Here is a 144179-nt window from a genome sequence, read left to right as displayed (position 1 = left end):
AGAAACCAAATGGGCTGGGAGACTGTTTAGGTAACTGCACGTCTAAAACATTGATTCATAGTGGAGGGAAAGAACTAGGAAGCTTACCAGAAACTATGTGGCTTGTAGGGTGGGCAACACAGCAAGAAAGAACGTCAAGCGGAAAGTCAGCGAGGCTGAAATAATCGCATAGGTGGCCGCAATGGAAAAGAAACCTGCCATGAGTAACTACTTGGAAGGAAAAAAGGAAATCAGGAAAGAAAGAATTTATGATAACTCAAAGGGAAGCTCATTACTTTTCGAAGCGAGATCAGGTTGCCTTAGAATACGCACCTAAATGCGATATATAAGAAGGAACAAGAAGCATGTGCTTGCTGCGGTAGCTAGGGAAACGATGGAGCACGTTTTATTAGAATGTGAAGACGTCTGCCAAGCGGTCGATCACTGGCGTACTTGAAGCCCTTAAGTTCAGAGAGAGTAGGGGAAAAGTGAACATTTCCGCAATAGACATTAGTAAGAGGCGATGGGAAGATTGGTGGAAGAAAAGTAGGGAAACGACAAAAAGCGGAGACGTACAAAAGCACAGTTCGCAATAGGGGATCAGAAAATTTGGTTGTGGGAGTTCACAGTGTTTCATTTCTTCTTTTATTGTTTAAACTAGGCAGGACATTAGGCAGTATAATAGCAAGAGCTTTCTGGCGAAACCCACCACCCCGTTCCATAGGCCACGCTCATAACATCCATCCATTCATTCATCGCCGCCCACACAAGAGGCCGCGTTTCTACATGAAAGCTCGCCTTCGTGCATAAGTTTCGAAGCCAGTGTTTCATGGTAAACATAAGCTGCAACATAAACTTAAACATAAGCTGCAGTGGGCGGGAAGTGGGAGAAGCAGTCAGGAACTTGTTGAATGCTGTCGCGTTCCACTCGTAGAGGCGAACCCTAAGCGTCCTCCAAATTTATTTTGGCTCTTTCGTTAGCGTACACGTGTGTCTGTTATCCCCAGCACACAAACTTATCAAAGATAAAAGGAGAGAGAAGTAGTGTCAGCTAAAATTCGGCTTATTCATTTAGTGCGTAGACAGGTATTCCAACTGCTTTAGAGCCACCTACAAAAGGTGATGTGTGCGTTTTACTCACTGTAGTATGCAACAAGTAGTGAATCAGTTAAGAGATTCATGGCCTTTATTTCCACTTGTTTTTTTATCGCTCTCCTCCCCCGTCGAGCGTTCTCAGGCACTTCGAGCATTGTCATCGGAGCCGCCTTTGAGATTGACTGCGTTTTCCGCCCCGTCATCACAACACAGCATTGGCGCTGTTGGCGACTGTCCGCCGTAAGCAAAGCCACCGCATTCTGCGTCTCAACGAACAGTTTTCCCACCAGCGCGTCCGCCGTTTCGCCCGGCTACGCTGCGAGAGCCTGGAGCTTTTCTATTTATCGAAATCGGGCGTTTGCTGTAGGGTCTTGCCTATACCGTTTTTTCCTCCTACAATCAGTCACACATTCGGCTTGTGTGGTTGTCCAATGGCTCTTAGCTCGATGAGTTCCTGGTCTGCCCTGCTTTGATTCGGAGGCTGGAGGTGACCAGTGCAAGATGTCATAATAAGTACAAACATTTTAATGATGATACTACACAGGTATGGTGGCGATGCTTTTCAAGCCTTGGTAGAGTGCTACAAATGTGCCTTTTGGTGAATGATTGAAGAATAACTAAAGGTACCAGTGACACGAAACACGTCACTTGTTTTGTCGAGTGCGAATTTTCATTGGTTTTTCTGGTTTGGCTGTCTTGTTACAAATGCTTCAGTCACTAGGGAGACCATTGCCCGAGTGATCAGTTAAGATAACATTGCGCAGCAGGCGCTTGTAACCGATGAATACGTTGTGATAATTGCCGTAGGTGCGATTTCAGTCCAAGATTTCACTGCATAACAATTTTCAAAGGGTGCTACTAGAATATGACCGGGAAGGTAAATATTTTACGTTATTTCTCAACCTGAAAGCTGTGGGTAGGTAAGAGTGCCTTATGTGAAACTCAGCCACTAAAAGAATAATTGTCTTACGTATACAGTAAATTCGGGAAATCTTCCATTTTTGTATGGTTGATACGTCAGCTTGAAGACGTCTCTGGGCGAAAAGCGTTGTCTGTGACAGCGGAAGACCAAAGAGTTTTGCATTGTACGATGTGTTTATCGGTGTGATCAGTAAACAACGTCATATTTCTTCTTTTATATATCTTCTGCATGTCTTTTCTTGCACCATGCGAGCTGTCAATCCATTGCATGTGCTTTTTTCCCCTTCGGGCAAAGGGACCGCTTATAGAGCGGCAGCTGACTAGAGGCAAGAAACAACTGGCCATAATTTTTCTTCTGTGAGAAGGAAAGTTATGTTAGGAGAAAATTACGCGGACTTGTATATTTATGCACTTGTAAGCAAAAAATACAAGTAGTTCCTTGAGCAAAATTCGTGTGGCACTTATACTAATTCACTAAAACGCCACTGACCATGGCGGGTTTTCTCAACCCGTACCATTCAACGCTGTTGTGATCCGGTAACATTATATGGCTTATTCAAGGCTGCCAAGCACTTAGGGCTACCATAGGTAGCAGCTGGTGGAGAGGATATGTCTTGTGAAAGCTTAGAAGAACATAATAGGGCTTCCAGTGTAGCGCACAGCTAGACTGCAGGTGGCAGATGTCGCCGATTATTACAGCCTTAAGGGACATCGACGCAGGAATGGTTGGAAAGGACGAGGCATGCTTAGGCAATCCAGCCGTCGGGAGGGCCCATTACGCCATGCGGATGGGAATATGATTGTTATTTTTGTTCTATGAAAAGTTGCAGAAATTCTGAGAATTGTCTCCTAATGCGTAGCCATTGTTTGGCTCAGCTGTGACTTCGTTTTTGCTTAGTATTTCTTACTTGCTTTTCCTAGCTTATGCGCGTCTGCGACCCATGGCCTTTCCGGTGGCAAAGAATGCTTAGGTTTCAGTAGACAATTGTCAAGTTTTCTCGCCGCGTCGGGACCCTTCTATGCAGTCGTACTATATGAGCCAGAACGCCGGGCACGAGCGCACCTCGACGGTGTGGTGGTGAAACTTTTATTACTCTCAGAAGAGAAGCACATAGAAGTACGCATGAGCCGGTCCTTAAGGACCCGGCCCTTGAAGTACTAGGTGGAATCCCTAGTACGTGACCCCAGTGGCGCCGGCCGCTGCCCGGGCGCGTTCGACCAAGGCCCCTTGGGCCTGCAGGTCACAGCAGCCGAGCAGGGTCGCCTCCCAGTCCTCCCGAGTGGGGTTAGATGGGCAGGCCCTAACCATTTATTTATTTATTTATTTATCTATTTATTTAGTTATTACACCTACCTACAGCGCCCGAGTTGGGCATTATCGTAGGGGGGTTAATTACAAACATAAAGTCAACTTCGCGAACAACGGCATCATATCATCTGTGGTATTAGAAATACAATAATCGTAATTAGCAAAGAAAGATAACACATCCAATACTAACAACATCCGATTATAAAATTTGCTACACAATGCATAAAATGGCACACTGGAAATATTGTCTAAAACAGATTCACGTAAAGTTCTCTATGGCAGATGAAAAATTGGGTGCAGACACTCTCATCAGGGAGAAAATTCCAATCTGCAATTGTTCGCGGAAAGAATAAAACTTAAATACATTAATACGACTTTGATAGACCCTTATTTTCTTGGAATTGTCGCGTCTTTTAGGTTGATAAAGAGGTGGTTTTAAATATATGTTCTTGTCCATTCCTGTGTTACCGCTGTTAATGTTGTGTAAAAGCTTTAACCTAATTATATATCTGCGTGTGGACAGCAACTTCCATCCTAGATTCTCTCTGATTTGCGAACCTGTAATTTTGTAGTCGTAGATGCCCGTGACGAATCTTGAGGCCCTTTTCTGAACACGCTCTAACTTCAAGAACTTTTGGGAAGGGGTCCCATGCTGCGCAAGCGTATTCTAACACCGGCCTAACATTTGTAAGATACAAAGCTTCCTTCAATGTTTTTGGCGCATACTTGAAGTTCCTGTGGAAAAGCTGCAAAAGGCGGCACGCTTTAGCGCTTGTTGTGTCAATGTGGGATGTCCAGTCTAATCCCGCAGTTGAAGTGACGCCCAGGTATTTGACGTCGTCAACGCATTGTACTAAAACATTATTCAGTGAGTACGAACTGGGAACCTTTTTCTTTTTGTTCGTAAATTTAACATGATAACACTTTGCTACGTTCAAATGCATTTTCCATTTAGCACACCAGAAACAAATTTTTTCGAGATCAAACTGCAACACACTCGTATGTTCGGTACAAGACACAGGATGGTACACAACGCAGTCATCCGCATAGAGTCTGAGATTTGAAACACGGCCTTCACTTAAGTCATTGATAACTATGAGGAACAGCAACGGCCCAAGGACCGACACTTGAGGCACACCTGATAAAACATTAACCGTTCTCGACGTCGCACCGTTCAGAACCACTTTTTGCTGCTGTTTATACAAATCTTTGAGCCAACCACAAAGTGAATCGCGGAGGCCAAGAAATTATAGTTTGTGCAAAAGTAAGTCATGCGGGACTACATCCAACGCCTTTCAAAAATCAATAAATATAGATCAATAAATCAAAAATATATAAATAAGTATATATTATATCAATAAATAAATAAATATATATCAATAAATCAATCTTTGTACTATTGTTAAAGCCGAGTGCAACGTCATCTATGAATTCAGTAAGTTGAGTGCTACAGGATAATCACATGCGAAATATATGCTGGGTCGGGATGAAAAAATTATGGTCATGAAGATACCTAATAAGACCAGAGTAAATAATACGTTCTAGCGTTTTACATCAAACAGATGTCAAAGACACCGGTCTGTAATTACTTGCTAAATCACGACGACCACATTTAAATATAGGAGTTACATTGGCCATTTTCCAGACATTAGGTAATTTTTGAGAATTTATTTACTTGGTAAATAATTCAACCAAGATAGGAGCAATACTGTGGGAACAGCGTTTCAAGACCTGATTTTATATACCATCCGGACCATGAGCAGAATGAGGATTAACGTGACACAACATAGCCCTAATTCCAGCGTCATTTAGAACGATGTCATGCATTTGAGGTAATTGTTCGGGTAATTCAGGTATCAGAGTCTGACGATATGCTGTGAAGATGGAGTGAAAATATTCGTTAAAGCTATCAGCTTTCTTTGTGTCATCAGTTAACATATGACTTTCATGTCGGAGAGCCGGAAGGCCAACACTGTCTTTTCTGTCACTTCTGACGTATCGCCATAGCTCCTTAGGATTAGATCTTATTTTAACGGCTAGCGACGCCAAGTATGTTCTTTTTGCTGCCTTCACTTCTTGTTCCAAGATTTTAGAGTTCTAAGTTTGTCATATAAGTTCTGACTTGATGCTATCTTGAATGCCTTGTATACTCCGGCCTTCTTTCTTATTGACCGACGCAGTTCTTTGTTAATCCAAGGTTTATCCATTCTACGTCTAGATTATATCACTCTCGAGGGAGTGTATTTAGCGACCAAAGACAGGATTTTGTCTCTGAACAAAGCCCATAATCTTTCTATGCTGTACTGACTGCTGTATTCCAGCAATACTGGCAGGAATAAGTGTAACTCTTCGTCTATGGCATTATAATTCCCCTATTCATACATAAAAATCTTTCTCGGGCCATTCTTGCTGACCTGTAACTTCTTGCACACTATTGTTGCATTTATGACCTCAGGATGACTCATTCCTGGTGCTGCCGTAACTGCTTCAACTAAATCATCATTGTTGCTAAACAACAACTCCAAAGTACTGTCCTTAGCTGAACCGTAACGCGTTGGGAAAGTTACAAACTGAGCAAGTTCATTGTTACGTGTTAGTTCAATGAAGGCCAAGTGATGTGCCGAGGCGCTCGTCGCTACAGGATCGCGGTCACGCCATACAACGTCAGGCATGTTAAAATCACCCCCAAGTAGAATAGTTTCCTATGATAAGACCGACAGTGATTGCGCAAGGCTGTGAAATAGTTCTATGCTTGTTGAAGATGGTGGCCTGTAAAACGATCGCACCACAAGGCTGTTACTACCACAAACCAATATTCTGCACCAAATGCATTCTGAAGAAACATCAGAGTATAACGGTGCACTTCTGATTCTGTCATGTACAAGAATGAACACACCTCCTCCCTGGTGATTACGGCCTTTTCGATGAGCTATGTATTCGGATGGAAACACTTCACATTCCGATATGCCAGGGTGAAGCCACGATTCTGTTACGATGACAATATCTGGTTGTGAAATACGCAAAAGACTAGAGAATACGTCTGTTTTATTCTTCATGCTCCTACAATTGATAATGATGACGGACAGGCGATCCGCCGAGTTTATTCTGAGCCGCGGCGGCTCACGCTTTGTGTGCTATTGAATGTACTCCCGTACGGAATCTGTTGTATCATCGTAAATATATGTCCTGCCCTCATAAGTCATTGTGTTGTACTTCAGTTTATATCTAGCTCCAGAGTTCTGTTCCCGCGCAATAAGCAATTAGTTTGCTTCTAGATCGCCGAACCTGCTGGGAGTAGTCTTCGCTCAGTGATATTCTGCTGCCTTTGAGTTCCGAAGCCGCAGAAAGAAGACGCTGTTTGTCCTTGAATAGTCCAAATTTCACAATAATGGGCCTTGGTTTATCGTTATTATGTTTCCCCATCCTGTGAGCTCTCTCAATTGTTGACGGTTGAACAGTAATACCCAGTTTGGCCGAGCAGCCAGATATAACCTTCCGTTCCGATTCACCCCATGTTTCCTTCTCGTTCTCATCGTCTATGCCGAAAAACAGTAAATTATTCCTACCTGAACGATTTTCGAGTTCGTCCAGATTGATCAATACGTTTCGCATAGCTTTTGAGAGCTGGTTATTCTGTGCTTGCACTTCTTCTCTGTCCCCAAGCGCAGACAAAACAGATAAATCCTCAGCTAATTTGGCAACTTTTGACGTTAGATTCCCGATCTTGTCTTCGAATTGCTTGTGCTCAGTTCGCAGTGCTTCTAACTGTTCAATTGTTTTGTCTTGACCTGCCAATATCTTTGGTAACGAACGTATTGCTTCCATTAGTTCACGCTCTTGCATTTCCGGCAGAGCGCCAGGGTTCACTTGGACGTCACCAGCTAATAGCAATCTTATTCTAAACAAAAAGTCTATCGCACCAGTACAGAGACAGATACCTTCACGAACACGCAGAAACCGCCGTAATGACCAGGGGGGCTCCGGTACCGAGTATTTATGCCTGCTAGTTGGCTTATAACGGTAAAAAAGACGAACCTGAAGAAAAAGCAGCTGTGAGTGTTCCGACCGCATCTCCGCACGAGAACCCAAAGGCCTTGTCTGTAGCAGGCGTTTAAATAGTCTTTCATCGAACAGCGAGCGCCCTCGGTGTCCGGCAGTGACAACTGCTATCACGCTGGGTACTGAAGATGCATCCAGATATGGCCATAACCACCAGTCAGTTATTACAGCGGGGCACTGTCCGCCGGGGAAGTCGCTGATGTCGTTAGTTGTGCACGTATGTGCAAGGACTTGTTGTTCCTGTTGACGCTCCGTCAGTTCACGCAGACGAGGTCACGCAGTCACTATGTTTCCATTTTGGCATGCGTTGTAGACCTCACCACGTCTTCCCAGCTGTCTTGAAACGAAACCAGTGCCGGACGCTGCTACGACGATCTGAAACAACCTGAAGAAAGAGCAGCTGTGAGTGTTTCGACTGCATCTCGGCACAAGAACCCCTGTGTATATGTCCCAAGACTTTTCCACACAGTGCGAACTGCCCGTGAAGGAAGCATGAAAGTGTTTGAGTGCTGCCGGGCACAGCAGAGTGTTCGTATAGAGACAGAGTAGAAGTCGCTCCACCGTCATAAATAGTCCTTTACTCGGGCGAAGGTAGATGCTATGGCCAGGTTGATAATGCAGGACAATGTCTTTGACGGAGCAAAGCGGCCGAAAGGAAACACCAGCTGCCGCAGCTACGCGTGAGGCGTTTTGTGAGGGGAGATTGAATCGCCGCGACGCCATGTCACCTTCGCTCTCGCACTACTGTCTTATGCGCGCGTTCCTTGTCCGCGGAAGCTCTCGCTGCGTTCTGGCTACGCCTAGGTAAGGCCAACTGAAAACGCGCCAAGCGTATCAACGTGCTCCCTTGCTAGCGAGCTGTTTATAACTCGAAGGACGCTCAGCAGCGTTCAATTAGAGATTGGTCCACATCAAAACCTCAAGTTGGCCCACAGCCAAGTTTCAAGTTGCCCCCCCCCCTCGACTTAGAAGATGGCCCACACCCGTCAATTTAATTTGGCCCATCTCCAAATGTAAAGTTCACCCAACCGCAAACTTTAAGTTCACCTGCCCCTAAGCATCTGTTGGCCCACTCCCACTATAAGCTTCCCCATGTATTTTGTAAGGAGCCCCATATTTCAGCGGATATTGTCGTTATTTTCTTTTGGTTGTTCCTTATCGCTAAATAGCTACCAATCACCTACAGTTACCCTATCATAATGAGTAAATTGATTAACTTTGCAAATTAAGCGTTTTATTGCAGGTAGGAGGCATTACACTTTTCGCATGACAGGGCTGGGGAGCTCTCCAAAGAATGCTTGCGCAATAGTAGAGCAATGATTTGCCACGGTTCTCATTGTTCCGGGGGGGGGGGGGCTGGAAGGGCAGGTGAAACTTGAGTTTCATGTGTACTTATGTTAGGAGCTTATTCGCGCCACATCGACTGAAGGTGAATGGTATACTGCCCGCTTATTCCAAAGTGCAATATGTTAGTAGAAATTAAGGTTCTTGACTATGACACTTGGTGAAATATAGCGCCAAAATAAATTATTTTAATTCAATAGCGCGGGAGCCCATGTCGCAGAAATTCTGGCGTCGGCGTCCCGCATCCAGCATCGACTGTCCTGTGTGCGAAACATTATTGCAAAGCACACTTACCCAACTACGCAAGCCCTCCGTAGCGCAGAGATGATACTGAAGTAATTGAGTTTCTCAAATCTAAATTTGTCAGAAGAACCGTAATATACAACTTGAACGTAACCTACAGCCATGAATGCGTCGGAATTTAATTTGAACATACCAGAAAACGTAATTCTGTTACGCGGAAACGTAAACACATACCACTTTTCGAGGGTTTCTTCCATTTATATAGCGGCGTGCCTGCTTCCTTGCAACACAATCCAGGTGGAGCCAGCCTCCGCGCACCTGCGACCCACGCAAGAGGCTGCGTATCTAGAAGAGAGCTCGCCATTATGCATAGCATTTGTCGCCAGCGTTTCCCTGTAAACAATAAGGTTACATAAGCTAAAGTTGCCAGGAAGCGTGCAAAGCAGTCGGAGATATTTGAGTGCTATCGCCTTCCACTCTTAGACGCGAGAGGTGGCGCTCTCATGTAATCCAAGCCGGTGATCAAGATCAAGGAAGCGTTGCCTGTGTTTAACCTCGCCCGCCCTCCTTGTGGGCGCCTCGGGCAACACTGTTAAGTGGCTTAAGAGAGCGAGGAAGCGAAACCACGCCTTCGGGTTTGGGAGTAGTACCATAAGATGACAATCGGGAGTTTCCTGTTGTCAGGACTCAGGCCTCCTGACATGGGACGCCCTTTTGTGAAAGGGCCGTCGGTCAACCCATCCGCTAAATAAATGTGGGGAGAGATGGCTTCCCAGCCAGAGGTCTGGTGTGCATGGGAACCACCAAGCTCGAGGACTCTACGGCGCCCGGCAGAGGTGCCTTTCACGGGGGGCATTCGCGGAGTTATCGCCCCCGCCAACTCGAGTACGTGGGTTACCCACAACACGACCGACGAGGTGACAGTAGAAGGGTGGCCTGTCACGCTCGATGGTAGGACTTCGGTCCGACGATGACCCAACGTAAATGGGTACAGGACGTATAGCTCTGGCTAGCGACCCGGCCCTGGAATGTGGCTGGTAGGTCGACATGCCTAGCTGCACCCAGTATGAGCAAAGGTCCTGGGAAAGGCGCCCGGCCCTGACTGAACCGTGTAAAGTCGGGGGGATACTTTATGGCGGGCCAATACTTCTTCAAACTGAAAAATTCATGTAGCTGCGATGCTGATGGCCTCCAAATAACACCTATCAAACACGTCATTCGTGACATTGTAGCTGTGTTAGCTAATATTTATAACTTATGCATACCACAAGGTACTTTTCCTGCAAAAATTGCAAAAGTAATTGTGTTATATAAGAAAGGTTACAAGCTTGATTTAAAAAATTACCGTCCGATATCTATACTCCCGCAGTTTTCTATTGGTCTTGAGAAAATCATTCGTAACCATTTAACATCTTTCAGCAATAAACAAACTAATAACAGACGATCAATACGGTTTTCACCAAGTAAATCAATAGAACTAGCATTTGTAGCACAGAAAGAATATATACTGCACAACCTCGGAAATAAGTTACTTGTAATTGGTGTATTCTTAGATTTCACAAAAGCGTTCGACTGCATAAATCATGACCTCCTAATACTTAAGCTTGAAAGATATGGCATCAGGGACCTTCCTCTTCAGTTAATGACATCCTACCTTAGCAATCGACAGCAATATGTGGCTATAAACACTAGGATATCATCTACACGAAAACTGCAAACAGGTGTCCCTCAGGGAAGTATCCTTAGCACATTTCTGTTTAGTATCTACATAAACGACATAGTTCTTATCCACCGAGAAGCAAAATTCATTAACTACGCAGATGATACGAGTGTTTTTTTTATCAAACAACTCTTATACAGGCCTCATTGGTGCAGCGAACAACCTATTAACCCGTCTGTCAAAATGGAGCCAGGACAACTCTTTAAAAGCAAACTCGAATAAAACACAAGCAATCATCTTTAAAACAAGAGGTACATGTACTCCATTGACCCACAACATATTTTACAACTCTGAGAAAATAGAGGTTGTTGACACGGTAAAAGTACTGGGCGTATATTTTACCGACACATTGCAATGGAACGCTCACATGGATTTTGTACTCCAGAACCTGAGCCGCGTAACAGGTATACTACATCGAAATTGCTACCTTTTACCAACGTCAGCTAAATTGATCGTTTATAATGCACTGTTTGCCTCGCTTGTAAATTATTGCCACCTTGTATGGGGCACGACATCAGGTTCCAATCACTCTAAAATACTATTGATGCAAAAAAATAATACGCGCTATCGCAAGTGTGCCATACAACTCGCACACTGAGAGTCTTTTCACCAAGTACAACATAACAAAAACTCAACATCTCTGCAAACAAACCCTCCTACGCACCTACTACTTTCAGGTAAAAAATAAAAGCAACTTAGTAACAAATATAGCAAACTTAAAAGAGAATACACCCACATATGAGACGTGCAGCCATGAAAAATGGTTCGTACCCTTTTCGAGGAAAAAATTACGGCCATCAAAATGGTCGCAAATACCTTGCCACGGCTACTAAATTCTTATCTAGAAGCCCGCATTGATATCCATGCCTTGACACCATCGGAGCTGATCTGTCGGCGAAAATTACGATTTAAATCGCCATGGTTCCGTAGAACCACATGTATTCAATGAAAGAACTGTAATTTATTTGATGTAACCCACTGTTCTTTATTTTTGAATTTCTAAACGTGTTCTTTGCCACCGGTCTGCCAATATGTAAAGGGAGCCAGGGACCACTCAAGCTGCCAATAAACAGCCTTTAACTTGGCCCCCTCCATTTGCTTGTAACTGGGCACAAATAAAATGAAATGAAAATGAAAGGAAAGCGTAAGCGTCCTTCAATTTTCATTTTCATTTCTCTTCCGGAGTGATAACGCATCACTGATAGTCCATGCAGGCGCATCTGCGTGTATTAACGGAACGATACATGGTCGCGCAGAGCTATTTTTCTTCTACGCTCGCCTTACAGCTGATAGCTTCTATCGACCCAGTGGCCTGTAGCCTGTCATGAGAACGCTTATGTGCATGCAACCCTGTTAAAAATTTCGGTGTCTAAGCCGATTCAGTTCCAGAATACGTAAAAGGTAAATACTGCCCTGAACGAAGCATTAGAACCGAGCCATAGGCGCTGGAAGTGTGCCCATTTTTTATACTACTCCTATTTCAATTTATTGGACGGCAGTTATTCATTAGGGTACTTCGTTTGGTATAAAACTAAATTTTGAGCCTGTTGCTTCAGTGAAGCCACATTTAGTCCAGGACTTTCTTCCCTTTTCTTTCTACTTTTCACGCTCTTCGCGAAATATGTGTCGAGTAACACTGACTGCATATCTTTGGTATTGCAGTAAGTATCACGAAATAGTCTCGCTGATATGTACACATAGCCCGGGTGAAGTTTCCAAGGTGCTCTTATGATGTATTCGCTTTATACTTGAAAATTACTGTCCCTCTATCAAAGACAACACGATAGCAATGATCCCCCATGCTTACCTTATCAACATTTCCGGCCGGTATTGCCCTGCGTGCGCGATACATGCGATATTGTATAAAAAACGTTCATTATTTAAAACAGCCTAGTCGCTTGTGCTAAGAAATCCGCAGAAACATATGAAGAAATAATTTTAGGCCAAATAACGCACCTGGCAAGTAAATTAATTCAAGTTAGACAGGTGTGACAGACAAGTGACCACTTGGAGTTTTTAGAACTGCTCGGGGCGTTCTTTAATAGGTGCGTCCGCAGCCGTACTGTACACACCTGATATTTCTTAATCCAATCGCTCAAGCGCCCACCCCAAGGCATGTCAGGGGCCTTGTAGCGGCATTGCAGGGGATCAGCGACAGCACGTGCGTTGGCGCAAAGCGATTTCCAGTTCAAGTGTATTTACTGCGCTGTTAGCTGCAAGAGCTCCCTTCGCTGCTATAAAGCCGCTGACATGCCGTGCGGCTGACGTTGGTGCACTATAATTAAAAATTTGTAGTACGCCTGAGCTTCAATATTTAGTGTGGAGTGCGATAACATTAAAAAATTCCTGACTGCTTCTCACGCTTCCTGGTAACTGCAGCTCATGTGACCTTAATATGTACCGGGAAGCGCTGGCGGTGAACACTATGCACACAGGCGATCTTTCTAGTAGAGAACGTAGCCTCTTGCGTGGGCACACCCCGGAGGTTGTGCACAGCCGAACATAAACGCGGCCTAATGCGTGCGACGATCTCAGTGGTAGGACAGAGCCGTGCCAAAGAAGTTACATATTTCTTTAGGATCCTGTTATTATTTCACACTTTTAATATTGACACGTATACTTATCTTTATCGGGCGACCACGTTTCGCCGCCTAAGAAATTTTATCGCACAGCGCGGGACACGCCTGCATGTATCCGAAGTTTCTGGAAAGTTATCGATGCTTCCATCCGCTGTCTGTTGTCGCCGAACCTTGTGTTACTGATTTCATCGCGCGACGCGAATGGTGTAGAACTTTGTGGAAGGCACGCGGGTCCCAAACATTAGTCTGGAACATTCGACGACTGCTGTATAAAAGCCGACGCGCTGGAGCAGCAGATGAGATTTTCGACGATCGCCGACCGTGTTCGCCGCAATCGGTGTACAATAAGTGTAGCCTGTTTTTGTGGGCACAGGTTCGCCCAATAAAATATAGTTTTGCCTTTCACAGTATTTGCTACTGTGTTCTTCAACGTCACCGCCACGTGACAATATAGTTTGAGAACTTTTAGCATAAAATGCCTCCGCCGTCGGTGTTTTGTTTGATGACTTTTTTTGTGGGCTGTCAATCTGAAAAGTCCGAGTAATAAATTTGCCAAGAATTTACGACAAGGTTTGATTAAATTTAAAGAGTGAATGTTGTCACAATGTAACTCGCAAATTCCGGATGCGATATAACAAGGCGTGCCATATATATCATTATCAGCGGCCTGGCTATACCCCCTGCACGGCAAAGGCATCTCCCATACTTCTCCAACTACCCCGGGCATGTGCTAATTGTGGCCATGCCTTCCCTACAAACTTCCGAATCTCATCCGTTCACCTAACTTTCTGCCGCCCCCTGCTACGCTTCCATTCTCTCGGAATCCAGTCCGTAACCCTTAATGACCACCGGTTATCTTCCCTGCTTACTATATGCCCAGCCCACGCCCCCCCCCCCCCCATTTAGTTTTCTTCATTTCAACTAAGATGTGATTACCTCGCGTTTGTTCCCGCACACAATCTGCTCTCTTCTTATCCCTTAACGTTGCACCCATCATTCTTCTTTCCATAGCTCGTTGCATCGTCCTCAATTTCAGTGGAACCCTTTTGGTAAGCCTCCAGGTTTCTGCCCCGTAGGGGATTACAGGTAAGACACATCTGTGATACACCTGCCTCTTGATGGATAATGTAAACCTGCTGTTCATGATAATATAATGCCTACCAAACGCACCCCAGCCCATTCTTATGCTTCTGATTATTTCAGCTTCATCATCCGAATCCGCAGTCACCACCTGCCGCTATATATATACATATATATATATATATATATATATATATATATATATATATATATATATATATGTATGGTAAATACGTTACGGAGTTCTTGCGCACGGGGACGCTAGCGCGAGACGCCGACGCCAGATTTTCTGCCACACGGGGACCTCAACGCTATCGCGTTAAAAATCACGCACGCAATTGTGCACGCTCACGCAATGTGTTTGGGCTGTTTTTATCGGCCTTATACACTAAACTTTTCAGGAGTGTAAGAGCCCATATATGTCGTAACGTGGCGTTGGCGTTAAAGAAGGTTTCTTCCCATGTGATGCGAATACGTTTTAATTATCAGGTGTCACGGCTATGTTCAGCCGAATATCACTACAGTGTCCTAGATGTAGTGGCTGAAATCACCCTGCGAGAAATTAAAGGAAATGGAACGAGCTAAACTACTAGTGAAGAAAATAAAGACGGCAGGTTGTTACTAAGCCCACAAAGTTCCTCACAACCTCAAGAATGTGACTAACAGATATAAGGTATACCTACGGTTACAGCCGTCAAGAGGCTAAGTGGCGATGCCCTGGGAGCTCCAGAGGACACTGTGCGCCTTCGACGTAGTGCAAAGCTCCAAACGAGTTTCTCGCGTAGCCTTTCCTGTCTACCACGCTACTGTCCTGTATACACACGCTCTGAACCACCCCCCGACGTGGTGTGTCCAACAGCAGCGGCCGCAGCAGTAGTGGAAACGTCGAAGGAAGAGGCAAAGTATGGTTCGCTTCGAAGACTGTGTTCTTGTAGAATTTAGCAATATTGAACGTTGCTCAGTGTTTCTCCAAAAATTAAGAGGAAAGGCACAGATGGCCTGGCACATGGTGGAAAAGAAGTCAGATAAATAAGCTTGAAGTGCTTCAGAAAGCCTGGCCAACGTTTCGATAGGGTGACTTTGTGAAAGGTCTGCCGCAAAGAACAGTCCACCTGTCGAAGGGGTGGCCAGGTTTTCTCAGGCACTTTACCCTTCGAGTCAGTTTTATCTTTAGCCGCATTGTAAGCGTATCTTGCAGGAAAGCCACTACGTGGAACTAAAACACATGACAGTATAATCACTACGTCGATTGATGTACACCCAGTTGCCTCTTATGAAATTGGTAAATATATTCAACTGCGATCATGCAAAATAAAGCAAAAGGACATTTAATAAACAAAATTAACGAAGTAGCAAAGAAAGAAAATTTAAAAAAACACAATCCAAAAAAGAAAGTCCTAAGTTCAGCTAGAAAGCTAATGAAATCATACGATGTCTCTATCGATGGTCAAAGCATACTTTATGTCAGGAGGCACTGATTCTTAGGCGTAATCATTGATCGTGACCTCTTCTGGAGTCCCCAGGTGGCCTACCAAAGACGGGGCTGATGGATGTTTATAATGTGTTCAAATTTCTTTGAGAAAAAGCCTGGGGTACGTCAGTACATGCAATGATGCAACTAAATAGGACGCTATTTCTTGGATATTTGCGATACAGTTTGCCTGTGCTCACCAACACCTGCAGTCACTCGAAAGCGCCCACTCGAAAGCGTCCAGGCCCAGCCACTTTGAGTGTGTCTTGGATTGCCGCGGTGCTCGTCAACGGGTGAAACAATTGCGATTAGATACGATTTCCCTGCCAAGACCCATATGGTCATGGAAGCACTTAGAGCAAACGTAAGAGACCTTGCTCGAGCCCCTGCCCATCATTCAGCCTTCTTGCCAGATGATTGACCACGTGCCTCCTTTTGTGAACCAGTCCTGCCCTATCGTGCATACATTCCATCAGGTTATAGAGCTCCAGCGAGAGTTCCGTTTCCCCCATGGTGCGTGACTCAAGAAAAAAGCTCTACTAATATTACCAGGAATGCGAACAAAAGCCCAACTCTCGTCTGCAGCACTCAAGCAGCTTTCACTGCTCTTGCTGTACGACACATACAACGAGCATCGTGATATCTATACTGACGCTTCAACCACGGTGAATTGGTCTGTAGGATCCGTGATCTTTCCTGCAAAACTCTCCACCACAAAGATTAGACTATCGCGCCAGTCTACATCGACTGCTGCGGAATCCGCCGCTATTCGTTGTGCACTTCGTGCAATTTCTGGTGAACTACCCAAGAAATGGAGCACGTTCAGTGACTAAAAGGCTGCTCTTCATTGTTTTGTTTTTGCCTTACGCCGCGGGCCCCATGAACAACTAGTTCAAGAAGTCAGACTGCTGCTTCACCACCTCGTCGAGCAAGGACACGACATCACGTCACAGTGGATTCCAAGCCACTGTGGCATAATGGACAATCAACATGCCGACGCAGCAGCACGCTCTGCACACGAGGAGAGCTCGAAAGACTCAATTCCATTCTCAAGAAGAGACGCTGCAGTGAAAATTCGTGTGCTTTCAAATGAAGCCTTCAGAAGATTATGGAACACACTAAGCTTGAAGCACACACGTCTACACCAACTGGACCCGTCCCTTCGACTTCGACCCCCTTCTGGACTTTTTCGACTCGAGACAGCAGTAATTTGGCGATTGTGGTTTGGTGTCGCTTAAACAAGATCTTACGCCTTCCGAGTCGGTAGAACGAGAGCGCGGCTTGCAGTCACTGCGGCGGCAAGGAGACCATAGAACATGTACTTTGCCACTGTCCTCGATACAGCGCGCACCGGCTGTCACTCGCGACAGCTTTGGCACGATTTGAAGACAGGCCACTTTCAGAACAGTCACTCTTGAAATGCCGACATAGACTGTCGTCCTACCAAAAGTCGGTCAAAGCTTTGTTGACCTTTTTACATGGCAGTCGCCTATAGAAAGACTATAGTGATCGTGTTCCATCACTTTTCATTTTTTTCATGCTTTTATTTTCGTTACGCTCTTCTTTCCGTTTTTACTTTCCCTTTCCCTCCCCATGTGCAGGGTAGCAAACCGGGTGTTTTAACTATGGTTAACCTCCCCGCTTTTCTCTGATTTGCTTCTTTCTCTCTGTATGCAAAAGTTCCAAAGTTCGCTAGCGCTGGTGGCTTGCTTAATTCGCACCACATGGGCTACTTGAGGTCGTGAACGGCGCCGCTGTGATAGCCAAATGTCACCTGGCACGACCTCACAGTGGAGTTCACCAATGCGTTGAAAGATCTTGTAAAGTCCGAAATAGTGGCGTAAAAGCTCCTCGTCGGCGTATCGGGGTCCAAGCCGAAGCATAGCGGCCAGGCTCGTATTCTTGGTATCGTCGTTGATCATTGAGTGCTGGCTATCAGTGCTCTGCTGATGCTTGATGGGCAGGCGGGTGAGCTCTTGGGTTATTTGGGCGTGAAGCAGGTAGCCGGTAACGACGATGTTCGCTTCGTTGCTGATATACGGCAGCATGGCATCGAGATTCGTCGACGGGTACCTTCAGTAAACCAGCTTGAACGGCGTCGTGAGATTTCAGTTCTTTCTTGCACTGCCGTGTTATAAGCGAAGGTGACATACGACAGAACCACATTCCACGTCTTGTGCTCGCCGTCGACGTACATTGCTAGCATGTCGGCGAGAGTCTTGTTCAGCTGCTATGGAAGATCTTATAATGCTAGCAATGCAAGTCTACGTAGATCGCGAGAGGTGGGATGCGGTTCTGCCATACGTCCCCTTCGCTTGTAATACAGCAGTGCAAGAAACAACTCAAAGGCGGGTGGTAAGCAGTAGTCCTCCTGTGACTTGCTTGTTTGTATTGCAGAATGTTTTTGGTGAGCACTGCTGTAAAGGCCGTTCCACTGCCGACGATGGGAGCTTTTGGGGCACTATGTCACAGCAAAATGTTCTCGACAAAAAATTTCGCAACTTCGGCTTCGCTACCTTTCGGCGCAGCTTTCGTTTCGGCGAAGTCCACGTCTACGACGATTTACTTATTTCCGGATGTTGACGTCGGAAAGGGTCCCAACAAGTCCATCCCGATCTGCTGAAATGGTCCGCAAGGAGGCTCGATCGGCTGTAGTAATCCAGCTGGCCTTGTCGGTGGTGTCTTCCATCACTGAAAGACTCGGCATGTCTTGACGTAGAAATTGCACTATATCTTTGGAATTGCCTGTCGAGGAAGGGTCATTTACTTTAAACGATTTTAGAACGTTTAGAATGCGCCTACAAAGTAACAGCTGCCAATTCGTTCTCTCACGACGCTCTTAAACGGCACATTGGGCTTGTGCGTCTTTGCACTGAAAAGTATGTGTCTTCCTTTTGTGTGTCTTTTAACTTGCGGCAAAAAACATGTTTTTTAGAAAGCTTCAACTAGGCCAACAAGCAGTTCTGTTAGAAGGACCTGGCGAAACATGAAACCGGAGAAGCGGTGGGTGAAGGTAGAATAACAGTGGATTTATTAAAATATGAAAGAGATATGCTTGAAAAACTTGAAGCCCTTTACACGCAATGGCTCACAACTTCAACTTTACCAGAGGACTGGAAAAATGCTAACATTATACTAAGTACCAAGTAGAGACACGTTAAAGAATTGAAAAATTATAGGGCCATTAGCTTTCATGTTGTGTTATGTAAAATATGCACCAAGCTAATTTTCAATAGAATAAGGGCTACACTTATCTTCAGTCAGCCAAGAGAACAGGCTGGCAAGAGGAGGGGACATTCGTCAATAGATCACGTCCATGGTATCAGCGAGGTAATCGAGAAATCAGCAGAATACAATGAATCTTCTCTATATGGCTTTCATAGATTATGAAAATGCATTTGATTCAGTAGAGATACCAGCAGTCATATCGGCATGATGTAATCAAGGAATACAAGAGGCATACGTGAATATCTTGGGGAAATATCTACGAAGATTCCACAGCTACCTTGGTTTTGCACAAGAAAAAAGGTACCTATCAGGAAAGGGGTCATGAAAGGAGACCCAATCTCTCCAATGTTATTCACTGCATGCTTGGAAGAAGTATTCAAGCTATTAAACTGGGAAGGCTTGGAGTGAGGATCAGTGGCGAATATCAGCAACCTTCGGTTTGCAGATGAGATTGTCCTGTTCAGCAACAACGGAGTCGAATTGCAACAAATGATTGAGTACCTTAACAGAGAAAGTGCAAGTGTGGCGATGAAGATCAATATACAGAAGACAAAGATAAAGCTGAATAGCGTGGCAAGGAAACAAGAGTTTAAGATTGCCAGTCAGCCTCTAGATTTTCTAAAGGAATGCGTTAATCTAGGCCAATTACTCGCAGGTGACCCTGATCATCAGAAGGAAATGTATTGAAGAATAAAAAGAGTTGGACTGCATACAGCCGGCATTGCCCAATCCTTATTGGGAGCTTACCAGTATCATTGAAAAGAAAGGCGTATAATCACTGAAATCTACAGGTTCTAACACATTGGGCAGACACTTCGAGGTTGACAAAGAAGCTGGCGAAAACGTTAAGGACCGCGCAAAGTGCGCAAAGCGTAACGTTAAGAGAGAGGAAAAGAGCGGTGGTTTCAGGGAGAAAACGTGGATAGCCGAAACACTAATTCACATTGACAAAAGAAAATGGACTTAGAAGGGTTTAGGTGCGAGCTAGTTGCTGCGGATCCTACATTTTGTACAACACCCGAAAGACACGGACAAGGAAGATCACAGGAGCTGCGATGGTCCTGTGCTCCTCCATGACTGGGCGTTTTTTGATGGCGCTGTTTAAAATGTATGAAAGAAATGAAGCTGCGCAGGCCTTGCAACACGTAGGATGGATAACCGGTGGACCATTAGAGTTACAGATCGTGTGCCAAGAGAAGGAAAGCGCAGCCTAAGACGCCAGGAATCTAGGTGGGGTGATAAAATTAGAAAACTTGCAGGCGCAAATTGGAATCAGTTGGCGCAGGCCAGGAACATTGAGATGGGAGATTGCAGAGGGAAAGCTTCGTCCTTAATTACGAAATAAGTAGGCTGATCATGATGATCCTAGCAGGGAACTCCATGCATCAAGGCCACCTCTCTGGTTATCTTTTTCTTTCCCTAGTACGGCGGGTCCCCCGGATGGATGGATGGATAGGTGGATGGACGGACGTTATGAACGTCCCCTTTGGAATGGGGTGGTGGGCTGCGCCACCAAGCTCTTGCTATTATACTGCCTAATATCCTACCTAGGTTAGAAAGGCAAAAAAGCATGCTATGAACTCCCACAGCCAAATTTTCTGATCCCCTTTTGCGAACTTTCCTTTTGTACGTCTCCGTTTTGTGTCATTTCCCTGCTTTTCTTCCACCAATCCTCCTATCGACTATTCCTAATCTGTATTGCGGATATGTTTACTTTTCCACTGCTCTCGCAGAACCCAAGGGCTTCAACGGGGCCAGTAGTGCCTAAATGGACCGCTGGGCAGACGTCTTCACATTTTATTAAAACAGGCTCCAACGTTTCCCTAGCTTTACCGCACCCAAGCACATGCTTCTTCTTCCTTCTTATATATCGCTTTATAAATGGGTGTTCTAAGGCATCCCGATCTCGCTTCGAGAGGTAATGAGCTTCCCTCTGAGTTATGATAAATTGTTTCTTTCCTGATTTAATTTTTTCCTCATAAGTAGTTACTCGTGGCAGGTTTCTTTTCCATTGCCGTCACTCATGGGGTTATTTCAGCCTCTCTGACTTTCCGCTTGACGTTTTTTGTTGCAGTATTCCCCACACTACAGGCCGTATACTTGCTGGTAAGGTTCCTAGTTCTTTTCCTCCACTGTGAATCAGTGCTTTTCCTGTACAGATACATCAACACTCTCCCAGCCCATTTAATTTCTTCCATATTCCTCAGTCGTTCTTTATAATCAATTTTACTGCGAGCTTCTGTCCCTTAAAAACTAGTCCAGCATATATGACCCTGCAAAGCTTCATTTGTAGTCTTCCCGCGAGCCCCCAATGGGAGGCGTCCCACTGACGTTTAGTTCCCATCGAGTCCTGATTGTACCCCTGATTTAAAGCAAACAACCGCTGTTCCAAAAGTAAGTCCTGGAACCATTACACCTTTACAAATACGTCGGGGCACCTCGCACCTATAGTATCACCATAGCGCTCCGTGCGTCATTATGGCTGCATTTCTCTTCGCCTTCATTGTTATTGTTTTTTTTTCCTGCGTTTCCTTATATCTATTGCCTTCGTTTATGCATAAGCACGGATGCACGGACATGAGCGCCGTCTAGTGACGCTTCATGGTGGCTTGCTTCACTTTCCTCCTCATGATTCTGCTACAACCTCCTCCCCCGCTGTCCTCCTCCGAGCTATCGCTCTACTCCATCCGCCGCTGTGCGTTTACTGGGCTCATCTTTGGCTGTGCTCGTTCGCTCAGTAACCATGAAGGAGTAGGAGGCAAGCCGACGCTGCATGTAGGAACGGGCTCCTAATAGCTGCTCTCTAAAAGCCGAGTCTCAGCCATTTAGTACTATAACAACGTTGAGAATTAAAATTACTTTAAAAAGCAGTAGCTTTATCGGTGACACCATGCCTTTTTTAGAATAAATAATTTAGAGGCGTTGATTCCGTTTCCCTAACGTTGGTTAGTGTACATTTATTAATGGTTTTGGGAACACTTAGGATTCATGGAATTTAGACTGTTTCCGCAAGTACATCGTTCAAATGAATGCAACCTATACTTAGGCTCTTAATTTTACCGAGAGGAGAACAGAACATCTGCACGGACGTTGGGACACATCAATTTATGTAATATATAAATCATTCTGCACCAGCTTAAAGATACTACTATGCATAGCTGTAGCACTCAGCTGTGACAAAATGATGCTGAATGGCTTAAATAAATTTTCTTTTTTGACAAAAAGGGGTGGAGCTATTGACATCAACTCACACCTCACTAAGACCCGTGTAGCTGATCTTAAAGAAAGTAAAGAAGTGCTGGTGCAGCAGCCGTAACAATAGCTCTTGCGTGGGGTCAGCTCAGTAAGCATATCACGCGGATTTATCCTAGTGTACAATCCCATTTTATCCTAGTCCCCTCATGTAACGATACCATCAACACGACTATTTATTGTTGAAAATAAATGGCGGTGGTCGTTTTACCTGTCCGGACCAATGCATGAATCTGCTTCATATTGTCATGCCTCCTACCTATACGATATAGGATAAAATATAATTGAACTCCAAATTACCAGAGCCTCAGTATAAGTCTCAAATTAGCAGCTCAGTACAAACCGCTGATCATTTACGCTCTGCTTTCTGAAAACCATATCAAAACTTTACTTCTCTAGACCCCTAAATCTCAACCCGATGTTTATGAGAGCGAAGGGGCCCCCATTTCATAAAATATTTTTTCTTAACAATTCTATTTGTCGCCACCACTTGTCTTCACCATGTTACTTCCGCGCGCGACTCTCACCTTCTACATCGAAACAATAATATTCTTTCAGCATGCAAAAATATCACGCTGTCACTATTATCTTTCGGCAGCTTATTCAAACGTGCAGGGGGTCGCGTCGTAGCAGTGCATAGCTCCTGAACAGAAAAGGAAGCATGCGCTTAAGGAATTCCGACAAAGCGCACCGAGGCCGAGTGTACATTGCATATGCGCAGCTGCTTGCGACGTGTGTTTGGGTCCCTAGAGAACAGCACGTGTAAGGCAAAGCAAAAACGAATACAAAAGAAGCAGAATACGAGCATCGCATGGGTTTAACTGTGCAACAGTTGCCTGGCACCGTGTGCTTCGGGGGCTTTAAAATTTTGCAGTACAGGTGCTCAGCGTATGACGTCTTTTTTCCTGGAAGGTATTGTAGGCGCCACAAACACTGCACAAATGTCGACTGATACTTGTAGGGAGTTTAAAAATAGCACACCCAAGCGACTTTTCGTATCGAAAGGCCCCGCGCCCCGTTTCCGCACCTTTCACTTGTTTGGTTACTTCTATGTATGCCAATTTACATTCGTTTGTAGGCCTAATGGTTTACGTAATCTTACTTTTGATACTCAAAACCTCAACGTAAAACTCGCTAGTGATGAGTCCACCAAATTTCTAGAGGCTGAGAGAGAGGGGTAATTAAGTGGAGTTTAAAAGGGGCTTTATGTATGAAGAAATAGGAATTTCACCAGATTTACTTGTTTAAGCATGGGAAATAATGGCAGGCTGCGTAGATAGGATTTACAATGTGGATAATAGAATTCATACTTTGAAAATCACGCAGTCGTTTATTGCACAGCATGAAAAGAAACAAAGAAGATGCGTAATAGAGGTACTTGAATTTATCTGACAATGCATTCTGTAACAAAGTCCACACGATAATCAAGATGAGTAGAACCGCAACAGTGACCGGTCAAATAGTTATTCAATAGAATTGGGCTACATGGCACACTTTTCAATAATGACACACAGTAAGACGCACAGAAGAAGCCGGCCAAGGTGAAAACAGGAATAAGCGCTTATGCCATCTGGCTTTTAGAGCGCAGCTCCTAAAGAGACTGACAGCCAGTTTTTATAGTCGCCACTTTTTAAGAGCAATAGAAAATTTACCAGTCAGACTCTCTAATGGAGAAGTGCTGACGCGGAAAGCACTGGACAACATTTTTATAGGAATTTTTCTCCCTTCAATAAGGATGTAGTCCTTCACGGTAAGCATGCTGAAAGCTAGGATAATTGAGCGCGATAGCGACTATAAGCCGGCATTAGTGGGAGGCAGCGACGAGTGCAGCCGTAGCTGCGAGAAATTGTTGTTTTGTTTATCAAGTTGATCTTCCAGCAATTTACGGTTTCTGAACCGTTAAAGTATTTCTGCGATAATAGTATTTGTGATGTCGTGGTTTTTTGTCCAACTGCTTTATTATTTACCTAGTCGAAACAAAACCAAGAATAAAACGACGCGCCTTTAGACGTCATACACAGTTCAGCCTGTTGACATAGCCATGCCTGCGCTTTTGACTTCCTATGCACATAAGAAAGCCCTAGTCTCTAATCATAGGCCAACTGCAATTTTAAGCAAAAGTTATGCTCTACTTATGAACAGTCGACTGACGCGCAGTAATCTCCTAGACTACATCCATAGTACCAAGGTTTCACTGCGAGGCCTCGCCACTTACTGGTTCTTGAGACACTATGTGACAATTTGAAATTGTAATTTCCACTTAAATCGCTAACACCGTGCTGAATTCAATCACTATTAATCATGGTCATTTCATTTCCATGAACTTCTAACAACACATTCTGGTCAGTTATCAGTCCCTTTAAGCGCCTGTCCCTGCGTTGAGCATCGGCGGAGTTATACCTCATGACCGAGTGAATGCGGAGGGCAGCATCAGATGAAAGAAGTTCGCACAAGGCGCAAAATGGAGGAGGGGGCTACAGTGAAAGCATAAGGCGGGAGTGGAGGAGGTGTGGAATGGAGGCGGCCTGCGAATGCGATAAATTGCCGGCAGCTACCTCCTCTACAGCCGCGTGGGTGATCTCATCTGCGCTTCCGAAGGTGGGGGGGGGGGGGGGAGGAGGACTGCAGGGTCGCGCGAAGTGGGGACGGCTACGCTCGTCAGTGGCGTCAGCTGCTGAGTGTTGAGGTCTGTCCACGATGCGAGCGTGTGTGACAGGCACCACTGCTCCTGCAAGGAGCGATGGCGAGTGACCACGAGTGAGGCTCGATGTGACGCTCCCTTGTGTGTTGTCGCCGTTGATAATGGTGGCACGTTTTCCCCGCGACAAAGGGCCGCTCTCGTCGTTGGTCGAACGAGAGCGTGCGAAGAGTAGTGCCACGCAAGACGGGCTGTGCGGCGACGACGGCTACGCTATGGCGCCAGAGTTGCGAGCGCCATCTGTGTGGAAACAAAGCGCTGCATGAGCTGCGTGGCGGCTGCTCCGAATGGCGCCCACGCGGCACCCACGCGGCACCCACGCGCTGCCTCTCTCGATTAGCGAGGCGGTCACGCAAAACTTCTCTCCGTTTGCAGTGTACCGCGCGAGTTACATTGTCCGCGCCAGCTACGCGACTCATAGCGTTCTCTTCCCAATAAAAATCGTGTACCTATGTAATTGGAATACAAAATATTACCACGGGAAGGAAGGCGCGCATTGAGCTGCGCTCGAATTTAGCATTAGGTAGTATCGTAATCATCGGTGAATTGTTGTTTTATTATTCGCGCTGGCGTGCACTTCATAGCCTAACAAAATGTACTATAAAGATATGAATGAAAATAGGCTTTATAATTTCTGTATCATTACTGTAGCGTCGAAGCATTTTCCTTATCCCGAGAATAGAACAACAAAAAATTCTAATTTTTTTAAGCAGCAATGAGTAATGCTGCGTGCACTTCGCTCACACTAGCGTGTAACAAGTGACGAACCAGCTGTGGTCTACTCTAATCCCGCTAATCCCAGTGTTTATTTTGGCACAGAACCTTACTGTAGAACTAAAGCATGAATACAAAGGTAAGCGCTGCAAGGATGAGCAAATACAAATGAAGTCGGCGGCAGCATCGTATTTGCACAACTTGTCGGTCGTATTGGTAAGGCAGTGGAGGTGTGTGGGGGTCCAGCTTTCTGGGCTATGGTAGACTGTTACAAATGTGTATTGATAAAGAATTCAAGAATAGCTGGGGTGTTGGTCAAACGAAAAAAAAATGTTACGCACTTTGTCGAGTGCGAGTTCCCAGAGGTGCATCTGATTCGGCTGTCTTGTTGCAAAGGCTGCATCAACCGGGCTGGCCGTTGTTTGAGTCACCACTCAATATGAAACCGCACAGCAGGTGCTAGGAGCCAGTGGCCGTCTGTGTGATCTTTGCCGTAGGGGCAAATTGACTTCAGATTTTGACAATATAAGCGCTTCTAGAGAAGGCTAGTACCATCTGGTCAGGAAAATAAATATTCCGGGCTATTTTTGATTCGTAAAGTTGCAGGTAGGAGCACGGAAACGCCTTCACCTACACTAAAGAAAAAATAGGCTGGTTTCCGAATTATTGTTTGACTCAATGATTTATCCTGTTACTGATGTTATGTTACCTAGAAAATATCTTGCAGTGGAAATCACTTTCCGCGATAACTTAAGATCACAGACTTTTTCATTGTGCGAGTTGCGTATGGGGGTGGTAAGTAAAAGCAAATGATATCTCTGTCCTCTCCGTCGTTTGCCCTTTGCATTTTCTTTCAGGTGATTAGGCCTCAATATTGGCACCTGTTAAACCATGGAAGTGTGCTGGTTTCACCTCGGAGAATGTGCCCTCAAAGGATGCGCAGACTTAGTGGAAGCTACAGACAACAGCGCCATAGGAGCGGTTGAAAATGTATAGGCGCACGTAGAGAATTTCACCTTAGTGGCTGCGCTTTGCGCCATGCGTACGCAAATAGCACAGTTATTCTTGCTTTATGAATATAGCAACGGTTTACCACTGTTGTAGTCGTTCCGGAGAAATGAGATTGAATTCGTGTGCGCTTCATAGTTGCCTTAGAAGCTTATTTTTGCCACATCAACCGGGAATCAACAGTATTGCTGCTCGCTTATACCGAATCAGCAAATGTTTTAGTGGAGATCGATCCTTTCATCAACGACAGAGGGTTTGTTATTGCATAAGAAGCCAATAAAGCACACACCAATGACTACATAAGCGAAATTACTTGTATTTACTAATTGAATTAAGGTAAGGATAAGTTGACGGCAATGAAAAACGGATGAAAAAGCAACTTTTCACGAGTAGGGAACGATTTCGCGTCTTCGCATTACGCATGTGATGCTCTAACGAATTGAGCTACCGCGGCACCGTTATCCCATCCGCTGTCTTCTGGATCTATATTTTTACTGCTAGAACTAACCTTTTTAGCCAGCGCTACCGCTCACAAACCTTGGTGGCGAATGTGTAACAACTTTTCTGCCGCAGGCGTCACGAGTACGTGGTCTATTTGGGATAAAGATAACTGGTCAATAAACCCATACATGTTACGTCACGGCATCAATGTTGCCGGACTCGAGACCCTCACTACGCAATAAACGAGAAGAGAGAGGGTTATCCGAGGGGCCCGATTTTTATTATTCATATCATGAGAATCCAACAAAGACACCAAGGACAAGATAGAGGAAAAACTTGTACTTAATAATTGAATTAAAGAAATGGTAAATAAATTGCAAAGAAAATGAACGAAAAAGCAAAAGCCGCGGGTGGAGAACGATCCCAAGTTGTCGCATTACACGTGCGATGCTCTAAACAAATAACCTACCGCGGTGCCGTTTTCCCATCCACTTTCGTGTGCATATAATAATGGGTTGGTTAAGAAGCGATAGTTAACAAGACGGTTAACAAGCGAAGCTGAAACGTGCGGCTGTGGCATTTATCCCTGCCCTAATCCCAGTGGTTCAGTAAACAGTGGCTTGGTTAAGTGCCGATTCATGGGTACGCAGTTGCTGCTCTTAGTCGGTTCACGAGTCTGTTCTTGTGTCCCGTGCTGCAGCATCGACACGGCGTTGACGAGCTCGTTCCTGGTTCTGCTCGTGGCGCAGCTGATCCAAAGTGGCCTGCTCCTAATGGAGTACGTATGCCGCGTGGCCTACCCATTTAGGAGCCGGAAAGAAATTGCTGCGCGCCCGCTCAGCTGCGATGTACAGCAACGACCTCACTACTGGCGCAGGTAATATCACACCACCTATGAATCACAAGGCCCTTTTACTCCGGTCCATGACGTCATGTTGCCTGGCTCGACTGCCATAGAATTTAATGGGGATGCTCTCGAGAAGGCAACAATGATTTTGACGTCACAGCTTTCATACTGCCAGCCTTGCCAATACAAATTTCGGGTTGGTTTTCGTGATGTCATGGATCGGAGTAAACAGGCCTTGGGTTATATAGCTCGTGTTGGCTAATCTCGCACCTCTCTTTGTTTTTTCTTCCCGCATGCGCATGGGTTTGCGCCGGAGGAGTTTTCGGCCTACAGGTGACCGACAGACGGACGGGCGAATCGGGTGGCCGTATACAACTTCGCTGTAAAGTCGGGTTCCTGGGTTACGCACCTTTGTTCTCATTGATTAATTATTGACAGAGATTAAATTATATTCCTTAGTTATTTTTAGGTTTCATGATAGTGCATATAAGCACATCTGTGGGCTCAAATGAAGCGGTACATCGCCGCTCATAGGTACTTCTATTTTCGCCTTTCAGCTGATAGTTGTTATTGCCCCATTACTCTGTAGCCTATCGTGGCCGTGTCTATGTGTATGCAATCCTGTTGATTCTCACTGGAGTGGCTCTTTAGATGCTGAAAACATAAAGACTTAGGTGATGCCATGAAGGAAGCATTAAATAAGAGACATTTACACTTAAGGAGTGGCCGTTTTATTATACTTTAGCAATATCAATTTACAGGACGTTACTCATTCATTCCGGTAAAGTGTTGATCACAAAATATGTCTTTATTGTTTCCTCTAAACTATCTAGTAATCAGGATTATGTTCTTCCCTGCTTCGCATGCTCTGAGAGAGACTTGTTTCGGGCATCACTAAGTATATTATCACTTTGGTATTACAATACTTAATAATATTTGGGGTTTTACGTGCCAAAACCACTTTCTGATTATGAGGCACGCCGTGTTGGAGGACTCCGGAAATTTTGACCACCTGGGGTTCTTTAACGTGCACCTAAATCTAAGCACACGGGTGTTTTCGCATTTCGCTCCCAACGAAATGCGGCCGCCGTGGCCGGGATTCGATCCCGCGACCTCGTGCTCAGCAGCCCAACACCATAGCCCCTGAGCAACCACGGCGGGTCATATTACAATACTTCTCAGACATAAAACAGATGGTATGCATATATGACGGGGGTGTGAAATCTTGAATGCGTGCTGATGTTCTAGTCAATTCATAATTGCAGATTATTGTCGCTCAATCCCAGAAGGCATAACTACAAAAGGCACCTATATTTTAGTTACCTGGAATTACTGAATTTTCTTAACCTGCACGATTTACATAATATTGTAATAAATGTATTCATTAGAGTTAACGGATTAGCTAGTTCATACTTGTTGTCCGTGATCACTACCTGCCCTAAGTAGGTGTATTCCCTTACCACTTCTAGTACCTCAGTACCTATCGTAAAGTGCTGTTCTCTTCGAAGGCTGTTAAACATTAATTTAGTTTTCTGCAGATTAATTTTTAGACCCACCCTTCAGCTTTGCCTCTCCACGTCAGTGAGCATGCATTGCAATTGGTCCCCTGAGTTACTAAGCAAGGCAATATCATCAGCGAAACTCAAGTTACTAAGGTGTTCTCCATTAACTCTTATCCCCAATTCTTCCCATTCCAGGTCTCTGAATACCTCCTGTAAATACGCTGTGAATAGCATTGGAGAGATCGTATCTCCCTGCCTGACGCCTTCTTTATTGGGATTTTTTTTGCTTTCTGGAGGACTACGGTGGCTGTGGAGCCGCTATAGATATCTTACAGTATTTTTACATATGGCTCGTCCACACCCTGTTTCCGTAGTCCCTCCATGACTGCTGAGGTTTCGACCGAATCAAACGCTTTTTCGTAATCAATGAAAGCTATATATAAGGGTTGGTTATATTCAGCACATTTCTCTATCACCTGATTGATAGTGTGAATACGGTCTATTATTTGAGTAGCCTTTACGGAGTCCTGCCGGGTCCTTTGGTTGACAGAAGTCTAAGGTGCTCCTGATTCTATTTGCGATTACCTTTGTAAATACTTTGTAGGCAAGCTGATCGGGTTATAATTTTTCAAGTCCTTGGCGTCCCCTTTCTTATGGATTAGGATTATGTTAGCGTTCTTCCATGATTCCGGTGCGCTCGAGGTCATGAGGCATTGTGTATATAGGGTGGCCAATTTTTCTAGAACAATGTGCCCGCCATCCTTCAACAAATCTGCTGTAACCTGATCCTCCCCCGCTGCCTTACCCCTTTGCATAGCTCCCAAGACGTTCCTTACTTCTCCCGGTGTTACTTGTGGGATTTCAAATTCCTCTAGACCATTGAGGACGACGCAACGAGCTATGGAAAGAATAATGATGGTTGTAACGTTAAGGGATAAGAACAGAGCAGATTGGGTGAGGGAACAAACGCGAGTTAATGACATCTTAGTTAAAATCAGGAAAACAAATGGGCATGGGCAGGACATGTAACGAGGAGGGAAGATAACCGATGGCCATTAAGGGTTACGGACTGGATTCCAAGGGAAGGGTAGCGTAGCAGTGGGCGGCAGAAAGTTTGGTGGGCGGATGAGATTAAGAAGTTTGCACGGACCACGTGGCCACAATTAGTACATGAGCCGGGTGGTTGGAGAAGTATGGGAGAGGCCTTTGCCCTGCAGTGGGCGTAATCAGGCTGATGATGATGATGACTTGTTGTAACACAAAAGAAGCGAAAACACAGGAAGAAGTGTATACTAGGCGAATATCGGATAAGATATTGTCACGTTGAGGTGTCGTTGAAGAAAACAGTAGCAATACTGTGAAAGAAAAAAACTAACTTTTATTGGGCAAACCTGTGCCCAAAAAACAGGCTACACTTATAACACAACGACAGTGGCGAACATGGTCGGCGATCGTCGAAAATCTGATCAACGGGTCAAGCGCGTCGGCTTTTATACATCAATCGTCGAATGTTACAGACTAATCGCTGGGACCGGCGCTCCTTCCACAAAGTTCTACATTATTCGCGTCGCGCATACATGCAATCAGATTACACAAGATTCGGTCACAGACAGTGAATGGAACCATCGATAACATTCCAGAAACTTCCGACACATGCAAGCGCGTCCTGCGCTGTGCGATAACATGTGTTAGATGGTGAAACGTGTCGCCCGATGAAAACAAGTACACGTGCCAATATCGTTATTTGACATAATCTATCGTATTACATATCTGAAATAATGGACATGAGGACTTCGATATTTTAATCTAATCTCAATTGCTATCATCATCATCATCATCATCAGCCTGGTTACGCCCACTGCAGGGCAAAGGCCTCTCCCATACTTCTCCAACAACCCCGGTCATGTACTAATTGTGGCCATGCCGTCCCTGCAAACTTCTTAATCTCATCCGCCCACCTAACTTTCTGCCGCCCCCTGCTACGCTTCCCTTCCCTTGGGATCCAGTCCGTAACCCTTAATGACCATCGGTTATCTTCCCTCCTCATTACATGTCCTGCCCATGCCCATTTCTTTTTCTTGATTTCAACTAAGATGTCATTAACTCGCGTTTGTTCCCTCACCCAATCTGCTCTTTTCTTATCCCTTAACGTTACACCTATCATTCTTCTTTCCATAGCTCGTTGTGTCGTCCTCAATTTGAGTAGAACCCTTTTCGTAAGCCTCCAGGTTTCTGCCCCGTAGGTGAGTACTGGTAAGACACAGCTATTATATACTTTTCTCTTGAGGGATAACGGCAACCTGCTGTTCATGATTTGGGACTGCCTGCCAAACGCACTCCAGCCCATTCTTATTCTTCTGATTATCTCCGTCTCATGATCCGGATCCGCCGTCACAACCTGGCCTAAGTAGATGTAGTCCCTTACGACTTCCAGTGCCTCGCTGCCTATTGGAAATTGCTGTTCTCTCCCGAGACTGTTAAGCATTACTTTAGTTTTCTGCATATTAATTTTTAGACCCACTCTTCTGCTTTGCCTCTCCAGGTCAGTGAGCATGCATTGCAATTGGTCCCCTGAGTTACTAAGCAAGGCAATATCATCAGCGAATCAATTGCAATAGCAAGCACAATGTCATCATCATGGTCTTTCTGGCAGGGAACACGCGTATTATTTACTACGACAGACAGCTCAGGTACTTAGTAAGGATTCATTATGCGTCCTTACCAACTGTCACGTGTTGATGCAATTGCAGAGCTTGCGCAGATGAGTTTTGTGTCTTCTTTCTTTTTTCGCCTCAGTGCTCCATTCAGTCGATAGTCGGCGTTGGTGTTATCCACTTCTATACTCTGGTGTCCTATCTTCACGCCTCACCTCTTTTTCGCATAACGCATATTACGCTTTTCACTTTGTACCTACTGAAGTGATATCATTCGAAATAACGTCACTTTTGTTGCGCATTGCACTTGCAATATTACGCCAGTTATTCACTTCATTTATTATATTTCAGAGCCCCAGAGCCATACACATGAAGGGGGGGGGGAGGTATACAAAGATATGCTTGCATCAAAGTGCTAATGAAAAACGCGAAAGAAAAACTTAGACGAGGCTTAAGCTTTTGCCCTTGAGAGTGAAACGTAATAGCATGAAAATATATCTGACTGCGTCGCCGGCTTCCCTGAAACTGCAGCTTATGTAACCGTAATGTTTACCGGGAAATGCTGGCGGCGAACGCTGCGCTCACAGGGGAATTTTTTTGTAGAAACACGGTCTCTTGTGTGGACTGATCCCGGAAACTGTGCACAGTCGCGCCAGGAAATGTACATCGACTTCCGGTTTCTGTTATTGTTTCGCACTTTCAATATTTAAGTCTCAGAACATTTACCAGAAAAAGCATGCGCTTTCGGCATTATGTTTCATGGCACTGTAATGCCACTGTGGCGCTGTGGGTAAATAAATAAATAAATAAATAAATTTGTTCATGGGCTGTAAGTCTCAAAATTCCGGCGAATAGCTTTGTCAAGAGTGTAACACAAGGTATGAGCAACTTTATTGATATATTGTTGTGGCAATATAACCCGCATTTACCGCATGCCATATTGCAAGGCGTGACATATACATACACCCAAATACATACCGAAGTTTTGGCTCACGGAGAACTCCGCCATCGCCGGCACCCTATTTTCAGTGACACGGGGTGCTTAAAGGGACAATACGGGCAAATATTAAGTCAGGCTAAAGTGATAAACAAGTGCTACAGAACCCCCAAAGCCTGAATATCATCGCAAACAGAGCCCTCCGAATCGAGGAATTGAGGTAAATTCAGGACAAGATTGCAGCCTCTTCCTGCACATTCAAGTTGCCCGATAACAAAGGCACCTCTCTTTCATATTAGGTCACTAGTACTCTAACCAGTCGTGTTAGAAGCAATATTGTATTCCCGTATAAGACAAAATAATATCTTACTTGTCCAGTTCTATTTCATACTTTAAAGAAAGAAAGTCATTCACATTACCCTTGACAAAGACGATGACGATCGAAAGGTTTCGTTTTCTCTCGACTCTCCGGCGCACGCGCCTTCGCGTTTCAGTAGGTTCGTTATCGCGAAGTGGTTCGCTAGTGATGCTTGGTCGGGAAACTCGCACGAACTCCAAGTAGCAGAGAATTCCTCTTCCACGTGATGTCGAGTAATGTACGAATGAACCAGGCCACCTCACCAAAAGCAGCTGCAGCGGCGAATCCACCCCTCTCTCTTGGCTCGATTTCTCGATGGCGGCACGTTTGCATTTTCTGAAAAAAAAACGTACCGCCTTCTGTGGCGTGCTCTGTTACTTACCGACGGCACCAAAGAGTGGTGATGGCATATGCAACGTCTCCACTCCCCGGTTGTGTGGCTACATATTTTAATTGCGATCAAGGTATTCGGGCCCTTCGGATGCAATTTCCCGGTAACCAAGGCTTCTATTGGCACAATAGAAGGCTTGTCCGGCTTCTGGAATGGCCTTTAAACGGTCCCCATCGACTTCGTTATTGCCTTTGGTGTCCCCTTAGTGCTGTCGTGTAAAAAAACGCAAGAGGACGAAAACCTAAAGAAAGATAGAACACACAAATATTGACCACTGGTTAAGATACCCACTGGCGCTAAATTCGAAGACAGCTGCATACGTGTTTTCATTTCGCGATATATTGGCTGGCACGGACTCGCTCGGCACGTTGGCAACGAAGTAAAGTACGGTGCAACTGCCTGACTGATTTCGAGATTGCGACAGGAAGCGCGTGGGCAGCATGGGGGCGCGATTCACAGCAGCCGCCGCAAACAGACCTGCGCTCATGGACCACTGTTCCCATGTAGACGACGCTTATTACTATGGCGCCATATCGTAACCATCGTCTCCACACAGCACGACTTGCGCAGCACTGCGCATATCTTCTCACGCTTTCGCCCTATCTTTCTATTTAGACTTCCTCCTCGGGCTCTCTTCGCTACCCCCACTTTTTAAAGCGAAGCTTTGTTTGCCTCTTCCTTTGACTTTCCCAGTGCTGCTGCTGCTGTGGCTGTTGCTGTCTGGCGCACCGCGCCGGGGGGGGGGGGTGGCAGGCGTTTATAGCGTGTGATTATATGACAGGAGCGCCGAAGAAAGGAAAGGCGAGCGAGGAAATCTGTTGGACCGCACCACGTCGAATGTACACAATACCCTATGGAACTCCAGGGGCGTCGCCACATTTTCCTCGTGACAACTGTAATTATCCGTGACCACCTTCAAAAGCGTTGCAGAAACTGCAGCCCTTCCCTTTCTACCAAAGTGCGAGTCCAGCGGGGACGTTGACAGAACTGTAGAGAGACTGGAGGAGAACAGACAGTTACCATAAAGACGGCGGAGGGAGGGGGACGTGAAGTGAGAAGGCAAGGAAACCATATTAATATACGACCGCGTTTGCGGGGAAACTGCATACGCTTAAGTTCAACGTATGGTAGAGTACGTTCCTGCTAATTCTGAAAAATAAACACCATGCAAACACCATGCAATTACGCAGGGCTGCATAAGCAGAGCCGCATTGCTTAAAGCGCACTGCAGGGTCCAAGAGGCACTACGGTAGCGGTCGACTGTCAAATCAACACTTCTGTGTCCGCCGCGGTAGGTTTGCGTCTATGGCATTGCTCGAGGTCGTGGATTTGATCCCGACTGCGGTAGCCGCATTTTCACGGGGGCGAAATAGAGAACGTATGCGCACTTAGATTTTTGGGTCACGTTAAAGAGCATCACGGTGTCAAAATTAACCCGCTGTCCTTCCCTACGGCGAGAGGAAGAAGAAGACGCCGAGTAGTACGGTCGTGCCCACGCCGGCTCCTGCTTTCTTCGATATTTTCGTTGAAAATTCATCTCAATCTCTATGCTTTCTGCACCACCGGATGCATAAGGAAAAGAGGAACCCACGGATACCAACTTTTCTACGGTGGGTGGCCTTTTCGTTGGTTTTTCGAGCTGCTTCTCTTCCGTGACGCCGCGCTCCCCTCAGTCTGACGGCAAGGCCTAACCAGCGCTCGCCGGGCAGGGTTAGTCCCGCCTCGTCATGGCAGAGGGAATGGTTGTTGTAATGGATGGAGACGATCTTCCGCCGGAAGAATTTGGTGCGGAGCACGGCTGGCGCTCCGCCGCTGTCAAGAAAAACGCCCTGCGCGTCTCTCGTCGCGACAGCACCCGTGAAGCGGCAAGCAGCGAGGGGCACCGCGCGCGTCTCAATGGCAGCAGGAAGCCCACTAGCCTAAAGCACAAGATCATCAAGTCGTCGCGAATGCCTCAGCTCCCGAAGGAACACTGGAAGATTATCGCCCGCCCCAGGGGTGGTCTGGATGTTCAGAAAACGGGCTCCGCTCGGCTTGGTCGGGCCGTTGCCGCCGCGGCAGGACTCACGTCCGAGCAAGCTAGCCATGACATCGTCTGCCCCAACGCAACACAAAATATTATCGTCCTCAGCACCGCGTCTCGCGATAACGCAGATGCTTATCTAAAAATGAATTGCATCACCCTGGGAATGAAACAGTACGAACTCAGCACTTACGAAGCCGCGCCGCACGCCACGTGTAAGGGTGTCATACGTCAAATTGATGTGTCGGAGAGCCAGGCCGACCTGGACAGAAGCATTCTCAACGAGAGAAATCCGTTAGCCCTGGGAGCCAAGCGAATCAAGAATAGCGAAACGGTAGTAATCGTTTTCGACGGCTACAAGGTCCCCAACTTCGTGTTCTACGGCTCGGCGCTAGTCAAGTGCTCCTTGTACCTCAGGCAGCACGACTGCTGCTATGCCTGCGGTAGACTAGGCCACAGAGCCGACGTCTGCCCATCGCCGGAGGACAAGCTATGCAGGAAGTGTGGGGCCAACAACCCCGACGACAACCACACCTGCTCGCCTACTTGCAGCCTCTGCGGGGGCCCGCACCCCACAGCGGACAAGATTTGCAAGCAAAGATTCCAACTCCCGTACATCGTTCGGCGGAGGAGAAGGGAAAGAAATCCGGAATCCAGGAATCGAGACCCGTCACCAGCACAGACAAGCGCCGACAGCGAACCGGCTAAACCTTCCAGCAGGCGCTCCCGCTCGAGAAGCCGCTCGAGGTCCAGGAGCTGTTCCCGGTCCAGGTCCAGGAGCCGTTCCAGGTCCAGGTCCCGGGGCCGCTCAAGATCGGGAAGCCACTGCCGGGGCCCACAGAACAGGGTCCGGTTCGAGGAGCCAGCCTGTGCTGGGAAACAAGGCGCCACTTGGGCAGACAGGGTGCGGAGTGGAGGGAGAACTGCCGTAAAGGTAACTGGGGGTGCGGCGCCAGAGCATGGTTCGTCTGAAATAGCCCAGCTTAGGAAAGAAAATGCCGAGATGCGCAGCATAATCTTGTTAATGCGAACCGAAATAGCAGAGCTCAGAAAGGCTAATCAACCTCACCACGTTCCAGTCCCTAATTCAACCCCCTCAGGAATCCCTTCGGTGACCCCCTCTCCCCAACCCCCTCGGCGACCTCACGCCGCTCCAGTCCCTAGTTCATCGCCCTCGGGGACCCCCTCTCCCGAAACCGCAGACGTTCCCATGGTCGTGGATGCGAGCCACTCGGGCAACCCTGCCAAAAGAAAGGCCGTTCCCAGCATGCCCGAAAATGTACCGGCTAAAGCCAAGTCCGAAGTCAGAGAAATGTTGAATTCAATCTGCTACGAGATCAAGAAGATCACCGAACGACTATCTGCAGTGGATCAGCGACTCTTGGTCGTGGATCAGAAGTTAGATGCGCAAAATGTCAAAATTCAATGCTTAGAAAACAGAATGCCAGAGATAGAGTCCAAGGTGCAGGAAATGGACATCAGGACGTCGACCCACGTACGTCCGGTTTACTTCACGGATGCCACGTTGGTACCTACGCCGCCACCACTGCGCATTCCCGGACCGATTAATAGAACCATCTCCCTCGAGACCCTAGTAGCAACGCCGGAAGGCACTCTATACAGCAAGGATGGCGCCACACACCCAATTTAGGATTTGGCAGTGGAACTGCAGGGGACTCAGCCATAAAAGATGCACCCTGCAGCAGTTTGTTCGCACTCACACAGAAAAGACACATGTTATATTATTACAAGAAACGATGACTGATCAGGTTTCACTCCAGGGATACAAAGCTCTTGCTCTCCGTGGGGACGGCAGAGGAATCTGCACATTAATCAGCAGCAAGTTCACCTTCGTCGCACACGATCTAGGGGTCCGGCCTAGCAAGACGGAGACCTCCCTAGTAGAAGTCGTCCCAAGCCAATCCAACATCTCTAGCATTTTTATACTTAACGTATATAGCAGCCCGAGCGATCACAGACAACGTTTCAAAACCATCATCACTAGGGCGACGAAACTCGCCCGAAACTCTCCACTGGTTGTGGCCGGCGATTTCAACGCCCCCTTTCACGCGTGGAACTACACGCACGACACGGTCAGGGCAGAAGCCTGTGGCAGGAGGCGGGAGATGCGGGACTCTCTCTATTGACGGACCCAGCCTTTCCCACCAGACGGGGCACCTCCTCGACCAGGGACTCTGTCCCGGATCTCGCCTTTGTTAAAAACGCTGGCTCAGCCATGTGGTCGAATCTGCTCATAGACCTCGGTAGTGATCACTACATCACGGTCACCAGCTTACAAGTGGAGCAGAAAGGAAAGAAGGCGTTCTCGGTGCCCGACTGGGACAAATTCCGTGAGATTCGCAAGGCCCGCGCCGCCCGTGGAGAAAAGCCGGAGAGTCTCGTTCAGTGGTGCGCACTAATTGTGCAAGATGTCTGCTCCACAACCAAAACCATAGAGACGGATCTACAGACAGACAAAATGGATAGCAGGCTAGCGCACCTTCTCGAGGCTAAGCAATCACTTCTCGAGAGGTGGAAAAGCCAACGCTTGAATCGCAAGCTCAGGAAAAAGATAGCCGAGATCAACAAGCAGATCGACGAGCACTGCCAAGCCCTGTCTAGGCAGCAATGGGACGACATTTGCAATTCAATTGATGGGCAGATGCGCACGGGAGGGAAGTGGAATCTTCTCAAACACTTGCTCGACGACTCCGGCACCAAGTCAAACCAGAGAAGTGTCCTCGCTAAAGCGCTCCACGAAGCCAAGAAGTCGTCTTCGGAAAAGGACATGCTGGAGATGCTGGCTAAGAAGTACCTGCCGCTCAAAACTGTGGCCGATGAGGCGGCATACCCAGTATACAAAGGGAAGCCGAACTCCGCGCTGGACGAACCTTTCAAAGTCAGTGAAATCCGCCGCGCCCTACACGACCTCAACGGTAGGTCAGCACCCGGCCCGGATCACATTAACAACAAGGCTCTCAGAAACCTGGAGGACGCATCGATCGAGTTTCTTACAGATGAGATAAATCGGATTTGGGAGCAGGGAATTGTACCGGAAGAATGGAAGTTGGCGAAGGTCATACTAATCCCAAAGCCCGGTAAACCGCCGAGCCTGGACAACCTCCGGCCAATCTCACTGACGTCATGTGTAGGGAAGGTGGCCGAGCACGCAATCCATAACAGAATTGCCGAGTATATCGAGACCAACGACCTTTTACCTCACAACATGATAGGTTTCAGGCCAGGCCTCTCCACCCAGGACGCCATGAAGCTTATCAAGATCCAAATCTTGGAACGCTGCACTCGGGACACGAGAGCCATCCTTGGTTTGGACCTGGAGAAGGCCTTTGATAACATCCGTCACGAGTTCGTTCTCGACGCCATCTCGAAACTCAACCTGGGCTCGTCCTTCCATGCCTTCGTCAGGTCTTTCTTGAACAAACGATGCGCCATCCTCAAGGCTGGAGATTTGGAATCGGAGAAAATGGAGCTGAGCAGAAGAGGCACCCCCCAGGGGTCAGTCATCTCACCACTCCTCTTCAACATCGCAATGGTCGACCTCTCAAGGTATCTAGGCAAGGTCCAGGGCATCGGTCACACGATCTACGCGGACGACATCACTGTCTGGTGCGCGGGTGGCAGTGACGGTCAAGTCGAAGCCGCTCTCCAAGAAGCTGTCGACACTACAGAGCGTTTTCTAACCGACACGGGACTCCGGTGCTCCCCGAAGAAATCGGAGCTCCTTCTCTACAGCCCAAGTAGAAAGGGCCGCAAGCCACAGAACTGGAAACCCCCCTCTGAAATTGACATTAATCTCTACACCAATTGCGGAGATCCCATTCCCAAAGTCGCGTCCATTCGAATCTTGGGAATGACACTCGAAGGGGCGGGCTCGAATAACATCACCATTCAAAAACTAGCAAAAAAGACGGACAGCGTCATCGGTCTAATCAGGCGGGTAGCTAACAGAAGGAGAGGCCTGAGCGAAGAGAATCTGTTAAGGCTAGTCCACGCTTTCTTGTTGTGCCATTTTACGTACGTAGCTGCCATGCACGTCTGGAAGAGGCCCGAGCGAGACAAGCTAAATGCCATGATAAGGAGGGGGATCAAGAGCGCGCTCGGACTACCCAACTACACACGCACCGACCGACTCCTGCAGTTGGGTATTTATAATACCCTGGAAGAGATTGCAGAAGCACAAGAAAGGGCACAGATTCTTAGGCTCTCGGCCACCAGGGCGGGCAGACGACTCCTAACTGAGATGGGCGTCCCCCCGGCCACTGTCGAAGATGCCTACCAGGGCCTTCCGAAAGAGCAGAAAGATATCATCATATCGCCCGCCCCGCGCAATATGCATCCCCAGCGCAACGTGGAAAGAAGGAAGGCCAGAGCGGTAGCGCTCCTACGCCGCGCTACGGAACTCCCTGGCGGCAGCTGCTTCGTTGACGCGGCCCAGTATGCAAACAGCAACAATTTCACGGTAGTTTCAATCAACCACAGAGGTTCGACCGTTAACGCCGCTTCGGTACGAAGCGCGTCGTCGCATGCGGCCGAGCAAGTGGCCATTGCCTTGGCCCTCCTGGACGACGGACATGCCAATATCTTTAGCTACTCCAGGGCAGCCATCCGCGCCTTCAGCGTTGGCGCCGTGTGTAAGGAAGCCTGTCGCATCCTCGAAGGCAAAAGCATCGCCACCCACACTCTCACGTGGTTCCCCGCTCACATGGGATCCATCATGGGAGGCCCCACAAACCTCAACGAGCTGGCCCACTCCAAGGCACGAGGTCTCGCTTTCCGCGACCATGGAGAACTCCAACGCCGGCCCGCAGTGGTGGAGAACAGAGATCAACCGACCACATACAACGAAATCGCGCAGCACTTTTATCTCGGCAGGAGAGACTTTCCCCTTCCCCGCAAGAAGTTAAATAGAGCGCAGGCATTGACCCTCAGATTATTGCAAACAGGTGCATATCCCAACCCGGCTTTATTCCACAAAATTTATCCCGACACCTAAGCCACTAGTTCTTGCAGGCACTGCAATGACATCGCTAGCCTAGACCATATGCTCTGGCGTTGCCCCTCGTTACGAGGCACGAAACAAATTAATGTGGACAAGTGGCTCTCCGCTATCAAGAGCCCCGATGCCGGGGCGCAACTATGGGCTGTCCAGAGGGCCCACGATGCGGCAGTCGGGCAAGGCCTGACTGTCCCAACGTGGGAGCGGCCCGCAGCGCGCTGAGTCGCGTACCTCAGGACCTTATTAAAGTTTTGCATCCATCCATCCATCTTCCCTACGGCGTGCCGCATAATTCGATTGTGGTTTTGGCAAGTACAGCTCCATAATCCAATTCCGGTTCAACACTTCTGTTACGATTCGATGTGCCATCTCAGGCAAAGACAATGCTTAACCCTCTCTCAGGTATACAACAAGGTCTCAAGCAAACACCTCTGCGAGTTTGTTCTGTGGGCTACACAGACAAGCAGCAGCGGTGGACGCAAGTTAACGTTTAACATCAACTCACCACTCCAGTGTTAGGCTAAATGTTGAATAAATTAAACTTTCCCCATCAACGTCACCGCTTATTATCGTCAATCAAAGCAACGAGCACAGAAAGATCCGCTTACATTGACTCCCACAGTGCGTGGGATCTGCATAATTTTTTTCTTCCTCCGATGCGCGGCGCGCTGGCACTCATCTTTCGCTGGAATAGGTTACGAGGTAGGATGCCGACGCCGACACTCGCTGCAGGAATGGGCGCCTACGATCTGCGCTCTAAATGTAGCCCGTACCCCTTTCCGATAAGCGCCGTGCAACGGAGCACATCGGCGAAATGGTGGAGTATGCGCATGCGCGTAACGCGCAACTCAGTGCAAGTATTCTCGGCTGCGCTGTTCCACTGGGCTGATTCACTCCATGCGTTATCTGTTCCTTTTCTCATTTTTTTTAGTATGGACGACTTTCACACATAGTTGCTTCAAGCCACGAGGAGCCTGTGAGCATGGAGAAGACCACAGACGCACACAGCTAGTAGCGCTTGCTTTCATTTGATTCATTAACCGTTTGCCTATTTGTGTGTTTTTTACTTTACTTATTTATCGATGCTTTTACGAAGAAGAAAAATTTGGATTTATTAGGGCACCTCAATTGGTCGGCGGATTTAAAAAAATAAATCTCGTCCTCCTATTATATTTTCATGCCTACGACCGCGATGACGAAATGATGAAGACAAGTTGCTTTCGTGTCAAATGCAACTTCATTCAGTTGTTTAATGGACTAAAAAAAGAGAGAATGCTTCCTTCTGTGCTTCCGTATGACTAAATAATAATTAGAAAACCCTCCGACAGATTGGACGACTTCAACAAAACGGCCCGGGTCGGCATCAAGTCCTAGACTGCTGGGACGATGTCGCAACGTAGTCAATTTACGGGGTCTCCCATTATTTTTAATTGCAGCCAACAATTTGTCACAACTTGTGTGGTGGCGCGACAATCTTCGACATGTTGAATTTTATCATGCCTCAAATGTTTTCAATAATGTTAATGTCCGCTCCTAATGGGGGCCAATATAGTGTGATGGCGCCAAGTTCTTCCAGATGCGCATGCAGCGCGCGCGACGTATGGAGAGGCGGCAATCATGCAGGAGCAAGTAGTAGGCGGCTGGAATAGGGCCGTCTACAACACTGGGAAGGAGGTTTTGATGGGCTATTTCCATGAAGGCCTCACTGCACATCCGCCCTTCAATCCTGCGGATAGATCCTAAGCCATTATTAGTCATCATGCCCCAAACATTCACGCTCTTGCGCGCACTGGCCCTCACTTGCTGATCGTAAAAGGGGTCATACCTGGAAAATATCAGAGCGATCACTTAAGTAAAATATTTGATTGCCTTCCCGGTCACCGGTCACGCGATATTATAAAAAAATCGCAAGTGTGTACAGTAAATTGACGACATTCACAAAGGTATTCGGTTTGTATTTGCAGCTGTTTTAATATTTAGGGGATTGGCCCTTTTGGTAGAAGTATACCTTTAGATGGGTAAGTCATTGAATTCGTTAGGTAATTGGAGCCGAAATTTGGTCTGTCAGAACACGAAGCTTTGCTATCAGGTAGTGAGTTGCGCAGGAATATTGCTCACGGAAATAAAAATCGCTATTCATCTCCAATTTTCGGCCACTTAAACACGCTATAGGACGCGCGTGTGTTAATAGCGAGGGTGACCCAACGTGGTGCCGTAGTCGCTGTGGCGTTGATCTGCCAAGCATGGAAGCGCAGTATTGAATCCCGGCCGCGGCGGCGACATTTTGATCGGGGTGAAGTCCAAGATCGGCCGTGTACCTTGCATTAGGTGCGCGCTAAATCACCAGAGGTGGTGCAAATTAAGCTGAAGTCCTCCACTACGGCATGCCTCATAACCATATAGTGGTTTAGGCATGTAAATCACTAGAATTTGTCTTTCATTATTTGAGAGGACAATCTGAACTACGAATTTAGTACTGCGTGCCAAGTGTGTGACTGATAAAAAATATGAAACCGGCAAATACGAGCAATTGTGCGACTCAATTCATATGCCCGAAGGAAGAGAGTCTGTTTTAAAGCAGTCAGACTTACATAGCTAAAATACTGAGGGAATACAAAACGTGCTGCACGGTTTTGTGGGGCTTCTAAATCTGAGAAGAGATATGATATGGGTGGATGCCAGATGGATGATGCGTATTCGGACTTGGGTCACACATAATAAATACGCCAATTTCTTGATGCAAAGTGATGCAGATTTAAGATTGTGATAAAGGTATCCAAGCGGACGCGATGACGCAGGATAGATGACTGAATGCGTGGCACCCACGATAGTGATTGTGGTGGTGCACCCCAAAGCACCTGTAGGTTTTGGCCGAGCAGATACGGGAATAACTAATGTGATATGCGTTGTGCACTGCAGTGCGCATTTGTTTGAATGCCATTAATTAATATTCCGAAAGGTGTAAAGGGGTGAAATACTTTATATGCCATGCAACTACATTGTTTAAATTCCGCTGTTATGTGGCGATATCATTCGAGCTATGAATATGGTTACAAAGAACGCAGTTATCAGCGAAAAGCCGAAGTTTTGAATTAACCTTACACAGAATGTCATTGGTGTAGAATATAACTGCCATTGATGTAAACCTCCCTGTCTCGGAACGGCCGATTTTGTGCTAGTGAATTGAGAGATAGTGGTATTGGCGGTTCTAGGTTCTAAGAAGTTTGCAGGGACAACATGGCCGCAATTAGTAGATGACCGGGGTAGTTGGAGAAGTATGGGAGAGGCCTTTGCCCTGCAGTGGGCATAACCAGGATGACGATGATGATGGTGTTGGCGGTTGTGAATTGAACTCGACAAGTGAACAAATGCTCCAGCAAGCCACCTGGTTGGATAAAAGAAAGAAATGTTAAAGAAACCTTGACAAGAAATGCATGTTAACTGACTGTCAGCTTCCCGTGTTGGGTTTCTAGGTGGCGTTAGGCAAAGGAATCCGTCAAGCCCATCAACGACTATGTCCAGTAGTAGCAATGAAGGAAAATGGGTTTGTCTTATATTAGGTGCACGGCACCAGTTAAGGAAGACGACCCCCTGCAGGAGCAAGTCAAACCTCCGAGTTGACACCAGGACACGTCGCCCCACTGCACAAGAAGTCTCTGCTTTTAGTACCATTGTCTTCCCTAGGCAAATTGACTAGACGATCTGATGCCTGCATCACAGCCAATTACAGTGAAATGGTTGAATCGGAGAGTGCAGCGGTGGCGTAGAGGTAGAACACCCGCCTCGCGTGCAAGAGGTCCGTGGTTCGAATCCCGGTGCCGGCAATTTTCCACCGGATTAAAAAAAAAAATCCGCGTGTTGATAAAATTGCACAAACAGGCCTGGAGTGTGGCCTGATCCCGGTGACCAGAACCGGTAACGCACTCCCTCACCAGAGCAGGATTGGCCACCCTGGTGCAGTACTTGGCCACAACCTCCTATGAACACAACAATCAAACCCCGGCCCTCAGTCCCCAGCAGCTGCGAAGCAACTGACCACGGCGGCGGTCAGACCTGCGACGCAGCAGAGGGTGCTAAGAATCACTGGCTCCGGACAGGCCGCCATTGGAATATGAACCTGGCAACGTTTAACGCTAGAACGTTATCTAGTGAGGCGAGTCTAGCAGTGCTATTGGAGGAATTAGAGGGCAGTAAATGGGATATAATAGGGCTCAGTGAAGTTAGGAGGCCGAAAGAGGCATATACAGTGCTAAATAGCGGGCACGTCCTGTGCTACCGGGGCTTAGCGGATAGAAGAGAACTAGGAGTCGGATTCCTGGTTAATAAGAATATAGCTGGTAACATACAGGAATTCTATAGCATTAACGAGAGGGTGGCAGGTCTTGTTCTAAAACTTAATAAGAGGTACAAAATGAAGATTGTACAGGTCTACGCCCCTACATCCAGTCATGATGACCAGGAAGTCGACAGCTTCTATGAAGACGTGGAATCGGCGGTGGGTAGAGTGAAAACTAAATACACTATACTAATGGGCGACTTTAATGCCAAGGTAGGCAAGAAGCAGGCTGGAGACAAGGCAGTGGGGGAATATGGCATAGGCACTAGGAACAGCAGGGGAGAGCTATTAGTAGAGTTTGCGGAACAGAATAATATGAGGATAATGAATACCTTCTTCCGCAAGCGGGAAAGCCGAAAGTGGACGTGGAGGAGCCCGAACGGCGAGACTAGAAATGAAATAGACTTCATACTCTGCGCTAACCCTGGCATCATACAAGATGTGGACGTGCTCGACAAGGTGCGCTGCAGTGACCACAGGATGGTAAGAACTCGAATTAGCCTAGACCTGAGGAGGGAACGGAAGAAACTGGTACATAAGAAGCCGATCAATGAGTTAGCGGTAAGAGGGAAAATAGAGGAATTCCAGATCAAGCTACAGAACACGTATTCAGCTTTAACTCAGGAAGAGGACCTTAGTGTTGAAGCAATGAACGACAATCTTGTGGGCATCATTAAGGAGTGTGCAATGGAAGTCGGTGGTAACTCTGTTAGGCAGGATACCAGCAAACTATCCCAGGAGACGAAAGATCTGATCAAGAAACGCCAATGTATGAAGGCATCTAACCCTACAGCTAGAATAGAACTGGCAGAACTTTCGAAGTTAATCAACAAGCGTAAGACAGCTGACATAAGGAAGTATAATATGGATAGAATTGAACAGGCTCTCAGGAACGGGGGAAGCCTAAAAACAGTGAAGAAGAAACTAGGAATTGGCAAGAATCAGATGTATGCGTTAAGAGACAAAGCCGGCAATATCATTACTAATATGGATGAGATAGTTCAAGTGGCTGAGGAGTTCTATAGAGATTTATACAGTACCAGTGGCACCCACGACGATAATGGAAGAGAAAATAGTCTAGAGGAATTCGAAATCCCGATGGTAACGCCGGAAGAAGTAAAGAAAGCCTTAGGAGATATGCAAAGGGGGAAGGCAGCTGGGGAGGATCAGGTAACAGCAGATTTGTTGAAGGATGGTGGACAGATTGTTCTAGAGAAACTGGCCACCCTGTATACCCAATGCCTCATGACCTCGAGCGTACCGGAATCTTGGAAGAACGCTAACATAATCCTAATCCATAAGAAAGGGGACGCCAAAGACTTGAAAAATTATAGACCGATCAGCTTACTGTCTGTTGCCTACAAAGTATTTACTAAGGTAATTGCAAATAGAATCAGGAACACCTTAGACTTCTGTCAACCAAAGGACCAGGCAGGATTCCGTAAAGGCTACTCAACAATAGACCATATTCACACTATCAATCAAGTGATAGAGAAATGTGCAGAATATAAGCAACCGTTATATATAGCTTTCATTGATTACGAGAAAGCGTTTGATTCAGTCGAAACCTCAGCAGTCGTGGAGGCATTACGGAATCAGGGTGTAGATGAGCCATATGTAAAAATACTGCAAGATATCTATAGCGGCTCCACAGCCACCGTAGTCCTCCATAAAGCAAGCAACAAGATCCCAATAAAGAAAGGCGTCAGGCAGGGAGATACGATATCTCCAATGCTATTCACAGCGTGTTTACAGGAGGTATTCAGAGACCTGGATTGGGAAGAATTGGGGATAAAAGTTAATGGAGAATACCTTAGTAACTTGCGATTCGCTGATGATATTGCCTTGCTTAGTAACTCAGGGGACCAATTGCAATGCATGCTCACTGACCTGGAGAGGCAAAGCAGAAGAGTTGGTCTAAAAATTAATATGCAGAAAACTAAAGTAATGCTTAACAGTCTCGGGAGAGAACAGCAATTTACAATAGGCAGCGAGGCACTGGAAGTCGTAAGGGAATACATCTACTTAGGGCAGGTAGTGACGGCGAATCCGGATCATGAGACGGAAATAATCAGAAGAATAAGAATGGGCTGGAGTGCGTTTGGCAGGCATTTCCAAATCATGAACAGCAGGTTGCCGTTATCCCTCAAGAGAAAAGTATATAATAGCTGTGTCTTACCAGTACTCACCTACGGGGCAGAAACCTGGAGGCTTACGAAAAGGGTTCTGCTCAAATTGAGGACGACACAACGAGCTATGGAAAGAAGAATGATAGGTGTAACGTTAAGGGATAAGAAAAGAGCTGATTGGGTGAGGCAACAAACGCGAGTTAATGACATCTTAGTTGAAATCAAGAAAAAGAAATGGGCATGGGCAGGACATGTAATGAGGAGGGAAGATAACCGATGGTCATTAAGGGTTACGGACTGGATCCCAAGGGAAGGGAAGCGTAGCAGGGGGCGGCAGAAAGTTAGGTGGGCGGATGAGATTAAGAAGTTTGCAGGGACGGCATGGCCACAATTAGTACATGACCGGGGTTGTTGGAGAAGTATGGGAGAGGCCTTTGCCCTGCAGTGGGCGTAACCAGGCTGATGATGATGATGATGATGATGGTTGAATCGGTTGCGATACAACGCTCATGCTATCGCAACGCTCTGCAGTAGGCCCCCAGTAAGACATGCCTGACTCACACCATTACACTTCAAACCAAGGAAAATGCGGTTAAATATAATTCTAACAGCTTCTAATAATACAGTAGTCACCCCCTCCCCCTTCCCTACCTTGTGCAGCTTTGCGCCTGTAATACGTGTGTTTTGAGTAATTAGGTAATGAAGAAGTCTTGAAAAAAGCAATAAAACTGCCAGATACATTTTAAGTAGGGTTCAAATGGCATTCGTTAGAGCATATACAGCGGAAGAATTGGATATAATATACAGCTTACATGAATTTTTTATAATGCTTAGGGTGTCGCGAAAGTCCTACTGGCATAATATTTTGATATTTCACAAGGCTGCATATTATATTAATTTAGTTTGCCTATTTTGTAATCTTACATGCAGTTTACGAAAATGTGATATATTTTTATTGCCGAGTTACACAGCTTTAAATGCGGCAGTTTCGTTCTCAAAAATTTTGCGATTGTTTGCAACTTAAAAAAAATGACATCAATTCAAGTTTCGCTAGCTAGAGTGACTATATTTGACCTGATTTTTTTAAATGCAACATACATAATAAGATTCTGTTCTGTACTCGCTCAGAAAATTAATTTCTCCTTTTCCATGTATTTACAAAGCAGCCCTTTAGATAAATCTAAAATATTAGGACACTTAGTAACCTTGGCGACAGGGAATTCCAGCCCATCGTAAAAGCAGTTCTTTTGTTTTCACTGTGGCAAATTTAAATTTGTAACAGCAAGGATACGGCCAAGTTACTTATGGGGCGGTGATTTCATAAAGATACTAGTTTGCTTGACAGAGAACAGTTATGACACATAGAAGAACGGAAGAACAATGAAGTTGGCTAGTTGATAGCTGTAGATATTTTCTTCTGACGGTATCTGCAAAATGATGGGGACAGGAAACCGGGACAGAATTAATTGCGCGTTCTATTCGTTTCCCACCACTACATTCGTATATAGCGCAAGAAGAAATTATGAGTACACACTATCACATCACACAGCTTGCCTAAACAATTAATGACGTAACGACCTTGACCTTTTCCACTAAGACTGTATATGACAAAAAAGCGTACATGCACGATATTTAACCGACGCTTGAGTTATGGTTCCTTGGCGGTGAGATTCCCATCACATGTCTCAAGTGCTGATAGATACGCAGGGGCCGTGTCGTCATAGAGAGTTGCCACAAGTGCTCTAGCTGGTGTAGCCACAGCAGATAAGGCATACGATGGTCCGGAGAGTGAGGATACTGCACGATCAACGTATTTTGCTACTATCTTAAGCCTATGAAAGTTGAGAAGGTACTTCGTGAATTGAAACATTCAAATGGTTGTCTTCCACTCAACAATTATTCTGTTTGAGGATAAGTACGAAGTAGTGAAATATTGCGGCGTGTATGAATAATAATAATAATAATAATAATAATAATAATAATAATAATAATAATAATAATAATAATAATAATAATAATAATAATAATAATAATAATAGTATAAAATAAATCAAAGCTGTTTGTTAGGTGCCCAAGAACAACCTCAAGGTTTTGGTGCTGGCGCACTCGGCAAAACAATGCACAGGAAAAACAGCGCAAGCCCACACACACACAATTTCGCGAATAGAGATTTTAGCAGAGCACAAAATGCGTGCACAAAGTGAATACAAAACAAAAGTGGGGAAACAGAAAATATTACAGAATGATCGAACACACAACAGATATGACCGTTTTTTTTTTGCTTATTGAAATTAGTCGTCAACTCCTTTGAGGGAAATATCAAAATTAGGTATGAAGATATCCAGGCTCTCTGAATGGCCTTTATGTGTCGTGTTCGCACTAGATAGAGAGTCAGAAAAATCGGAAGGCTGAAAGGCGTGCTCTTGCCTTGTGCTTTATGCGGAATGTGAAAGTGCACATTAAAAAGCAAGGGCGAGCAGCAGATTTTTGCGTGTATAAATTTGGGTAGAAAAAGAATATCCGATTTGTTGCATCTACAGGTGAGGGTAGGTAACGTGGGCTTGTTCACTAAGCGCACTCTTGAGAGCAGCACAATACGACTGCGCAAACGCTCCGTCAGGTGGCTTTTTTTTCATATTTCGCAGGCTTTCTTTGCAACTCGAAGAAAGGACGACGTGAGACTTATCATCAAGGAAACAACTCGATCGGTGGTTTCAGAAGGAGCTCTAGAAATCTGCGTATCATATTTGGGGTCCTCAGCCATAAATAAAAATTGGGTAATTAAACTTAATTATTTAGTAACTTATGGGGAAAGAAATTTATGAGTTACTATAGGCTATTGCGAATAGTATGCGTTCGGTTCAATTCGCTTCCGACGCGTCTTTGAGTTTTAAATTATTGGCTCATGTTATGTGGGACACCCTGTATAGTACTCCTAACGAGCACAGACAGCGAAGTGCAGTGGCTACAAACTAGAAGAAAACGCGCGCCTAACTGAGTGATTCAGCATAATTGACTGACCCGGCATAACTGACTGATTGAAAAAATAGTTCTATCTTGTTTTAATGGAGGGCTGCGCTTTCATGAAGCTTGCGTGAGTATAAGTCTTGATAAAAGGATGAAGTGGAGAGCTATCGCATATCTCTGACCCGTTCTGTACCAGGTGGTTAATTTTGGAGAGTGCTCCCTCTAAAGTAAGGCATACGTAACGTACTCCATTGGAAAAATATATCAGGCGCTAATGCGACGCGCGGAGGCGGCGAGGGAAGCTTCAGCAAAGTGAGGCAAGCTTCAAGCAAACCAGCCAGCTTAGGAAACAACGCATGTGCATATACAAAGGAACGAAAATGAGGCGCATAACAGCGCAAGCATGGCGACGCTTTTTGGGTACGCAAAGACGCTTGACTAGGCTATTTATTAAACTCCACAGTCTATGAGATGCATGCATTTCCTTAAACAGTTTTATTCATCACATGCTTTATCAGCTGCACATTAGGTAATCCACGCTGTTTTACTTGCTCTAGTGTCGCTTATAACTTAAGATATCGTTGTGCCTTATTATTTAGATATTTATTTATTATATGAATTTTTATTTCTGTGCCTGATAATTTGTTACTCTAAAATGCTTTATTCCGCCGCCGGGAAATAAATGAAACTAGTGGCACAAAGCATGCCTTGACAAGGAATGAAACTGTTAGCGTTATGGAGTCACACTTCTTTCTGCTAATAATTCTAGTCATAAGTCGTGTTCAGAAATTGCTATATATTTTGTAATTTTTATGTATTTGATGTTTCTCAAATGACCTTTCATCAGGAAAATATTTCTTGACTGTATCCATCTGTATTAAAGGTTTCAGAATGAGTTACATGGCTTTTCTCAATGATATGTATTTGTGCGACCTAATGTGCACAAAACGGATGTATAAATTTCTACGGTGTTTAACTGAATCTGCTTGTCGCATGGCTCAGCCGAGAAATGTCCGTTTCTTGGTGGTGCGAGGGGACTCAGGCTATGAAATTGAACTGTCTCCTACTAAGAGATATTGTAACTACTGCAAGACAAGGCCGTCACTTCAGTGAGCAATTCTTAGAGGTCAGACGAAAGAACCTCGAAGTGTAATTTTTCCTTAACTCTGGCAGCAAGGAAACGCAGCACTCCGTCCAGTAACAATGCGAATCGCGGCTTCAGCTTTTCCTTAAGAGGCCACCCTGTCTTCTACCATTGTCTTGTTAACGCGTAATAGCTGTTCGTAGATTCAACAGCTGATGTTGTTAAACAAGTTATTTGTTTACGAAAGTAATTAAAAATGGCATGCGCACATTCATGCCCACAATAATGCTAAGAATATTTAAGTTCACTCATTGGTTTGCTAAAGAACTAAAAACGTCAATAGCACTGATGGACCGTACACACAGATTCGCCGGTACTTGAATTTACACGCTGTAGTTGGCAAATTTTATTGTAACGGTACTGAAGGCACTGGGAACGATGCAGGTGAAAGAAGAAGAGAATGAGAAGCGCTTGCTTGCCTGCTTTCCCATAGCACCGACGGGCCTGTTTCAGCCTACAGCTATAAAGCTACAAGTGCTGCGCAAACGCCCCCATTGTACTTGGCGGATGCGTTGGGTTTCCCTTCCACATCGTGGAAGTCCGCAATTTAGCTAGTGAAAGCGATGCTCCGGGACCACCACAGGCTGCTGCTCCCGCGCCCACGGCCATCGTCCGCTTTGGCGTCATACGGTAGCGCGCTCCTGAGATATTTAGCGGAACATACGACATCGACCTGGAAGTCTGGCTCGCCGAATATGACTGTGTAAGCGCCTCTAATAAGTGGGACGACCGGGCCAAGCTCACTGACGTGACCTTTTACTTGACGGACGTAGCAAACACATAGTTTCGCAATCATGAATCCAATCTTACCACGTGGTCGGCTTTCACGACAACTTTGACAGACATCTTCGACCGTCTCGCCGTTTTCAGGCTTCGTACTGAGTAGCGTTTGCGTGGTCGAGCTCAAGGCAGTGATGAAAACTTCACAGGTTATACATTGAAGTTGTGCTGCTGCTCTGTAAGCGCGTCGAGCCACCTATGGACGAAACTGATAAGATAAAACACGTCATGAAAGGCATCGATGAAGATGCCTTCCAGATGCTCGAGTGCCTGGTCGATCGCCGAGGTCATACACCTCTGTGACCAGTACGACGAGCCATGCAAGGAGCATGCCTCCACACATTATGCGGTTCAGCAAGAAACCACGAACATCGTTCCCTTGGATTTAAACCGCGACGCCGCCAATATTTCTGCTTCAATGCCACAGAGAAAGCAGTTCATCCGCCAGGATGTGCCACGCCAACTCTCTGGCAAACAGCACGACCTAGCCGTCTAAAAACTTGGCTCCTTCACTTCGCCACGTACGTGAGACACAAATTGCCGAGGCACTGCCGTCTGCCCCTGCTCCGCAGCCAGTTGCTGGACCATTAACATACGCTAACGTGGCGGCTCGACCATGCGCTCCTCCGGCTCTTGATGCCTACCGAACCACCGGCACCTTCCATGTGCCGCTACCACCATTGTGTGCGTTTTCAGTCCCTTATTTGGCCACTGGAGCCCCTGTCGTCAATCCGTGAAAAACACTTGATAACCGGCCAATATGCTATCAGGGCGGCCTCCCGAGCCACGTAGCACGATTCTGCCGCCGTTGCAGCTTCCGCTTACCTGACTATGGGTGCGTCTAAAGCTACATGCCTGCTGGATTATTGCGTCATGACTCATCTAATCTTCCTGCGAACTCGTCTTTCAGTCGCCACCCCTTCGAGTCACGGCTGCTGCCTTCCTCACATCACCAATCCATTTGCCCTTGTTTCGCTGATCCATCCCAAGCTGAGAGGAAATATAACTGTGCCATTTCCTGGGACAAGAATTAAGTTTACCTCAAACGTTTCAAGGGCCTCATGTTTCCCCTGTGAATGGAATTGTACTGCTCGTAGGCGGCGTCACCGTCCATGCACTCGTTGACACCGGAGCAACTGCTTCTGTTATTGGGGAGGCGCTTTGCCACAATTCCAATAAAGTGACCCCGCCACATAGCTTTTTATCTCTTCTTATGGCAACCTCGCATCATATTCAGCCTTGATCATAGGGCACAGCCCGGATCGTCATCCAAAGCGCTATGTATGTTGTCGAACTTGTTGTCCTGTCTCATTCTTTGCACGCTGTCCTTCTTGGATGGCATTTCCTATCAGTCAAGCAAGCTTTGTCGATTGCGCTCTTGCCGAACTTACGATACCAGTGCCGTGCTTTGACCTTGACGACTAACATTCTACAAAAATTGTTGCCGCCTTTGATATTGACATCGTACCTTTATCCGCCTCTCTGGTCTCTACGACATGTACCTCTGCTTCGAACTCATCTGTTCTGTTTACGTCGTCGGCTACTATTGCAAACCATCGGAACTTTGTGCTTCCGTTTGCTGTCGGCACTTCCTGCGATGGTTCTGCCACTCTTTACGTGTGCAATCTGTCCGCCTGCCCATCATCCGTACTCCGCGGTGAGTGCCTGAGGTCATCTGGAGATTTGATGAAACGGCATCACATCTGATGTGTTCCGTCAGCCCTCCGCCACGACCGATGTCTCTGTGGACGTCTTCGCCCATGCCAACGACGCAAAATTCACACCTGTCCAGCACACAGAAATTATCAAGCTCCTCGAGCTTTTCGTGCCTCATACGACATTGATCAATCATCCTTGGGCCGAGTGGCAGTAGCCGCTCACCGTATCGACGCCGGTCATCAAACACCATTGCGCCAGCATCGGTATCGCGTGTCGACCGCTATACACCGGATCATAGATGAGCAGAATGACGAAATGCGGGAGCGTGGCATCATCTAACTCTTTAACAGTCACGGGTAATCTCGGGTTGTCTACCTTAAAGAAACAGCTCCATAACATTCGGTGTCCAATATCGCCGCCTTAATCGAATAACACGCAAAGATATATATCCCTTCCCGCGCATCGACAGTCTACAGGGAGCTGAATTCTTTTCCTCGCAGATCTGCGCTCCGGGTACTGTCAAGTACCGATGGTAGATGCCGATGGCCAGAAGACAGCCTTTGTAGCAACCGATGGGGTATATAAATTCACCGTCATGCATTTCGACCTCTGCAATCTGCCAACTACATTTGAACGAAAGATGCAAACCATTCTTCGAGGGCTGCAATAGAACACGTGCTGATATTATTTAGATGATATTGTGGTTTTTGTCACCGACTTTGCGTCGCAGCTCAACCACTCGAGCAAATACTTGCGTGCCTCTCTACTGCAGCACTATAAATAAATTCGAAGAAATGCCACTTCGGCGCACTCAAGCTTACTATTCTCGGCCATGTGGTTCCAAAGGAAGGAATTTTCCAGGACCCCAGGAAACAAAGCGCCATATCCAAGTTCCTCAAACTAACTATGCCATGAAAAAGGCTCGCAGCTTCATCGGCCTATGCTCATATTTCCATCGTTTCGTCCATAATTTCGCCTCTATCATCGTAGCGAATACCAGGCGCTCCCTTACCAAGGGTGATGGGACCTATTCAGTTACAGAGAAGAAATGTCTGGTCATCATTTGGGCTATCGGAAAATTTTCTCCTTATGTCTATGGGCGATCATTTGTCATCGTGACAGACCATCACGCCCTATGCTGGTTATCTTCACTAAAAGATCCAACTGGTCGGCCCAGTCATGGGGAATTGCATCTATCAGAGTGCGACATCTCTGTTGTTTATTGCTCAGGCCGAAAGCATTCAGACGCAGACGCTCTATCCCGGATACCCTTGCCTTCTGGTCCTATGGACTCGTCAATTTCCACCTGCGGTGCCTTCGCCCTCAACATTTTCGACATGCCATCCGAGCGGCGCAAAGACCCGTGGATCTCTTCGCTTCTTTACGTCCTGTCTATCCAGTCGGCAGCTCTAAGCTCTCGGATGCTCTGCCGCCAAGCTGCGCACTTCATCATTCGGGATAACCTGCTGTACCACCACAACTACAACTGCAGCGCCTGCAAGTAATTGCTTCTTATTCCCCGACAAATCCGCTTCGACATTTGAGACACTTTCTACGACGATCCCCAATGCGGCCACGCTGGTGAATTAAAGCATACTCTCGCGTACAGCTTCGATACTGTTGGCATAGAATCTACCGTTTCGTTCGCCAGTGTGCCCGGTCAAGCCTCATGTGCCAACGACGCAAGACGCCCCGGCCTCAACATGCCGCGGGCCCCTTACAACCTTTACCATGCACGATCCACTTCCCAACACTCCAAGCGGCACCGACTGGGTTATTGGTGCTATCGAGCACCTCAAGCGATACGCTGAAACTTAGCCCTATCACCTGCCACATCAAAAGACATGACCACTTTTTTCTCGAAAACCTGAGTTTACTTCACGGAGCAACTCGAGAATTGCTGAGCGACCATGGTCACGTTTTCCTCGCCGGCATCATTTCAGCTTTGCTAAAGTAGTGTCGCATCATTCATTGCACTACCGCGGCACATGATCCTTAATCTAATAGGTTGACAGAGCAATTTAACCGTACACTATGTGTCATGTTGACCATGTATTCTTCGTCTGACCACTCGAATTGGGATCGGATTTTGCCTTTTGTCACCTACGCATACAATTCTGCCACGTAAAGGACCACTGTATGGGCACGAACCTTCGACTCTACCCCACCCGCTGGTTACGTCGGCGTCCACGACTTTTTCCCGAGCAGCTGCATACGATGAAGAAAGTCGCCAGCTCGCTCGTTCGTTCAGATCCCAGGACCAGTGGCTCCAAAAGCATCGCATTATATATACATTAACTACAACTACGTGCTTTGCTCCCGGCTCGCTGGTCTGGTTTTGGGTGCCTTCTACCACCCCAAGCTGCTCTTCAAGTACCACGGTCCCTATTGATTATTGAAACAAACCATTCCCAGCTAACAACTTAATCGAGTCGATGGAAGCGTCCCCCTCTCCCGCCTCAAGGAGTGTCGTGACCCCCCTGTACTCTACTGTCCCTAGGTCGCCCGGATGACTACTCTTTCGGTGGGGAGTGAGTGATAGAATAAACCAGTCGAAGCATGGCTTCGCCATGCTTCAACTGGTTTATTTCAGCCTACCATAGCAAAGCTACAAGTGCTGCTAGACATCATCATCATCATCATCGGCCTGGTTGCGCCCACTGCAGGGCAAAGGCCTCTCCAATGCTTCTCCAACTACCTCGGTCATGCGCTAATTGTGGCCATGTTGTCCCTGCAAACTTCTTAATTTCATCCACCCACCTGACTTTTTGCCGTCCCCTGCTACACTTGCCTTCCCTTGGAATCCAGTCTGTAACCCTTAATGACCATCGGTTATCTTCCCTCTTCATTACATGTCCTGCCCATGCCCCCCCCCACTTCTTTTTCTTGATTTCAACTAAGATGTCATTAACCCGCATTTGTTCCCTCACGTAATCTGCTCTTTTCTGATCTCTTAACGTTAAACCTATCATTCGTCTTTCCATAGATCGTTGCGTCGTCCTCAATTTTAGTAGAACCCTTTTCGTAAGTCTCGAGGTTTCGGCCCCGTACGTGAGTACTGGTAACACACAGCTGTTAAGACTGGTAAGAGTGGCAAGACTGTTAAGACTGGTACTACACAGCTCGCTCATCTGCAGAGGTGCTGAACAAGAGAGAGCCATCTGCAAATGGCAAATTTAAATATAAATATAAATATAATTAATTTAAATATGAAAAAATCAGTAGCGTAAGTTTTTCCCGAAAATTATCAAAATTTCAGCACCGATATAACATCAATGGCACGCTTATCGACATACAGTCGGAAAACAAGTATCTAGGAGTCAATTTCACCGAATCACTCTATTGACATAAACAGCTTGACACTCTCGTAGCAAATGCTAGTAGGATATTATATTTTATTCGCAGGACTTTTAAACAGGAAACGCACGAATTTAACGAAGCTTTATACTTCTTACACGTCAGAACAATACTTGATTATACTTGTGTAATATGGGATCCCTATCAAGATTACCTTAATAATGGACTGAAAAAGCTACAGAATCAAGCAGTAAGGTTTGTTTGTAATAATTACAGCCCGCACTCTAGCGTTTCTGAAATGAAGGCCACTTTAGGATGGCATCTCCTACATATGCGTAGGCAGAAGTTAAGGCTCAAACTATTGCACCGAATATATAACAGTCAGACAGGTATCCATCACTATAACTATCTTCTGGAACCAGATTACATATCGACTCGCTGTGATAACAACAAAAAGATATCAGCCTATAACTGCAGAACAAACACTTTTTACTGCTCTTTTTCCCCCATAATAATTAGACAATGGAACAGTTTATGAAATGATATAGTAATTTTGTCAAATAACGATCTGTTCTATTCTATGCAGTGACGGCGTTCTTGTAAAAAAAATTATGTGCTATATATCTTGAAAGCTGTTTGTTTTACATTACTTGATGTCTTTCTCTAAATGCTGTTGTTGTGCTTATGTTTGTGAGTATATCTGTCCAAAAGTTTTTCTGTATTACTGGTTATATTTTGCCCCCCTACGTAATGCATTCATGGCAATGTAGGTAAGCTACTCTGTAAACAAATAAAATAAAAAAACTTAATCTCATTTTCTAACCTCCAGGTTTATGCCAGATATGTTAGTCAACTGAGAAAGCTATCACAGAACTTTTCTTTCAAAGAATTTATGTTAGCTCCCAGTCATGATTTGCTAATGCCTGCTTTCTGGGCTCCAACTAATTTCGTTATGTAGACTTTCTTTTCCTGATATGTGTCTTCTGTGGCTTCTTGGCCTAGATAAACACTGTTTGGAAAAACCGAGATGTAGACTGCGAATCGCCAACTAGAGTTCCTTCGCTAGGCAATTGCATAGCATCACTTTTTTTCGTATTAATCTTGAAACAACGTTTAACCCGTTGTCTACTAACTTCTTGCACCTCATCTTCAGAGATGCTGAATAAGAGAAAGTCATCTACAAATGGCAGGTTCCTAAGCAGTTTTCGGTCGAGCGAAATATATAATCGTTCTCATTCTAACCGCGACAGCAGTGCGCAGCATACCGTGACCCGCATTAGGAGGCTGTGTCTCCTTCCAAGACTCCACTCTTACCTTTATTCGACTTCTTCAGGCGAATGCAGGGAAAATAATTCGTCGTTTGAAGAATCTGTACGTCTCAGCCAAATATATATTTCTTGATTTCAATCTGTTGAGAGGTAAACACGGCCGGAGAAAGACTGCTCCTAGTGTTTACTTCTAATCTTTGCCTTACGGCTGTCGAATGATTATACGTGCGAAATTTTTTTACCTCATCCTACCAGCCATTTATGTCCCTCCTTTTTTCCTTTACTTAATATATAAACTAGGTTAACTTGCACAAAACAAAAGAAATTGCGCCAAAACATTTCAAAAAGAACTACTTTGGCACTAGGTGGCCACGATAACAGCTACGGGAATAATCACAAGTATTGCCAACAGAATGATTTATTATGAGCTACAATTAGCAACAGCACATTCTAATCAATCTATCAGAACAGTGGCATTGTGCTGAGATGCAAAAAAGAAGACCTTGCATATAAATTTACAGGAATTCCCAGCAAAAGCGACTTGCAATTCGTACGCACACAGAGCAATGGGAAGTCTGAATTTCCCTTATCTCAAGAGGCTCCTTGCGCAAGCACCAGCATTGGTAGCAAACCGTCCTATATCATGAACATATCCGGAAATTCCCGCTAAACACTGAGTCAACTACAGCTAGAATGCCCGATATAATTGAATGCATGTGTGGAGATGCAGGAAATAATAAATAGAGACAGGTCGGCTAGCCACGGCTTCCGCATAAGTGCCTTGTTAATTACGACAGAGTACCATCGCTAGAATGCATGGCATTTTTTAAAATACGTTGTGGAATGTCGTCACCTTGCAAAGCAGGTAGTTATTCCTTGCACTTGAGTTCCTTAGGTGCACCATATGCGCGTAATATGTTGACTGCGAACCAGTTTCCACCTATTCCATCGGTTGTTTTTATTTTATTATGTTTTATTGGTTTTAATATTCTTACTGCATTATTTATATCTCCGTGAAAACACTTCAGCCATAAACGCGCTTACAGGTACCGCTGCCACCTACGCTGCTGCTCCTGAAGTTATTCTTTACGCACTTGCATTTGCCAGTGCATCCGATATCGGTTCCATTGCTGTAAATGTAGCACTGAAAAAAATAAAAAAAACAACATTATTTTAAACCTCAGCTATCAAATTCAGGTTTGACGAACCCCTACAAAAATGCTATTGACTCAGCTTATTGAGTGTAATTTCACAGCGTTTTAGCTCACGCAAGGATCATAGCTCGATAGTTTCAAAGCTTCATTTGTCTAGCTTAACCGCCGGAGGCACATAGGCCAATCAGCCGAGTAATTATCGATGTATCTTAACTGTTCTACTTTATTTGGGGCTTTGAAACAGTAATAAAGCATTTTTCAAAGGTATATTTCTCACAGTCCATATGGTATTTTCTAGGACATATGTGTCCCTACGTACGTTAAGGGAGCCGAACATTTACGTGGGCTTCTTAGCTGCTTCCACCATAAAACTCCCTGAAGCAATTTCTCGCGGTAGAGAAGCACAAATGAACATTGCAAATGTTGCAGCAGCTAACTACACGGTTTTCGGGCTTGAGTTGGAACAATTCGTGCACCTCTTTCGAGAGGGAACTTTTGCAATTTGGTGCAGGCGAGTTTCTTTTCTTGCGCACATTCTAATGCACCTGCGTATCGGCTCAAGACCTGTTCTCCGCTCTTGCCTGGCAGTACTGCAGAGATGTCAGATGGGCATAGTAGGCACGTCATATTGCAGTTTGACGTACATGATGTAGACATTGTTTGTTCCATTGTCCAGGAATCCAAACTTTCGAATGTAGTATTTTATTTTTGACTTTCGGTCCACTTCGTAATTTACCTTTGAGCTGACAGGACTTGAGTACAAAGGCCTTGATTATTTTGCGTATTTTATGAAGATGTTCTCGTTTTGCTCAGCATAGCGAATTCTTTTGTTTACAAACATTTTTACGAAGCTCTCCAACTTCATAACAACATAAAATAGTTGGGCCATGTAAACACTGGTGACGTTAGTTACGTTGGCCAGGCGGCAGAACTTCGGTGTCGTACGCCGAGCTTTCAAATCTTCATATGTACGGCAGCGCCGAATGACATCACTCACAGACTTCAGACTGTCTTTTCCGATGAGGAACTGGTACACGTCCTCGGCGATGACTTTTAAAAGATGACCACCTTTGTGCGTTTTTGTAATCTAAGGGTCCAGGGCACAAAAAGCAAATTATCGCATTTCAGTTTGCCCTTATTATCTATGATTCGTAAGCTCCGTTGAAGACCAGCTTAGAGGACGTGTATGAATAGGCCGCCTTTTGCAGCTATGCAGTACTGTGTCCGTTTTATCAAATCTTCAGTGGCTTTTCTGATGACCGACGTCGGAATTCTACGGCAGACATCTGTTATCCTTGCCTTGAACTAATCTGACTCCCGTCTCGATCTTTCCATAACCACGATTTTTCCATAAACCCAAGGAAAGACATCAAGTGGGTAGAGGTCAGGTGACCTAGCCGCCCAATTTACAGAGACCATACCTTCCAATCTATTGCGCATGAAAAGTCGCTTCCAGCCAGTTTCGTGTTCGGCTGCTGCTGTGGGCTGGTGCTTCATCTTGCTGATACCCCAGAAATGGAAGACGTGACTGCGGGACTTCCCTGACAAGCTCATCCACCACTCCGTCAAGGATTTCGTTCACGTAACGCTGTCCAGTCAGTGTGTGATCGAGGAAGGTGGGACCGATGATAGCAGTGGCGTAATTTCTGAACCACAGATTGATCGAGCACTGATATGGGTGCTGAGTGAGATTTACCCATTGTAGAGTGGAGTCCCTCCAATACTGTGTATTATGCAAATTCACCTAGGCGTTCCTGCGAAAATTTGCTTCATCTGTGCACGTGATGCTCAGAAAGTCCGGTGACACATCGCCTTTTGTGTAGACCCAATTCGAGAAATCTTTACGATTTTACAGGTTCCCACCTTCTATGCATTGGTGCTGGTTAAAGTGTTATCAGTGAAAGGTTGTCATTTAGAATCATCCAAACTGATGACTTGGAAATCGGTATCTGGGCGGGAACGTCTCGCATGCTAGCATCAGGGTTTGAGGCAATACAGGCTAGAATATCCGTGCGCAGGTTAGGACTCAAAGATGTAGCCCTCCGCCGTTGTTTCTTGCACCTGCCGGTTTGTGTCAGGTTTCCATAATTTTTTATGATAGTCGATGCGTCTTGTATACCGCCACACTTCCATGACTGATGTATATATTTGCGGCCTTCCTCTTGTTGCCATTTGCAGATTCCAGATCAAGGATCACGCTTACCTTCTGCTCATTTGAGAAAGGCATGGCGACTGGGACTGAACAAAACGCACTTTTAGTCCTTTGCACTGACGACGGAAATTCGATTCTTTTGGGATAAGTTCTGTGGCAAAGAAATCGTGCACTTTACGATAAGTGAACATCCAAATAACACCAAACGCGACGTGTTACTTCGGCCGGGGTGCGGCACATAACGCAGTCGCTCGATCAAGATGTTTTTTTTTATTTCCTTTATTTCATTCTGGATAATTCAGATGGAGCCGGTTCGAGGGCGCCGGTTAATGATCCGGGTGGGAACACAGGCACGTGCTATTCTCCATATTTCGCGGGGTTTATTTATCAGTCGGAAAAAGATTAGTACGCAATTAGTATGTCGCTAAAGATACCGCTGTCAGATGTCCCTTGGTTGTGCTTTTATATGCCTCATTGACGCTTTGATAATTAGGATTGTACGTCTCGAGTGAGATAATAAATACAATTGCTTAACTAAATCACAGTAACGAAAAGATTACTGAAAAATACTCCACTGTACTGTAAACATTATGCACTAGGTTTTCTTCGAGTAACGCATTGCTCTTCTTTTAAATCCTGGTGCAGGTCAGTTAATTGGGACACCCTGCGTATATTTATGTCCTTTGCATGCAACTGACGATGTGGCAGTCCCTACTAAATGTTTTAAATTATTATAAATGTTTTTTACTGAGTCGTTAGCACTGCGCACTGCAAAGAGAAGCAATACTGAGACACACAACATTCGCGTGCATTCCACCCGCCATTGATAAAAGTATCTGCCGAAGGGGTCACTTAAGTCTATAGGTTTCTTTCATGGTCAAAAAAGCACGTAAAGCAACTTGAAGCGTCGTGAACATACGGCAACGTATTCATTCTCTAGACATAGGCTATCCATACCTTTAGAAATTATTTTTAATTTACTACGGCCATCTCTTTCAAAGATATAATAAACTTTGTCTTGTGTGTATATTTAAATATATTGTGTATGTGCATCGTAGTTACAGTTGTTATTTAAAACAATGTTGAAGTGAGATAATATGGATGTCGCCACCACCGCTAGTGCTTGTAATGCGCGGGTCCTCCTATAGTCAGTATTTGGAGAAATAAAGGGAAAGTGTAAATTAAAAGCCATGCACGTCCTAGCGAACTATGAGGCAGTAAGCTATAAGCCCCAGTAAAGTTTCAAGTGGAAAGGTCGACGCAAGTCAAAAGGATCTTCATCTGATGTGGGTGAAAAAGATCTGGTAACGGCACGTTTGCTGAGTTTGCAACGGGCGAGGAAGCGGGCTTCGGCATCGCCCGGATGGGGCTAAGCCCCCCCGGAAAACACCGTACCGGGCTTGGGCCCCGGAGCCCCCCAGTAGTCGTCGCCTATGCCGAACACACGCAATTCACACGGCCTGCCTGTAGAGGCAGTGTCATCCACCAGTATTTTTTTATTCTTGATTGCGATAGTGAATATGCCAGCCGTCATTTGAACGTTAACTCCTTTTCTGATATTCTGCTTAATTTTTTAGCCATTACTCCAGCGTTATCACCACGGTTTGTACCTGATTCATGTTTTTCAGTGCATTGAACAGTGCTTAGTTCGGTTATTTGCGAACAGTTGCTGAATGTGTTGATGTCTTTCTTGTCGTCATCTTCGCTTTAGCTAAACTCGGCTACTTCATAATTTTGTTACGCTTGTGCTAAAACGCTACACTCTTCCCAATTATTTCTAAGCTCTTGTACTTTTCTCAAGAGCAAATTAGTATTTATAATTCGTGAATGCATCCTTTTCGCTTGTTTTTACGCTCTGCTTTATTTTTCGTTGTATTGAAAAATGTATTGTCCCATGTTGTATCTATTTTACTGCCCATCCCTGCCTACGGCCTCGCACCAAAGTCGGCAGTACCTGTGGATTAAAATAAATTAGATGGATTCTGTGCTATAAAGAAGACATATTGCCTGGGTTGGATAATAGGAGGGAGCAGTGGGCCGACTAACTTTGGGGGCCATGAATGAGGCAGTGCAAGACGACATGCGTGGCGCGTCTTTTGAAGTCAGAGAAGCGAAGAGCGAGGTTAGTTTTGAAGAAAGACTAAGGAATATGGACGAAAAGAAATAGCCGGCTAACGTGCACAAATATCTCTACTTCAATAGCGTGGATACCGAACCAAGAGGTCGTAAGAAAGAAAGTGAGATAAACAGAGACGATAAATTGAGTGTGAAGGTATAAACAAAAAAAAGCATGGAGATTTACAAAAGCCAAGGGAAAAAATTAGGAGGAAAAATCTATATGATAACGTATAGGGGAGTGTCTTGAAATTTGATGCCCGAGCTGGCTGCCTGAGGACCAAAACACACCCGAGCAAACATTATCCACAAGATGAGCCATGTGTGTTTGCAGAAAAAAAAAGAAGCCAGCAAACGACTCGATACATCGCCATAGAATGCCAAGATATTCACCCAGCAAGGTCTATACGGAGTGTCCGCCTTCCAGAAGCCTTGGAATTTAAAGAAGGTCTAAGGAATAAGTGGTCAGTAGTGGAGATAAGAGACGATTATAGTACTGGTGAAAAAAAGCAGGGAAGACATTGATTGAGCCACAGTCATTGCAAGTGTAGTTAATGGTGCAGTGTAGTGATATGGGTGAATAAAGGGAAAATCAGACATCCACCCGTTCGTAGCAATTGCTACAAAGGAAACCCATACGGGTTCCTCGAAAGAAAAGCCTCATAGTTGAAGAAAAATTCGTCCTGGTCCGGGACTAGAACCCGGGACCACCGCCTTTCCGGGGCAGCCGCTCTACCATCTGAGCTAACCAGGCGGCCAGCAGATGGCAGGGCGAAGTCGAATTTGTCAACAACACGAAGCAAAGGCAAGAGTTTGGCGTAGTAGTTCTGCGGAAATCCGCAATGTTGAGAGAAGTAATGAATAAAGGTAAAAATCAGACATCCACCCGTTCGTAGCAATTGCTACAAAGGAAACCCATACGGGTTCCTCGAAAGAAAAGCCTCATAGTTGAAGAAAAATTCGTCCTGGTCCGGGACTCGAACCCGGGACCACCGCCTATCCGGGGCAGCCGCTCTACCATCTGAGCTAACCAGGCGGCCAGCAGATGGCAGGGCGAAGTCGAATTTGTCAACAACACGAAGCAAAGGCAAGAGTTTGGCGTAGTAGTTCTGCGGAAATCCGCAATGTTGAGAGAAGTAATGAATAAAGGTAAAAATCAGACATCCACCCGTTCGTAGCAATTGCTACAAAGGAAACCCATACGGGTTCCTCGAAAGAAAAGCCTCATAGTTGAAGAAAAATTCGTCCTGGTCCGGGACTCGAACCCGGGACCACCGCCTATCCGGGGCAGCCGCTCTACCATCTGAGCTAACCAGGCGGCCAGCAGATGGCAGGGCGAAGCCGAATTTGTCAACAACACAAAGCAAAGGCAAGAGTTTGACGTAGTAGTTCTGCGGAAACCCGCAAGGTGGAGAGAAGTAATGAATAAAGGGAAAATCAGACATCCACCCGTTCGTGTGTTAAACTCGAAAGTTAAGGTTATTATCAGATAAGCAAAAAGATTGATAGCGATGGATGTAGTAAAAACTGAATAAATCATGCGAGCTAGGTGACATCTTTCTCCAGCTTCTTTCGAAGGCCATGCGAAAAAACATTGTCATTGTCGGTGTTTTAGCTTGAACAAATTTCTACCGAAGGTAAGTATGTGCGCAAGATAAAACAAGATGTGAGCACAAGTGATATTGCAAGCCGCATGTATTGAGGAGTTTGTTGTTTCGGCCCCAACCGGCGCATAGTTACTTTTATCTCTTTCATTTCCTTTGAGTTTATCATTTATGCACTTCAATTAAAAAGTACGAATAATTTCCCTCGTGTTTTCTTTTGGCTTAATTGTTGGTTGGATTGATATGGTGGTGGCTGTAAAAGGATTGTCCGATAATTACGATACTCCCTAATGCGAAATTTGAGTGCAGCTGTACACATGCTGTGATTTCGCAATATTTTGAGGCAATGAATTTGACACAGAATTCGCCGCACCAACTGGCAGTGGACCACTGCCGTCGGCACTTTCGCAGAGAGAGAGGCAGTATGGGAAGGCTGGCATTATGAGCGGCGTCGGAGCCAGCTGCGGAAGACGGCGACAACGAATGCGCGACTGATATATTAAGGCAAAGAACTTTAGATAGAAATTACCGCACCGACTGGCATTGGGTGAGTGCGTCAGCACCTTCGCAGAGGGAGTGCCAGTAGGCAACTTTAGCATGATGAATAGCATTAGAACCTGATGTGGAAGAAGGCGACGGCAAAGGCGCAAGCAGTGGCGCGAGCTCGAAGGGGAGTACGGGAACGCTGGCATCCTGAGCGGCATTCAAGCAAGCTGTGGAAGGAGACGACTACTAATGCGCGAGCACAGGTACGAGCGGGTTCGCGCAGTTACGCCGACATTGAGCCCAAGAACGGCTGCCTAAGAACTCCGCTCTAAAATCACCCCCCCCCCCCACTTTCAATGAGCCTTCTTCTTATTTATTACGTAAAACCGGAACTTACACCGTCCGTGAACAGGCATCTGTAAAGCAAGGTGTCCTGTTTATCAAATAGTGCATTATATATAATATAATACATTATATACCATTACATTATAATTGTTTTTATAGTTTACTCTTTTTGATTTAGCGATTTTCTATGTGTCACAGGTTGAGTGCTCCTTCTTGATGAATCTTCCAGTAGGGGTCTGTGCCACAGTGAGGCAAGTGGTACGAAATACTTAAACTTTGTTTGACATATGTCGTGCTTTTATGTGCGTACAACTGTCATGGCCATTCTTCCCTCGATGAGTACCATCCATTGCATTCTCCTCGCGACATCGCTTGGTATTCGTCTCGCGTTGGTCATTTGCTTTAATTCCAGGTTTCATTTCGGCCTACCTTCTGAGCAGTGTAGTGTATAAACATAAAGATTGTGGACTTTGTAGCGGATGAAGGTAAACATTGCATGAGATTAAGCGTTACAAGGCTGAAATTAAGCAAAATAGTACGCATTGCTGTTAGTGTTAAGCAGTTAATTAACCGCTTCACTAAAACTTCGCTTCTAATGAATTCCAACTTCTGCGTTGTAGATGCATATTTTTCGGAATAGCTTGCGACGATCATTGCGTGGTAAAGGTCGCCGTATAAAGTTTTGTAGTAACAAATCTCCCTACAATCCAACGCTCATGTGTATTGAGACTAAGATGGGCCACGTTCTCCAAGTTTCTCTGGCGTCCCGCTGATCAACAAGAGATGGGGAAGTTCGTTTCCTGTTCATTGGAAAGTGTACACAGGCACAGGTGTACATTGGAAAGTTCATGGGAAAGTGTGCACAGGTATGGATTCACGTTAATCAGCTCTAGGTAACCGAAATTATTCAGGATGCAGTAGCATCTCATCTCGTTTAGAGCGTGTGTTCCTAGGCTATGTGAAACTTCAAGATGTAATCTTTAATTTAGGCAGAACGGCTCTCCTATTTTGTTTTCTTGAAAGCATTCAGGCTGCAGTAGATTGGAGCATAGGGTAACCAGATAAACCCCTCTAACATTCCCATATTTGTTTTGGTGCATCGCGCGCATAAAAACCCTTTCAAACACGGTTTGTCCGCACGGATACGCAACCTATATTTAACATAAACCTCTGCTAGACATGAATAATGTAATAATTAGGTATAAAGCATAGTGCAAAATAATCATATTTTAAGACATCCACAACACCATTTGAAGTAAGGACGGAGCTAATTTTGAGAGAAATCCGACGCTAACAATAAATCATGCCATATATTTCACATCGGTACGGATAATGTTTAAAAAAACTACTTTACGAGGTGCACTACCAGGTTGGTTGGTTAGATGCATGCTTTTTTAAGGTAAATCTCTGCTAACTAAAAATTTTATGCCATAAGTAACTTCAATACAAGGAATAATGCGAAAAAATGCGTATTTGGTGGTGCGCTACATGGTTTGAAAAAAGTATAATGGGCTATCCTTCAAAACTTGTGTTATAAACAGTTCTACCTTGCATTTGAAAGTTATATATTCGTGATTAACCAGCGGCTCTACTTGTAGCACGTATGTCAGTTCCTTTCGCAATTTGAGATACAGAGATCATTACATATAATCAATCGGTATTGCAAATAGGATTACTAGCTCGACATAACCTAAGTATTTATTGTACTGGTTAAATTTCTTCTCTGCGATCTTTGTACTATTGCTCTACAAAAATATAAAATTCTTGAAACTTGAATGAACAAGAAAGTGCAACACTAAAATCAGTTTGATTTGATAATGCTTACTTTTGAAAGTATATGTTTGTCAATGTTACAGTAAGAGCTGGAATGTCAAAACAGGAAACTGCAGCTTACACCCCCGCCCCGGTACACCAATTTGGCGCTCTTTTTCTTATACCTTTTTTCACATCTTTTTCTTATATAAGGTATCGTGGCTCAGTAAACCTTCTCGAAACATCATGAGCTTAGTATCTGGCTGTTTTAGAATGCAATGCAGTATTAGCGCTACCGGTGAAGCTACATAGACCCAAGCGGACGCTGTTAATTCATAACGTCGCAGTGGCTTAGAGTGGAAACTTCAAGGTGATGTAGCCATCCGTCTCTGTTTCTTTTTTCCCATTTGATGCCGCAATGAGCATCTTGTCACATTTAGAGTGGTTCTTCTAGTGGTTCTTCTAACAAGTAACGCTGAAATAGCTAATTATACATTCCCTTTATTGTCCAATTAAGTGCGCCGTGTCACTGCAGGGTTTAATCATGCTAGCAAACGAGCACTATATATACATATATATATATATATATATATATATATATATATATATATATATATATATATATATATATATATATGTGTGTGTGTGTGTGTGTGTGTGTGTGTGTGTGTGTGTGTGTGTGTGTGTGTGTGTGTGTGTGTGTGTGTGTGTGTGTGGATTTCGTAGTAGTTTATCATGGCTATAGTAATCGTATTTCTATATGAAAAGCTACTAGCGTACCCTAATTGAACAAGCAACATTCCATGCAAGTTAATGTGCAACAAATCGTATGTAACAGCGCTTGGTCACAGTGTAGGGGATCCTAACTTCGACATGCGAAACAATTTCGGAATGTCTCACCTGACCCCCACATTGCGCTCCACTGCTGAATTGATAGCTGCAAGAAAAGTAGAACACGAAATAAAAAACTGACATTGAGTAAGAAAAAAAAACTATTGTTTCAAGCCTCGTTTTAAGGGATAATGGGTGTTGGGGGGGGGATATCTGAGTGGGCGGAACATGAACAGAAAGGGTGTACAAACATATCTCTAGTCAACCTCGTGCGAGTTTTTCACCAAAGATGTTTAGGATACACGTATCAAGAAAAAAGCATCTTCATGCGTTTCAATAATTTCGCACCAAGGATTTCTTAAAGATAACTGAGAACGGCTATTGTATATATATCTACAGTATTATTTTTGATGTAGTGATTCATTATTAGTAAAGAAGGAGGCGATGGAGTTACCAAACTTTCAAATGCATCTCCTGTGAGTTATGGAAATTTTTTTATACTAACGCAGTATTGCCAACGTAGCAATGACAAGGTAGAGAGAGCTAACATAGCAAGTAATTATCATAATTGAACGTTTACTTGGTATGAATGCAGGAATAATACGAACACATTAAACATATATATACAAATGGACACACAGCCGATAAATTTGTGCGTACCAACAACTTATTTCTGCATGTATGGTGTATTTCTGCATGTATGGTAGAGATTATGCTTTGTGTTCTACGGAGTTAGGGAGCGTTGTTATGATAGTACAGTGATGACGTTCAATATCACGAATATATCGATTCAGATCCGTCCCACCATGGAAACCCGAAATACTTACCCTCGCTTATTCATACATATGCCGCTTCCAATCTGGCTGGTGCTCTTGAAATTCTTAGTCACGCACTTGCATTCCGACGTACATCCTGTCTCAGTTCCATTTCTGTGAAGGGAGCACTGCAAAGAAACAGGCATTTTTTTCGAAAATGTTAGCTCTCACATTCTCATGCGAAACACGCAATAAGACAAGTATTCACAGTCTCATCTTACTTTTTGCGAGAATAAAAGATGCGTAGGCTCGAAGATTACTGTGGCTGAATAAATGAAATGCATCGGCTAGTATCAACACAAGAGTGCTCATTTGTTAGAAAAACAAGGGAAAATAAGTGGTGCCATGAAAAGGGAGCTAAGAGGCACATCGTATATCTTATTTCCTTAAGCGGACTGCGCCGATGTTTCGGCATATGCCAGACCTCATTAAAAGCTGAACAAAGCAGTTTGTCTTTGAAGAAGCAAAGTATTTATCATAACTTCAGTTGCACAGATAAATATTTTAAATGCGCTGTGGAGTTTCGAAGAACAGTTGCGTCCTAACAGCGTCCGCCAACAAAGTTGAAGTCATTTTGGCTTATAGACAAACATTTATGCGCATTCTTACATAATGCGTCGCCATCCCTCTTTGGTTGTGGCGTTTTCCTGGCGAATATGAAATTGTTGGTTCTATTCCCTGCAGCCGGCACTCGCAATTATGGCAGAGTGCTCGCATTTTTGATAAAGGTTTTGTCCGCAAGGTGAATATTTGCAGATGATGGAAATTAATCAGCAATCTACCATTCCTCCGCGCACACCCTCCCCTCTCCGCTACAGCCTTTGCTCTAAAGAGGGTGTGTTGCTTTTGGATGTGAGACGTTGCAACTATATGTTGGTTATCCACACTCTATGTTTCATATTCATTTCACTTTCATATACAATTATGGTTTTCTGGAATAGGGCATTGGAAAATCAGAGTAGGCTAAGTTAAATAACAATATATTAGGAGCGCTACATCCCGCTGCATAGAAACAGGTTAATGTAGACAGTTATTCCATGGGTGTTCAAAACCATTCTAGTTGCCATTTCACAGTGACTGCGCCTCAGGCACCTTAATTCAATTGGCAAAGGGCCCTGTTTGTAAGTTCAGCAAGTCGTACTTCCCATTTGTTGACCCCGCTAGAGCAACTTTTAATTTGTGTTTGCAAAACAAGTTCAATATCATTCACCTCGCCGCCACAATACTTCACATTCGCTAAATGAAAACTGCAAAAAACACAAAAATACACACCAAGCAAATAGGCGAGATAAGATTTATCATACATATACGCTGTAAATGAGTGGGAACCACAAAAAACTTCCTGGTATGGTCGGTCATTCTGAAGGAGGTATTTCGAATATCTCACCAATGCTTCAGTTTCGTTCTCTTTACTATAAATTTAATTAGGTGCGTGACAGCGAGAATGCCTACATACCAGAGACAAATTTCCGCTGGTGTCTCCCATGCATTTAGTCCCGGCATGCGTCCTCTAACACCTAAATGTACAGTGAATCAAAACGCCAACCTGTAGCCTGGTAGGCCTTATTTGCGCACTGCATGTACAGTCAACCACATAAGGTTACAGATCATGGGATCTCGTAAAACGTTGAATTTTGGAGCAGCCTATAAAGGTAGCTAGTAAAACTGAACATCACTATGTTGTTCGTATATACTACTAGCGGCTGCAAATGCGAAGATCAGGCTCCGTTGTGAGGCTGCTTAGATATTAAGCTTTTTCTCAGACTCCTTTGTCCGTAAAATTTTGTGAACGACTGTAGCGAGCAGTGACGGAGAGACTAAATAGTACTAGATATGATAGATGTGTATTATTTATGTAATGGCCACTGTATTATGTTTCGCATCTTTGGAGCCTTCAATGCCTTCTTAAATGGGATCTTCAGCATGTTTTTCAATGCGAGCCATTTCTCCTCTAGGTCTAGCTTTGGCATACCAAAGAGATGTAGGCGACCAAAACAATACTAATATCATCCTTACTGCCCAATAAGCTGTGGGGAAACAGACAGATAACTGTTTGAACGATTTATTTAACACTGTTGCAGCACCTCAAAAAAGAAATCGGTGATATAAAAAGATTTTCATGCCAAAAAGGCGTGTCCACAAATGTAGACACAACTTGCAAAAATATTGCGTGAACTGCTCGCAGAAAATTTCTTTCTTATTTATTTTTGACGATTTCCTCAGCCGACATATAGCGCGCTTCATTGGAAGAATGATAAACCAGGATATTGGTGCTTCTTTTTTTTCGCCTGAGTGTTCCCTTCAGTTGATAGTCGGCGTTCATGTTGTCCGCTTCTCTACTCTTGTGTCCTGTCTGCACGCCTCACCTCATTGTTGTATAATGAATCCTTACCAACTAGCTCAGCTTTCTGTCAATCTAACCATGATATAAGCTTACGCGGGTGATCGAAATGTCCATTTTGGCTCCGGCGCAGTTGACTTTAAGCAATGTAGCAGATGCATCATACCTTGTTGGAATCTGTGTACAGCGAAGCTTTCCGTGAGTGCATAAGGAGCGCATAAACTTGTGTTGGTGTTTGTCCAATGTGAGGGAAAAGTTCAACCGAGCGCTTTACTCATGTTGGCGAAGAATTTAATGCACCTTTGAGCGCAACCAGCGTTATAGCGATCGAAAGAGGCAAGCTGGCTTTCTCCGCCATTTGTTTGGGGCACCTACCTCTTCTTACAGGTGCAGATACGACCGTCCATGCGATTTACAGGGGGCGTAGCGCATGCACAACGTGAGGCCATATCCTCGGGTGCCATCTCTCCCGGTTTATTCGCGGCTCTCTGGGAGGAAACAGTGCGGGACTCGCATACATTCAAATGGTAGCCAGCGAGGCAATGCCTTTGGTATTCTTTGACGGCCCACCTTCTGCTTTGCTTGGCACACTGACAAACAAATGAGTGGAATGTATAGACGCACTTCTCACTCCTCGAGATTACGAGTTGTTCCTTAAAGAAAAAGCTGCCGTAGAAACCGTGATTGTGGAACATACCGCAACCAATAACAACGAGAAGGATATGCAACATGGAGATAATGATGAAATATAGATAAAATTCGCGGTACATTTCTCTACAGGAGTGTGGCTTGACATATCAAGAATAAACCACTTTAGATCTAATAGCTCGAGATATCAAAGTTCAAAGCTCTCAAGACTTGTGCTGTTCCTTTAGGTAAATTTCCATTTGGCCACAGCATACAGCCAAAACATGATTCACGAAGTGCAGCTGGCCCGTTTAATCCACAAGACCCGGTCCTGCATGTCAATCAAATTGATCGATGCTAAACCACAGACATCTCTGTCCAATAAAACACCCTGCTTATTTGCTGGAATTCCATAGTGTGCTACCAACGTTAGGTAGCCACAGAATATTTCCTATATCACATTAGAAATCATCAATGGCCATTCACAAATGCAAGTGCACATCGTCCAGCAGACTTTGCTCAGTGCATCACTGCGTTTTCGCTACAACTTTGTTTCTATCCTAGGACCCCTCTCTTTAGTGTTCGCGTGCTCTACACTTTCACTTGGCTGCATCGCAGGTTTCTAATTTTACTAATTCGTTACGCCTCCCTTTCTAATCCACTTCTAAGTGGATACCTTAAACTCTAATGGTGGTTTGCATATGACGTTGCCTGGCGAATTAGTGTGAAGGAGTGCCAATTGTAAACCACGACGCAGCATTGCAATGTTACCGATCATTGATACCATCCCAGCTGTCCATCTTAAACAATAAAAATTACAGAAATTTCCGGTAATTCATGAATATCACCTCATTCGCTCAAATGGCTATTTTGGTTAAGATTTATACAAGAATATTCAAGAATACTAGAGGCTTAGAAGGTTACTGCGCGACTGAACATCATATTTGTTCATTTGTGAAGACATATCAGCTCGCGCCAATATGTCAAGCGCCTCCAGCGTTTAACTATATAAATATAGGAAGTAGTGTGAACTTGAAGCGACCTTGAAGAAAGAAACTGAGAATATGTGCAAATGAAAAAGTTAGAGAGTTAAAGTGCACGAACGAAATCAGCCTCAGAATGACAGAATAAATATCTGTCTGGCATCGTTAAATATGCTACAGATGGAAGTCGTGCGGTTGCACAAGCGTTTAACCACATCACGATATTTGAACAAATACTTACTTTAGCACGAGAGCAATCGCAAGAAAGGGGAGAGTTAGACACTCCGAGAAAATCATTCTAAATCAAGTTAGCTGCATTCGTACTGTAAGGTGCACGCAGGGAGATAATTTTCTAACCTACCATAAAACCGATAGTGAAACTTGTGCACTCAGGTTGTCCCTAGTATATTCAGTGACAGCTGAGATGGATTCCTATGCTGCTATTCTGCCTCAGTTTAATATTCAGCTATTCTGAAGGTTATATATTGCTTCATTGTGTTACCATTCAATAAATAACAAAAACCTAAAAACCTCGTTTCTTGCAACACGTCTCGAAATATATTAGGATTCTGTGGCGCTTTGAAGGTCTGTCTTACGACGAATGTATTTGCAAACCTATGAAAGATACGAACAATCAACTTTATTCGATCTTCAAAAATATCAGATAATCCTGTTTTTCTACCAAAGCTGTTGTCGATATTCAAAAGTTTGATATGGTTCTATAGAACATTTTAGATTCTCTGTTGTTTCATTTTAGTGCATCTGTACCTGGAGAGAATCTGAGGTAATCTCTTGTGTAAGTTTTAGGCAGAAGATCGCGGAAATGCAGGCATGTGAATATTTGAGAACCAGTGCGTAGTTGTGTTTTGTTATTGCACAATACATTGTTCTTTTCACATAGCCTTAAACAAGGCATGCGAGCATTCTTAGCATTATTATTTTTCTTTGCAGTTGACTTGTGGAGACAGGTCTGCACAAGGTTCACGTCACGAGCGACGGCCAGGAAAGGGCACGATGCTCCTCTACTCTGCAACGCAGAAAAGTACTAGGGCAGCGTTTGTCATCTCTCCAAGGCCTGCGGGCACCTGCATTGTCGATGAAGTACTCAGCGGAAGTGAGCTGCTGTGGAGAGGGCGCCCGTGGGCCGCAATTTGGGAGGCCAATCAGGGCGCATCTCAGTGACGTATGCTCGAGCAGTGACTCCACATCGGCAGTGAGAAGCGCGGTGTGCGCAGGAAATCAGCTCCAGCGCGCGAGCCGTGCCCGCCATGTTGCCCTTTAGGCGGCGGTTCCGGGAGCTTCAGCTAAGCACAACGCGCGAGCTAGGCCATGAGGTGCGGCAGACACCTCGATCCCCACTGACTGCACGAACAATTTACTGCGTATTAAAGCACAACGCTGCCAATGTGTGCTCAGATCCACATGACTGCTGTATTTCAATCCACCGGGAAGGGCTTACAGTTTCCTTTGCAAACTGAAAACTTATAGGTTGTCAAAATTGATTTTTGGTGATTGTCTCCTTACATGATAGCCAATACATAGCTTCTGCAGCTAGGGCACGATTTTGTGCGCTTTAAATATTTGCTGTAGGACAGATGGTGAGGACGACACCTAGCATTTCTGCCACCGGCTGCCAATAACCGGCTCCCAATAACGGGGTACAAGGCGCGACAGCGACGGTATGAGGACAGTCTCATCCCGAAAGTGCAATGATGTCGATTGAACGACCACGACAGTACAACTATGGCGGTGCTAACAAGAATGCACTAGCACTCTATGATGACGATAGCGTGGCGACGACAGCATGACGAATGTCGGATGACAAAGCTGGAATAATGGCGAACCATTGTCCACGACTGCATCACGACCACAAGAAAACACCTAGTGTTCCAAGATATTTGACAGCTTGGGTCATTAGGTTGGCTTAGAAGGTTTGAAGATGACGGCATGACGAGAGTAAAATATTCGGAATCTAGAGTGGCGACAATGAAACGAGCACGACGGCGTCACGAGCAGGAGCACTTACTAAGCGGCCCAAGGAGCCAACTTGGGCGGCTGGGTCGGCGTAAGAGGCTTTATGGATAGGCTCAAAACGACTGAACTAGGCAAGTAATACTATTCGCAATAATAGAAATCTATAGACACTTATTATACGACTGATTCGTGCATAAGATGTGTTGCTATGCACGAAGCCACTGGATCGAATGCCGGCCATGGTGGCCGCATTTAAATGAGGGCGATATGCGAAAAACACCCGTTTACTTAGCTTTACATATAGGTTAAAGAAACCTAGGGAGTCGGAATTATTCTGGAGTTCGATACCATGGCATGCTTCAGAATCAGGTCACTGTTTTGGCAGGTAAAAACCGCGTAATTCACGTTGGGGCACAAGAAATAAGAGCATTCTTTTAATACATATTAGGCTCATTCACACAGACGACCGACAGCGATGGAAAACGAAGTTATTCGCAATGTTACCAATCGCAACTGGTCCCGAATGGTCGCAGTTCTCGAAAAGTGACTGCTTTGGGCCAGTCGCTCACTGGTCCATTTTTCAGTCGCAAAACTACATAACCAATCAGTGGCCCGCCGTAAGTGATGTTATTCATGTCTTTTCATCCTGCGTTCCCATGCGTCGCGCCAAATACAAGGCGCTCTCGTCATGTCAGCTGTTGACTATTTGAAGGTGATACGCATGGATGGCGTTAAAAAATACCCTTAACTCTACAACAAGTTGCACCCTTTCTTCAAAGACCATAACAAGAAGGATCCCGCATGGATGGAAAGACATTGCGAGATTGGGATCATGATCGGCATCTCCCGTAACTATCACAACAAAAATCACTATACTTTGGTGTTTGTTATTAAATGTCAAAATGGAAGAGTTGTTTAGTTGGTGCCTTGTGAATGAAGGAAGAGAAGCGACGCTATACGTAGGCCGCGATGTTGTAGTAATAGGCTTCTCAGTGCTAATACGTTCCCGCTTTCGAAGAGTCCATGTGTGGTTAGAGCGACGTCGTTTCCCAGGCAAGGAATCGGATTGGAAAAAACATCGCTGCAAAATCGCGGCCCAGTGCTTGAATATGATCCGTTACTCTTTATGTTGGGAGTACACATGCCCTGCCTGGCAGCTTGACGTTCATATACCTATTTAGAACATATTTACGAATGTTTAGTGTTACTTGCACATCCAATGCGTCATGTGCGAGGCAGCGTCCTCCCATATCCCCCCCCCCTATTAATCGAATACAGCTGCGGGATAATTACAAAGAAAAATTCATCAACGTGCATGATTTTCCAGGAACTTAGCCTGAACCGTGAAGCCTCGCGGGTAACACAACAAGGTGTCTTCATTAGGGAAGGTAAAAGCGGGAAAAACTGTGATTTGCACTGCTGTATTATACGCTCTTATCAAATATATGTGAAGCAGCACAGCTATGCACATATTCTACGTTTTCCGAAATTCACATACCTGTTCTGGAAAACATAAAGGCATGTGGCAGCTAACAAACACGAGTCAAGGAAAACGACCGAAGAGGCTTCTTGATAGCGTAATTTAATTCGCGCAATATTTCGTTTCGTTTCATGTACAATTCTTTTTTTTTGCAGGAACCATTGCTGAGAAAAGTTTAGTAATCTAAGCGACATCTGTAAACGCTAGCAGCAACAGGTGCGCGACAAGTAGCGCATTGGTGCAGGGGGGTCGTTGATGTCACTATTATCAAATAGCCCAACTTCCAAGCCATGCTGGAGTTGACTAACGTCGCAGCAGACCCAGTGGTGTACTTGATTTAGCGGTCGCAATGAAATAGCTCATTTTTTGCCTAGAAACACACAGGTAAATGAAAGTCAGTTTCACAGGAGGCGGACATGCGCAGCGTGTAGTAAAGCTGGCAGCGCATGCAAAAATGGTGTTTGCACAGGCAGACAATGGACAATCATAATATTTCAGTAGATTAAAAGTTTGATCTGTACTCATCGCAGCCATGAAAGAAGATTTCTATGTATTCCTGGCTATAGGTTGCACTTCTGTAATGTCGGAAGTTCCATATTAGTAATTTTCAAAGAAAACCTCAATCTACAGGTCGTGCCATTGAAAGACTCATCTGTTTTAATTCGGTCTACATGATCAAACGCCATTATGCATGCGTGTACATCATCATCATCATCATCATCATCATCATCATCATCATCATCATCATCATCATCATCATCATCATCATCATCATCATCATCATCATCATCATCAGCCTAGTTACGCCTACTGCAGGGCAAAAGCCTCTCCCATACTTCTCCAACTACCCCTGTCATGTACTAATTGTGGCCATGTTGTCCCTGAAAACGTCTTAATGTCATCCGCCTACCTAACTTTCTGCCGCTCCCTGCTACGCTTCCCTTCCCTTGGAATTAAGTCCGTAACCCTTAATGACCATCGGTTATCTTCCCTCCTCATTACATGTCCAGCCCATGCCCATTTCTTTTTCTTGATTTCAACTAAGATGTCATTTACCCGCGTTTGTTGCCTCACCCAATCTGCTCTTTTCTTATCCCTTAACGTTACACCCATCATTCTTCTTTCCATAGCTCGTTGCGTCGTCCGCAATTTCAGCAGAACCCTTTTCGTAAGCCTCCAGGTTTCTGCCCCATATGTGAGTACTGGTAACAGACAGCTGTTATACACTTTCCTTTTGAGGGATAGTGGCAACCTGCTGTTCATGATTTGAGAATGCCTGCCAAACACACCCCAGCCCATTCTTATTCTTCGGGTTATTTCAGTCTCATGATCCGGATCCGTGGTCACTACCTGCCCTAAGTAGATGTATTCCCTTAGCACTTCCAGTGCCTCGCTACCTATCTTAAACTGCTTTTCTCTTCCGAGACTGTTGAACATTACTGTAGTTTTCTGCAGATTAATTTTCAGACCCACCCTTCTGCTTTGCCTCTCCAGGTCAGTGAGCATGCATTGCAATTGGTCCCCTGAGTTACTAAGCAAGGCAATATCATCAGCGAATCGCAAGTTGCTAAGGTATACTCCATCAACTTTTATCCGCAATTCTTCCCACTCCAGGTCTCTGAACACCTCCTGTAAACATGCTGTGAATAGCATTGGAGAGATCGTATCTCCCTGTCTGACACCTTTCATTATTGGGATTTTGTTGCTTTCTTTGTGGAGGACTACGGTGGCTGTGGAGCCGCTATAGATATCTGCCAGTATTTTTACATATGGCTCATCTACACCCTGATTCCTTAATGCCTCCATGACTGCTGAGGTTTCGACTGAATCAAAAGCTTTCTCGTAATCAATGAAAGCTATATGTAAGGGTTGGTTACATTCTGCACATTTCTCTATCACTTTATTGATAGTCTGAATATCGTCTATTGTTGAGTAGCCTTTACGGAATCCTGCCTGGTCCTTTGGTTGACAGAAGTCTAAGGTGTTCCTGATTCTATTTGCGATTACCTTAGTAAATAATTTGTAGGCAACGGACAGTAAGCTGATCGGTCTATAATTTTTCAAGTCTTTGGCATCCCCTTTCTTGTGGATTAGGATTATGTTAGCGTTCTTCCAAGATTCCGGTACGCTGGAGGTTATGAGGCATTGCGTATACAGGGTGGCCAGTTTCTCTAGAACAATCTGACCACCATCCTTCAACAAAACTGCTGTTACCTGATCCTCCCCAGCTGCCTTCCCCCTTTGCATAGCTCCTAAGGCTTTCTTTACTTCTTCTGGCGTTACCTGTGGGATTTCCAATTCCTCTAGGATATTCTCTCTTCCACTATCGTCGTGAGTACCACTGGTGCTGTATAAATCTCTATAGAACTCCTCAGCCACTTGAACTATCTGATCCATATTAGTAAAGATATTGCCGGCTTTGTCTCTTAACGCACACATCTGATTCTTGCCTATTCCTAGTTTCTTCTTGACTGTTTTTAGGCTTCCTCCGTTCCTGAGAGCCTGTTCAATTCTATCCATATTATAGTTCCTGATGTCCGCTGTCTTACGCTTGTTCATTAACTTAGAAAGTTCTGCCAGTTCTTATAGCTGTAGGGTTAGAGGCTTTCATACATTGGCTTTTCTTGATGAGATCTTTCGTCTCCTGCGATAGCTTACTGGTTTCCTGTCTAACGGCGTTACCACCGACTTCTATTGCGCACTCCTTAATGATGCCCATAAGATTGTCGTTCATTGCTTCAACACTAAGGTGCTCTTCCTGAGTTAAAGCCGAATACCTGTTCTGTCTCTTGATCCGGAATTCCTCTAGTTTCCCTCTTACCGCTAACTCATTGATTGGCTTCTTGTATTCCAGTTTCTTCCGCTCCCTCAAGTCTAGGCAAATTCGAGTTCTTACCATCCTATGGTCACTGCAGCGTACCTTGCCGAGCACGTCTACATCTTGTATGATGCCAGGGTTCGCGCAGAGTATGAAGTCGATTTCATTTCTAGTCTCACCTTTCGGGCTCCTCCACGTCCACTTTCGGGTAACCCGCTTGCGGAAAAAGGCATTCATTATCCGCATATTATTCTGTTCTGCAAACTCTACTAATAACTCTCCTCTGCTACTCCTAGAGCCTATGTCATATTCCCCCACTGTGTCCAGCCTGCTTTTTGCCTACCCTGGCATTGAAGTCGCCCATCAGTATAGTGTATTTTGTTTTGACTTTACCCATCGCCGATTCCACGTCTTCATAAAAGCTTTCGACTTCCTGGTCATCATGACTGCATGTAGGGGCATAGACTTGTACCACCTTCAATTTGTACCTCTTATTAAGTTTCACAACAAGACCTGCCACCCTCTCGTTAATACTATAGAATTCCTGTATGTTACCAGCTATTTCCTTAATAATCTGAAATCCAAGTCCTAGTTCTCGTCTCTCCGCTAAGCCCCGGTAGCACTGTACGTGCCCACTTTTTAGCACTGTATATGCTTTTTTTGTCCTCCCAACCTCACTGAGCCCTATTATATCCCATTTACTACCCTCTAATTCCTCCAGTAACACTGCTAGACTCGCCTCACTAGATAACGTTCTAACGTTAAACGTTGCCAGGTTCAGATTCCAATGGCAGCCTTATAATGCCATGCTTAAGTCAACGAAATTTGTCTAAAAAATGATAGAAGTTGCAAATGCTAGCGGAAAAGAAAGTTCAACCAACACTCCTCGTAGCGCGCAAAACCAACACTTTGTCGCAGCTAGTCATAAAGTTAAGCTACTCGAGCCGGGGGAATTTTCGGGTAGCCATCGTCGATTACAGCGCCATACAAGGCGATATAAACCAGCCCACAATGGCAGTGCTTATGCGGCGCACTGCGCTCAGAGAAAAAAGCGCCTGTGTTGGGCGATATAGCATGCTTATATATATAGCATTGTTTTTTATATATAAAAGTATTTTCATTGTATAACACGAACGGTCGAAACTGGAAAAAAGGGCGCTCATTATTGTCTCAAGATTCTGCAATCCTTAAATCCTGAATGTCATGGCATTATGACGCTGTACAGGACCTATATATTTAATAGGCTGGATCATTTCACAATAAGTAGGCTTGCGACAATAAACTTCTAACTAGAGGTACGTTTTGCAGGGTGCTGTGCAGCATGGATGACGCTCAATGAACGTGACGCATAAGTTTCCGCCCATATTTAGGATAGAAGTAAACATTCTAGTTTCTGCCATACAATGGTTGATCAAACAGAAACCTCAAACTCTCTGTAAGTGCACAGTGCTAATTCACAACATGGCTTGCATGCTGGCACATAAGTGGTGATTGGAAGTACGCATTGCTTAATTTGTAACAGCACTTGAAGCAAAATGGATAAGCGAATGAGAGGTTAGCGGGCATTACTGACTGGCCAATGACTGGACAATAGACCATATTCACACTATCAATCAAGTGATAGAGAAATGTGCAGAATATAAGCAACCGTTGTATATAGCTTTCATTGATTACGAGAAAGCGTTTGATTAAGTCAAAACCTCAGCAGTCATGGCGGCATTACGGAATCAGGGTGTAGATGAGCCATATGTAAAAATACTGGAAGATATCTATAGCGGCTCCACAGCCACCGTAGTCCTCCATAAAGCAAGCAACAAAATCCCAATAAAGAAAGGCGTCAGGCAGGGAGATACGATATCTCCAATGCTATTCACAGCGTGTTTACAGGAGGTATTCAGAGGCCTGGAGTGGGAAGAATTGGGGATAAAAGTTGATGGAGAATACCTTAGCAACTTGCGATTCGCTGATGATATTGCCTTGCTTAGTAACTCAGGGGACCAATTGCAATGCATGCTCACTGACCTGGAGAGGCAAAGCAGAAGAGTGGGTCTAAAAATTAATACGCAGAAAACTAAAGTAATGCTTACCAGTCTCGGGAGAGAACAGCAATTTACAGTAGGCAGCGAGGCAATGGAAGTCGTAAGGGAATACATCTACTTAGGGCAGGTAGTGACGGCGGATCCGGATCATGAGACGGAAATAATCAGAAGAATAAGAATGGGCTGGAGTGCGTTTGGCAGGCATTCTCAAATCATGAACAGCAGGTTGCCATTATCCCTCAAGAGAAAAGTATATAATAGCTGTGTCTTACCAGCACTCACCTACGGGGCAGAAACCTGGAGGCTTACGAAAAGGGTTTTACTCAAATTGAGGACGACACAACGAGCTATGGAAAGAAGAATGATAGGTGTAACGTTAAGGGATAAGAAAAGAGCAGATTAGGTGAGGGAACAAACGCGAGTTAATGACATCTTAGTTGAAATCAAGAAAAAGAAATGGGCATGGGCAGGACATGTAATGAGGAGGGAAGATAACCGATGGTCATTGAGGTTTACGGACTGGATCACAAGGGAAGGGAAGCGTAGCAGGGGGCGGCAGAAAGTCAGGTGGGCGGATGAGATTAAGAAGTTTGCAGGGACGGCATGGCCACAATTAGTACATGACCGGGGTTGTTGGAGAAGTATGGGAGAGGCCTTTGCCCTGCAGTGGGCGTAACCAGGCTGATGATGATGATGATTATGATGAATGACTGGCGACAGCTGACGTGACCACTGGTGACTACATCTGCACGTAGCAATGTCCCTGTCAAATGTCATATATGAAAATCTGTTTTCCCATTGTGATTGTAGCCCGGCAGTACAACTAGTAATTGATGGAGAACAACCACGGATTTCCTGAGATGCCACGAAACCAAACGTGAGACCCGCAGTTATCCGTAAAAAAAAACTTGAATTTTTACTAACTGTCAAGACAGTCGTGTTTGCATGGTTCGCTGTAATTTCCATGTATATAAGCTGTCTGATTTAAACGAAGTATTGAGTAATATGCATAAGCATGGCTGTATTAATGATTTCTTTTGCAGAGATGTCAGGTAAGAAACATAAGTTCAGCCAGCACAGGCACCAGCAGCGCAGTGTTATGTTGAGAGGGAGTTTAATTCCTAGCTATAGGAAACCCTTAAAATTCCTGTAATATAACTTCTTTTGTACAACATAACACTCTAAGCTTTGCTGTCTGCTGTACTGTAATAGTCATTGCTTTCGCAGAGATGCAAACGAAGAAACGCATGTCTGAACAGCCGAGGCGCCATCGGCGAAACGTTATGTGAGCAAGGGTATCATTTTCTATCAGTAAGAAGCTCTTAAAAGCTCTTTTAACTGAAATTTCTTTTTTGTACAACGTAACACACTACGCTTTACTGCCGGCAGTCCATGGACAGCAAGAAATCACAATAGACCTGAAGGTTGGAGGTGAGACTCGTGTATTATTTGCTGAACCTTAACGTAAGAATATTTACAAAGCTACGCATGCTAGCAAGTGCGAAGGCAAAGCAAGTAAAAGCACGATTGAAGCATGGGTACTATTGGATGAAGATGATGTACTCCCTCTACACATATTCTAAGCACTATACTCTGCAGCCCAGCCGGGGAGAACAAAAGCCACCAGGTTGTTGCCCAAGCAAGTATGGAACACTTTGCGCTACTCAGAGACAGAAGGCTACAAACAAAATGGACGATATTGCATATATTGCGCTCCGAATTTAGCCCAGTCTGACAGAAGTGCCACCTCGTGTCGCTCTAGACTTCACGCACTTGATGGAGTCAACATTATATGAGGCAGAGGTGGAAAATTGGTACGCAAGCAATTAAGAGGAAGGCTTACCTAGAGTGCTGCTAGATATTGTAATACATGCGAAGTTAGCATTAATCCGACAAAGATTATATTTCACGTAAAATAATATGTTAAACCAACGACCTGCTGGTAGCAAAATGTTACTTCATCAGATAAATGTTTTAACCAAAGAGCAAAATTAATAAAAACATAGAGAATCCCGTTTACTACTTTGTAACTCAGCAATAAAATTTCGCAATTCCGTATAGTGCATCTGTTGGAGTAATTAAAGCAGACGAACCTGATACAACGCGCAATTTTGTGTACTAAACAACAAATACGCACTCTATATAAAACAACAGCAAATGCGCTGAAGAATGTTGCGCAATCTGTACATTACTCTGCGAAATATTTTCACTTAAGATGGTGCAACAGATACAGTTTACGTAATAGTGACAGCTTTCCTTTCTTTTTGTTTATTTCTGCAGTGTTTCACGGTTGTGAAATTTGTCATTATATTTTTCTTGTTTTCAAACACCTGAACTCATTTGTAACAGTAAATGAAACTTCTGATTGTATGGAAAGCAGGAACATTTTTGTATCTCTAAGGTTACTGATTGCGTTCAAATCCATCCAACAGTTCTGTAGTGATCACGCCAGGCGTTTACATCTACTTCAGTTTCAGTTTCAGTTTCAGTTTATTGAGCGTTTGAAATGTTTTACAGAAGCAACTCTAGGAGGTCCCATAGTCAAAGACTGAGGAGGGACCTCCAACAAAAAATACATAGAAAAAGTTTACTTAATGCGGTTAACAACAGCAGTAGCAATCCTAGGAACAGAAAGTATTAACAAATCACTTGATTAGGTAAAGTGAAGTTGGTGTTTATTTTATAGTTTATAATTTTATTTTATTTAAAAATTTTATATTTTTTGTCATAATTTACTTCAGCATTATGAAACCATCCTTTTTTAAACAGTGGCTTAGAGCTGGACAGGAACAAAAGAGTGACCGTTTTTATTTATCTACGCTGAGCTTCGCAGTCGCATTTTACGCTTCCACTCGAACTGTAGCAGCTAGTGGCTAATCATTCCCCTGTGTGCCTTTAACAATTCTACAGATAAAATATAATACTTTTATGTGTTCAGGCAAGATGTCAGACATATCAACTTCAAGAAATCACTTCGCATGCAACTGCGACTACTGTTACGTGTTTCGCTGTCCGTTTGTGATATGAATAGTACGAGAAACTTCTATGTAATCTCAGTGTCTGTTATGAATAAACTTACTGGACCACAGACCTTGTGCAGTCTAGATACTTGGGACCACCTTACCTTGACAAAGCACTTGGCCCGCTGTGATAAAGTGGTACGCCAACGTGTCCTGAACGTTCTTGGCATACTTATAAAATTAATATGCCAAGTTTAAGCAGCTATCATTCACAACCTTAACAAGAAAATTATTTTGAACCACAAGTAACGCACCTACCGAGCAGCCGGGCACCCGGTAGGCTCTGATGGCAAAAGGGCACCGCCGGCTATTTCTTGCTGCCTCCAGAAGCCAGGGAAAAGTCGCCTTTCCCTTTCCTCGTTGTCCACATAGCCTGGTAGGCTCAACGCCACAAACCATGTTGAACTCTTTTAACAATAAAATGTGAAGCACTATACATGTCCCCAAATATCTATTTATGTCGTTCTTGGCTTTAAATGGTCCTCACAGAATTCCTCATCGTTGTGCCAGTAAACCCAAGGCGTTTTCGATAATTCGGCGACCCCTTCTTAAACAGAAGCTATAATTTTGCCGCTTGTGGTTCTTGCTTGCGTGTTCATGCAATGGTGCAAAAAAACATTTATCAGTGCAATGAAGAAAACGCGTAATGAATCTTTCAGAGAAATGCATACCCGCACTACCCTACAACTGCTGAAATGCAGTATGGCGTGCACTATCGTAAAAATGCAATGTCAAGCAACATATTCCCAGTGCAATGCACAGCTGTATCTTTCCTTTTCTAAAGCTGAGCCTTCCAATAAAAGGTTTTCCCTCTTTTTTGAAACCTTTTTTGTGGGCAGAAATGAGCATCAGGAAATCCCTAATTAATATACCGGGTGATCATTTTTTAGGTTCTTTGAAATTTTTACAAATAGTCTTTCTCAGATAAATTCAGTCCAGTCCTTGAGCTGCATTATTCAGAGATGCGGACATGACTTGCACAAGGAATCAAAAGAAATATTCAGCTATTCACCAAAAATCCACTACTTATCTTTTGAGTTTATTACCTTACGGCACATATTGCAATTTACAAATTCCGCTGGTAAGTTTGCTGGGCGTACCCACTTGAAATGAATTTCCACAATGACGTCAGTTTACAGATATGCGCCATCAAGCTTGGCCTAAAATGGACTCTCATTCAATTTACATTTCTAACAAAACGCTATTTTATAGATTGGAGCACAGAAGTAACTGGTACGCCGATGTATTTCGTTCCACATTTTGGGAAATAATAACTCGAAACGTGTCATCCTGAAAATTCGTTTGAAGTTGGCATATCTTTTAAGCTCACCGGCTTCAATTCGTAAACTGCAATATGTGCAGTGCCGTAAGGTAACTATTGAAGTAGTTAATGAGAAAATTCTTGGTAATTACTTGAATGTGTGCTTCGATTGCTCCTGCTAATTATGCCCACCTCTTCGAATATTCCAGCTCAAAAAGAAGAATGAAGCTATCAGCCATAGGCGATTTTCTAAAATTGCATAACAATTCAACATAATCACCAGTGTGTAACTTTTCATACTGTTGCTGCGTTTCTTCCTCTTCAACTAGATGCGAACTTACAGAATGTTCGGTGCGTTTTACGTCTTTTTCGGACAATTCAATGTCCCCTTCTTAGCATATCACACGGATAAGCTTCCTTGTGAAACGGAATAACTGTGATGTAAACTAACAACATCACAGATAGAAACAACTATATTCAGTAATATGCAATGAGCCTATTCCGTCTTTGAGCAGGAAAGCTTCATCGCCGACAAAGAAGTTTAGGAGAAGCCCCTCAATCCCGACAATTCTTGGCAGTGGCAGCCTTAACGTTCCACTGTAAATTTCTTTCTGCAGAGTATACGGGAAGAAAATCACACCATCACTCTCACTGCCGCACTGGTTGATTTGCAAGTACAAGAACCAGCGCAGAAAAGGCGTGATCACAAAAACTTGTAACGGGATAAGTCGGAAACAGAAAGTGACACTATATGCGCAGGTAAATGTGATAAGCACTCTTTCTGGAATACGTCTCATGGTCACCAGAGTGTGCAACATGCACAATATATTCAGCGTGTACTGATGAGCACGAATCTCTAGCTATCGCTATCTGCGATATACATTATTTACTACTTATACGTGATGCTTCTAGACACAGAAAGCTGTAGTTAGACTCAGGAACTGAATGTTTATGGTTTTAAAATGGCATTGCAAGTTGTGTTGAGTCCATATCCACCCCGATTCGCACGGAAAGTTACGGCCACTATATCACCCACGTGTCACAACTGAGTTAATGGGATCGCTCTTGAAGACTTGAAGACAGACCACACACCAGTGTTCGAAGCTGAACATTTCGTGACGGTTCACAGAGTAAGCGAGCCAATAGCGAAGTACGCTATTCCTGCAAGTGATTACAAAGTACAGAACAATTTCTTCAAATTCTTGTGCACAGCAAGAACAAACCTATCGCAACTGAGCACGCCTGCGAACAATTACGATGAATATACGACACATAGGGCAATAGCCACCTTAACTTTTAATTCCGACATTGCTGTTCCTGTCAATGAATGCTGCATTCTGCTGAGTAAGGCTTTCACATCAGTTTTTCTCGAAGTGCCGCCTGTTTGTAACCCTTTGATTGCGGTTCGGAATTTCCCACCTATGGATCCCATTGTAATAGATTGGGACGGTGTAACCAACATAATTAGCGGCTTAAAAATATCTTCATCTGCAAGACCCGATGAAATCACGCCGAAAATTCTAAAATGTACTGCCGTGTAATTATCTATTATTCCCTCTAAAATTTTGGAACAGTCCTTACTGTGCTCAATTCTACCCGACGATGGGAAGGTGGTTCCTGTTCACAAGTCAGGCACTACGCATTCAAACAAGAACTAGCGCCCTATCTCACTAACCAGTATTCCTTGCGAAATTCTAGAACATATCATACATTCACACCTAGTAAATTTCCTAGCAACCAATTAATTTTTGAACCCTTGTCAGCACGGCTTTAGAAAGCACTTTTCAAGTGAAACTCAGCTATTATCATTGACCAATGACCTGTTCTTTAATGCTGACCTAGGTTTTGCTACCCACTGCATTTTCCTGGATTTTCCCAAGGCATTTGATACGGTCCCACATAATTTACTAATCCTTAAGCTCAGGAACCTAATATTGAACCTCACCTCTTATCTAGGATTAGATACGTCCTGACTAACAGAACACAGTATGGAACAGCTAATGATTACTATTCTCCTTCCTCTGCTGTAACATCGTGAGTGCCGCAAGGATGAATGCTGGGTCCATTGTTCTCCTCGTTTATATTAACGACATCCCTGACTGCATTACTTCTTCCTCTATTAAGCTCTTCGCTGACGACTGAGTACTTTACCATGAATTACTAATCCAGCTGATGCAAGCAAACTTGAAAACGATCTGAATAATGTGTCACTCTGGTGAAGTAAATTGCTTATGCAACCTAACGTAACCAAATGTAAAGATATGTAAATTTCCCGCCATTGAAAATGCAGCGACACGCGCATATACTTTCTTAATAGTAATGAGCTAACACCTGTTCACTCACACAAGTATCTCGATCTTCATATCAGAAATAACCTCTCATGACACACCCACATTGAGTACGCCTGTAAAAATGCTAATCGCATACTTGGATACTTGCGTCGTAATTTTTCATCTGCGCCTTCATCCTTTATTGGAATTCTTTGCCGAACATTGGTACGATCAAAGCTAGAATACGCATGCGCCATATGGGATCCCGCTCAAAACCACTCTAACACTTGCCCTCAAATCAATCCAAAACTGTGCAGCTAGATTCATTTTATGAGTTTATCGCGTCATTCCAGCGTTAGGGCAACAAAAAATATCCTAAACTTACCCAATCTTTCATCCCGTAAAAATGCGCTAGCCTTTCGCTATTTCATAAAATTTTCCACTTTAACCCTGTATTAAAAAGCAGCTTCTCACACATCCGTTTCATGTTTCATCTCGATCAGACCATTACTTTAAAGTAGGTGTGCCGTCATGTAAGACTAATCTTTACAGTGATTCTTTCATTCCTCGAACAAGCACGGAATGGAACCATCTTCCCACTGCCATCGCCGCCATCGTAGACGCTACTAACTTCAAGAACGCCATTCAACATGCCTTTGCTCAAATCCAATGTTATTTGCTCAAATTGTTTGTTATGTTTACCCCACTCCTTTTTGTAGTGCCTTCGGGCCCTGAAAGTAAATAAATAAACAGTGATTGCGTAGGAACACGGCGCCATCGATACAGCCTTGATCGCGCACTTTGATCACATTTTGACGCTTGTTGCTGGCGCTCCGCCCTGACAGCAAGAAATTATTGGGAAATTCCGTCATCGACTACTATCATTTCACGCTGAGGGCAAAGCATTATGTACGTTTTCTCATTCTTATTGAGGCTGACCATTTATTTGGAAGCTGCGAAGACAACAGAGGTGGCGCGGAGTCACAAGGGAGGTCTGATTTCTAGTACGCAGATGGTGCCGCAGCGTCAGCAATGGTGATGCGTTGACTATGCCAAACGCTCTAAAGACGTAATTGTTGAGTGCATTCAGATTTAGTTTATTGCTCCACATTAGCATGGTGCATTATGACGGTGGCAAGCAAACGTGATATAGACACCGAGCTTGAGGATGGGGTGCCTGTGAACAATTATGGAGGCCAATTTATAGTCCCACGCATACCTGGCGACAACTTCTTGTGGCAGTGCAGCCAAACCTATCGAGCCGAGTCGAACCTCTTTTGCCATGCCCCTGCATGTTCTGGTTTTTGAACTTAAGATATCTATTTTTACAAATACATTACGAAAATACATCATCGTTATAATAATAATAATAATAATAATAATAATAATAATAATAATAATAATAATAATAATAATAATAATAATAATAATAATAATAATAATAATAATAATAATAATAATAATGATCATGATCGTACGTTTAAGCACAAATGCCAGTGAGATGCAGATTGCTCGCGTAAGTTCATTACACAAACATTAACGTAGCGCACACAGACTCATTAGAGCAAAAACTTTTTTTTTGAATTGGTGACATCCTTTAAGAAAGATCCAGTAAAACTAGCGACGTCTTGCATCGATGCATGACTTTGGAGCAGGAGTTAGCCTGTGAAAATTGGTCAGCAGAAAAACATATACGATATGCAAATCTCAATGTATACAGACTTCACACCGACATCATCAGTAATGCCATTGTCTGTGCTTGCAGTCGCAAGAAAACGCACACGTGCGCAAGTACAAAAAATAAAAAAGTGGACATGTTCATTCTAGGATTCCTCATAGCTTTATTAAATGAGAACGCCTGAGGATGCTTAACCTTTCAGAGATGGCTGGCAAGTTCCTTCTCTTCTGTGAGATGCCCCGCGACAAGTACAACCACGGGGACACGTCCCATACAATTTGCCGCACTGTAAAAATTGCAAAATTGGAAGTTTACTTACAGAATGACTGTTCTACACTTTTTGACACATTGCTTCATGAAACTTTTGCAGCTACTTCCTTGACAGTCTCGCAGCTTTCTTTTTCCCTCAGCAAATAGCAAAAGAAGGAAGGCAAACCAAATGAATCTGGTTTCTTGCTTTATTTCAAACAGGTGAAGGAAAATACTAATGTCCATGTCATGTGTCATACTTCTAAAAAGGTATTCAGTGCCAGACCTTCGCGCTCGTTAAGGCGGGCTCAAGGCCTGTTATGAGAAATATATACTTTTGATCACACCAGCACGAATCGAGGCGAGACAGGATCTTGACACAAATCACTTGCTTTTTCGCTTACTAAATATTCAAGCAGTTAGCCACATTATTTGAATACGGTGCTTCACGCTTCGCCCTCACCCCATAGCGCATTGTGGCAAACGGTACACCAGAGTGATTCACAAGACCCTAAAATACAATAGTCGAGTTCACTGCCCAAATTGTAGAAATGGAGATGCTCAACGCATTCTTTACGTACCACTTTAACGGCTGAAAGAGAAATAAAATGTCAGAGGAGGAGGAGGAAGAACTTTGTTCAGGCCGTGTACAAGGTGTTGTTACCTGCCTGGCTGCCTCCATGTTGGGACCGGGAGGTCAAGCCTCCTAGACCTATTACAGGCGTACTCGACAGCCAGGAGCGGAGGGATATGATCGTGGGATTTAATCATTCCGGAAAACCGACTCCCGGGAATGCCGCGGCCTGGCAACCCGCCCTCCCAGAGCGTATGTTCAAGCGAACATCATTCTTTGTGCATTCCTTGCATATAATATTCATGTCAGCACTGTCATACCATTCCTTCTTTTGTGCAGGTGAATAACAGGACTCTGTCTGCCTAAGTGTAACTGCTTGTGCTCTGTTTAGCCAACAGTGAGGGGGTGCAAACTACCTATTTCCCATGTGGTGTTTTTTTAAATTTTTATTGCACGTCATGAGCATATCTCTCTGCTTGTTCTTCAATCCAGCAGAATCAAAGCCATATGTAAAGGCGGCCCAGTCTGTAAGTGCGCGGGCGACGCTGTTCACCGATTTATTTGGATTGTCGGGAACGTCATCAAGCCAACCAGGGACACAGCCTTGCGCGAGCTATACACATCGCCCTTGACAATGTTCCTGGCATCACACGGATCTAGCCTATTAGACCTAGCTGGGCGCCTTCTTTCAGGAGTGTTCGTCACCGCTCCGAAGCGCTGCAATAGGCGGGTTAAGGACACGACGCGCACAGAGAGGCGAAACACGGGTGCTAAACGTAAAGCAACTCCATTATGTTATGTGTGTATTTTCTGCCATTAGCCTCACTGGATTGCTGAACATTTTTCGTACTACGCCCACTTCGCCTGTCTGTCACGCGACATATAGAGAAGAGCTCAATCCTGTCATCTGATACGACGTGTACATACTGATTTGGCATAATAAAGCCGACCGTGAGAAAAAAGCTACTTCCAATTTTGCAACTTCTTGGTCCGGGGCGACTGGCCAATATTTCTGCGGCTATGCCCACTTCTCCTGTCTCACATGCGACATTAAGAAAGCACAAGAAACTTACCACGCAAACTGACGTGTACGCAACAAAAAGACGATTAGTGTGCCTAAAAAAACTTCCTTCTCATATTAAAATGAGCCGGAAACTGTTCCTTTCCAAAAAAAATTGAAGGTAACTCACTGCCGCTCGCTCTTGGACTGGCTACTTGGAGCTGCTGGTGGAAACTCAGACCCAATTCACAAAAATTTGTATTAGACGCGCTGTTTTTCAGTGGCTGTATGTCCTACATCACTATTGGCTGGCACGAACATTCATGGCGCAATAATGTGTTGAGAATACCGGCCCTGATTTATTGTGCACAATATTTTTTTGTCTGTGGCTTGAAACTCTAATCTTACCCTTTCTAAACATACACAAGATCGTTCGGTCAGCTCTGCGCAGAGTCGGAATAGTACGGAAAAGTTTTACATTATACGGCCCAGCACACAGTCTCGCAGACTGTGATCTAAACTGCGCAGGCACTCTTCGGTGCGGCTAACTCTTCACCTCCAGCCCCCCCCCCCCCCCCCCCCACACACACACGCACCACCGCCCGTCAATACACCTTGAAGCGAGTATACCAACTTCTAGGAATAAAAAAATATTCAGGAGGAGTCAGAACCCATCTTTCTTGAATTCTAAGTCATCTCGCATAAACACCATGATATGCCCCCTAGCATATCATAGTGTTTCTGCGTGGAGAGCAGGAATACTGGAAAGCCAAGCATGTGATAGCCGAGGCGCTGTAGTGTATGAAGAATTTTTTTTACTCCATATGAAGTGGAGGACAGTCCAACAAAAGTATTCATCACCTCAAGAATTGTGTAACAAGAAATGGTGACATGGCTGGTCTTATCTTGACTTAGAACTCGGGACAACAATGAACGCACCCGGATAACCCGAATATATTCTTTAAAAATGTATTCTGCAATGTTCACGCTTTTGGTCACTACCTCAACGGTTTCCGTAAACAACGAGCTGGGCACGCTAGTGTTATCCCTGCTGCTTCCGCCACTCACAGGTGAATGAAGTAATTTCTGTGAATATTTTTGATAAATGCACGTTTTAGTAACAAAACAGCACTATGGCCTAAATTTGGAAGGTTGCCTGTGGTACCATTCACAACATGCGGGAATCACTTGAAGCACTCGATTGGGTGAAATCTTTTGGTCTGCACTACCATGCTGCCTTTATGCCACCGTATTTGAAGCTGGGTAAGGCGCCCATCATCCCCAACCTTTCCGTCCGGTTAGTTTGCCAACCTGGTTACGCCAATTATTAGAGAATATGATCCATGCCCGGCATCAGTGGTGGTGGAAGCAAATAAGGTATGCTTTCAGAATATTTGACAAGGTTTAGAAAACAAAGATGCGCAGCGTATTTCAAATTTGTCCTAACCGCGCCACTGCTTTTCCATTTGCAGTTTAGTCCAGGCAGTTGTTCATGTCGTAGGGATCGTCGCCTTGTTGTCGTTCTTCCATGCCCCAAAAAAGTGTTTTGATCTTGTATATGAAGGCTGTCGTGTGTGCCAGCTGTTTGTATGCGGAGATATAGAGCAGAACCTTGGTCCGATACAAAAAAGTCACTGTTTCGCCCGAAACGCGAGGCATCCATTAAAATCGCAAATTAGTAGGCAGTGATAAGAAGTAGCTCTATTACTTCTATTGACCATGTAAACTTACAAACACTCGCTTAGTAGTTAAATTAACAAGCATGGTGTCAGCTCGTTCAGGTGAACATGCATACGTCACGCTCGATGACGCACTCGCTGTCAGAACGCTGGCGTCAGGAAGCGTGGCAGTAGTAGCAAGCGAAATGATCTTCATGCCGTATATTGCTTCAAGGCAGCCTGCGCGGCTAGTACGCAACACACGGAAAGCTACGAGCCGTCGGCTCACTAGACTCTGCCCCAAAAGCAGATCGCTTTTGGGACAAACAGAGCTAAGAACCCTCTTCCGTTTTATGCGGGACGTTGCAGCGTCTTAAGGGAAGAGTTCCAGTGTTTCTGAGGAAACACCCTTGGTCTTGCTAAGAATTTTCTCAACAACATGAAAACCCCCAAAGCAGCTCGCTCTTAGGACAGACAATTGTCTTTGCAGCTAGTTGTAAACAACATGATGAGCTAAGAGCCCTCTTCCGTTTTATGTGGGACTTTCCAGCCTTTTAGAGAAGAGTCTTGCTCTAACTAAGAATTTTCTTAACGACGTCAAAACGCGTCTAACCGCCCAACCCGCTGCGCCTAAACGTCGCCGCCTACCAGTGTCTTTACGACTTTTAGCCGCAGAGGACCTTCGTCGGCTGAAAGAGACAGGTGTGATTGAACCAGTCCACGTATCAGAATGGGCCTCCTCTATCATCGCAAAAATACAGGACTGTAGTGTTCTCCTGTCTCTGGACCATCGAGAAGTCAGCAAAACCGTTCTTCTTGACAGCTATCGGCTTCCCCAACCCGAAGAACTTCTGGACAGTGATATAGAAGCAACATACTTGTACGTTACAATCGGTTATAGCATCTGCTTATAATCAGGCGCTGCTCCATCGAGAATGTCGTCACTTGGCAACATTTGTAAACCCGAAGGACTTTATCGGTTTATGCGCATTGGCTTGAGATTAGCTTCGCTGCCCCCGCTATCTAACGAATAATCTATCAAATCTTAAAGAATGCTCTGGTGTCTTGTTGTACATGAATGATATTATTGCTTCTGGAAAACGTAGAAAAGAGCGCTTGGCATATTTTACGACAGTTCTAAGGCGTATAAAAGAAGCACGGCTCAAGCTCAATGACAAGTATGCACGTTGCAAAAATTACCTTGTATTTCTGGGCAACAAAGTAACATCCAATGGCAGCATTCCAGGAATAAACTACGCAGTACACCTCAAAACCATTCCTGTTCCCACACACGTCGCTGCTTTTCGATTGGTCTCTGTTTTAGTGCAGAACTATATCAAGTTACTTCCAAACTAAGCAAGTGTCGTAGAGCCTATGCGGGCTCTTCTTCGCAAAGAGTACCCTATATTTTGTCTGAGAACGTTCATGCCAGATTCGGAAAGGTCAAGACGGTGTTCGATGGAGGCACCATAATCCGGATGTTCGATGCATCACTTCTATTTGTTGTCTCCATAGATACAATAAACTGCAGATGTGGAGCTGTTCAGCAACTTCATGGACACAAAATAGGCACCGTGGCGTTTGCTTCAAGGACTCTGTCTCCTACATAGAGAAAGTACAATGTGGGAGAACGCGAAGCGCTCCCATGTGTCGTAATGATCGAGCATTGGCACACAAATCTCTGGGGGCGTCATTTCACACAGCACGCAGACCACCGGGCTTTAGGCACCTTTTTAGGACAAAGGCCTTGGTAGACCACCACTTCATATAGCACGCTGGGGAGAGCGATTTCTCCGACATAACTACAAGGTACAATACTGGAAGGGACTGGAAAACCAAGTCGCAGACGCATCTGTCTTACCTACCAGTTTCAATAAAGCGACATGGAAATAAGATGTACGAAATCGTTTGCTTCACAAAGTTCACTATTTGCTTTGTTGAGAATTGGCTGGTCGTTGGAGAGCATCTTTTTGTTGCAGAATCAGTGACGTGGTTTGGAGACAACTGGGAATGGTTGAGTGGCCAGGCATAGGTAGTGAAGTCAAACTCGTGAATCATGCCTGATGCATCTGCCAGGTAGAAGACATGAGCGCCCAACGTAGCTGCTACTTCACCATAGGGGATGCCATCCCCAGATGTCCCATGGCCACGGAAGCACATGAGGCCCATCCCGGAATTGTCAGGGCAATGGCACGTCTACGAGAGCGGTTTGGCCCCCAGGTATAGATTAGCAAGTCGAGCTCGTGATTCAGACCTTAAGCATCTGTCAGGTAGCAGACAAGAGCTCTAAGGTAACCGCAACTCCATTGCCATTCCCAGGGGGCCCATGGCAAAGGATAGCGCTCCACATTGTCAGCACCCTGGATTGACCTGCACAAGACTTCTGATATGCGATCACACAGGTCCATTATTTTTCTAAGTGGCCCGAAGTGCACTTCAATAGGGAAGCCCCCACAAGTACAGTGACAAAGTTCTTGCTCTCTGTATTTTTCGCCTAGCGTTACACGGATGATTCCTTTGTAACAATGGCAGATGGTTCAGTTCTAGGGAGCTTGAGCAACTTCTAAAAGACCGCGGCATCGAACTTGTGCATTTTTGTTTCTATCATATTTGTAGGATATTCAAGAGGCAGCGTTAGATAAGCGCCCCATTCGTCAAGCGCTAATCGCGTAACTTGGAAATTATCGTTGCGCTCTGCATAATACTACTGAGCTCACACCAGCCTTACTGTTCCGTTGACACATACAAGGAGCAAGACTTGATGTTGCAGAATACCCGTGACCGGTCTTCTTCAATTAGCCGGACACGGAACTTGAATACCTACGCCAGCAATTGAACAAGCAGAAACAGTACAGCCAGAAGCATCCGGGCAGTTGCAACATGACGCCTGTTTTTCTGTAATGGGACTTGGTTTCGCAAAATATAACATGATGATAGTGTTGTTCATCCCTCTGGCATAAAGTTTCGAAAAGATCTACCTACTACAAGATAGGGTGTAGACTTCCTCATAAGTATTAAATTTAACGCTGCGTTTTGCAATAAGGTACCACGAATCTTCAATATCTATTTACAAAGCGGTCTTGCTAGAGTCAAACGTTTATTCTGTATCGTGTGTAGAAACCTAACGAGGCCTCTTTTCACTTTCTGAACGAGAATTGCAGTCATCATGACTATCTGTGAACAACGCGATGTTATAATTGTTGGTGATTTTACACTTCCAAGTCTCAGGTGTGATCGTCTTGAGGCTTGCCGAATCAACGACAGGACTACTAGTGTTATTTCGATATTGTGCTTAACTATAAGCCAACTCACGCTATACACGAACCAATACGTGAAAAAGGGTCAGGTATTTCTTCTGCTGCGTCTATAGAGTGTCCAAAGAGCAAGGGTTATACCACCACAATCTTATCACTGTGCCCTCCCAAGTCCTTCCACTCTCTATCCCCAGAAACTTCCCCATTGCGCAGTTTCCAAGATAATTCGCTTGCCAATAATGGGTGTATAATAGAAGACCTAGAAAGCTGCCTTATTCTTGGGGCGATGGTGAATGACGGCTCCTGAATTTATTTACACTAGTTCAGAAGTTCGGCGACGGGCTGCATGTACGTGTATATCAACGATTAAGTCCGGAAGCGGCAAGCTGACGCGACAAAAGCGCGCCACATGTCCCGCGAGACCACACTACAAGCCAATCGGTCGATTGTTCCGCCTGCGCCATAAATCTTGCGGCCGTAAGTACTGAGCAGGAACCTGAGACACAGGGAGAAGTGCTAGGTGCGTTGGTGGCGTCGGGTAGGGTAGCGTCGTTGGTCTAGGATGCGACACGATCTCAGAGTAGGTCAGCGGTGCTGCCATTGGAGCGTTCCGGTGGGCTGGCGGAAAAGACTCTGCAATCTGCTCGTAGATCGCCAGCTGCACCGCTGTGGGCAAAGTTTGGCAGGCTCCTAGGTGAGAGGGAACAAAGAGAGCTGGCAGGCCGTCTCTTCAATAATGCAGTTATCGGTTTGGGCGAACTGGAGAGGGAGATCCCGTGAGGAACTGTCTGGTGGGCCAGCACTCGTTGTCAGCATAATTCATCGATGCTTTGGTAGTAGATGTCTCCGGCTCCAACACAGTAAAATTCTTAGCCGTGAACATTTGAACAGTGTCGTCTGTAATGCACTTGACGATTTGTTTATCGTTTTGTTCCTCAGCCATCGTTCAGTTCACTCAGTTGAAGCCTTTGAGGAGGTCCTCGATATTAATAGTGATATTTTCGCCCGGCTGTTGCGCCAGTTGTCAGAGGCGCTGCTCGGCGCGAAGCTTTCGCAAGACCGCACCGCACAATACCTCCACAAAAGCAGTCTTAGTCATACATTGTCGGAACAGGGGCTCATGCTTTTAGAAGCAGAGTTTGGCGACATCCGTAAGAAAAAAAAATAACATTGGTGGGCTTTGTCGGCTGGTCCCATTTGGTACAGTCGCCCCCCCCGTTCATACGACGAAAACCAGTCAGTATCAGCTTTAGTCAGTCAGCTTCAGTAACAGCCGTGCCACAGCTGGATCTCGTTGATGAGCGGCACCGAAGGTGACTGGTCCAGTTGAGGAAGTGGGTCGCCCTCCGACGCCCTCTGGCATGGTCTTCGCGGTAGCGGTCGGTAGACCGCAGCTATGGAAATCCAGGGAGAGGCATTAGGGTACCACGCACCTCCAACAAACGGTACAAGGTTTATTGGCGGTTAGCGGGAATCCAAGTCACGTGGGGTCTAGTGCATAGAGCAGCCGAGCAGTACCATCGAAGCACCATCGCGAGCAAAAGCAGCGACACCGCTCTTTGTCTTCCTCATTTCAGGAGACATCCGCCCGCAGTAACGCTTGTGTTACCTTCGTAACTACATATTTTATAATACGGACTTCAGCGTTCATTGGTAGATGTTCAATGAAAATTGCCATCACTGCATGAACAATGGCGTGCAAAATAATCGAAGAGGCATTCACCAACAAACGCCCCGGGTTTTCCGCAGCATCATTCAGCTTAAGCGTCCACTGTGGTTGCATGTGGCTATGCTGTCGCGCTGCTAAGCAAGATGTAGCAGTATCAAATCCCGGCCGCGGCGGCCGCATTTCGATGGGACCAAATGCACGAAGGCCCAGATCCGGTTCATTGGGGGCACGTTAGAGAATCGCTGGTGGTCCGAATTCCCACTACGGCGTGCCTCATAATCCCGCTATGTGTCCCACTACGGCGTGCCACCTAATCAAGCGTTGTTTGCCACGAAAGCCTGTTGGACAAGGCTAGAATTTCTGCTAAAAGATCAGTATGCCGCTCACATCAGCTTCTAGATCACGGTCATCCACTTCAAATTATTGCGGCAACGTTTCACAGGTTGCAGAGGTCCACTTCCGTGGTGAAATACCTCCGAGGCTTTTTAGCCTGCATGCGAGCCAGCGTTGCGTTTGAAGACGACTCCAATGGCATGCAGCCGGTAGTGCGGGTGGTCGCAATGTCAGTTTCGCGAAAAATTGCTGGCTCTCGCTAATTGGCAGTAGATATCACCAAGACATGGTAACGCGCAAAGTAGATCGCTTGGACGTGATATTAACCACGATCTTCAAATGGATGTAACTCATTTCGCTGCGGCACACACCAACACACCACAACGCACCAAGCCTTACAGGGCACTTCTTCATATGGACGCTGCCGAGGTAGATGTAGAACATCCAACTAAAGGAGGCACGAAAGGCAGCGAAAGGTGCCAGGAAAACCGGGCGCACCGCCTAGCTTGAAGAAGAAAAGCGCCTGAAGGAGGCGCCACGCAGTGTGGCCCCAGCTCTCCAAGCAACGCAAAACGCGCGCCGTGGAACTCATGGACCACTGGCGTTCAATAGAGCACATGGAACCCTGTCTCAGCGCCAAAATGTGACAGTGAAGTCTCCGGTGCCCTTTATCTGCCTTTTGATCGTCATTACAGGAAATGCCAAATAAAGCTTCAGCGTGCTAGTAGTTAGAGCTTGAGTCATATTGTGAGCTATCGTTAGGAAGAACACGCAAGCAATATTTTTTGCAACTGGTTTGGGCAGTAACTAGCGTATGTAATCTTGTCCCGTACAAAAGGTTGGGGGCCTGAATTTTCTTAACTTTTCACTTGTTGCCCGGTTGATTAGGTTTTGCTCTCACATCTTGCCCGGATAACGGCTTCGGCTTTTGATTCAACGTCACTTGAGGGTAGCCGACAATGGGAGATAAAAGCAATTGAGGTTAAAACGCTGGTCCCCTGCGCATTATCCGCTGGGGACATGATCCGCTAAGGCCCTAGTCTAGGAGGAGACTTTTCGCTCCGAGAACTCGTTGGAACAGAGTACTTGAATTTCGATGCAGTCTGACGTCAAGCGGAGATTGTGCTTTAACGTTGTAGCGACCATGAAGAACACAGTAGCATATCTGTGAATCATGAACCTTTTTATTGGGAGAACTTGTGCCCTCAAAAGCACATGACAGTAGAAACACAACGACAGCGGCAAACACAGTCGGTGATCGTTGAAACCTCTTCTGTCGATCAAGCGGTCGGCTTTTATACATGAGTCATCGACGCTTCCAGAGTAATCGCTGGTGCCTGAGTGTCTTTCCGAAAGCCCTACACAAGTGACTTCGCGCATACAGTTTACACAAGCTTCCGTGACAATGGAAAACGCATAGAGCCATCGATAACATTCCATTAGGTTCAACTCCTGCACGAACGTCTTGCGCTGAGCGATAATGTTGGGGTGTGTAATGTGGGTGAAATGCAGTCAAAAGCATAATTAAGTATACGTATCAATATTTATATTTCGTATTGACAGCGTCCTAACCGTTGTGGCTTGTGCAAGAAATTCTGCTATGGTCCTCAGTGGGCGGCGTATCAGTCCGATGAAGAGCTCTTGTTTTAGACCACGCATCAGAAAACAAAAATTTTTCTCTGCCAGATCTCTCAAGTCCTCGCAGTCCAGAGGGCCCGCGACAGGGCCGGCAGGTTTCACCTCATGGTCCGGGATCGGGCCTAGCCAGGTGACATTGAGATTACTCGCGTCTAGTGTGGACCGAATAAAATTGTTTCACTCACTAAATCACTCTGCGGACAAGTCGGGATTGATCCGGCCAAAGAGGCCAGTCATTGTCGCGGTGAATACCACGATGTTCTTGTTGGCTAGCTTCGTGCGGGTTTCTAGCAGAAATAGGGCTCTCTCTTCGAGCACGGCGCCCGTGAATATTTGTTGGAAGCAAGTGTAAAACACATCCGCCATTGTTAGGGCGGATTCTTCGTTCTAGAACCACGTCCTGGCGGTGTTTTCTAATGCGAAAAAGACATGGCGCAGTTGGTTGTCGCTGTTCAAATTGTTAAATTCCTAGATCCTTTCATAGACTTCAGCCAATTTTCAGTGTCCTCAAATGTTGATCCACCAAATGTCGATGGCTGCCTAGTGTACGGCCGCAGGATCGGTGCTAATGGCAGTGGGGCCGTCATTGCTGCTGCTTTCGTATCCGTACAGATCCTGGTCTTCTCGCGAAGAAAGCCATAATTCTGAAGCATGGTTCGTAGCCTGAGCTAGCTTTATGGCCCAGGACGACGTTGATGCTGTCCTTCCGGTTACGGCTCGTTTTACAGATTTGCTGGGACGCTCGGTACATGAATACAAAGCACTTCCACCCGATGTCACATTGTGATGATGGTGAAGAACAATGTAGCGAATAATTTGCGTATCCGAAAACGGACTTTTATTGGACCAACCATTGCATAGGAAAGCGAGTGAGGCTGAAGGCACAGCGATAACGCCTCGCAAGGATGAAGATAGGCGACAACAAATATGAGGTATATTTCGATATGCACCTTCAAGTGCAATAACTGCTGCTTTGCATAAGGTATAAAATGTAAACACCAGTATTTGTTCCGCGCACTGAATTTGATTGCACAAAGCTCGGCGGCAACATAGACAAAACAGGTAGAACTATTATTAAAATTCAAGAATTTTCCGATACAGAAAGGCGCCTCTTGCGCTAAGCGATCATTTTTACATTCGCCAACCGGTGAAATGCGATCAACTTACCAAGTAAAAAAGCAACCGTGTCAGCGTAGTCTAAAGAATACATCATCCGTCTAAACTGATCTGCCTTTTTCATTTAGCGTCCCATTATTCGTGGGCAAGTCGTAGACCCCATGACGAAGGCTACTCTACAGTGAGATAAGCAATCAATTTCTTAACAGCAATTCTTTTTCTGTCAGCAAGCCAGAAAGACTGTGATCTGGCAATAGTTAGCATTTCGCGCCAGTGGCCAGAAATAGGAGATCCTTAGCGACGGTGTTGTATCCTCTGAGCATTGGCAATCGTATACCCATGTGCCCCCTCGTTACACACTTCAATCGATACTTCACATACCAGTCCTATTGTTTCGCTGTTACTCTTTGGAGGGCCGTTTGCATACGCTTCTCCAGGTTATGTCATAGAGCAAATTTGTAAGCATAGCTCTCGCCTTAGATGTCCCTCTGTATACTATTGAACGCATCTCTGTGGTTTCATAAGTGATATCGAGTTTCCAACTGTTGTTTCCCAATGCGCACTTGCGTGCTTTTTCAATAATAATATTAGAAGCTAAGATTGCGCCAATAACAACCAAGGCAAAAGCTATCCAAAGCGAAAATAGTCAGAAAAGTACATGAAAACGTGGTAATATTGTTAAATTTTAAATTAATTGTAATCATACAGTCATACAGTCAGAATATTCAACATTGGTTATAATGCTACAACACATCTAACAATGTGCGTATAAGATGTGTATAAGGAGACGCGCCATCACCAGCAGTAAGCTTCACGAGTAACTTATATTTTCGGGGTCTCAAGAATATATTTTCTAATATTCTTAGCTGAGTGAGCTTTCCCATGAGTGCGACTTACGTGTTCAATCTCGAACGCCTACTATTTTTCAGTCGAAATTCAATTGTGTTTATACTTCTGAACTAATGTTTTAACATCTTGTAAATATTGTATTGAAGAAGCTCATCGGAAGAGAATATGATGAAAACATTTTCTAAATGTGGGCTCTAGACTGTAATAAGCAAAATCTTTAATTGTGATAGTATAGCATGCAAATGTAACTGTATTTGTGTTTTGTTTATTATTCAAAACCATAACCCCGAAACAACATTAACGCTAGTAAAGTGGTTAAAAGATGAACTTACAAACCCAAAACATGTGTGGTTGGATCTGGAAACAAAAGAGGTATAAAGCTTTAGTGCCTATGAAACTGTAAAGCAATGGTGACAAAGCGTAAGCGTTTAGTGAACGCATATCATTATATATTGCAAGCTATAGCATATCTATTAGCCAGAGCGAATTACAAGCACTGAAAATTAGCATTAGCAGCAAGGAGAACCACTGCTATCATGAATTCTATAGCTTTACAATAGAATATAACATAAATGCGATGTCCCCAATACTGTGTCGCCCAAATAGGCAAATGGTCTGCCGCAAGAAACCAGTGTGTTGAGAAAATAGCCCAGTAGCCATTTCCGCGCCAGTTGTTTTTTAGGAGGAAGGTAAGGATCTGTAACATTCGGGTGGTTGCAACGCAAGGTAAACGCTTACAAATTTGAAACCATTTGAATACCACCTAAATGTTTCGAAAATTAAAGCAACCAACACAATGCTGTGACTTTTCTCCTTATGCTGTGAATGTTAATGATAACTGATGGCGCTAAATAAACAAATAGATATAATTTATTTGAATGAATTCAGAGACCTTGGCGAGAGCTAACACGCTCTAGCCTCTACTCTGCCCATGGGAAGGGGAACAGGGACATAAAGGTGTGATGAGGGATTAAGATGATGACATAAAAAGAGGGATGTGCAACGGTGAAAGCAAGTTCAGCGTTCTGATAAACATTGAGAAAGTTCATTCGTTAAGTCACTATCGGGTTCCGTATCTAGTCAGTAGTGACTAATTGAAGTGAACTTAAAGGTACTGGGGTGAAGCTGGTGTGTGGGCCTCCCCTGCGTGAGAAGCACACGCGCAAAAACAAAAACCTCATAGCATGTAAAGAGCTGCCATAAGTGGCTCTAGCACTGCCAGCACTTCTAACGGCCGGATTCTAGACACCACCAAGAATCACGCGCATTCACTCTACCAGGTGCTTCAGTATTTCCTGTACGCTCTCCTTCTCATTGTGTCCATCTGCTTGCTTACCCGTAGTGCTGCCAGTTTCATTGGCCCTATCATTCTTGGCTTCATGGCGCAGAGGACCACTAGGGCCCGCTGCCGTGGCCGTGGGCTTCGAGGCCAGCAAAGGCGATTCCGTGTATCTGTCTGACTGTGGAGGTGAATGTTTGCCGCGTGCTGTCATCGACCTTGAATTAGCAGTGGTAGCCGTTACCTTCCTCGATGCACGCACAGGCAGAGGTGGTAGTGGCGCTCGTGCCCGGATATGGAGTCCTCAGAAATGGCTTTGCGGCGCTTCTTTCGCGACCGTTGGTCCCATTGGCTAACCGATTGGGCAGCCGATTTACGTGAAGATTGGTCTCTCGCGACATTTTGTTGCCCAAAGATGAAACTTCTTGTTTCATCTTTGGGCATCCCTTCTAAGTCGCTTTGTGATAGACAGTATAGTTCTGACATTAAAAGAAAGACGCATTGTCGTTGGTATTACGCTTTGCGCCGGAACGCGAGCAGGTGCGTTTACTTCTACAAACAGCCATCACGATGCCTATCTTTAGACATTTCCGGCACTGAACAAGCCAGGCCTCCGTACGAATGGTCGCACACGGTGTATCACTTAATCCACTTTTACAAACGCTGGTAATGCTGAAGAAGCAAATATATACTTGATACATCGGGAGTTCGCCAAGCACTTCCCTCCGTGGGCCGATCCCGAAAATAGTGCAATGCTGGGTCGACCCATGGTGCAAGTGCAGTTCGCCATCAAGAGGCCCACATACACAGCTTCGCTGGTCGTCCTTCTTCACAGGGCGGGAAGGCACTGAGCGTTTTTTGTGCTACGTTTCATCGGGACATCACTTTTTTTTTGCGAAGCGCTGAACTTTCATGCAACACTTACACTTTCCGATGGCTTTGGGGACCGTGCTGATTGCCAGACACAATCAAAGCTCTGCAAAAAATAGAAGAACAATTGTACGTTAATTTTTTTCTTCACCGAAAATGAAAGAAAATTTGTTAAGTGATTCGACCTCCAGTTGAAACCGAAGTCAAGCTGGCTAAGTAAACACCCGTGTCGTCATGTGCCCTGACACATAATGGACAGAAAGAACTCGATCACTGCGGGAAACATTGGTTAGAACTTCAGTGTGTTGTCGGCCATGTCGCCTTGCATAGGCCTCCCGTTCCTGTTCCGCTGCACGCTCACGACTGGCACCCAGTCTGCGTCGTCTTCACGGCTTCGAACTGCAGAGTTTTGGATGTCATGCTGCTTAGCTTTGGCCTCTATTTCTGCATCGCTTCATTTGGGTGCCCCAGTGTTGAAGTGCAGCGTGAGCAGCAGGCACGGCAGCACGTAGTTCCTGCGTCTGGACAACGGACTAGCCTTGGCGCATATGCGGGCCGTCCTTGCTTCAGTGCGATTACCATTTTACAACAGCTTCACGGCTAGCGTTTTCACTATTAATCACCAGTCATTGCGACGGAAACACGGACACGCTTAGATATATTTCGCCACCTGGCGTTCAAGTTTTGAAGCAAAGTGAAAGTGTACGAATAATGCGAGTAATTTTTTCCAGAAAGCAAAATGCAATATATAAATTATCCTTTTATGTGTAATTAACAACTACGGCGAATGATCCCATGGAGTGCTCATATCAATGATATAGCAATAAAATGTGCCAAGTCTGTCAACGCGCCACCTTGCGCGCGGAAAATTTGGAGGACGCTTAAACGGACACTAAAGCGAAACAATAAATCAGTTTAGACTAATGAAGCATTGTTTGAGAACCCTGCAGGCAGTCATTTCAAAAAAATAGTTTGGTTATTAGATGAGACCATGAAGGTCCAAATATCAGTATTTGAATTTCGCGCCGAAACCGCAGCGCCGGTGCGTCAGCGTGACGTCAGGGATTCCAAAGTATGTTTTCGCATTTGGGCCGCGTTCGCTGAATAAACGCTCCCGAAACTTGTCCTGTTTAACATTTGGTTCCTTTAGAACACAATGTATTCAATCTCTACCACTATATATATTTAGTAGGCCCTAGAAGATGCCAGCAAAATCCAAGACGTCACAGCCCCCAGGTGCGGTAACCTAAGTAGGCATCGTCACCCGTATTTCGTTCTTGCGCTTTTCTGGCTTACCAAACGTCTTATCGTTGTAAGAGTGTTATTTTTGGTGTTGTAGAACGGTAATTTACTGATGCAAAAGAAATTATTTTTCACTTTAGTGTCCCTTTAAATTTCGCTTGTAAGAGCGGAGATCCATAGCCCTCAAAGACCACTGACTGTTTTCCAGGCTTCCCGGCAAATGCAGCGTATGTAACCGTCACGTTTACTGGGAAACCCTGGCGGGAAACGCTGCGCATGAAGGCAAGCTTTCTGGTAGAAACGTTGCCTCTTGCATGAGTCGAGCTCCTGGTATTGTTTCGCGCTTTTAATATTTCAGACTGAGAAGAGCTAACATAAAAGATATGCGTGGTTGATGTTTGTTCTTACATTTGTTTATAAGCTGCCGTTCTCAAAATTCCGAGGAAAAACTTTGTAAAGAATGAAAGAAAATTGGTTCCGACTTCAGAACGTACTCGCCGAAGTTCAAAAATTCAAGGAATTACATAGCAGTGAATGAGAAGCTCGACTAATTTGTGGACTTCCTGCAAGCACGTATCCAGAAAACTACAAGATGGATATATGCAATCACCACGACTCATCCTAAGATATGCGACCCTGCTCCACTCGCATCCCCACCAGCTACCCTTAACAACGGCCCATAAGGCGACGTGCTCTGGCTTCAAAATATGGCAATGGGACTGTACGGCGTTCCAAAAAACACGCATAAAAGACTGCCTTCCATCTTGTTTCAATCTCCTAGAACCTTTGTTTTTCAGGAACTCAAGGACCAATCCATTCGCGAGGATAGAATGCTTGCCAAGCCAAAAATGACTCCCGGAGGGACATGGAAATTCGCACGTAAGAATGCCTCAGAACCAATAAGTCCCAATTCGACAGGATCGGTGTGGAGCATGTGTTCCGAAAAATTGCTCTTCGCCAAAGTAACGCCCCTGCTCGTCATATTTCGTCTACAAGACGGACACCTCTGATTTGTCTCCCCCTTTCACAGGCTGCTGATGCTGCCAATCGGCATCAGGTCTTGGTAGTAGTAGCATTAACATCTTTATTTACCCTTCTTAAAGAGGTTGGGGCACCGGGATAGAGAAGGGGGATGGGCGTCTGGATGGGATGGGATGGGATGGGATGGGACGAGGTAGTCAACCACAATCCTTTTAGCCCCACCCAGGATGGCCTACTGAATTAACATCTTCAAGGGGCAGAGCAAGACGACGAAGACAGAAGGCAGAAACACACTGGACAGCACCAAACACACAACTAACTTTATTCGAAGGCATACACAAACTTATGTACTACAACCCATAGCCGCGTGCTCTCCCATCGATGACGTCATTATGAGTGCCCAAGCAAAAGCGCAGAATCATGTAATCTAATGCTACACTCTTAGGCGGTTTAAAAATTCAAATTCACTGTCATACAAATATAACGATGGCATGCTTATACAACGCAATCCATTTTCCTGGTATAGTAGGCCTCAATTACCTCCGTCGTAGTCTGATTTTTATGCGCGGAAATTATTGTGGTGTCTTCATAAATTGGAGTGCACCCATGCTCAAAACAATGCCACGCGGCATGCCAGTAGGCATTACTCGTTAGCGAGCGCCTATGCTAAACAATCTAATGTTCAAGCATCGATCTGTTTGGTCGATATAAACATTACCGCTGGGAGAGCACATGGCTATGGGTTGTGGTACCTAAGTTTGTGTATGCCTTCGAATAAAGTTAGTTGTGAGTTCAGCGCTGTCATGTGTGTTCCTGCCTTCTGTTTCCGTCTTCGTCATCTTGCGGTGACCCTTCAAGAACTTCAACCAGTATCAACCCACCCAAATGTCGATCGGTCTACTGAATGTCGAGCCTAGAGCAGCGCAGGAGCGGCTGCTCCCCCTGCTCCTCGTTTGTAATTAAATTATGAAGGGGAGGCTTAAAGCGACACTAAAGGCGAATGTTATATCAAGCTAAAGTGATATATTAGTGCTCGACAATCACTAAGGCGTCAATATCGTTACGCGAACGAAGGATTAAGAATTGAAGACTATTTACAAAATATATTTACAAAGGATAACTGCAGCGCTGGGCAGTTCAGCTGACAGCTGTTGTGCCAGAGAGCGTTGCTCGTCTTCGTCGGGGCGTCCGCGGGCATCGTTCACAAGAAACACAAAATATGCATGTAGCATTATCCCAGGCGACAGAAGCACTGTCCCGGTGCGGCTGAATATCGATGATAGCAGGAGAGTAATATGGTTTGAGGCGTGCGACATGCACAACGTCAGTGTTATTCGGGGAAGATGAGGCAACTTTACCGACTGGGGCGATTTCGTACGTAACTGGAGTCACGGCACACACCACCCGATATGGGCCTGTGTACTGAAAAAGGAGTTTTTCGGACAGGCCAACCTGACGAGACGCGGACCACAGGACAACCAGAGATCCAGGCGAAAAGGGGACGTCTCTGCTTTGGCGATCGTATAAGCGCCCTTGCTTGTCCTCCTGCTCCGCTCGCCTCCTGACCTGAGAGGTCAGGAGGCGAGCGCGGGCAATTTCCCGTGCTTGGGCTGCACTGGTGATGGCATCAAGTGCATACTCATTGGTCTCTGCAGCGGCGGATGAAAGGGATCCGTCCAGTCGATATGTGAGTTCTCGCCCGAACAAGAGAAAAAACGGAGAATAACTGGCAGTGGTCGTGACGCGAAGAATTATATGCAAAAGTGACTTAGGGTAGTGCAAGGTCCCAATCAGTATGGTCGGACGAGACATACTTTGCAAGCTTGTCTGTTATGGCGCGATTCAGACGCTGCGTGAGGCCATTAGTCTGGGGAGGGTAAGACGTAGTTAGTTTGTGCTTGATGAGCAGGACTGCATGAGGTCGGCGAGGCGAGTCATCGCATGAGGCGATGACTTTAGAAAGAAATATCCGACTACGGTCAGTGAGCAGTTGGCGTGGAGGACTATGCTGCGGAGACGCGTCGCGTAAAAGAAAATCGGCGACATCTGGGGCGCACCTTTTCGGAAGTTCTTTGGTGATGGCCTAGCATGCAGCGTAATCTGTCGCCACAGCGACTCACTTCTTGCCAGAGACGTGGATAGAGGGTAAGGACCAAGTAAGTCGAAGCCAACACGAAAGAACAGCTCCGAAGGAATGTTGAGCGGTTGAACGCACCCGACAGTGAGCGTCGATGGTGTGTTTCGGCGCTGGCATTTATGGCACGCCACCACGTATTTCCATACATAGCGGGGAAGGCCTGGCCAAAAGAAGCATCGGCGAATGCGGTCGTAGGTGAGGGAGACACCAAGGTGGACCGGCCGCTGCTAAATCGTGAAGTTCTTGGAGAACAGCTAACCCGAAGGGCTTAGGAATGATGAGGAGTAGAGCAGCACCGTCGGGGCGTACATTGTGGCGGTATAATACACCATGTCGAAGAACAAAGAGGGGAAGGGACATATCAGAAGGCAAAGATTCCAAGCCAGTAATGATGGCGCGCAAGGTGGCATCACGGGTTTGATTGTCGGCAACTTGTGGCAACTGAGAAACGGAGAAAACGGAAGCGTCGGCAACGAGGTCAGGGTTGGCGGATGGTTAGTATACTGCACAGCCTAATAAACAGTTTGCGCCTTAAAGTAATCGGCCCGACTTGTACACGAATGCATAGGAATATTCTTGCAGCTGCAGAGCCCAGCGACCAAGCCTGCCGGTAGGATACTTGAGTGATGAAAGCCAGCAAAGCCCGTGGTTGTCCGTGATTACAGAGAAGTGCGTGCCATAGGAGCGCGGGCGGAAATTGAAAACCGCCCAGCCGAGAGCCAGGCATTCACTATCTGTAATCGAATAGTTGCGTTCCACTGCTGTGAGGTGGTGGTAAGCGTAAGCGATAACACGATCTTGACCTTGTTGGCGCTGGGCTAAGACGGCTCCGATACTATGACCACTGCCATCGGTACGCGGTAGGAGAGGTCGTGTCAAAGTGGGCCAGTATAGGTGGTGTGGTGAAAATGCTGGTGAGGTGGGCAGACGCGGCAGTTTTAGCGGGGCCCCGCGTAAACGGCACGTCTTTCTTCAGAAGAGCAGTAAGCGGTCGGGCAATCGCTACGAAGTCTTTAACGAAGCGTCGGAAGTAGGAACAGAGTCCTACAAAACTTCGCACGTCTTTGACAGACTCCTGTACAAGAAAAGACGTCACTGCACGTAATTCCTCCTGGTCTATTTGAATACCGAAAGCGTCGACGAGGTGGCCCAGTACTGTAATCTGCCGACGACTAAAGCGACGCTTCTATGAATTTAGTTGGAGCCCAGCCTCGCGGAAGACATGAAGAACAGCTGATCAAGCTCAACAGCTCAAGGTGTGTTTCATATGTAGCCGAACACACGAGAACGAAGTCTAGGTAGCAGAGGCATGTTGACCATTTGAACCCCTGAAACAAAGAGTCCATCATACGCTCGAACGTTGCTGGCGCGTTGCATAGACCGAAGGGCATAACTTTCAATTGATATAGACTATCAGGACTGAAGAACGCGGCCTTCTCTTGGTCCTTTTCATCCACAGAAATTTGCCAATAACCAGACCGAAGGTCCTCTGAAAATTGGTTGGCACCGTGGAGGCAATCGAGGGCGTCGTCGATGCGAGGCAAGGGGTAGACGTCTTTCTTCGTAATGTGGTTTAGATAACGATAACCTACGCACATGCACCATGTGCAATATTTCTACTTAACAAGCACCGCAGGCGACGCCCAAGGGCTCGACTAAGGTTTAATAATGCCTTTAGCAAGCATCTTGTTCACTTCATCTTGAATAACATTACCCTCTGGAGCAGAAACTCGGTATGGCCGGCGATGAATAGGACTGGCATCACCATTGTTTATGTGATGCTTAGGCCCGGATTCTGAAACGCTCCTTTCCTAACTAAGCATGCCTCACACGCTGTGAGGCGACCTGGCGTCAATTCTGGAACGTACCTTACTAAGGGGCACTAAGTTAGGGCCTCCTTGGTGCTTCCCCGCGCTTAGGGAGCCGGCATGCTACCTTCATGCGTCCTAACCGCGCTCCTCTACCTGAACGTATTCTTCTCCGCATGACTTTGCACGCGGTACGCTCGGCTAGGGTAGGTGCCGTGCGCAGCCAAGGCCGCGGTAGCCAGCCGCCGTGTACTGACGCCCAGTTTGGTTACGCGGACCGCGTTTTGTGCCATATCTTTTTTGCACTGTGATCTTGTGGAAAGCGAGCGGCGAGAATGACGGCCTTGCAAGACGATAGCTTCGAAAGCTATGCACGGTTTCTTCGACGAGCAAATGAACTCCGTTACGGGACTGTGTACAAGCCTCCACCTTTGACTCTAGCCCGGCGCCTGACTGACAGGCAGAATCCACTGGAATACTACGACGAAGGGGACTTTCTAGCCCGGTATCGTTTTTCCAAGCGAGCTGTTACAGCCATACTGGCAGAGCTGCAACTGCATTGTAACACTGACAACAGAGGAGCGCCGCTACCTGCTCTCTTGAAGGTCCTCATTGCACTGCGTTTTTACGGAACGGGTTCCATGCAAACTGTTGTAGGAGACCTTGTGTGTGTATCCCAACCCTCTGTGTGCCGGTGTATTTGGGAGGTGACACAGCTGATATGCCGACGTCTGTATCCCAAGTACGTTCGGCTGCCAAACGCCAGTGAAGCGAGGTTAGTCATGACAAGGTTCTATTCAATCGGAGGATTCCCTGGGGTTACTGGGTGCATCGATTGTACTCATATACCCATTAAAAGTCCCGGTGGAGACGACGCAGAAGTCTTCCGAAACAGGAAAGGAGTATTCTCCATAAATGTGCAGGTGAGTGGCCAGTTTTCCCTGAAACCTGCTAGAAATGACTGCAGCGCAATTCGCGCTTCTCTTCACTTCCGTACATGAATCATGCAGGTGCTGTGTCCATTGTACACAAAAGTACGCACGCACACAGAGAGAAAAAAAGAGGTAAAACGAAAGGTTGTAAGGTGAAATGACAGTTAACGTGTCGCATTACGTATGTATATCTGTTGAGCGCAGTTGACATGTGGCATTAGAAATTTATATATGTCGACCACATATTTATCTAGAGGGCGTGCACATTCGTGACCATAGCTGTGTAACCCTGCGTGAAAAAGATTTCTTCACCCTAGCAGGCAGCGGCAAATGCCATAAATGCAAAGGAAGCCCAGTCATTTTGAGCGGTGTAGGCGAGTGTGTGGACAACTGTACATGGCATCTGTGTGCATGCAATACGTCAACGCATGTGCCACTGTGTGAAATCATTGTTTTGCTTTTACAGGTGGTCTCAGGGCCCGAGCTTCAGTTTTTCGACGTCGTGGCAAGCTGGCCTGGCTCTGTCCACGATAGTCGAATTTTTACTAACAGCAGAGTAAGTGTCATGTATGAGCAGAAGGCAGTAACTGGCATCCTCCTTGGCGATCAAGGTTACGCATGTTCGCCCTATTTGATGACCCCACTGAGGAACCCTCAAACAACTGCAGAGAAAAGGTTAGGAAGAAAGAATTTTGTTCAAGCAATGTGAAATAAGCACGAAGTCATTATTTTGCTGTTCTCCTGGCAGGTACAACAGGAGTCACATTAGAACGAGGAATTCCATTGAGCGAGCTTTTGGACTCTGGAAGAGACGTTTTGCATGCCTCTGGACAAAGCTGGAAACGCTGACAGAGCGGACGGTTGCAATTATCACCGCATGTGCAGCACTGCATAACATTGCTTGCACTTTGCGGGAACCCAACCCTAATGTTGACGAGCCGGAGCCTGAAGGTGAAGGTGTGGCATTGTGTGAACCTGACTCACCTCTGGGTACCCAACATCGAAGGCACCTTATCCAGCGTTGCTTCACAAGTGCCCAAAGTAAAGATGACAGCGATATGGACACGGTGTAGAGGTAAAACTGCGATCTGTGCTGCGTAATTAAAAGTGGAGAAGTGTTCGCATATCAGACAGTGGCGATTCTTCAGGATAAATGAAATTGACTTTATTCATTTATATGGCTTGTGGCTAGGTTTATTATTGCTGCCGCCTCTGAAAAAAAAATGCCTTTAGTCTTGTGGAACGAGGTCACATTCAGCAATGCCTCCTGGCCTGAGGAGTTCGAGCTGCTTTTTTAGAATTGCTTGTTTGAAGTTTTGTACCTTCTCTTTAGCTTTTAGAACACGCACCTTCATTCTGTGCAGCGCACTCCGTTTGCGCCGTTCATCGGCATATTGCTGCATCTTCAAAGCATGTTCGCCTGATATCATTTTCATCCTGGCCTCGTGTTCAATACGTCTTTGATTTCTCTCGTCGTCTACAGCACGAAGGCGAGCCTCCAGCTCCGTCGATAATGCTGTGTCGACAGCAGCAAGACGACCACTTTGGCGACGGCGAACAACTGGCTCAGCTCCTGAGCCTTGGTCCATGAAAGCATCTTCTCTGTTTTGGCTGCCCGATGGCCTTGAGGTTGCTGTTTCTGCAGGCAGCCCACCACTGCTCAGAGGGGGTGCTGGCGAGCACTGCTGTGATGTAGCCTCGGCAAACCCACCTGCCTGGCTAAGGTTACTATTCATCCCGAACTCTGCAAGTAACAGTGTTCATAAAAGTTTCACAGTGCTTTAAAAAGAACAAATAAACGGTTCACCACAAAACAAACTTGTTCATGCCACTTTACTCTGTCCAGAAGAAAGAATGGCAGCAATTATTGCAGCGCACTACACTCTACCGCCTTTATTTACTACGTCACACTGTACATAATGCATGATGTACACTCTGTACATGCTCTACAGCGAGTTGCTCGAACACAAGATCGTGCTGCTGCGTTGCAGTGGTAGCTTGAATGCGTGCATTCACAACAGGCATACGGGTTTCACCTAACCATGCAGAGGAACTAGTTCCGCATAAAAAGTGGAATCGGTTGTCTGTGCTCCCGGAAGCGCAGCAATGCAACATTGGGATAATTTGGGAAAGTAGCAAAATATCGGAGTAATGTGCAAAGGAATAGGCTATTTTTCATATTATCAGGTCAGGCGCTCATTACGCAAAGCCTGCTCCTTGAGCGGAAAATGTGCGTCACAATTTTGCACCAACAGGTAATTACACTGACATTCATTAATTCCTTACAGTACATACGACATGCGGTCCAACCACAAATTTTGCCGCGCTATATGATGGAAACGTCGGGCAGCGAGGCCAGCAAGTGTTTGGGCTTTTATCGTAATGAAATGGCCCGTGAGCAGCACTCGAGCAATTACTGCACATATTGAGCGGTGAGGCGTGCCAAGGTGGCCGCAAAACTACAAAAAAAAAACAGTTGTAGTCGTAGAAACTATACTTACCATCGTCGCTGTCGTGGTACCGTGAATCGGTCTCATGCATCATGCTGTCAATAATGTCTGTAACGGCTTCACTGGCTGGCGTCTGCGACTGCCTGTCGCTGTCAAATGGGTTCGGCACTCGCACCGCCACGTGCGGCACGAGCGCCTCGACTCGGGTGAGCCTGTCGTCTAGCGGCTCAGGCAGTGGTCCGCCACCTGAAATACGTTACGCTCTCTTTTTGCAAGTTTTCAGGTGGAAACTATTTGCAACGTTTAGGGGAAACAAAGACGAAAACGTACCTGTGGCCATGACGTCTCTGATCTGCTGCGCCTTTGCTTTTTTCAGTTTTTGTTTCAGGTTATCCCACAGTTTTTTTAGTTGTTTTACTTCGCGTCGACGCACGTGCGGCATGCTGTTATATTCTGTGCACAGCCGCTCCCACGCTTTCGCCTTCGCGTTCAGCGACACAGCATCTGTTTTCTTGCTTTCAATCACATTGCTGTACCTTTGCAGAAGTTCCGTGAACAAGTCCTTTTCTTCTTCCGTAAAATATGCTTTGCCCGGCATGGCAAATACACATACACACACACACACACGAAAGAAAGCGCACGCAAAGAAAGGAAAAAAGCGACGCCTGACCAAACGAACTCAGATGCTGCCATAGTTGCTAGACTGAGATTGCTTTCTTGCCACGCGCATCCTTTTCGAACCATTTTTACGTTATTAACCAAAGAAATGTAATTTATGCCCCAGTATAAAAGTAGAAATGCAATTTTAACAGTCCCGGCACTTTGTCTCGGCAACTCATTACAAATATTTCGCATTTTTTGTGGGTAATCTCGAAACCAGAAGCCTCTAACGTTACACTTCCTTTGGCGAGGCGCTCCTTCCGCAGGGAAGGCGAAAGGAAGCTTTTAGAATTCGCGGTGGCCTTCCGAGGGCGCCTAACGTTTAGGTAGCATGGAGGGCTCCTTGCGGAAGGTAAGGAAACGGTCTAAGGTTAGGAGGATTTCAGAATCCGGCCCTTAGCAATTGATGTATGGCACAATTGGGGATTATTCAGTTTGAAGATGTCGTGGTTGGAAATCAAAAGGCGGTACAGAGCTGCTGCTTGTTTAGGCAATGGGTCCGCCGCAATAATTGGATGAAATGTTGCGTCAGGGCAAATGGAATTCCATGGGCAAGGTGAAGAATCTGAGCAGATGTCGACTGCAAACGTCGTGACGTGGTCATCTCCTATAGCACGCAGCCTTGCAACCTATATGCCTTGGGGTAGAACTTCCTTTATCAGGCCAAAATTAACGACAGGGAGGCATGTCCCATTACCGGCGATGGTGACGGCGGAGTGGGACACAGTGATATTGCGCATCAGGAGAACATCATGAACAGGTGTGGCGACATAATCACCATCAAGCTCAGGAAAATTTGATAGCAAATCGACGGAAGTAAATGCTTTAGGAGAGAAGCGGACGAAAGCGGTCGTACTAAAGTTGTTCGGCAGTTCGGAACAAATATGCGTGAGCAGAGGTAGTTCGCGGCAAAGGGTACCTGCAGAACGGTCTATCAATGCTGAATGCACCGTAAGAAAGTCGAGTCATAGGATTAGGTCATGGGGACAATTGGTCAGCACTGTAAAAAAACATGAACATGGTGGTGGGCGATACTTATACAGGAAGTACACAGTGACGTCGACAGTGCTCCCATCGCTTCACGCGTACGGCTCATGTAGTAGCACGTGTTAGAACCTTCCTCAGTCGACGACAAAGGTTACAACCATTATGGGTGACACGTGGACTCCAGTATCTATTAACGCCGTCGAAGGTACACCGTCGACGTGAACATTAAGTAAGTTCTGGTTCGTTGGGAGCGTCAATTGTGACACGACGAAGATAATGCAGCACTACCCCCAGGAGCTGCATGGTCTAGTTTTTTGTCCTCGAGGGTCCATATTTGGTCGACGACGAATAGCGGTGTGGCTAGGGTGACGGGGACCGACGGCGCTGAGGAGACGGCGAGCGAGCAGGACGACTGTCATCGACGGATACGCAAGAGGTAGGAGGCACACGGCGAGGCTAATAACCGCGCAGGTCGGCATATGGGCGAGGAAAAGGGGAAAAGGAGCTCGAATACGGGGACGTCAAGGAAGTGCGGCAGGGGCCAGCGACGTGGCCAATACGGAGGCAACGGAAACAAATGGGTTTCTGGTCTGGAGTTCTCCACTCAGAAGTGTTGCAGTATCTGGGAGGGAAATACAGGTCGTTGTGAGGCGTAGCTGTCGACACCAGTCGGGCGTCAGGTTGGGGGAGAGATCAGGCGGCAGGAAAACCTAGGTTTGCAAATTCTTGCTGCACAACTGCCTGAATGAGAGATATCGCTGAGGCTGGTCAAATGGGCGTGGATGTTGGGGTCAAGTGGGCGCGGGTGCAACGGCACAGTACTTGTGGCCTCGAACTCGGGGTGAACGATTCATGCGACGTGCTCATTTAAGGGTGCTGAAGCGGTAAGTTCGATGGAAGACGTCGTTGCAGACGTGTTAGGGAGCCGGGACAACTGTGGAATAACGCGGCGGCTTTTGGCGAGCTCAGAGCGGCGCTATTCCTTGACATTGACGTCGATGGTGGACACATTGTTGAAGAACAACTGGAACGCGCCCTCCGTGATCTTTTTGAGTACGTGGCCGGCTTTGTCAACCTCGGCCATTTTCTCGTCGACTTTCCGGCAAAGCGTGAGGACGTCTTGAATGTACGAGATATACGATTCAGTAGAAGTCTAAACTCGGGTAGCAAGCTTTTCTGTAGCAGCCAGCTGCCGACCGGTGGGATTTCCAAAGTGGTGGCTGGGCTTCTCCTTGAAAGGATCCCAGCTACAGATGTGGTCCTCCGGTGTCCGGAACCAGACACGAGGAGCTTCGCTCAATTAGAATAGGACATTCGCTAGCATAATTGTAGGGTCCCAGCGTTTGTTTCGGCTAACACGCTCATACAGGCTAAGCCAGTCCTGAACGACGACATTATCTTGGCCAGAGAATGTGCCAAGATCGCGGGCATTAGTAATCGGAACGTACGTTGGTGTCGGGGTCGCAGGAGTAGAAGCAGACGGCGTGTCGTCACCGGAAGCCATGGCGGAAAGCATGATGGTGCGGCCGCTGCGGAGCTCCGTTGCGAAGCCGGTAAACCGCACCCTCCCACAAAATGTTGCGCAAACGAAGGATGAAGAGCTGGAGCCTATTTACTAAGTATATTTACACAGGATAACTGTAGCGCTGGCCAGTTCAGCCGACAGCTCGAGAGCCAGAGGGTGAAAGGCGTCTTCGTTGGGGTGCCCGTGTACATCGTCCACAAGAAACACGTAATATGCATGGAGCAATACTATCACGAACAGAGCCCTAATAATTGCGAGATTGAGGTAAATGCAGGACGTGATTACAAGTTCCCCCGGGAAATTCACGCATTACTGTATGAGGAAAGCAATTCTCAGTCATATTCTGTCGCTAGTGCTTGACCACTCGTTGCACAACACATCCTTATATTGCATTATAAAATACGAAATATAATTGTACTTGTCGATTTAGATTTCATTTTTAGACAAAAGAAATTATTGAATTACCATTGAGAACGACGCGGGCGGTCGAATGGTTTCTGTTTCTCTCGACTCCGCGCCGCCAACGCTTTCGCGTTTCAGTAGTTATCGCATAATGCTGCGCTGGTTTTGCTGGCTCGCAAAGCTCACACACACTGTAAGTTGCAGAAAATTCAACGTCCATGAGCTGTCGCGGGATGCCCGAATGGTTTACGCCACTTGGCCGAAAAGCATCTGCAGCGGCAAATCTGCCGCTCTAAGTTTACGTGCTTTCGCTAAGTACCGCCGTCTGTGGGCGCTGGTTTAGTCACTGACGGCAGCAAAGGATCGTGATTACGTTTGCAACGTCACCGGTCCCCCGGTTGGGTGGCAGGAGATTAGAATTTTGAAAAACGTTTTCGCGCCCTTCAGATGCAATCTTTTCGCCAACTAAGTTTCTTCTTGGCACAAAAGAAGCGAGGCGAGTTTCTGGAATGGTATTTAACATTCCGCATCTACTTAGTATTATAATGCTTTTAGGGACCCTTTCGTGGGTGTTGAGGGCATCACCACATAATGTGTTTGAGGCTGGCCTTGGCTGCTGAGCAGAAATGGCATGTCGGGGATGGGCAGGGAGAGGACTGAGTGGCGTGAACAAAGTGACGGGATGGCATTGTGCCAGCTTGTAACTACAGCCGCAGGATCTCACGCTGATATGGATAATTACGCGCCAAATAGGAAAGGTCTCTCGATCTAATGTATAGTGGGCGCAGATGTGGAATTTGAGAAGGCGATCTCACGTTGAAAACGGCATCTCGACGGCAACGATTTCCTACTCACCAAATGCCTGCTTCGACACCGTTAATTCTCGGGCGCGGGCGTAGCCACCTCGTTACCGGGAAAATGTACCTATGCGGGGGTCCAAATGAGGCCTATGTCTTGTGTGGGATGGTGAGAGATGATTAGAGAAAGCGCCGACCGCGAAACCTTGCGTGCTTTGAGATTAATGATGACCGCTTTGGAGTCGCTCGTAATGACGGAGGAACTTTGTATAGCGAAAGCAAGGGCTTCCTGCGCCTCCTCGGGAGAGGAGTCGTGGACAAAGGCTGGCGTAGCTAACAGGCCTTGAGAATTGATTGCTAAGAGGGTATATTTCAAGCCAGTGCTACATTTTCTGGCACCGACATGGAGCACGTCGTTTGCATTTGAAAATTTTAGGTGTAGGGTTTTGGTTCTTCGCCTCCGGCGTGGGATATGATGTATAGAGTGCATGCCTTTAGGGAGGGGTGGTATGCGCAGATCCTTGTAGGTGTGGTGTGGAATGGTGTGTTTGAGGTGCCCGAGAGATGACAAAGAAAGGCGTAAGAAGTTAAGAATGCATCATTCAGTTTCTGCTCCAGAAAGGCAGAGCTACTGAGAGGCGAGATGGCTTTCATGAGCTCATAAAAGTTTTGAAAGTACGCGTTTGCATGAGCCGTTCTATGGATTTATGTAGTGGCTGGCCTATGGCGATTTTTTTTTATTTTAGAAAGGAAAGTGTTGACTTGGTCAGCCTGCTTTTTGAGAACGTTTAAGTATAGGAGGCCTGAATTAGTTTGAGAGGCTTATTTTCCCACAGCCTACAATGTGGGTTAGGCATGCGGCCATAGAGTCTGTGAGTCGGCGGCGGATTGGAGCGTTAGGAGGGTGTTCGTGTTAAGTCGATTGCCTGAATATACAGACCGAGAACCCGGAGGCTGTCTAGCAGGGAGGCATGTTTGTTGCCGAAGAAAATGAGGCCGTCGGGAGTGTGTCTACCGATGCCAGTTTGGAAGGGAAGGAGAAAGATTTTCAATTTCTTGGAGGAACAGACGAAATTTATCTACTGCGCAATTTTCTCCACTTTATGGGCAGCGGCCTGCAGGACGTCTTAACTCTCGCTGTCTGAGGCACATGTGACCGAGAGGTTAATGTGTGCGTAAACAAAGAAATGCAGCCTAAGAATGGTTTAAAGGGCGCGTGAAAGGTGGAGCTTGGCGAGATTGAGGAGTGGAGAAAGCACGTACCCTTGGGGGGTGCCAAAGCTCCCTAGAGTAAAGGTGGTGGATTTCTCGCTACCATTACATATTGTAGTAGTGTGGCTCAAGAGGGAATGTGCGACAATGTATTTGTGGATCTTTCCGCCAACTTCCAAGAGGTTTACCTCCCAAAATATGATGCCATTATCCACTTTTGAAAGCGCCGCGGAGATCAAACACCCAAAAGGTCTGTGTGTTATGAGTACAGTTTGGTTTCAGGATGTCGTGCTTCAGGTGAAGCAAGGCATCCTAATAGGATAAAAGCAGCAGAGTGCCACCATGTATGGTGGGAAGTCAATGTATTGTCTTCAATATATTTTTGGGATGGTTGGGGATTACGTATACAAAAGTTTTTAATACATGAGGTGAGTGAGCTTGGTCTGTGGTTGGACGTGCTGACACGATTCTGGGGTTTGGTAATAAATATGAATCGCATCTTTCTACGAGGACGGAAAGGTGCCAGTGTCGAAGCAGTGGCTGTAGTAGGTGATGAGGGCTTTGAAAAAATTGCCGTCCAGGTTATGAAAGTTTTTGTTATTAATCTGGACCGCACCAGGTGCTGTGATTGGAGTAGTTAGATCCGGATAAGGTTTGCCAATGTAGTGGGGAGTGGAGAAACCGCGTGCATGATGAGGGTTTCTTGTCGAAGCTTAGAAACAGTTCCTTTCTTTGCCTGTGTGAGCGTAAAGCGTTCGCTTATGTGGTTGTTGTAATGTGCACGTGAGGTGGTGATATCTATGTCGTGTCACAATAGTTGCCATGTTCGCTTAATGCCGATCGGACCATCAACGTTCTTAGATATTTGGCTGTATTAATAGCTAGTAAGCTCGGTGGCATATGTCGCAATTTGGAGGTCAAGCTGAGCATTGGTAAGCACCATGCTTCGAATGTGGTTGCGTTTCTTTCAGCGTTTCAAGAGTAACGCCTCGTCTTCCCACATGTTTAGGAGGCGTGCATCGACCGTGGGAAGCGGTGCGTCGGGAGGGAGGGCGTTGATATGTTCCTGCGTATTGGCTTGAAGTTGTATATATTCTGCGATGTCGGCAATTTCGGCAGGGGCCAATCATTGCCTTCAAGCGCGGAACTGGTCCCATCTGTTCAGGCTGAGGGGCCTGAGTATGAGGACTTTATGGCGGAAGCGTAAGGTTGTTTGGATTAATGCAAGGATCTCTGCCGAGGTAGATTTGAAAGTTAGTCCAGTTTACGTGTTTGACTGTGCGTGAGTGTTAGGTAGGGGGGGGGTGTCTCTGGCAATGCTGGTATCAAGTCGTGTGGGTTTGATACTGTCACTATACTGTGTGAAGCGATGGTTTTTTATAAGTGCCCAGAGGGCTCTTCACTTAGGTGTATTGCTGGAGTGGCCCCATATTTCCTTAGGGGCATTAAAATCTCCTAGAATTAGGAAGGGATGTTTACCAGTCGCATAGAGGGCATGAGCGAATACTGTGTAGAATTCGTGATGTTTATCTTTAGGGCCACTGTTAATGTTTAGAATATGTAATGGCGGAGTGCGAGTTTTGCGAGGAAGAATTTCGATGAAGTCTTGCTCTATGTCGATGACCTCAAATTCACAGTGGGTGGCGATTAGGTCTTGAAGTATGAGTATGGAATTATTGGATTTCGTGTTGCGTTTTGCTTGCATGATACCGTATCTAGAGAATGGCATGTTTCCGTGGGTTTCATGTAAGACGTTGATGCCCGGCGTATTGGCGCAGCTGGCAATGCCCTGCTGAAGGCTGACTTTCTAACCACCAAACCCCCTGCAATTCTTTTGCAAGACCACGCGTTCAGAGCGGTCAGGACTACTGACCATCGCTCGGGAGGGTGGGTGGGGAGTTAGCTGGGAGGAGTGATGGCTTGGGTGGGACAGGGTCGCTAGGTGTGCCGTGATGGACTCAAAAAAGCAGTCGACTTTTTCTTTAATGGGGACAAAGTGTGCGGTGCAGTTTTGTTGGAACGTGATGAGGTTTTGTTTTAGTTTGTAGCCTTTAGTTTCCAGCGTGGTTATTCTACCGTTAAATCTAAGGAGAATATCATATATGCAATCTGCCGTGCGTGGTGTATCGGGGGTTTTGAGTTTGCTGGATGGAGAGAGTAGCCTAGGTGAGAGATATGAAGAGCAACATCCATGGAAGAGGGTGGCTTGCTGGAGGTAAGGGTAGATAGTGGGAGTGGTGGTGTGAGAGGTTGGGAAGATGGTGGGGCAGGAGTGTGGGAGGGTAGCGAATTGTATTGAAACGCCAGTTTAAGCTGGCTAATCATTTCCCCGAGAGTGCCATTCTCTTGAAGGAGGGATGTTTCTAGGTTTGAGGGGAGGGGGGCTAAGATGGAAAGGAGCAGGTAGATGCTACTCTTGCCCACTAACCGGGTGTGGGGATGTGTGGGCTTTTGAGGGAGGGTGCGGTGCTGGTGGTGGTAGGGCGAGCTAGGCTTCAATGTAGGAGATGGAGTGTGTCCCTCGCGTCTTGTTGCTGTTAGTGCGGTCTTGAACAGGGCCTGGTGGCACAGGAATAAGGGTGGTGGTGCGCTGCTGATCTTACCGTGGGTCTTTTGCGTCTTGTACAGCTACTTCCACAGCTGCGAGCCAGTAGCGTGCGCATCGTTACAGGCGATGCACACCGAGTTGCAGTCCGCGCTCGAGGGACCGTCCGTGATTAGTGAAGAGGTCAAGAGTTCAGTGATTTGAGCAGCGTGTGCCCGTGAAGAAGAGCCGTATGTCCTGGCGATGGCCGAGTTTGTGGCACCAAGTGTTCGCCTCTATCTTGTGCCGGAAGGAGTTAAAGTGGAGGGCGGAACCGTCGTAGTTGATTTACCAGGGGACGCGATTGCAATGAAAGGTGATGTGGATGGTAGCTACTGTAGTTGGGGAAGATGGCTCGCTCGGAAGTGTGGAGAGGTATGAGGATGACGCCGCTACAGGTATCCGTAGAGTCAGTAACGTAGGCAGGCGCCTCTTGTACATGGTTTCGTTGAAATACAGGGTGCGAATTGTGTTCTAGAGGTCAGTAAAGTACATATTTGAGGAGCTCACCTGAACCGTATTGCTGATGTTGGTAGCGCGAATTGGTTTTGGGCGGTGTGCTCGCTGGTGTGTGGGCCGGCCGCCTTGAGGATGATCAGGCGAAGGGCTCAGGAGTGGACTTTGGTACATTCGAGACCACCCTGGATCACGAGAACAATTTCGTAGTCACTGGCAGGCAAAGCCGGAGGCCTTGGTGCTTTCTTAGATGGCTACGGCGGTGATGCTGCAGATATGGTAGGCAGCAAGGGCTGCTGATGACGTCGAGCGATGTTGGTGTGCAGTTACCACCAATTGCGTGCCGCCGACGCCGGCTGCGTCTCGCTCAGCTCCTCCATGCAGAGATTGGAGCTAGGCTTAGCGCGCAGGGCGCTGGGGACCAGCCAGTAACTGGGCTGTATCCTTCAAAAGCTTAGTTGGAGCTGCTGTAAATGACGGTGAACGTAGGAAATAGCACTCACGAATATCTGTTAAACATTTCGTGGAACTTGGAGCGATTCGCCAAACGCCAGGTTGAGAAAAGCGGGAGCCTAGAACAACGCTGGCTTCCCTCATCTCCTCTTAATTGCTGATTACAACGCACCGAACCAGTTATGGGACCACTGTATTTCTACTCCTAAGGGTGGAGCCCCATTAACCCATTACACAGGGCTGCAAACTCATACTGTTTAACCACCTGAATACACGAACCAGGTTACGTAGCAGCGTAGCCAAGGACATTTCCCCAATCTTACCACTACACACAGAATTCAACACCTCAGATGTTAAGTTAGGTACCGACCACCACAACCCATTTCAAACATGAAACATTCGAACTCATACCTCTGAGCGTTACCACTCGTGACCAACTTAGAGCACCCCACCTGATTTAGGCTCAGACAGGCATTCAGTGCATCTCAGAATTTATTCGATAACTTCTCACACACATCCAAAAACACACTATCTCTGTCCTCCAACACGCCTCGCACTACGCTTGACGCCAAACTCCTATATATGCGGAGGGCAAGCAGTCTCCTCTTAATCAATGGAAGAGACTGTGGCACAACGGACAGCTAATACTTAGAATTGCAAAAACTAGAACTCCATATCCAAATTTACGTCACGGAGCTGGCCTACCAGCAGTGGGGTAACGTGTGTGAAAGCATGCATGGCTACCTAGACAACATGTGCACATAGCCACCCTTGCGACACATTAGACTCTACCACGTCGCGCACAAAGCACAACCACAGTACAATCTGCAACATGCACTAAAAAAAAGCTCAACGCACTCTACCATAAAGACTTACCACTCAGAAATATGATATACCAAAGTATATTGATAAACTCGAAAAGTTCTTAAGCACCTCTATTACAGAGGCAGAGGTTCGTCCTGTCTAGCCACCCTCATCACCAGGCCCCTACCTCATTTACAACAAATGACGATGACATTTAGGCAATAACTCGATCACAATCATTACGGCATGCTTGAATCACTGCTTTGCACCCTCTCTTACACATAAAAGGATTCCTTGGTAATGTAAAAGCCAAAGCAAAAAAAAACAATAAACACTTCGGTCAACAAGAAGGGTATGGAGAACTGACCTCATTGCTGAAGCCAATACCAGAAGGCACTGCAAGAAGGCAATTGTTGCGGAGTGATGATAACTTTTTCTTTACAGCAATGTCGTTCCGCAATGAAACCAAAGACTATTCGCACTTAAACACTCTTGGGATTTTATAGGTATCCCCTTGCAAGAACACTACAATACTTTTTAGTTTCTGGTCTGCTCATTGCTGTCCAATGAAGTCGTCGGCACTCATTGTCCCTAGGAAAGAGTCGTCGCGCTTATCGTCTTGTGGCGGCGGGTCAACAAGAGTACGTGAGAAGCAGTCGGCATCACAGTGTTTTCGTCCACACCAATTAATTAAGATGACTTTTTATTCTTGCCATCGCAGGCTCCACCGTGCTAAAGGCCCTAAAGAGTCCTTTATATTGGCCAGCTGACACCCTGCGTGATTATTACTTACTAGTTTGAGCGGCCTGATATGTAGCTAAGGGCGAAATTTCGTGGTAGCGAAATTCTGGCAAGGCGTCCTGTTTCCGTCGCATAATTGCATTGCGCCTTCGAGAGCGAACAGCTAACGTAAGATATGACCCTTTAAGGTCTTTCTTTCCACTGGACTAGGACAGCGCTAAGGCCTAAGCTGCTTCCGTCTGTGTGGATTACCGTATCGTCGTCTTCGTTGAAGTGAGCTAGTAGTGGTGGTGACTGCCAGCATCATTTGTTTCTTCAAATGCCTCGACTTGCGGTGTTTAGCACTTGAACTCGACATAGGATTTAGTTAGGAAATTCACAGGCGCAGTGGTGCGACAGAAGTTCTTTACAAAGTGCCTTTAGTAGGTACACTGACCAAGAAATCTGCACTCAGCGTGGTGGCTTAGCGGCTGTGGTGTTGTCCTGTTAAGCACAAGACCACGGGATCAAATCCCTGTTGCGGCGGCCGCATTTCCATGGGAGTGAAATGCAAGAATGCCCGTGTCGCGTGCATTGTAGGCACTTTAACGATACCCTTGTGGTCACAACCAATCCGGAGTCCTCCATTACAGCTTGCGTTATAATCAAATCGGGGTTTTGCCGCGCAAAACATCAAAATCTTTCATTCAGTAACGAAACCTACACGCTGCCTTCTTGTCGACTGGCTGCAGAAAGTTTCCAATGGCAGCTGTTCTCTGCGAATCAGGAAGGACTCCTGTGTTGCTGACAACGTGGCATGGGAACGAATATTATTCGTGAGCAAAGCTTCTCCGGCTTCACGGTCAGACAGAATGACTGGATAACCTTTAGTACTGTTGCAAGGCACTCCAGGTCATTGTCAAAGTTTGAGGCAAAGACGACCGTGTCATCAAGGTAACTAAAGAGATCTGCGATTTCAAGCCTGTGAATATAACCTCCACTACATGCTGGAATATATAAAGTGCCGAGAAAAGACAAAATGATATGACTTTAAATTCATAGAAGCCATCTGGCGTGAGAATGGCGGTCTTCTCTTTAACCATCTTGTCGACTCTGATATGGCAGTGGCCCGTGTTTAGGTGCACCGATAAAAATTACTTGGCATTGTAGAGCCGGTCCAATGCGTCGTCTACGCGTGACAGTTTGTCTACGTCCTTCGAAATTTTTCTCAGGCGACGGTAATTGACGTAGAAATGCAGAGCTCCATCCTTTTCCTTCACCAAGACTGCAGCAGACGATCGCGGGCTTTTCGAATTATGTTGGTGCACAGCATTTTGTCGAATTCTTGTCTTATAACTTCCCGTTTTTACATCGGAGTTCGGTAAGGGCTCTTGTGGCGTGGTCGTGCGCATTCGTTTGTTATTATGGGATTCTAAGCAGCTGGTGTTGGTCGAATCCTTGTTACACAATACACAGAGCAATGGCAATAGGATTTACGGGGGTAGTAGTTGTACTGGGGCAGAACACATCATAACTATCAAAGCAATTAGCTGCACTCTGAACGCGGTGATAGTCTTGTTCAAAGGATATCGCCTTTGCCTTAGCATCGTAAAAGAAGAGAAAGCCATAACGCAGTTGAAATACCATAGTCCAAATCATTTTCTGAATCTGAGCTTACGGAATTCTTACAGTACAGCCTGCAGTGGCCACAAATGAGTTATATTTTTTAAGTAATATTATATCGCATATCCCCGTGCGTCATTGAAGGGAGTATGCCGAATGTAGGCTTTTGGTTTTGAGACGTTATTTGGTACCATTATGCATCAATATTTCTACAAATTTTTGATGATGTCTCTTGAATAACTTCTATGAAAAATCTAGTGATTATATACGTATATACTCACATAATCACGCAAGCAGTACACAGAAACAGTGGGAAAGTCTTGGAAGTTTGCATATTGAGACCGCAAGTTTATTCTTGGCGGCTAAACGCCTAATGTCCGATAACATTTCTTACCTTTTATAGGAAACGTTTGTGGCTGCCTTGGACATCTATACATCATTGTATTTTCAGTGATATGAATAGCGGAATGGCGATGCATTTTTTTCTGGATGATTTTTATTGTTACATTTTTTTTGCTTTTATACAATTGAGACAACTGTATCGGATTTTCATGGTTGGAAGGTCTTTCATACTAGCATGTTTTTGCAAGAAGGCGACTAGAAAATCAAGTATCTTTGCGAACAGTAGAATATGTAAGCAGGCTTTCGGAGATCTAAAGAATTGCAGGGTGTCATTTTAGCAAAACACGAAAGTGATATAGTAGGGCGTAGCTGTTTGAGTCTGCATTATCCTACTGCTAGGAATAGGGTCATACATCATGTGATCCTACCTGGAACCTCGAGAGCACGGCACTGCTGGCCCCACCAGTGGTACAATTTAAAGCAAGAACATTGATGTCTACGTTTGACGACATTGTGCTGAACAGTTCAGGTTACCTGTCATTCTGCGTGTTTGAACAAAACTGAAATTCAAACTTCTGTAAGAGATCCGTCTATAAATGCTGCGGTGGCAGTTACTGCTGCCCAGCAATCACTGCATTTGCGCAGCACGTATCATTGACCGCATGGTTCGCTTGGTCGAAATGCATCTGTTTAGCTAAATAAAATGTGCACTCTAGAATATAGTTTGATAGTGACATATATAGGCATTAGAAGGACGTTTGAACCATGTGCATAGTCACCTTTAAAAAACTCTAAGTAATCGAAATTATTCACGATCCAGTAGGATTGGCCTCTTATGTAGACCGTGAGTGGTTTAGCTAATTGAAACCTCAAAACATAATTTTTAATTTACGCAGAACGACTCTTCTGTTTTCTCCTCTTTAAAACATTGAGGCGGCAGTACATTGAAGCACTGAATAACCAGATAAGCCCCTCTAATATTCCCATTTTTGTATTGATATTTTGCGTTCCTAATGACCCGTTTAATGACGGTGTCTCCACATGGAGGCGCAACTTATTTTCAACGTAAACCTCTGGTAACCATAAATAATGTAAAAGGTTACTTAGGGACGGAGTGTACTGAACAACTCATATTTTAAGACGTCCACGAAATCAATTGGTGAAAGAACGAAGCCAATTTGTAGCGTAATGTTTCACGTCATAACAGGTAATATTACAAAAAAATTGTACTTTATGAGTAGGACTATAGGGTTTGCCAGTAGATGCATTCTATATTTAACTTAAACCTCTCCTAGCTAAACATATTCACAGCGCAGTGCCTCTTAACTCGGGCATACGAAACAATTCCAGAGTGTCTCACCTTCCCACTACATTCTGCTCCACTGCAGAATGGATAGCTGCAAAAAAAGAAAAGAATAGAACACGAAAAAAAATACTGAGACTGATAAAAAACAAAACATTATTTCAAGCTTCCTTTTAACGGAGTCTGGGGGTTGGCGGGGGAGGGTGGATTGTTGCGAGTTGGCGGAACAGGCACTGAAAGGGTGTAGAATCATACCTAGTCAAAATAGTGTGAGTTTTGACCATAGATATTCAAGATACACAGATAAGAAAAAGCATCTTCCTCAGCTCCAATAATTTAAAACCAAGGATTTCTAAACAATAACTGAGAACCGCTATTGTCAATATATCTACAGTATCGTATTAATTTATTCATTTACTATTAGTAGACAACGAGGCCGCGAAGCAAGGAACATGTCGGAAGCGTCGCCTGTGAGTAATCAAAATTATTGCATATTAATACAGTATTGCCAACGTATAAGGGAGTAGACAAAATTATCATAGTAAGTATATATCAAAATAGAACGCTTTCACTGTTTGATGGTAAGAACAATATAAACAAATGAACCATATGTACATCTAGACGCATAGCAGAGAATTTCGCGCGTAAGAACATATTTTGCATGTATACTGAACGTTCATTTTGGGAGCAATAGTGTACCTTTCCTAGTTAATCAAAATAGCGAACATCAGCGCGATGGCGAGTGGTTCGTTATTAAATGCCCCGTTGAAGGAGAGACTAATTAAACGAAAGTGGATGCTGGTGCTGCTTTTGCTTGTTCATTCGTTATTTCATGTTCATTATCAATTTATTATCTCAAGAAGCATTTAAAGCTTCACAATAGCAAACAAGAATAATCTGTGCACGCGTTGTGTTGCCATTGCGGAAGGGAAATGAGCTAGTACTTTAGCTTGAAAGTTCCAAAGCAGAAGTGCTCAGTATGCTAGTATAAGACGGTGATGTAAAGGCTACCAGACGACCCTTTCAATGTATTTCCAACAATCTTTATGCATAAGACTGAGCTTTGGAGTACGGCTTTCAAAGCACGGGCAAGAAGGCAGCCCGAGTCAAGCAAGGAGGAAAGTAAGATTTGATGTTACGGTACAGCAGGCGCAAAACATACGTGAACGATCGAAGCCGCATACGAAAAAACATCTCTAGAAATTAAAATTTATGTTTGTCAGAAAAAAAAACTTCTAGGGCTTTAGGTGGCATAATCATGATGTAAAGATATGGCACACCGTAGTGGGTTATCCAAAAATAATTTTGACCAACTCGGATAATTTAGCGTGCCCCTAATGCTCAGTACATAAGCGTTTTTTTGCAATACCCGCTATCAGAATGCAGCCTCCGCAGAGGGAATAGGACCCTCTACCTCATCTGTAAGAGTGCAATGCCCCATAAATAAAACAGTAGACAATTCTACACCAAGAGGGAGCCTGCGCATCTTACACATACAAGAAAACGCCGATAAGCACGCGGCGCGAAATGATGGTGAATTATTGACTAGGTCTCTTTAATTCAACTCTTGCAACATGTAGAAAATAGACGTCCAAATGACACATTTACCTTATTTAATAACGTAAAGCTCATACAGTGTTTATTTTCAGGTGGTGTCATTGCACCTACCCAGAATTTTCTCACCCATAACATCGCAGCGCACATAAAAACCACACCGAATAATGAGAAAAGACGGGAAATTCGGGAGATGGAAATTCAAGACGATGAGCAAAACGTGAACAAGGTGAATGCAGGAGGCAACGTTTCGACAAGTGGACTCGTCTTCTTCAAGGCGACATATGCTTTCCTAGCCACAGTATATATAGGTGGGGTTCTTCTGAAGGGGAGAGGGTGTGAGGCGGCAGGACGCGGAAACGAGGGAAAATGTGTTAGCGTGTCGAATTGAGAGTAAAGAAACGCTGAGTACAAGGATAAAGCCAGGCCCCAACCCCGGTCTGTCAACACACGCGCGTCAGCCGGCATGTCAAAGGCGTCTGACACTCCGGCTGACAAAAAACAAAAAGGAAGGGAAAGGGAACGGTAGAAGAAAAAAAAGGAAGGGGGGGGGGATACGCCAAGAAATTAAACTAAGTGTTGTTACCTATAGCTTGAAGTTTAGCATAGCGAATAGATTCTAAAGCTCCCTTTGAAACGTTTATGCCTATTGGTTGCAATGTCTTGAACTTATGGATAAGGTATGATTCTCTGTATTTTCTTTCTCGTTCACAACGGAAATTTGACTGTAAGATGTAGAGTTTAAGTTCATGAAAGTTATGACCTGGTTGGTTGAGATTCTTCGCGACGGCTTTGGGAAGCTTTTTAGCTGTGTCCGCGCGATGTCCGTTTAATCTGACGTTCATTGATTGTCCTGTTTCACCGATATATTGTTTCTTACAGAAGGCGCATTCAAGCATATAAATCACATCCGTACTTGTGCAAGTGAAGCTAGATTTGACTTCATGTGTATAACTATTTGCGGTGCTTTTAATTTTAATGTCACTTTGAAGGTGCCTGCAGGTTTTGCACCTAGGGCGACAACGTGCTTTTATTACGGGGGAATGCTGCTGGCTGACTTTTGCGTGCACTAACATGTCTTTAAAGTTCTTGTTTCGGCGATAGGTAACCCTAGGTACATCCGGGAACGCTTTTCGCAGACGCTCGTTACTTTATAATATTGGGTGGTATTTTCTTAGGATGTTGTTTATGTTTGGGAGTGCATTAGAATATTTTGTTATAAAGGATGGCGGCCTGTAAGATTCTAATGTGGGCTGTCTCTTCGCCAATTCCGGCTGCCTCTCCAATCTTGACGCGGCATCATAAGCTCTATCGAGAGCAACTTGGGGATAGTTCTTTTCTGCTAGCGTTGATTTAAGGTCATTCAGGTGGTGGATATAATTGTGGTCTTCACTGCAGATTCTTCCTATGCGTTTCGCTTGTCCGACAAAAATTCCTTGCTTGCATTGTCGCGGGTGATGGCTGTTGTAGTCTAAGTATTGGTGGCTATCTGTAGGCTTCCGGTAAAGTGTCGTTCTCAGTTTTCCGCTTTCTATGTAGACCGTCGTGTCCAGGAAGTTGATTTGACTAGGAGAGTGGTGAGCAGTAAATTTAATACTTGGGTGGAAGCGATTGAAATGGCTAATTAAGTCGGTTAAGGCGCTTGTGCCGTGTTCCCATATTATAAATATGTCGTCAATATAACGAAGATAGGTGTGGGGTTTTAAAAGGCAGGATTTCAGCAGGTCTGCTTCAAGCTGTCCCATGAAAATGTTCGCATACGTGGGAGCGAATGGCGTACCCATGCTTGTGCCGAAAATTTGCAGGTAGTGTATAGAATCGAATTCGAAATAGTTGAGCGTGAGCACTAAGCTAAGGAGCGATAAGTAAACTTCAGGAGCGTGCGCTTGGGGATTGATTGCGAGGAATGTAGAAACGGCTTCAATTCCTTCACTCATGGAAATGTTGGTGTAAAGGGCAGAAACATCCAAAGTGACTAGAATAGCGCAATCCCCCAAAATTATAATACCACCCAATATTAAATACCACCCAATATTATAAAGTAACGAGCGTCTGCGACAAGCGTTCCCGGGTGTACCCAGGGTTACCTATCGCCGAAACAAGAACTTTAAAGACATGTTAGTGCACGCAAAAGTCAGCCAGCAGCATTCCCCCGTAATAAAAGCATGTTGTCGCTATAGGTGCAAAACCTGCAGGCACCTTCAAAGTGACATTAAAATTAAAAGAACCGCAAATAGTTATACACATGAAGTCAGACCTAGCTTCACTTCTACAAGTTCGGATGGGATTTATATGCTTGAATGTTCCTTCTGTAAGAAACAATATATCGGTGAAACAGGACAATCAATGAACGTCATTTTAAATGGAGATCGCGCGGACACATCTAAAAAGCTTCCCAAAGCCGTCGCCGAGCATTTCAACCAACCAGGTCATAACTTTGATGAACTCTACATCTTACAGTCAAATTTCCGTTGTGAACGAGAAAGAAAATACAGAGAATCATACCTTATCCATAAGTTCAAGACATTGCAACCAATAGGCATAAACGTTTCAAAGGGAGCTTTAGAATCTATTCGCTATGTTAAACTTCAAGCTATAGGCAACAACACTTAGTTTAATTTCTTGGCGTATCCCCCCCCCCTTCCTTTTCGTTTTCTTCCTCCCTTCGCCTTCCCTTCTTTTTTTTTTGTCAGCCGGCGTGTCAGACGCGTCAACGCGCGTGTGTTGACAGACCCCCCACCCCGGCGTCAACGCGCGTGTGTTGGCAGACCGGGGTGGCGGGGCCTGGCTTTGACCTTGTAATCAGCGTTTCTTTACTCTCAATTCGACACGCTAACACATTTTCCCTCGTTTCCGCCTCCTCCCGCCTCACACCCTCTCCCCTTTAGAAGAACCCCACCTATACATACTGTGGCGAGGAAAGCATATGTCGCCTTGAAGAAGACAAGTCCACTTGTCGAAACGTTGGCTCCTGCATTCACCTTGTTCACGTTTTGCTCATCGTTACACTGAATAATGTGCTTCAACAAACTTCCGAAAAATTACGTAAAATAATATTTCTGCGCAGTAAACATAAGGTGACATTTTTCCGTATCTATATACTTCACACCCTTTATAGTATGGCATATAAGCATTGATTCTTCAAAACACAAGCTTAGCTATAAAATTTGGTGTTTACGTTCCGCACTGTTCATTATGTTTCTTAGTTTCCTTTTCACAGTAGGGCAGTGCGAGGCACACAAGGCCCCTTCTTGCGACGCTTGCATAATGTCAGCGCGGGCACTGTCATCTGTCGTTTGCCGGAGTTCGCGCACCACTGCCGCTTAAAAAAATTGGCAGTGGCTTAGCTCGGATATGCCAGGGTATGCCAGCCTTTGTTAATCTTGATTGCAAGTCCAGGTAAATTTGGTTGTATAGCTATGTTGCGGCGTTTAGCCAGTCGTTCGGTGCGCTGTTCATCTTTTTACTGGGCGATTCGTTTCCTCTTCAACTCTTTCCGATGTCCAATCCAGGCCTCCTGCTTATCCGAATTGTCGCCGTCCATATTTCCGCCTCAACTGTGGTTGCGGTGCACGCGAGCTCTCCTTTTCAATCCTCCGACATGTTATCAGGCCTGCAACGCAGCTGGAGAAGCGAGAGGAGGCCAGCTCAACGACGAGGAACGCGGTGTGATGTCATATACCAAACGGCGACGGAAAAAAGGCGCGGCGCTGCGCAGCGGCAGAACACCGGTGGATCGGTGCTACTCGGCGCGCATGCGCAGTAGTCTCTAGGGAGCGAGAGAGAGAAATATCCGCCGCGAGGCGCGCGTAATGACGTCATGTGCCTCCTTGGAGCACCGCCAGTAAAGCTTTCGCTTTGATATCGGACAGGTAAGTGCATAAACTATCGTGTGGCGGTAAAGCTCAGACTCACCGATGCATCGTATGAGGTTACTGACTCGTTCTACAATGTAACAATATCACCATTGTTACAGCAAATTACGGAAACATCTTCAGAATATCTGACACATTAATGCTGCCCGCAATCTAGTTGGCATGTACGGGTACTACTTATGTGTCCGCACGCGGTAAATGGCTCAAAAGTTTTAGAAACAGTTGAAGGGGCAGCAAATTCAGATCCTAATGTTGTCTATTTGTTGAGATACCAACACTGCAGGTGGAAAAGCTGTCTTACCAATATTTATTTACGCCAAATCAATCCTGCGGAAACCCGGCAAAGGTAGAAACTATCACTAAAGAGAAAACTGTCACCCACCCGAATGTAGCCGCATGCTAAAAAAGACACCCTTACAGATCCCACAGAAAGCTTCGTGAGGAAAAATTCCTCCCGGTCCGAGATTCTTATGCGCCGCAATGGCCCTCCAGTGCAGTACAATTGTAGCATTGAGTTACATTCGGGTGGAGAACAATTTTCTCTTTCTGCGGCATTTCTCCACTTTGTGGGCTACCGCATATACTGAGTGTTCCTGTGCTTCGAGTTCTCGATTAATTCACCCTCGCGCTGTGATCTGCTAGGCTCCTCGCTATTTCAGAGGGTAGAGCGACCACCGCGGAAAGGTGGTGGTGCCGGTCAGGAATAATAAACCAGGACGGAAGTTTCTTCGATAGCCAATCTCTCTTTCTGAGAAATCCGTAGGGGTTTACTTTGTAGCACTGATATATTCGAGGGGAGGACAAATGCCTGTTTCATTCTTCAGTTAGCAGTTCCTTGCGTCAGTCGACTCCATTCTATGCTTGCATATTTCTAATCGTACCATTTTACACATCCTCTGCTACCATGCCGATGCGTTCTACTTTTCCATTCTCCAACACATTCTACTGGTAGTAGCGTGATCTTGTCTACGAGGCTGATTGATTGGCAGTGCAGATTCGCTCATAAACAAAAGCAATAAGCACATGCTAATAGATACCTACAGCGGTCCGAGCTTTCGCATCGAACATGGGCTGAAAAAACAGAAAATATTTCTTGTAAAGAGAAGAAATGTATTTCAAACACTACTAACGTACGTTTCCCTATTTGCAAACGCTAAGCAGTGTAACTACCGTACCATATTGTTTTATTAAGTTACAGAGCTTGTACCCAAGAAATTCGTAGGTGCGACTTCTAGTGGCACTACTTTATAATCATTGTTTTAGAAACGGAGTATCGGGCAGGCGACAAGGAAAATTAGTAGTTTAGTACTGAACTCCATAAGAAATTCTAAACACTGCGACGTATTATCCTACACATCGACAGAGACAATTAAAAACTGTCAAAATACCAAGAAGCTCTTCTTAAAAGTACACTTGTATATATAACGAAACCTTTTCCTGTGTGGACAAATATGTACCCGAAATCCCACACCCTATACACTTAATTTCACCTAGCACTCAATGTTATGAAAAACACAATATAACTGACTGATTTGATTTGACCATTTGCTAGGTGTTCAGTCCTAGTCTACTTCGTTCTCGTGCAGGCAGAAGGACAGGACACACATATCCGGTCACGTCCGGTTGTGTGTACCCGGTACTTTTGCCTGCACTACAACAAAGTTGTAGACGCCATACCAACAAGCTCACATAGCTATTCGTTTCGACTTCATTCCTCCGTATCAACAACAAACCTCAAGAAGACCACCGCGTTAACTTGACGACATTTACGGTGCGTTTGAATAACGCCTAGCAAAAATCTACCCCATTCTCTTCCTGCCGAAGGGCCACGGGAAGTCGAAACCTCAATCCTACCGGCCTGACGCCGACCAACTGCCGCCTTCTCAAGTGATGTGGTATTTCTGTTGCCTCCGGGAGCTTTTAACAGACACAAAACGTACGACGGGGTAGCATAAAATCCAACTAATAAAAATATGTATTTACTTTTTAGATTGCTTCTCAAATGTCAATAAAGCATGCTAATAAAGACAAAATTGCACCGCTGATTGAATATATATGCCTATACAGTGTATTCTCGTCAAACAGAACCTCAATATACTAGTGAGTTGCGTTTTATTTATCAAGACTTGCATGTCCCGATAAATTCAGCTTAAGAGTACAAAAAATACTTTTTTAATGGAGACAAATACTTTATTAACAGAAGCCGATAACAGGTATAGCAGATCTGATTACAAGGCTCTACTTAAAAAATTTCTACTTGAACGCAGCCGCTGAGTACAACTAGGAGAAGAAACCATGGGCGCTAAAACGTAAAACTATTCCAAATTGTTCTACTATACTTATGCAATCAGCCGTCCATGAATATTTTTGACAATTGCCTCAGCCGATATCTAGCGCACTTCTTAGGAAGATTGATAAACCATGATGCAGGCTTACACGGTTGATCAAAATGCCTCAAAGCTTTTCGCTCAGGCGTAGCTGACTTTAAGAAATGTAGCAAATGCATCGCGCTTTGCTGGAATCTATGTACTGCGAAGCTTTCCTTGAATTCATAAGAAGTGCTTAAACACGTGTTTATGTTTATCCAATGTGAGGGCAAAGTACAACCCAAGGCTTTACTTATGAGGGCGAAGCATTGAATCCACCTTTGCGCGCAACAAGCGTTATAGTGATTGAAAGAGGCACGCTCGTTTTCTGCGCCATTTGTTTGGGATACCCTACTTCCCCTTAGAGGTGCAGATGCGACCGTCCAATCGATAACCAGGGGGCACAGCGCATCCACAATGTGAGGCGATATCCTCCGGTGCCGTCCCTCCCTGTCTATTCGCGGCACTCGCGGAGGAAGCCAGTGAGGGAGCACGTTTTGTATACTTTGATGGCTCAGCTTCTGCTTTGCTTGCCACACTTACAAGCAAGTTGAAGCAAGCAGCACGCCTCATTGAAGCAAGCAGCACTCCTCGAGATTACGAGTTGCTCCTAAAGGAAAAAGCTGCCGTAGAGACCGTGGATGGGAAAATACCGCAACCAATAGCAGCGAGAAGGATGTCCAAGATGGAGGTAGTGATCAAATACAGATAAAATTTAACCTAAAGTTATCTACAGGACTGTGTCTTGGCATCTCAAGAATAAACCACTTTACGTCTACTAGCTCGAGATATCGAAGTTGAAAGCTCTCAAGACTTGTGCTGTTCCTTTAGGTAAATTTCCATTTGGCCACGGTATACAGCCCAAACATGATTCACGAAGCGCAGCCGGCACGTGTAACCCACAAGACGGCGCACCAGTACTGCATGTCAAAGAAATTGATCATTACTAAGTCGTAAAACATTTCTGTCCAATAAAACACCCTGCTTATTTGCAGTAATTCGATAGTGTAATACCAACGTTAGGCAGCCAAATAAAATTTTCTATATCACATTCGAAAACGTCAATAATCATTCACAAATGGAGCTGCACATCGTCCAGCACACTTTGCTCAGTACGTCACTGCGTCTTCGCACCAATTTTGCTTATAGACTAGGGTCCCTCCCATTAGTGTTCGCGTGCTCGACCCTTTCTCTTGCCTGCATCGAAAGTTTCTAATTTTACTCATTTGCTATGCCTCCCTTTGTAATCATCTTGTAAGTGGACAGCTGATACTCTAGTAGCAGCTTGCATATCACTTTTCCGGGCCAATTAGCGTGAAGGTGTGCCAAATGAAAATGGTATCAATGTAACCAAACATTCATACTATCATAGCTGCCCACCTTAAACAATAAACATCAGAGAAATTTCAGGTAATTCGTGAATATCGCCTCATTTGCTCAAATGGCTACTTTGGTTAAGATTTGTACAACAATATTCAAGAATGCTAGATGTTTAAAAGGCTACTGCGGGACTGAACGGCTTATTACTCATTTGTCAAGCCATATAAACTTGCGCCAATATGTCAGGCAGGTCGAGCCTTGAAGAAAGAAACTCAGAATATCTGTAAATGGATTTAGAAATCTTCAAGTGCGCCAACAAAATCAGGCTCAGTATGAAAGAATAACATAGCTGTTCGGCATCGGTAATTATGCCACGGAAGGAAGTTGTGCGGTCTCACAGGTGTTTAACCACGTCATAATATTTGAACAAATACTTTAACACGAGTGCAATCGCAAGAAAGGGGAGAATTAGAGGCTTGGCGGATCTTGTGGATCTAGTTAGCTGCATTCGTGCTTTCAGTTGTAAGCATGCAGATAATTTTTGAACCTACTATGAAATCGATAGTGAAGCTGGCGTAGTGACCTCGTGTCTCGTATATGCAATGACAAATGAAATAGATTCCCATGCTGCTATTCTGCCTCAGTTTATTATTCAGCCATTATGTATACGCTATATATGTCTTTATAGTGTTACCATTCAATAAATAAAAAAACATAAAAACTTCGTTTCTTGCAAACGGTCTCCAAATATATTTTTGATTTGCGGCCCTTGGAAGCGCCATGTTACGACGAATGTATTGGCAAGCCTCTGAAGCATACGAGCGTGGAACTGTAATCGATCTTCAAAGGTATGAAAGAATTCGGCTTTGCTATCGACGCTGTTGTCGATACTCAAAAGTTTGATACTGTTGTTTTGAAGATATTAAAGTCTCGGGTGTTTTATTCTAGTGCATTTGTACCTGGAGAAAATCTGAGAGAATCTTTTGTGTAAGCTTTAGACAAAACATAGCGGAAACGCAGGTATGCGAATGTTTGAGAAGTGCGCAGTTTTTTTTTATTGTATGATACATTGTTCTTTTTGCGTAGCATTAAACAATGTATACGAGCATCTTTAGCATTATTCTTTTTTTCTGCACCGTTGACTTGTGAAAATGGGTCTGCACAAGGTTGACTCCACGAGCGACGGTCAGGAAAGGGCACGACACTAGTCTACAACGCACAAAAGCGCCACGGCAGGGTTTTCCCCTCTCCAACGTGGAAAAGGTTGTGGAGTCACATCGCCAACAAACAGGGTTTTTTTAGAGCGCAGCTCTTTGGCGTCCGTTCCTGGGTTTCGCGTCGTCGTCGGCGTTGTCGTCGGCCTCGTAACCAGCTCCGCCCCCCTTTCATCCCCCCAGCGCTAGCAGCGACCGACTGATACCGCTGGATGCCGCTGACGCCTCTAGAGAGTCAAGATAACGTGACTGCATAGAACACCGTCGCCGCCATGCAGAAAGAGGAGGAAAGGGTCCCCCCCCCCTGTTCTTGTGTGGCGGATAGGGTGCTCTTCAGTTGCCGACGCGCGGGTTATTTCACGTAGGCCCCGGCACGTCGACGAATACGTGACCACCTTCCCACGGCTAGACCTGGTTCTTAGCGCTGCGGAAGCGAGGGTATCATATTGTTTGTGTCGGCATCGGCGGCGTTGTCCCTGAAACCAACTCCGCAGCTGGGGTTGACTCACTATCGGCGTCAGCGGCATCAGTCAGTCGCTGCTATCTCTTCCCTCCTCCCTTTATCGTGTTGTCCGCTTGCTGCGCGCGCTTCTGACCCCATCGTTTGCCGCTGGGTGTTCACGCCGCCCCCCTCCCCCCTCTTCCTGCGAGTCTCCGGTTGTCAAAGCGCCGGCTCGAACTTAATTCCTTTCTTCGCTCCTCCTCCAATGCAACCCCTGTGCGGTGGCAATCAGAGAGCCAGATCGGTGGCGGCGGGTCTGTATATGTGCACCGCCCGAGCCGAAATTGCCGCTGCCGTTCGCCCTGTGCGGTGGCAATCAGAGAGCCAGATCGGTGGCGGCGGATCTGTATATGTGCACCGCCCGAGCCGAAATTGCCGCTGTCGTTCGCCACTGCGAAATTATCTGCCAGTTCTTTCTGAGCCATGAGCGAGACGACCGATGGAAGTCCTCCGTCTGCTGCTGCTGCTGCTGCTGCTGCTAAACGAGCTGCCAGAGCAGAGGCCCAGCGCCGTCGCCGTCAGAATCCAGAGGTGCGTGCCGCCGAAGCAGAAGCTTACCTAGTGGAGTCTTTGTTAAAGGAATACGTGTGAAAAATAAAAAAAAATCTGTGTTAGTGCATAGATGTGTTGCTCGATTTCTTTGCCTCAATCTATCGAAAAGGTGAAACAGCTTATTTGCTGCGCTCAAATTTCGCATTAGGAAGTAACGTAATCGTCGGTAATTTTTTTAACCCAAAACAGTCGCGGAGTTTACTGCCAAAGGGTCACCGCAAGGCCGATCGAGTACGCGAGCCCGCTGCGTTAGAGTTAGCCCGGTAATGGTCCACCATGCGCCAGAACGAGAAGTCGTGGGAGCAAAGGCCCCACCTAACAGACTCGCCCCGGGCCTGTGATCATGTGCCGCGTCCAAGAAGTGCTCAGCGGAAGTGAGAAATTAACTCCGGCGCGCTAGCCATGCCCGCCGTGTTGCCATTTAGGCGGCGGTTCCCGGAGACTTAGCTAAGCTCAAGACCCGAGTTGGGCCATGAGGCGCGGGGAGACACGTCGATCCCGACAGACTGCAGCAACAATTTCCTGCGTACTAATGCACAACGCTGCCAATGTATGCTCAGATCCACGTGACTGCTGAATTTCCATCCACCGGGAGGGGCTTACAGTTTCCTTTGCAGAGTGAAAAATTTAATGTTGTCAAAATTTTGTTGTAAAGATCGTGCTCTTTACATGATAACCAATGCGCCCACGATTTTGTGTGATTTTGTGTGAGTTTGTGTGGGTGTAGGAGAGATAGGGAGGATGGCAAACCGCATTTCCGCCACTGCGTCGCAATCACGGGGTAGAAGGCGTGACCGCGAAGGTATGAGGACAGTAAGATCGCGAAGCTTCAATGATGTCGATTGAACGACCACGACGGCATAACTACGGCGGTGCGAAAAGGAATGCGTGAGCATAGTACGGCGATGACGGCGTGGCGACGAAAGCATGACCAGTATCGTATGACAAAGCTTGAATGATAGTGATCCAATGTCCTCGGCTTACCTAGCGGTCCAAGCTATTTGACAACTTGGGCCACTAGGTTGGCTTAGAAGGTGTGACGATTACATCATGACGAGAGTAAGATGTCAGGAAGCTGGACTGGCGGCAATGGAACGACCACGGCGGCTTCACGAAGAGGAGCGCATACCAAGCGGCCCAAGTAGTCAACTTGGGCCACTGGCTTGGCGTAATAGGCTAGGTAGAAAGATAGGCTCGAAACGGCCGAATTAGGCAAGTAATACTATTCGCAATAATAAAACTTTGTAGACATTCTTATTACACGATTGGTTGGTGCATAAGTTGTGTTGCCGTGCACGGAGTCGCGGGATCGAATCGCGGCCATTGTGGCCGCGTTTAAATGAGGGAGAGATGCGAAAAACACCCGTGTATTTCGATTGAGGTGTACGTTAGAGAACCCCAGGGGCTTGAAATTATTCTGGAGTCCACTACCATGGCGTGCCTCAGAATCAGATCCCGGTTTTGGCACGTAAAAACCCCTTAATTCATTTTGGTGCACAAGAAGAAAGATCATTCTTTTAATATATTTAAGGGTCATTCACACAGGCAAATGACAGCGGTGGCAAACCAAGTTCGTCGCAATGTTACCAATAGCTAATGGTCCTTAATGGTCGCTATTCCCGAAAAGCGAATACTTTGAGTCAGTCGCTCACAGCTCCATTTTTCAGTCGCACGACCGTCGTCGCAAACCCACTAAATCAATCAGCGACCCGCCTTAAGTTATGTTACCATTCATGTATTTTCATCCTGCGCCCTCCTGCGTCACACCAAATACAAAGCGCACTCGTCATGGCAGTTGCTGACTATTTGCAGGGGCTACGCATGGATGCCGTTAAATAATACCCTTACCTCTACAGCAAGTTGCGCCCTTTGTTCAAGGACTGTAACAAGAAGGACATCGCATGGAAGGAGATTGGTAGATTGGGAACATGCTTGACCTCTCCTGTAACTATCTCAACAAAAATTAGTTTTCTTTGGTGTTTGTTGCTATGTGTGAAAGCTGGAAGAGTTGTTTATTTGTTGCGTTGTGTATGAAGAAAGCGAAATTATGCTATACCTAGGCCGCAATATTGTAATGATGCGTTAGTCAGTGCTAATATCTTTCTGCCTTCGCAGAGTCCATGTGTGGTTAGAGGAACGCCGTTTCCACGCCAAGGAATCAGATTGGAAAAAGCATCGCTACAATATCGCGGCCCAATGTTTGTCTATGATCCCTTACTGTTTATGTTGGGAGTACACGCGCCCTGCCTGCCAGCTTTAACTTTCGTAGTCTGCTTACAAAATATTTACGAATATTTAGTGTTACTTGTACGTCGAACCCATCATCTGCGACGCAGCTCCCTCCTCCTAATTTTCCCCTTATTAATGGAACATAGCTGCGGGATAATTACAAGGAAAATTTCGTCACCCTGCATGAGGTGTCAGGTACCTAGCCTGAGCCATGGAGCCTCGCGGATAACACAGCAAAGTGTGTTCATTAGTGCAGGGAACAGCGGCAAAAACTGTAATAAGCACTGATGTTTCATGCTCTGTTATAAAATATATGTGAAGCAGCAGAGCTATTCACATTTCCTACATTTTCTGGAATTCACACAGCTGTTCTGGAAAATGTAAACAAATATAGCAGCTAACAAACTAGAGTCAAGGAAAATGAGAAAGGAGGCTTCTTGATACTGCATTTTATTTCGTGTGACCTTTCGTTTCTTTTCATGTACAGTTCTTTATTTATTTTACAGGAACACTTGTGAGAAAAATTTAGTAACCTAAGCGACATTTTTAAGCACAAGCAACAAGAGATGCGCGACAAGCAGCGCAGTGGTGCAAGGGCGTGGTTGATGTCAACATTATCAAATGGCCATAGTTCGAAGTGATGCTGGATCTGATTGACATCGCAGCAAAAGCGCTGGTGTAAGTGTAGCTTGCTCTCACAACGAAAGAGTTTATTTTTATGTTTGGAAACGCACAAGCACATGAAAGTGAGTTTCACAGAAGGCGTACATGCTCAGCGTGTTGTACAGCTGGCAGCTAATGCAAAAATGGTGTTTTCTGTGGTACACAATGGAAAATAACAGTATTTCCGTAGCCTTAAAATTTGATATTTTCGTTCATCGCGACCATAAAGCAAGATTTCCTTGTATTCCTGACTATAGGTTGTTCTGCATAGTCGGAAGTGCCACTTTTAGCGATTTTCAAAGAAAAACTAAATATACAGCTCGCACCACTGTAAGACTCATCTAGTTTAATTTCGTCGACGTAGTGAAACGCGATTATGCAAGCGCCTACAGTGATCTTGAAATGCCAAACTTAAGTTCACGAAGCTTCTCTAAAAAATGTTAGAAGGAGTAAGTTCTAGCAGAAAAGAAATTTCAACTAACACTCCTCGTAGCGCGCAGAACCAACACTTTCACGCAGCTAGTCACAAAGTCCAGCTACTCCAGCCGGCAGAATTGTTGGGTCGCCATCGTTGAATACCTTCGTGGATTGGAACGCCTTACAAGGTGATATAAAGCACCCACCTGGCACTGCTTCCGCGGCGCAGAGCGCTCATAAAGAAAACGCCTGTTTTGGGCGCATTATCTCGCATTGTTCTTGCTATATATAAGCTATATTACTTTGTAACAGAAAGGATGAAAATTTGTGAAAAAAGATGCTGCTTATTGACCGAACACTTCTGTAATCCTTAAACACCTGAATGTTATGACATTACGAAGCTGTACAGGATCTATAAGTTTTATAGGCTGGATAATGTTACACTAACTAGGCTGTGCAGCATGAATGACACTCAACCAAGGTAACGTATAAATTTCAGCCTATGTTTCAGATAGAACTAACTATTATAGTTTCAGCCATGCAATGGTTGACCAAACATTATGTTCAAACTCTCTGTAAGTGGAAAGTGGTAATTCATAACATAGCTTGCATCCTGGTACCTAAGAGGTGAGTGTAAATACACATTGGTTATTTTGTTACAGCGCCTGCCGCACCATGAATGAGCGAATGAGGTCAGTGTGCATAAATGACTGGTGACACCTGACGTAACCACTGGTGATCGCATCTGCACGTAGAAATGTCCCTGTAAAACGTCAGATATGAATATCTATTTTCCCATCGTGATCACAGCCCCGCAGCAGAACGAGTAATTGATGGAAAACAAACAGGGGTTTCCCCAGACGCCACGAAAGTAAACGTCGAGACCCGCAGTTATGCGTAAAGATAACTTGAAATTTAACCTACTATTAACACAGTCGTGTTTGTAAGGATCACTACATGGAATGTAATGTCTATGTTTATTAGTTGTCTGAATTCTCAGAAGTATTGAGAAACGCACCTGGCATTTCAGAGGTTACGCTTAACGATGCAGAAATGTTGCATCAGCTGTAATAATGGTTTATATTGTAGGGAGGTCAAATAAAAACATAGAATTTGAAACAGCAGAAGCCCCAGCAGCGAAATGCTATTTTAAGAAGGATCTCAAGTTTGTAGCAATAGGAAACCCTTAAAAATTGCTTTATTATAACTTTCTTCTTGTACAACATAGCACCCTAAGCTTGCCTGTCGGCTGTGCTGTAGTGATGGTTGCTTTCGCAGAGATGCAAGAAAAGAAACAAATGTGTGAGCAGCGCAGGCGCCATCAATGAAACGATATGCGACTAAGGACTTTATTTTGTAGCAATAAGAAAACATCAAATCTTCTT

The 144179-nt window shown here is 45.4% G+C and overlaps 2 protein-coding genes across 2 annotated transcripts; both read right to left on the bottom strand.

Moving 5' to 3' along the window:
• Positions 1 to 60161: 60161 nt before the first annotated feature.
• On the bottom strand, positions 60162 to 143819 carry LOC142574587 (uncharacterized). The gene is made up of 9 exons (XM_075683637.1): positions 143813 to 143819; positions 134573 to 134602; positions 128160 to 128196; positions 104740 to 104790; positions 102868 to 102892; positions 69717 to 69832; positions 68959 to 68995; positions 60602 to 60691; positions 60162 to 60194 (listed from the first exon to the last, which is right to left on the bottom strand). The coding sequence occupies exons 1-9, from the start codon at positions 143817 to 143819 to the stop codon at positions 60162 to 60164; spliced, it is 426 nt and encodes a 141-aa protein (XP_075539752.1).
• Positions 113014 to 115286, bottom strand: LOC142573810 (uncharacterized). Its single transcript, XM_075683060.1, has 3 exons — positions 114565 to 115286; positions 114286 to 114480; positions 113014 to 113528 (listed from the first exon to the last, which is right to left on the bottom strand). The coding sequence occupies exons 1-3, from the start codon at positions 114830 to 114832 to the stop codon at positions 113014 to 113016; spliced, it is 978 nt and encodes a 325-aa protein (XP_075539175.1). The 5' UTR covers positions 114833 to 115286.
• Positions 143820 to 144179: the final 360 nt, after the last annotated feature.

The sequence above is a fragment of the Dermacentor variabilis genome, chromosome 3, assembly GCF_050947875.1.
Source record: "Dermacentor variabilis isolate Ectoservices chromosome 3, ASM5094787v1, whole genome shotgun sequence".
Classification (NCBI taxonomy): Eukaryota; Metazoa; Arthropoda; class Arachnida; order Ixodida; family Ixodidae; genus Dermacentor; species Dermacentor variabilis.
The sequence above is the reverse complement of the archived record's forward strand: the minus strand, read 5'-3'. Positions and strand labels throughout refer to the sequence as shown.

Excerpts from the sequence above, each read along its gene's own strand:
- LOC142573810 (XM_075683060.1), bottom strand. The coding sequence starts at position 114,832 with ATGCCGGGCAAAGCATATTTTACGGAAGAAGAAAAGGACTTGTTCACG. Across the intron at positions 114,481-114,564 it reads CAGAGACGTCATGGCCACAG|GTGGCGGACCACTGCCTGAG; the intron begins GTACGTTTTCGT and ends AACGTATTTCAG. Across the intron at positions 113,529-114,285 it reads GTACCACGACAGCGACGATG|AGTTCGGGATGAATAGTAAC; the intron begins GTAAGTATAGTT and ends TGTTACTTGCAG.
- LOC142574587 (XM_075683637.1), bottom strand. Across the intron at positions 128,197-134,572 it reads ATGCGAAAGCTCGGACCGCT|CTATCCATTCTGCAGTGGAG; the intron begins GTAGGTATCTAT and ends CTTTTTTTGCAG. Across the intron at positions 104,791-128,159 it reads GAGCAGAATGTAGTGGGAAG|AGCTTTGATTGTGTCTGGCA; the intron begins GTGAGACACTCT and ends TATTTTTTGCAG.